Raw genomic sequence first — 144,179 nt, 5'->3', positions numbered from 1 at the left:
ATTTAAGGATGCCTTAAGTTTTTGAATTGTTCCCTTTCAGTCTTTCTATCCTTCTATTTTTTCTCTCACCTTGCACTCTATCTCAATATTTTACCCAATTGGCCCACACTCTCTCACCCCACTTTGTTTTACCGAACACGCCAGCGATTATTCTCATATAGCTCTATCGAATTTCCATGTTGAAACAGTAATGGAAGATTTAATTTGAGCATATCTTCCATCTGCTTTCCCAGTAACTCAGATAGGAAACGGTCAACCCTGAGTCAAGCAGTGGTCCACAAAACCTTCTTTGAGCAAAGACTAAGCTTTTGTGCTGCGATCGCAATCACGCCCAGAAGCGTTATTAGGTAAGCAGTTTTTCGTACCACTTCATGGCATGCGAGTAGCTGAGAGGGGATATTATCGGGAACTTCCTTCTGCGTGCAGACGATGGGTAATGTTAAGCTCAACTTAGCTGATCCTTAAACATCCATGAACCCCCTTGTAGGATTGACAGAGAATTACACTATAAGGACCACCAGGTCACGGCACCCAAATATCCCTATAAACCATCCCTCATTCTGTCCAGAAATTTCCCTTTGACAATGGCTGTCATGTCATGCTCCTGAGGAAGCTCGTTCACAACCACGACCCAAATCAATGGAAATCGAAACCCCTATGGCATACATTTAATTTAATGATTTTTATCAAATTCAGTTCGAATGTCGGGCTAGTGGGGACCTTTCATTAGACACTGGCAGGAGCTTTTTTAAAGTGTTGAAGGCTCCACAAAGTTCCTGCCAGTAAGGCTCTCACACTTGATGTCAAGGTAGGCACCGAACACAAATTCTTTGCCCCCGATCAATAAAGATCAATAAGACATTCCAGTGATCTTAAGAGGAGCGAAGTAATATCGACCGATATCACTCCTCGCGCCAGCAACGAAGACCTTGGACACCGTCCGCCTTCCTCACTTCAATGCGAATCTTAGCTTATCCACTCACCAGCACGGATACCGCAAAATAGCACTACCTTTGCGCTAAACGCCATAAACACCCAGATAAATTACCGACTGTTCTAGGAAACCCCCCATCATCGGACGGTGCTTGTGCCACTTGACCCGTCAAAAGCTTTTGCCAGTCAACCATGGCACGCTGCTCCAAGATATGGAATGTTCACCCCTTCCCCTTGTCTAAGAAGATTGACCGCAAATTATCTGAATGGTCGGCAGAACCTAGGAGAATTAACAAAAGGGGTACCACAGTACCTAGCTCTTCAATAGACGAACTAGTTTCTATAATAAAAAGCTATTTCTTCGGTCTTTGTGGTTTCTTCACCTCGTGCGACGTGGTAATATCACCGACCAGATCCCTGCCCACTCTGTTTACGATGTGGAAGGAACAGATGACGAAAATATTGGACGTTCACGTCGATGGTGCTATGCTACCAACTGTAAATCACCCAAGGATCTCAGGGCTAACGTTTGATAACACTCTCACCTTCAAGGCGCATGCCTCTGGAATTGCATTCAAAATACAAAGTCGCAACAAAATCCTCAAGTCGCTTACCGGCAGCGCTTGTGAAAAATATAAAGATACGTTGCTAACCACTTACAAAGTAGTTGGCCGGCCACTCTAGCTCAACTTTGATCTGGATACGGTAACAGGTACATAATGTATGTCTTGCATATGGTGTGCCCCCACATGACACCAACCATATTTTCAATTGCAATGTACAACCAACGCTTCTAACACCCCTCCCACTATGGACTCTTTGGACTCCCGTTAGAGGAATTTGATGGCAATTTCTGAGTGGTGGCACCTATTGATTGAGGCGAAGCAATGTTAACACAACAACATCAGGAGAGGCTAGGTTTTTGGGAATGACGTGAGAGCATATGCTAGCCAACTTCGAGAATTCCCAAATAATTCTTAATGATCTATGCAAGTTAGCTTGCGCCAAGACGGATGGATGGTATTCATCATAGGTAGGCAATCGCTGGTAATAAAAAAGGTTAGTATTACAAGTTAGAAAGTCTAAGTTCAGGTGGAATCGAACATTACATACCCAGCTGTGCACTTTAGCTCAACCATACCCCCACTGAGGTCAGTCAAATAGGAAAAGTGAGCGTGGTCTTTAACTTATTTTGGTTATCTTCACTCAGTCTATATAATTTGACAAGGATAATGTCTCCGCCAAATTCGATGTAATATCTTAAACGACTTTTGATTTACGACTTGTTAAACTTTCAAATTTTCTTCTTATTCTAAATGTGGGTGGTGCCACTCCCATATTCCAAAATTTTTGGGAATTTATGTCTTGCGTCATAAAACCAATCCACCTACCAAATTTCATTAGCTTAGCGGATTCGTTTTTGAATTATCTTATTTTTGCCATTCATCTAAATCTTCGATATCGAAAAAGTGGGCGTAGTTATCATCCTATCGTGTTATCATGTTAACGGACGGACAGACGGACTGACGGATATGGCTTAATGAATTTTGTATACTCAGCTGAGCAGAGCTCACATAGTATATTAATTTTGTTCGTATAACGGTACCCCGTAACGGCATAAACTAATCGAGATAAATATAAACTTCTACATATCAAAATGATCTTGGCGAAAAAAGAAATTCATTTAGCCATGTCCGTCCGTCCGTCTGTCCGTAAACACGATACTTGAGTAATGAAATTTTGTATGTAAGGCACAATTTAAGATGAACGAAATCGGACTATAACCACGCCCACTTTTTCGATATCGAAAATTTCGAAATAAACGAAAAACCGATAATTCATTACCAAAGACGGATAAAGCGATGAAACTTGGTAGATGGTTTGACCTTATGACGCAGAATAGAAAATTATTAAAATTTTGGACAATGGGCGTGGCACCGCCTGCTTTTAAAAGAAGGTAATTTAAAAGTTTTGCAAGCTGTAATTTGGCAGCTGAGTATGTAATGTTCGGTTGCACCCGAACTTAGCCTTCCTTACTTGTTTTAGATACAGTTGATTTTGATATATCGAAGTCTATGTCTATCTCAATTTCTTTATACTTGTACAACCAACCGTTATCCAATCAAGGTTATAATACCCTGTCTACAAGTACAGCTGGGCAAAAAAATATTACCCAAAGAAGGCCCAGATGAAAACAAAAAATTCTTCACAAAGAAATAAAAATCTACATATTTACTTATCCACGTGCTGTGGTCGTTAATTCCTTACCATCAAGTTCTGCCTAATTGCAAGTGCAACGGAAGGGATGAATGAGTCCATTTATGACTTGCAATTGTTGCAGCAGTGAACATCCTTAATCTCCAGACTGGATCAGTTGCGTTTTGAACAATCATTAAAAGAAAAATAAGCGGCAAAAGACAGTCGTTGTGTGTTTTTGGCTCGTGCGCACCTTGCATCAAAATAAATGCATAAACAAACACACCTCAATATCTACATACAGTCGGTTTACCCATTCAAGGCGCATGCGCACAATGCCAAGCTCAACTGTGGTGGCCGCTAAAATGCAGCTTGCATTGCAAAATGTGAAGCTGCAACAACTGTTGCCCATTGCAGATCTTTCATTGCTGCAACCAATTTAGAGAAGTCACTGATCATCGTTGTACACAAACGCACAGAGGAATGCATTCAAACGGGAAAGGGTAATTTAATAATGCGTTTTGTAGCCTTCGTAGCAGCGCTGCAGGATGTTTATCCTTTTTATGCCATCTACGTTGCTGTCACATCCTTTGCCTCTTAAATACAAGATACTACTTCTTAGTTATTAATACTATTATTGTTATTGTGTTTGTCTTCCCTCCAAGTTGATCTCGCTGCACTCTCGCGCGCGTTCTTAAATGCAAAAGTCGTTGTTCGCGTTTGTTGTGGGGAGTCCAATGCAGTCTGCAGATGTGATCTCTGTCAGACCGCGCACGTGCCGTGTTTATTTACGAGATCATTTCAAGATGTTGTTGCATTGGGAGGGATGATGCACCTGTTGCTACCTGTCTGTCTTCTTAGCGCATATTTTCTTCAGTTGCAGGTTGATCTTCTGCTTTGGTAAGAGAGTTTTATTTCTATCCTTTGCAGGTATTAATGGTCGGTTACTTTTTCAGGATAAAAAAATTGTACGGTGCAATGAAAATGCTAACAGTTTGCATTCATTGTTAATTTAAAAAAAAAACGTATGGAGATAGCAATTAGTTCGATTGGGACGAGCGAAAGGGTCGCTCCTGTGTTGTGTCCTGTTGCTGTAACGTTATTGCTTGATACGAAATTTAACGGTTTCTTTAAGGTGGAAAAAAAACATAAATGCTTTGACTCGATGTAAGTTAAATTAATATGGATTTAGGGCACAGCCCAATAGGACAAGGCAATTTGAAAAATACGTAAACGAAATAGCTTTCTTATGAAAGCCTTTTAAACCAAAAGTTTTATCATACAATTTCGGCAGAATTCAACAAACCGCGCAGTCCATGACATTATCCAAACACAAGCGCTTTTGCTCCAATGCCTTCTCATTGCCACTATATACTCTCAGCAAACTGCCCTATAAACCAACACGACTGTACTTACCAGAATGGAGGTACATTATAAATATCGCTGTTGCCCCATCGGTGCACTGGTCGTTCAATCGGCTGCGTTATGTTTTACCGCTCATGTTTCTGTTTTCAGGTTCATCCCAGTGCTTATGGCAGCATGGTATACGTCAAGTAAATATATCATCACCCTGATATGTTCGTGAGGACTAAAAAAACACGGTGTATTAAGTTTCAGATCTTGCGGAATACCGCTCTGAGACTGTCACCAAATGTCTCCTTATGATGATAAAACGTCATCACCATTGAGAGAAGCATTTGCTCTGACCCAAAGGATGCAAATAAATGCTCAAATAGTTTCAGTTAGGAAATCAACATAGAGTATGAACATAGGAGAAGTTTTTCAAACTAAAACTAGTGAAACATTTATTTTTATCCTTTGGCTCTGAGTAAATGCGCCTCTTTATGAAGATGATGTCCTATCTTCCTAAGGGACATATGCTGACAATTATTAGAGTGGTGTTCTGAAACACCTGCCACTTGGTTTATTGGGCTTTCTTCAGCCTTGGCGTCTATATCAGGGTGCATAACACAAATTCGCACCGCAGATTACCTTGTACGTTGCTTGCAAGCAATTTCATTTAGAGGAATACAAACGATGTGTGGCGGACCGAAAACTGGTGATTCACATCTGGTAAAAACAGAGGTATATGTAGATACAACTCTTCTTGGCCAGCTGCTTTCCAAGGGTTCAGTAGGGTTGGCCATACTTTGGCTATACATAACAGGTTTGGAAGGAACAGGTTACGGACATTAGAAAGCCTACATCTTCGGGTTTTACATTTTTCAACATCATCTTAAATATACACTCGGGATTTGAACGCTTTCCCTGGATTTGCAAATGCCTGTTGGTTCGACGCGTAGCCCTATCCAAAGTGGCATGTGTGTTAAATGAGAAATGTCGCGAATGGCTAAACATTTGTCATAGGCAATACCTCCGCTGCATTGGCTTTCGTAGAGCCGTACTTTATGAAAGAGCCAGTCTAAATGTATCTTTCTTCTTCCAGAGTTAGTCGCTATAACAATGCCGAATACCAGGGAATATGAGTATTATTACAATATCGCATCTGTTTCTACAGTTAACTATTGGATACCGAAAGAGCTTTTTCTAGCCTCAATTGTTTGTTTTTCATACCCACCTATCTCAAGCTTTAAATAAGAACACTGTGGCTCTCATACCTTTATATGGACTGCCAAGTGCATAACTTTATCGAGACTCGTGAAATCGTTGCGCCGAAAATTATTACTGCTAAATTTCAGTATGCATTATACTCAGCTGCAACTTAAATGTGTCTCTCCATTTTATCTCTCACTATGCTCCTCTTCTTTGACAGAAAAATTAGTGTGTCCACGATTCATTGCAACAGATTCAGCTTTAGGTTATACCAATGACCAACAGAGGTTCGTGTTTCCAGTATTAATCACAACCTGTAGAGAGTTATTTAACCACTACCACGAGTCTTCAATAATTGCCGATAGATGGGTCTTCTAAACATTATCATAGTGAGCGTGTTTTTTTTTTTTTTGCTTTTGTTTTTTTTTTTTGCTCGCAAGTGTAGATGTACTACATACATGTTAAAACAAAACACGACTAATGCGTCATATTCCGTCAATATATAAATTACTATAGTGGGCTCCGTGAATACCGATATCATGTGCCTATCTCTATAAACCATATATGTAGGTACTTCCTTCACAAGATTTACAAATTTTTAATCAGCAAACGATCGCCCTAAGCAATTTTTCGCGGTAATCAATAAACTATTTATTTAATGTTAGCTAAAAAATCATATAATGAGCTTATTTCATTTGTATTTGCTTGACTTTATAAATGGCCATGAAAGAAGTTCTTTGATAATTATTTCAGCATTTTAATTTATCTGATTCATCGGCGCCAAGTCTCGTGATGTGGCAAGTGGAAACGGCGTCAATGTTTGAAAAAAAAAATTATTATCAAATGCCTTATGACTTAAGCGAGATAAGAACTTGAAAAGTGCAGCAACAATACGTCCAAGCTGTGGTCTCAACATGGAAGATGTAGCCAAGACACAGAAAGTTTGCTGAAGAGAAGACGACTCTATGAGAGAGAATTTTCAATTTAACGATATTACCAAATCACCAGCAGGTTCAGAAGAACTGCTGCTAAGATGGGAGCGCCACATCGGAAAAAAAGTACGTTGCTTACAACGCCAAGCGTCGTTGGGGCAGTAAAAGGGTGCGTTGTGATTAATAGAGAAGAAAGGTGCATGGTCAGAGGAACGAAACATGAGATCGAAAGGCGTGTGTGTCAGGAGTTGAGGCCGGACTGTACGGAAGACAGCTGATTGGAAAATTTTATGAGAGAATTAGGCGGATGATATTATGTTAGAGCAAATTTCTGCAGAAATAATAATGGCGACTTGTTAACCGGCACATAGAACTTCCTGAGATATACTTTATATTCCAGGTTATAATAGATAGCCTTACGATCTGTTCGAACGATATTTTAAACAATAAAATTTAAAATCGTAAGATTTCTTCGATATTTTTTCATACTTGGTTATTTAGCTATATGTGTGTGTATGTGTGAGTAACAATTTCTGCTCTTAGCAACTATGTGTATGTGAGATAATCTTTTGCTTTAAGCTGCTGGTTATGTGTGTGAAATATTTTTCGTTGCCTTGCACATAAGTGTGGCTGCTTGCTTTAATGTGTACATGTACATAAGTGTGGCTGCTTGCTTTTTTTGTTGTTGTGATTATTTTACTTACTTACTTAATTGGCGCTTAACCGTCTAAACGGTTATGGCCGTCCAACAAGGCGCGCCAGTTGCTCCTTCGCTCCGCCAACCGGCGCCAATTGGTCACACCAAGGGAGTTTAAATCGTTTTCCACCTGGTCCTTCCAACGGAGTGGGGGCCGCCCTCTACCTCTGCTTCCATAGGCGGGTTCCGATAGAAACACTTTCTTGGCCGGAGCATCATCTTTCATTCGCATAACATGGCCTAGCCAGCGCAGCCGCTGCGTTTTAATTCGCTGGACTATGTTGATGTCTGCGTATAGCTCGTACAGCTCATCATTAAATCTTCTTCGGTACTCGCCATCGCCAACGCGTAGAGGTCCATAAATCTTTCGAAGAACTTTTCTCTCGAACACTCCCAAAGCCGCTTCATCTGCTGTTGTCATGGTCCATGCTTCTGCCCCATATAGCAGGACGGGTACGATAAGTGACTTGTAGAGTATGATTTTCGTTCGCCGAGAGAGGACTTTACTTTTCAATTGCCTACCTAGTCCAAAGTAGCATTTATTGGCAAGATTGATTCTTCGCTGGATTTCAGTGCTGATGTTGTTGCTAGTGTTGATGCTGGTTCCCAAATAAACGAAGTCTTTTACTATTTCGAAATTATGGCTGCCAACAGTAGCGTGGTTGCCAAGGCGCATATGCGCTGACTCTTTGCTCGATGACAGCAGGTACTTCGTTTTTCGTTTTGTCCTCATTCACCATCAAACCCATCTTTACCGCTTCTTTTTCCAGCTTGGAGTAAGCAGAACTAACAGCGCGGGTGTTTAGACCGATGATATCAATGTCATCAGCATATGCCAGTAATTGCACGCTTTTATAGTATATTGTTCCAGTGCGGTTAAGTTCTGCAGCTAGTATAATTTTCTCCAGCATCAAATTAAAGAAATCGCACGATAGGGGGTCACCCTGTCTGAAACCTCGTTTAGTTTCGAACGGCTCGGAGAGGTCCTTCCCAATTCTGACTGAGCTGATGGTGTTGCTCAACGTCATTTTGCACAGCCGTATAAGTTTTGCGGGGAAACCAAATTCAGACATAGCGGCATATAGGCAGCTCCTTTTCGTGCTGTCGAAGGCGGCTTTAAAGTCGACGAAGAGGTGATGTGTGTCGATTCTCTTTTCACGAGTTTTTTCCAAGATTTGGCGCATTGTGAAAATCTGGTCGATGGTAGATTTACCAGGTCTGAAGCCGCACTGATAAGGTCCAATCAGCCGGTTCACGGTGGGCTTCAATCTTTCGCACAATACACTTGAAAGGACCTTATATGCGATATTAAGAAGGCTGATTCCACGATAGCTGGTGCATTTTGCAGTATCCCCCTTCTTGTGGACTGGGCAAAGAACACTTAGATTCCAACCGTCGGGCATGCTTTCGTCCGCCCATATTTTGCTAAGAAGCTGCAGCATGCGCCTTACCAACTCCTCGCCGCCGAACTTGAATAGCTCCGCAGGCAATCCATCAGCGCCCACGGCCTTGTGGTTTTTCAATCTGGTTATTGCTATTCTAACTTCGTCATAATCGGGCGGGGGGACATATATTCCATCAACATCGATTGCGGGATCGGGTTCTTCATCTCTGCGCGGTGAATAGCTGCCTCCATTTAGGAGAGCAGAGAAGTGTTCCCTCCATAATCTAAGCACTCTCTGGACATCAGTTACAAGGTCGCCGTTTTCATTCCTACAGGAGTTTGCCCCGGTCTTGAAACCTTCCGTCTGTCGCCGTATTTTTTGGTAGAATTTTCGGGCGTTATTCCTGGTGGCTAGCAGCTCAAGCTCCTCGCACTCACGCCTTTCTGCTTCTGCTTTTTTCTTCCTGAAAAGGCGTCTCGCTTCCCTTTTCAACTCACGATAGCGTTCACACACTCCTCTTGTCGCGCTCGCTTTTAACGTAGCCCTGTAGGCAGCGTCTTTTCTTTCGGTTGCAACGCGGCATTCTTCATCATACCAGTTGTTTTTTCGTGGCCGCCGGTAACCAATTTTTTCCTCGGCGGCAGTATGAAGTGCTTTGGAGATATGCTCCCACTGCTCCTGTATTCCTTCAGGATGAGTTGTGCCCTCAGAGAGCAGGTGTGAGAGTCGAGTTGCGAAATCATTGGCAGTCTGTTGTGATTGAAGCTTTTCGACGTCTAGCTTTCCTTGTGTTTTTTGTTTCTTGTTTTTAGCCGCGTTGAGGTGGGTGCGTATTTTGGCTGCAACGAGATAATGGTCCGAATCGATGTTAGGTCCTCGGATCGTTCGCACATCTAAAACACTGGAGGCATCGATCTGATTGCGAGTATTTCGATCAGGAGACAGCCATGTAGCTTGATGTATCTTTTTATGCATGAACCTCGTGCTTGATATGACCATGTTTCGAGCACCGGCAAAGTCAATCAGCCTCAGTCCGTTAGGAGAAGTTTCATTGTGTAGGCTGAACTTTCCGACTGTAGGGCCAAAAACACCTTCTTTGCCCACCCTGGCGTTAAAGTCACCAAGCACGACTTTTATATCATGACGGGGGCAGCGCTCGTATGTGCGTTCTAATTGTTCATAAAAAGTGTCTTTCACCTCATCGTCTTTCTCCTCTGTCGGCGCATAGGCGCAGATGAATGATATATTAAAAAATTTTGCTTTTATTCGAATAGCGGCGAGACGCTCGTCCACAGGCGTGAACGCCAGCACTTGGCGACAAAGTCTCTCTCCCACCACGAATCCGACGCCGAAACTGCGCTTATTCGCATGGCCACTCCAATATATGTCACAATTTTTTATCTTCTTTCTTCCTTGCTTCGTCCAACGCATTTCTTGGATGGCGGTGATGTCAGATTTTGCTTTGACGAGGACATCAACCAGCCGGGCATCTGCACCAATCCCATTCAGGGAGCGGACGTTCCAGGTACATGCCCTCAATTCATTGTCCTTCAAACGTTTGCCATGGTCGTCATCAATAGAGGGTGTATTTATCCGAGGCTTGTTGTTATATTTCATTGGAGTACGGTTTTACGTGGCGGGTCCCAAGCCCAGCGCACAACCCGCTCAGCGGGGGTGAAAATGTTACTTGGCACGTTTATATAGCGAGCCGCTTGCTCCAAGACAGACGCCCGCTTGCAGCCGCACCTAGAGGTGTACAGACGCTGCCGATGAAATCTCCCCCGGCTAGCCCTTAAACAGATTATGTCAGAGTGGCCTAGCCAGGTTGTCGCCTTCTCACATTAGCTCACCGCTAAACGGGTGTTTAGCGGCTACCCAGAGGATACTTGGCCGCAAGCGACCGGCAGTAGTGAGCTGCTTGAACCGCATGCAAAAGAATCGCTCTGGCCATTCCCAGGTGAATGGCGGTCAGAAGCTTTCCCCACTTTCGTGGACTTCTACACACGGCCCCACCCTCCAATTTGTGATTATTTTAGTGATGCTAATATTTGCCACATTATGTTCCCTTGTTATGCCAACGACGAGTATCATATTACAACGAACAAAAGATTCAAGTTGTACTAATGGACGAGGATGCTTTATTGGAGAAAATATTCCCATCGATATGCGGACTCCTTTGAAGTTTCCAGTCCTCGTCAGTTTATTCAAAAAAAGCTTCAGTACCAAGTAATCGTGATCGACGGGAAAATCAATAAGTTGTCCATAACAAATGGATACGTTTTGGCCACAAATCGAAATCGTTTACTTTTTGGTAACAAATCGATAAATTTTTGTTAACAAATGGATAACTTTTCGAGATCAAATCGATAACATATAACTTTTATATAGCAAATCGATAAATTTTTGATAACATATCGATAAATAATGAATACATTTTTCGATAATAAACCGATAGCTCGTGGATAAAAGGTTTACAACTCATCGATAACCTTTGTTACCGATAACAAATCGATAACTCGTCTAAACCTCGTCGATAACACACCTATAACAAACATTTCCTTCCCTTTCCTGTCTGGCGCACTTTTCTACGCAACGAAACCTTCTAGGTCTGTGGATTTCAATCGCCTCTTACAACAGGCATGCCGCTGGAATATTCTTAGTCCCCCCAACCCACTGGGGCGTGGATCCTTCCTCAACATTTTTTTTCCAGTTTAGCTCACTCTCATAGCAAATGCCCTGATATTTAGCCTCGAATGAATCTTTGAGACTCATTCCATTTGAGGGAAGGCTTATACATAGATAGACGTTGTAAAACACTCCCTCAATGTCTAGAAAGCGCCAAGGATGAACTCCTTGAAGGCAATCCCTTTCTCTGAATTTGTGGTCGTAACGCATTAGGAAACTGTGTTGCATGAAACTGGAGAAGTCATGAATGCCCAGATTATTTCTGACATGTATATCTACGTTCTGATTATAAAAGAGGTAAAACTGATCGGACTAAAGTCACTCGGCTTTGTATGTCGTACTTCGGGTATGAAAAGTATCTTTACAGTACTTAAAAAGTGTTTCATGGGTCAGAATCGCTTTCACAAACATGAGTCCTGGCTCCTCATGCAATGCTATCAATATATTTTAGGTGTCAAGGGGTTTCGCTTTATCTGGAAGACTTTGCTTTTAGACTTTAAGAGAGCGTAAATTAAAACTTTTGATTTTCGTCCTGTTATTTAAAATCGCTTTGGAGAGTTTTACGCTGAGCGCTGAGGCTTTCGCCCACCTACTCAGGTTCCTTAGTGTTCTCAGCCAATGAGCTGAGACAGAAGGCTGGTTTTTTTATTATAAAAATATAAAAAGAAATGGGATTCATTTTCGTTTTGAGGTAGAGTACGACTGGTTGGTATGGCTATTCGGTAGGTTAGGTTGAACTGGCCGGTTAATAAAGACCTCACATAGATTGAACGTAACCATCGTGTTAATAGCATTTGTTTGACGACGAAACGAAAGAGCCCAAATCAGGTACCAGGACTTATGTTATAGAATAACTTCGTCCTCTTGGCAAATACTTGAAGTTTTCTAGGATCTAGCTCAATTTCTGCCTCGATATCTGGCAACTCTGCCGCCTCTAATTGCTAAAATGTTGACCTAGCGAGCGCAGGACACGAACACAGAACGTCCTCAACCGTTTTCTCCTGCAGCTCGCACTTCCTGCATCTGCTCTAACTGCCGAGGTCTAACTTATAAGCATGTGATGCCAGAAGGCAGTTTCCAGTTAGTATGCCCATTAGGGTAAGTCGATTTATTAACCGATAGCGCCATCGACTTTTCGATAGGATTTAGCCTCAGGAAAAAAAGTTCCACCAAATAATTTTCGAGCCTGCGAAATTTCACATGTATACCCTGTCCGACTGTTATCGCCAAAGTTTTTAGCGGACATATTTGGGTCGGACAGGGTATACATGAAAATGTTACAATCAAATGAAAATTTTTTTAGGAGGTCATGAAAAAAACCTTAAAAATCAAAGTCGAAAAAAGTAAAAAAAATGAAAATTGATGGCGCGATATCGTTTAACTTTCGTCAATACAAACCGACCTACCCTAATGCCCGTAGTGAGCCTTAAATCTTCGCTCTTCAGATATATGACTCACTTTGCTGGTCTATTCGGTAACTTTGTGCCTTCATCTATCCCTGTTAACATATACATATGTATATAATTCACATAGATCTGAGTGAGCATTATCTGCAAAAATTTCTTCAAATAAGAATAATCTTTTCAAAAAAAACCCCTCAAATGTAATTGTAACGCCTGAGTTCGTATAAAATTTTCTCACGCCAAAGAGGCGTAGCTCAGGTACCAAGAGCAGCTCCACCCGCATGACACAAAAAGATTTTCCCAAGCTTTTTGGGGTTTAACCGAAAAGCTGATAACGTAAACAATGGCATTACACTTTTTTGTTGACTGAACATACAACAAAACCAATGCGCTTAAGGTAGATAAATATGCAAAAAATTTGAGTAGAATTTATGTCGTACATACATACGTTAGTATGTATTTTGTATTTTGTTTCTTTAGGTACTTTAGGTACTATATGACTTTTCTTTTAATAAATTTGTTCAACGAAGCTTAACTATTTCACTGCCTGCAATTTTAGCTTTAACGGTGTTCTTCTTCTTCTTCACTTATCCGTCTACTTCCTTTGACTTGTCAAATTTTAGAAAAATACGTTACACTTTGCATTGTTGTTGCGCATGCGTTCCATCATAAGCATTACGAGTTGGCGTTGTACCGCTGCGGGCATCGCAAATTGCGCGCTTATAGGGTTTAGAAACCACTCACAACAACAACTCAGCCACATGTGCACCTTAAGGTGTCAAGCGGTGGAGGAAAATTACTAGCGCATTCGCACCCATAAAGAAAATATCGAAAGAAGATAGCAACAGAAGACAAATAAAGAAGATAATTATTTAACACTTGTAAATGCTCTACACATAGGGGCATTCCATGCAAACTCATACCTGAATTCTTTATCAAAGGTTTTGCTGAAATTAGTCTTCTTTATAAAATTGGACAACGGTTTTTATGATCGTTTTTATTTGAGTTTTTTTAACATTCGAATTTTTTTCTTTAATTTGATAGAAAATTCCTATACTAACTTCATTTTTTTCTTGTAAATTTTTTTCTTAAATATAAAAGAGATTGGAAATTTCAAAATTAAAAAAAAAAAATTCGGCAATGAATATTTCTGAGATTTGCTATAAAATATCGAAGAATAAAAGTACTGCATATTTTAACTTAAATTGAAAAAAAAAATGTATGAACTATTTTTTGTAATCATTTTTTGCAGAGTTTTTATAAAATATCGCTGAATGAAATTGATCTTAAAAAATTAATTGATGTTTTGAATCTGACTTTAATTGCACTTTTTAAATACCCTATAAGTTCGGATAGGACTGCTATGAAAGTTTGAATCAATATATCGATTTTGTGTCCGACGGTGGGGTTGCGGTTTCGATTCCAATTGCGATTCCGACTTCGACTATGCACTTCCCTTATCGGTTTAAACTCCAGTTTGGTTCCGATTTTTGTCCCAGATCGGCCTGGCTTCAGTTCCGGTTTCGGCCATGACTTACTCTTGTTTTTATCTGGTTACGGTCCCGGTTCGGGTTCCGATTTTTGTCCCAGATTTGGTTTCGGTTTCAGTTCCGGTTTCGATCAGGATTTACTATTATTTTGGTTTGGTTTGCGGTGCAGGTACCGTTTATGGTTCCGAATTCGGTTTTAGATTGAGTTCAGGATGAGATTTTTTCGGGAACGGTCACGTTTTCGATTTCGGATTGGTTCCACATTAAGTAGGTTTTGGCGTTGCTCCGTTTTCAGACTCAGTTTCGATTACGTATTTTTCAAACCGGGTGCTTCTCCAGTTTGGAGCCTGGATTCGGTTCCGCCTCCGGGAACGGATTCCCCCTGTGGGTTAGGGGTTAGAATATGCCCACGGTAGGTATACCGGTCGTAAAAGGCGACCATAATACCATGGGTACCCAATCCATGAGTAAGGTGTTTTACTCGAAAGGTAGCAGGGTGGACGCGGTGTATCACCCTGTGGGACCCTAGGCAAGGTCTTTATAAAAAGTGCTACCGCGGGAGCAGGAGAAGCCAGTGTGATCTGGTGCACTGCATCAAACGATGCTTTGTACTCAGGTCTCACCTCCTGTCCTGGGATGGCCCCCTTGTGGGAGCATCGCGGTGGCTGTGGTTTCAAACAGAGTTCACTTATGACACACGCTCTGAGTAGACTTGTTTTCCCTTGGGAACCCAAGACCCAAGGGAATTCGGTCTCATGCTTGCCACGGCGGTCCCAATTTCATTGAGAAGCTGACCCTGAGGGGCAGATGATAGGTTGGTCACATCCCTTAAATTGTGACAAATGCTGAAAATAGTTGACGAAAGATGGTGTAAGAGCGCATGTCTATCGTCAGCCAAAAAGCAATCGATAATTGTACGAGTGGGCCGGTGCTCATCTCGTCTTTTGAGATGCTTTGAGGCTGCTTTAGACTGCGCAAGCGAATAGAAGGCGTTCGCTGTGTGGACGGCCACACCCTATATGTGGCAAGATTTGACGTTGTCAAATCACTGTAGTGTGGCGGACTGCAGTGCAAAGATGTTGCTGGGGCAGGTACTCGGTACTTACAGGTCTGTGAGCGGAAAAGGTTGGCCACATCCCTTAATTGTGGTAGGAGTGTATTTGGAGGCAAATCGGTGCATAATTGTTGTGTAATTGAGTGGAAATTGGAGCGAAATTAGTAGCGAAAATGGAAGCCAATAGAAGACAATATGGCACACAATGTTTGTCAACGTAGTGTGGCCTCAAGCGATGTCGAGGGGCATTGTTGAGGCGGGCACTCGGCACTCACAGGTCTGTGTGCGGAAAAGGTTGGTCACATCCCTTGATTTAAATTGTGATGGTGTTTGGTGTTGAGGACGGCGCATAATTGGGTGCCAAGCTCACTTCGTTTGTCAACGTAGTGCGGCCCTTTAAGCAACATCTAAGCAAAACCAAGCGCCGCTAAATATCTCAATCTGGTTAACTTGTTAACCAGATACCGAGATATCAAAATCAATGAAAGAGGGACCTTGAGGCAAGCACGGAACTCGCGGTGGAGTTGCCGTGCAACCGGGTGCCATTACCCGAAAATGGAAGAGGAGGATGGATAGTCCTCCTCGGCCAAACCAAGGCTGGTTGACTTGAACACCCCAGCTCACCGCATTGGTACCAACTTGTTGGGCCGAAGATCAACGGACATTGATCTCTGTTTTACACCGGAGGGAAGTCTTCACGACAGGGACTCCCGTAATTCACGTTCTTTCGTCCGGGAACGGATAACATTTCGCAACCGGTTGCGGTTCCGGTCACCGTTTATTACCTATCCTTTCCTCTCCTACCTATTTTTTTTTACTTTCTTTCCGATCAATTTTCTTTCCTCTTCTCTTCGTTTTGTTCCTTTTCTAGCCTTGCCTTAACTTTTTTTTTCGGAAGAAGGAAATATTGTGTCATGAGTCGCACTGTCAGACTCTCTGAGTGTAGTACTCCCTTCCTCTTTTGACGGGTCCGCATTGACAATTATTTGGGTATGGGTGTGCGCTACGTGAGCTCTATGCCTACACTCACGCTTTTCAGCTGAGCTACCATCATTTCATTTGGCGGGATGTATATATGTACCTCACATATATTGTGACCGTCAGCCACTTCGGAAGGTCATCTTAATGAGGACGCTGGCCCGTGATAGGTCGTCAAGCGTCTCTTCTACCCTTCTTCCCTGCTGGGTGAAGTGTACCCATTCGTATAAGGTGCATTACATGCTACCAACTGTCCCCATTCTGTAGAGATATTGTCGAAAGTAGCCGCGTCTGGTTGAACATTGTTTCATGCAGTAGTTGACCTCTCCGCGTGGCTGCCACAACCACGGGTGCAGTTCGCGCATTCGTTTTCTCGCTCATCTTCCTCCTGGATTGATTCTTCTCTCACCTGCATAGCAACGGCGTCCTTTCTTTATTTATCTTTTCTTTCGTTAGGGACAAGATATATCGGTATGGTTTGTGACCAAGACAGCTTCTGCGTATATCGTGCGGTAAGCTGAAGCAATTCGCTTCCATTGATTACGCCCGAACTTTAGCACCGTAAAGGAGTATAGAATCTGATGCAAGAAATCCCCTGCACATGGTTTTGGGCCTCAAATGTTTGCCATTAATCTACTCAGTTTCACTATAGTATACGCAGCCCTTACGTAAGCTCCACGAATGTGCTACGAGAAAATTTACTTACTCTGGGTATTTAGTAGAGGTGCGTGTTTCTAAGTGCTGGTCTCCAACCAGCATATAGCTGATAGTGGATACTCGCCTCTTCGTGAGGAAAAAGAGTTTCGTTTTTGCTGCTGCCAACTGAAGACCGCGATCAGGTATCAATCCTTTTACATTGCACGGACCCAGTTTGGGTTAATCTGTGTCAACTCCAAGTTGTGTGCTCTTATTATAGCTACCACATCGTCAGCGAAAGCAGCGCGGAATTCCCAATCGAAGCAGGCTATCGCAAGCAAGATTTCAGAAATTGGGGTCTAAAACCGAAACCAGGATTAGTCATTTTGAAAAAACTGAATTAACTTATAAAACTTTTTTGTAGAGCTCTTAAAAATGTTCGAATTTTAGTAAAAGTTGTAATGCAAAATTCTTCAGTGAGATGAGTTAGCATGGAATGCACCATACCTAAGTAAGTTTGTATGCATGTGTACGCCTCATATGGCGTCTTTTACCTATCGAAAATACGTTTTTAATGACATGACATCATGTTGACATTCGTGCTGAGCTGCTGCTGCTTCTGCCACCGCAACTTGGCTAATAGAGCTCATTTCTCAAACGTATCTAGCGCAGTGAGCCATTTTGCCTACCAGCTGCGTATTCTCAATAACGCCAACGTGCAAGAAGACCGAGCAATTTAAGATTCCGATGCAACGAATGTGGTTGAACGGGTAAGAAATTGGAACAGAAGTCGCATTGAAGCAATCAAACGGAAGTCAACATTATATAGTGAAAATACCCTTTTGACCCTAACCGAAAACTAAAATTCAATCACATTAGGCGGTGAATATTGGACATTGCACGAGTGGTTGATTTCTCTTCTTCCAGTGAATATTTCGTTGCGACTATTCCGGTGTGTAATTGTGTGTCTGTTTCCAGGTGCGGATTCATTTTATATTAACTAAGCCCACTCATGCCTAGCTAGCAAAAGCGCGGCCTTCCACATCAGATATGTCTTTTATCTGCCATACCCAGTGCGTACTATTTTGGATCATTTGACAGCTTTACAATTTCTCCAGAATTCGCCTGTAAGCAATTCTTCGTTCGGCTCCTACGCAACAGCCAACTACGATAGATCCACCCCTGTATTTTCGTGAGAAATATCTGCACGTGTGACAGTCGCTTCAATTTTCTTAAAACTATAGACAAACCATAAAAAAATGGCAGAAAAAGGTAATCCACACTTGCGACATACGACACTCGGTGGAGGAGAATACTCACTGAAGTACATTTGGTATGTATGTATGTATATAAAGTACACCTGGTTTACTCATCTTGCGCGTGTTTGCACCCTCTTCAAGTGACCACAGTAAAAGCAACATAAGGCACAAAAAACTGTAACTTACGAACTTTATATCAAATGCAATCAAATTATTTTATTTCAACGCACATACCTACATCTACATATATACTTACCACATACTTTTACAAAAACCTTTGTTATTATAAGTATGGTGATGACACTTATCGTATTTTTTTCTTTTCTTTTTTATCATTTGCATCAAAATTAATTTTCCTTCCCATTTTCTCATTTTTCGCCCTTTTATGAAAATTCGTAATACTTCCGCTTCTTTAATCTAATACTGCAATGAAACTCTTATGGCGGAATTTGTTCGAATGATGCCTTTCGAAGGTAAGTCTCCCTTGACCGATAGTATATATCTTTTGGTGTATTAACTAGGTTAGATTAGGATAAAGTGGCTGCCCCCAGAAATGTTAGGGGCCCACTTAGGCCGGCTGGTCCATTGTGATACCACAGTGTGGGCTGTAGCTCTGCCTCCTTTAGATGTGTAAGAATTTGAACCAATTTGTCATTCTGATGTAGCGTAGAATATTTTCGATTTCCGCAGAGCCAAGTTCTGCTAAGCAGTCGATGAAATACTTATTCAGATATTCCATACGTATACTGGCCAGAGCATGGCATCTACAGAGGATATGCTCGAAGCTTTCTGTCACATCGTCATCCCTGCAGCTCCGACAAGAATCGTTGGCTGGAATTCCCATGCGTTCGCCGTGTAATCCCACCAGGCAGTGGCCGTTAGTATCCCGATCAGTGGACCCAAGGAGAAACGATTGAGGTTAATTAGGAACCTAGTTCGATGCTCATTTATGCGAGTTCTGGTTTGTTTGAACACCTCGCACTCTGGGATTTTGAGTGAGTACTTGTTGTCTATGTTGTCCCTTATGGTTAGCATAGTTGATGCATTACCTAAGACTGAAGAAATTAAGAACGCGTTCCAAAGGCCCCTAGAGGCAATTGCCATTTCATTAACTAAATATTGTGACGAATATTAGTGACACTAAGTGATACTCATATCACTAGTCTGATGCTATGTAAATGAAGCCACAACAACAATAAAGCAGGCAGTCACTTGTATCTACATAAACGAATCAATCATTATGTCTACACATATGTACGTACAGGCAGCGGAGAGATATGAACAAACACATGCATATATCTTATCTGAGATGCTCCCAAAAGTAGGCAATTATCTGTGGAAGTATCACTCACATATACACGCGCATATAAGAAGCTATAGCGTGCATCTGTAGTTATGATTGGTAATTTTATAGCTGCTAGTAAATTCTAGAAATAGAAGCGCCTAGAAGTATGTGAACGAGAAATCACAGAGTATAAAAGGTAAAGCTGAGAATCAGTATTCAGTTTGATTTAAGCAAGCTATCAGTTGCAAAGTAAACGTGTGAGTTGACAGCAGGGGGGGGGGGGGGGGGGGGGGGGCAGAATGAAAGCTAGTACCGTCTCGTAATGCGATTGTTCTGGGATATTTCGGTACTTATGCGATTCGCTGCAGTGAGGGAAAAATCGAAGGAAAAGAAAAGGGAATGAAAATAACTGAGCAATACTTTCCTGCCGCAAAAATGATTTATGGAGACTATCTCACCGATAGCGTGGTTTCCAGAACGTCGGAGTAGCTATTTTCATCCGTGACCTTGATAAGGCCTACCTCTGTATGTTTTGCTCTGTCCCACTGTATATATTTGCTTTTATTTCAATATCTTATTTTTTCTTTCCTTTTTCTTCTTCAGGCTGTTGCAAGCGTTTAGAGGCTTTTTAGATTAAGCTACGGAAGTATCTCTTTGCATTGAAAACTTGCCATGCACCGTATTCTATACTGGCGCTGTGCGCTCGCCTTTTGGACTTTTGCGGCTGCTGTGCTCTGTTCTTGTGGATTTTTTTTACTTCGATCTTTGCTGTTGTGGTTTTATTGGTTCTATGCCGTATATAGATCCGATACGTTCCAGTAACAAGCACCATTGAGGTACTAGCCCGACCATCTCGGGAACTATTAATATGACCACATTAAACCTTCTAAGCCATTCTGCCCACAGCCCTAGTTCCTTCATATTCGTAAAAGGATTCCCCTCGCGTAGATAATGTTGACAGTTGGGTTGCGGAAGCTCTGAAGCTTTAAAGTTTTGTTTTGAGTTTATCAACCCCTTGAATCCGTTCCCATTTTACCCAGTTACAACGATAGCTTCTGATTACGTCTATGGTTTATTCCATCTCTACAAGTCCGGTATTGATATCCAGGCTAGTACTTTTTATTTGGGTCTAGCGTGCCTTATCTTTCTATAAGGTTTTTACATCTTCTCCAAGCTGCTTCCTCCTCTGCCTTCGATTTCCCGGTTGCTATTGAGAGCGGTGTTGTTGATGTGGTCATTTGCGGCGTCAATGCGGTTTGTGATCGCACTATCGGCTGGATCGGCGAGCTTTGAATTTTACTGCTTCTCCTGAATGCGCTCATATCTCTGTCCTCATCTTTGCTCCCATTGTCGTCTACTTCCTCGTTTTCTTTATTCATTATTTTACTTCTGGGTCCCCGCTCCAAGCCGCACGCTCTTCCCGTTGTACAATGCCTTTAAGAAAAGCAAAGGCTATATGTTTACCTTTAAGAAAAGCAAAGGCTATGTATGTCCTCATGGGATCTTGCATACAGAGTCGGGACGAGCGCTAATCAGGAGTATAGCTCAATAAAGCGTGTACGGCTACGCTAATGGCGACGTGGCTATGAACGTACTTGAAGGCCGGCCAGGGTCTTCACGGGACGGGGGGCCATTAACGCATTACTCCACCAGCCATTTGGGGAAAGCTTCAGCCATCCGTACTGAGGTAGTAGTATGCTACTTCCACCATTCGTTGTCGCACTTTTGCTTCCATCTTCTAGGTAGGCTGTGTCTCCTGGAAACCCTATGAGGATTGGTGATGCTTAGTTTTCGTGCGGCATCTGGTCGCCGGAGACAACGGCATATAAGGTCTTTTAAACCAAACCCTGCTCTGCTGCTGCTCATGTTCGGGGCTGATAATTGTGTATTCGCAGCCCGCCTATATAGATAAGCCATCCACTATCTGACAATAGTGATCTTGTAGGCCTGAGCTTAGCCACAGCATGATAAGTTACAATTTATCATAAAATGCAAACACGACCTACCGTATCATGAAATGACATATCACTGCATAAAAAAGCGTAGCAATATAAAATGACATGCCAAGGTACCGGAAACGTAAGTGACTTCTAGTTCGAGGACTGTGCTATGAAAAAATGCCTCCTGCTTCTCACTACCAATATCCTGCTATTACCAAAACATTTCGGATTCATATCTCAGAAAAGGCTGTTCATATAATATTGTGACGAATATTAGCATCACTAAGCTGCTACTAAATAAATGCACAACAACAATAAAGCAGCCACTCTTATGTAGAAGCCGACGAAAAGATATCTCACGCACCAAAAAATATGTAGTCATCAGCCGAAGTAGTTACTCACACATACACACGCATATGCAGAGGCGTGGACTAAAGATACACATGTATATAGCTTGTAACTAGCCAAGCATGAGCTACAACTGTTCGCGAAATTACTAGACCTTAGGAGATATGGGTGAACGAGGAAACCGAGAGTATAAAAGCAGCGCAAGCTGAGTAATAACGAATCAGTTTTGATTTAAACATGCTATTGGTTGTGAAGTATAATTGTGAAGTACTACTCCCAAAGTAATCTAAATAATCAATTGCAAAAATATTTGCACATGATGCTTCACTAGTACTTGGTAATGACATCTTTCCCATTTAACTGTCGTTCTTTACCAGGGAACTTCTCTCTCGGAAAAAGCAAAGCTAATATGCAGTTTCTGCCGTGACAAGCCTTTTGAAGACATGAAGAAACTATAGGTCCCACGGACAGTTATGCTCCTTAGCAAAAGCAGGAAAAAAACTAAAATTAAATTAAATAAATGCAAGGCGCGATAACCTCCGAAAAGGTTTTAGACCGAGCTTCTCTTCCCATTTGCGTCGTGATCTTTCTTAATTTTTCCTACAAACTAGCGGGACCTGACCTACATATCTTACGCCGACTTCGAACGGCATCTGCAAGGCAGATGAGTTTTCACTGAGAAGGCTTTCAAGGCAGAAATACACTCCGAGTGCTTGCAAAATCACTGTCGAGGGGCGACCCGCTTAGAAAAACCTTCTTCTTATTGAAAAAACTTGTCTCTAAAATTTGTATGTTGCTTTGTTCGGAGGGTGAACCTAGGATCTTCAGTATGGTAGGCGAAGCGCGCTACCGTCCCTACCATGGCGGCCGCTGTCAAAGTAATTGCCAAACTCAAAGGAACCCAAAATAGCAATTACAATGCAAGCAACGTAAATGTTAAATAAAAGACGTTACAGTATGTGTTGTTGTTATTGTTGTACTTGCACTTCCGTGCATCACATCAGGTAGTAAATGAAAAGATGAATGTCATGTGATGAACCCACATCGTAAACATTATTAAAACAACAAAAGTAACCCTCTTGTCTATGCAGTCAAAGACTTATTCTGCATTCATTCTTCGCAAGAAATTCGTTGCACTCAAAGTTAGTTTGGTGGTTAATGACAGTTTATTGCTATGGACTCTATGCCTGCAACTCGGTAGGGCACGTGCCCTTTCAAGCGCAAAGAACACAAGATGCAGCGCGCCTTTTTATGAGCCCTAACATTTTTTACTCACGAATACAACTGCAACCTGTGCACTTCCAAAGAGTCCAATATCTTTAAAGATGTTAACATTTGGCTATTACCTACTTCTTGCCCCCTCATGGCCGTCTTCCTTTACCTCATTCGGTTTGTGTGGTTCATTGTAAGTTTTACACTCACAATCAAATGCGCGCATTTGGATTGCTTAGATGCACCATACTAAATAAGGAAGGTATGCGGGTTCCTACACATTTATTTGTTGCACATCAATTCTGTTGTTATCTGCAGTTGCATTACGCTTCTTACAGCAACAAAATTTTCTTTTATAGTATTTTTTGTTGTTTTTTATTAACGTTTTTTCTTAGCAAGTCGTTATTCGCCGTTTCGCTTTTTAGGGAGCAATCGAATGAAGTACTCAAGCACATGTTGTCCGCCAAATGAGACAAAGTATGGATGGATGGAAGATGTGGTGGAAAGGGGCCGGAAAGACGATCGGATGCATAGCATGTAGTGTACACCTGGCTTTTAGTAAACTGGTTTGTTAATAAATGTTATCATTTGCTTAGTTCTTCAAGTAAATATGAGGTTGATGACTGTAAAGCCTCTTGGAGATGCATGCCAACAGGGCGTTCAAAGCTATACTTTCATAGAACTTGTAGATGTCCTGTTAAAGTCTTGTCGGTCTTTCTTGTGGACAAGGAACTATAGTTAGGCAGCGTCACTCATTTAGATAATTTAGCATATACTCGGAGAGCCAGCGCCTCGACGCAATGCTGCCACGCGCTTAGTTTCGAAGTAGCTGAGTTCGCTTGCATTGGTCTCGAATTATTTTAAAATTACAATCATTCAAATTCCGAGACAAAGCACTGCCAATATAATTGGGTTCAATTGTTTACATTATTATTGGTAATTTAGGGTCCTGACGGGACATAGTCCAATAGGAGTCCAAGCGGTTCGTCTCTAGATACCGGAAAACAAACCATTTCTACCTTTTAAGGTAAAAACGGAGAGAAACTTCCGCAGAATGTACCGGTACTCCGGAAGCTCCGCTATAACTAAATTGGAAGGGAGTTTTTTGATGAAAACAATCCTTGCTAACGAGAAGAACTATCAAATAAAATTTGGGATAAGCCTGCAACAGGTACCAGTATAATAGTGGGCTCTCCATGAGTGAGTCCGCGGATGATGACACCTTTGGTATGTGCGATAAATGCGGATACTTTAATGGAGCACCAACCTCTCCGTAGGCGATAATGAACAGCGAGAATGCCACATATCTCTCTAGTGGTTGTAGGTAACTACCCCCTGAGCAACAGATCTACCGCCGAAAGTTAACTTACATAGCCCCTGCAGTATTTTCGATACTCCCACCCCTTGGTCTCCGCCGCTGACACGGGCTCTATCTATCCCACTCAGCTGCAGTTGCCTGCTATTATATCGCCACGCCACACTTCCCATTGCTACTACCACCGTTGGTTCCCTGCTATTCAGGTGTTACTCCCCGCTATAATAGCGCAACCCAGCTGATACCGTCTCGATAGTTCTCGTTGTTATCAGCGTCTATGGCCCCCCTAGGTTGTTAAACTACTCTAAAGATGATTTTCTCGACAATTGCCAACCATTAATTACCGATGCTGTCCGCCCTTAACTTCCCTGTCGCCGCATCCGTTAAGTCAGGCCATTCTTCTTTTTCCTCGCAGGTTTTAAGGAGTGTTGTCGATGTTGATGGCCCTTTGTTAGATATATCCGGTGCGTTGAAGCACCAAAGAGGTACTACCTCGTCCATATTTGGAAAGATTTACTATGACCACACTGAACCTTGTAGGCCATCCCGCCCACACATCACCATGGGAAACTCGGGCGCTAGAGCCTCACCTACTACAAATGTGTATGATACATTCATATTAGTAACATTAATTTGGTTGTGGAAGCTGTGAAGCTATAAAGCTTTGTATTACGCTTAAGTACACTTTGGTTCCCCAATCCAGATCACTTCGCTCTCTTCGCACCCTCACCCAGCTCAATCGCATGTTCCGACTGAATAGTTGATGCAAGTATGTTTAGTGTGGTAAGACACTCCCACTTACCAAAACCCCGCCCAAATTATCTGTACTTCTATCAGCGATCTCCATGCGGGGCGACCAAAAAAGAACTGACAGTACAAAAACAACAACAACTTCTTCCTCGAATATACAAGTCGAGTATTTAACTGCTTGCGTTTGATTGGAAGATCACGATATCTCAACTGCCATTTCGAAAGCGCCCTATCTCCGCTTACCATTTTAGATAATTATCCATGAATATGAAGTCATTAAAATAAAAGCCTTTTTTAAAACGAAAGACTTGCAAAATTTTCAAGAATTTATTCAATAAATAGCTTAAACTATAATTTTTAAATTTTTCCAGCTCACCTTAATCTTTACTCTCTCATTTTGCTCAGTCTAATTTAACTTAAGCTGGTAGACTAAAATTAATACGCTTTCTTCTGCCGTAAGGCCTCTCTGCAAGTGCCATTGCCCCACCATCAGCATTGCGTCCGAACAAACCCCAAAATGGGCGTGGCGTCGCTGTCCTATTAATTATAATGCAATTCACATCCCTATCATCGTTACCCGTACCGGTGCGTGTATAACTGTCCGTTTTGGTGAAGGTATGAGTGCCTTGGTTGTGCGCATGTAAATTATTGAGCTGACCACGTCTTGAATTGGTTAGATTTGGTTTACGATGTGGACCATTCTGCGGTCTTTGACGACGTCTTTTGTTGTTTCCACGCTTGCCAGATTTGTTTTTATTACTCGGTCGCCGATATTTTGATGTTTTCTTATTCTTGTTTTTAGAAGGCCTTTTCCCTGGTCTCTTGGTTGGTCTTTTGCTAGGCTTCTTCTTTGGTGGTTTTCGTTTGGGCTTAGCTGCAGCTACATCTTCACCACTCTCTTCATTATTATCATTATTATTATCATCTTTATAGTCATCATGCAAATTACCAAGATCATCCTCACCCGTCGACCAAATAGCTGTGGTGCTCACTGGGCTAATTTCTTCTAGATACCCCAAATTCAAGTTGTCATAATTGACGTCTTCGTCATAATCATCGCTATCATTATCCTCGTTAGCATTTTCATCATTCTGCACAGGTCGTAGTTCGAATACGGCATGGGTTTGTGGGTTAACTTTTGGTGGTTTATTTGTGTGTATAATAACAATGCCATTATTGCCGGACCCTGCAGCACCCACAGATGATTGTTCAACATTTGGCTGCGTAATATGTGCTATCACTGGCAAACTTAAGAGAGGTTCTACTTCTTTTTTGTCGCTGTCCTTTTCATCCATCGGCTGCCCTTTGTGTTCTGCCATAATTTGCTCGCCATTGGCATCGTTAGTATCATTGTTTAAACCAAGTGCTTCTTCATCTTTTTCAGCTTCCTCATGATCCTCTTCATCAATAGCGGCTGCAGTATCAATACCCGTCGCTGCAGTTCCGGAAGAAATCGGCAGCTCATCATTAGCACTATCATCTGATTGTCCATAATTATAGGCACGTTTGCGTCTGCGTGTCTCTACGCACTGCCGTTGTCCACCATTGAGCTGTCGACCTTCAATGTAGAAGCGTTTAACCTCGATTTCGTTACCATCTTCGTCGACTTCGGTGAACGATTCAGCTGAAAGTAAAAAAAGTTCGTATGAAAACTTTTCATGCGGTCAAAAGATTGCAGATACATATTTTTCAAAGCAGAACTAGCAGATCTTTCGTATTTTTAGTATCATCGTAATCTGCGGCTGTATATTCTCAGTGTCAGCGATTTTTATGCGTGGCTTTTACTTAACCGGAGAGGAATTGCTTTAAATCGAGCTTACCATTAATCTCAGTCACAGACCCAACTACAGCTAATTAGCTGATACTAATATTTAAGCTGCCGATAGATGTCGCAGTAGATTTCCACAAAGGCGCCTTTGCGAATACCGCCCCTCGCAGCTTACTTCGACATCTAGCAGCAGAAGTGATGGATTCATCCATTCATAGCATCACAACTAAGCTGTGAGCGAGATGGCTCAACATCTAGTGACACCTATTTGGAGCACAAATCACAGGCTCATTGAATTATATTATAGGAACTAATACCACAGCGGTTTAGGGGGCTTAGAATATACCCGCGGCAGGTATGCCTGTCGTGAGAGACGACTAAAATACCAAATTGATTCAAAGGGTTGTGTAACGCAGCCCTTTCAAGGGGTTGTCAGCGCAATTTATAGCTTCTCCAACCTAATTGTCAACCTTACCTACCCGTGGCGAATCCTGTTTCTTTAACAGCCGAGGCGCTGGCGACTCCAAGTTTTTCATTGCTCCAGGTGGTGGGAGGGCTGGATGGTCTAGAAGGTTTCATATGGTCATACTAAATCGTTCCCGATATGGTCGGGCTAATTAGTTAATAGTGCTTGTTACCGGAACGTACCTGATCTGCATCCGGCAAGGGACTATTAATATCGATAAAACTTCCCAAGACCTTCGGGTAGTGTCCTTATCGCTACAACAACAACAAAAACTTTGCAACTAATTGTTCCTGCGACAGGAGCTATCATTGGGTCTGTGATTCCCATTATTGGTAGGCCTGATTGTAAACAAAAATCAGATCCCGTCATAGTCAGTCAGTCACGGATTTGCTGTGTCACTGTGACAAATTTAAAAGCTAAGAGAAATAAGTCATTGTAGCTTTAAAAAAGGGACTGAGGATGTATTTTAAGTTCCGCGATGAAGAAGAGGAGGAGTATATCTGAAGTTATCCCATCAATTAAAAGGAATCAAAGCATTCATATTCCTTGGGAATAATTTTTATGTGCCACAGTTTAGAAATACAACAAATTTTCTACGTCGACTAGAGTGATTGACTGCAATGTTATGGTAGTCTAAATTTCCGGCTGAGACTAAATTCCTGGCAGAATACTCCCCCAATTCTTCGCACCACTTCTTCCTTTAAAGAATATGAGCGGTGAAACTGGCAAAAGCAGCGGCGGCAATAAATGTCTGGTGCTGTCAATCAGGTCAGGACCATTCAACAAATGTTTAGAGCTAGCCACGACACCACAACTACATATCCTTGGTGAGAGTCGGCAGAGTGTGCGAATTGCCCAACAACAATAGTACAAAGCAACCAAAGCCTTTCTAACCGTGCCATCTACATTAAGCTCCAATGAAAGCTTCCGTAACAGCTCTCTGTCAATAATCCCAAGGTATTTAAAATAGTACCAACACTAGTTATTTCCCTAAAAGAGAGTGGTATAAATTTGGGAAACTCGCATCTCCGCGTAAATAGCATCAGCTATATCGGGCTGTCCGCATAATTCAAACCACTTGGCTACAGAAACCAAGATACCCCTGTAAAACGTTCTTCAGTGTATCCAATCCATCAATTTACAGCGCTACCCTCAATATCCTGAAGCAGACCATTCGCAACCACGACTCAAAGCAGAGGGGAAAGAATACACATTGTGGTGTACACCTTTTTATCTTTCTCTGAGCCATCGGGCCCCTTCCTCCCTCACTCCGCCGTGATAGTTCTGCCCACGGATTCGACTTGCAGTAAGACTCTTTCAATGGTCCTTCCAAAACATTGCTCTTTCGAGGTGAAGAAAGGCACATCGCACAAATTCTTTGCTCTTGAGTTAACCCTAATTCAGTTTGACAACAGATTAAATGTGCATTTAGACCTGCTATTACAATAAGCGTATTGAGAAGCCAAATCCTGCTTCTTAAGTAAAGATCAAGAAAGCGTTCCAGTGCTTTTAAAAAGAAGGACGATAAGTTGATTGTTTTAAAGTCTTTGAGATTTGGGCAGTACGAGCAATTTCTAGTGCGCTAAACCTAACCGAAGCGCTATAGAAGCCCAGCGCCTATACCATTCTTTGTTCTGAGTAGAGGCTCGGAACTGGTCAAATACATCAAGAGTCAGATGATAGCAAACAAATGTTTACTCTGTCCTTTGCATTAAGTGCCCGGATCAGCTTCATACTTATCTGCATGGTGCTTTCCAAAGAAATTAAGCATGATATTCAAAAGTCTTACACCTTCCAGTGGGAGTACAAGACCATTGTAATCAATAGGCTATACAACCATGGATAATAGATGGTTTTTTTCTTATGTGTTTACTGACAAACCCTTACAAACCCCGTAACGAAGCCGAAGTCAATATTAAAGAACAGCTGAAGCCGAATTTGGCAATTTGAAAAACCGACTTCCGAACTGTGTCGTCATTTTGAACCGGTTGAATTCTTTGATTTGAGGAAACCGTTTTTCGAGCCCGCATATAAGCCAGGTATTGCACTTTTTTCAAACCAAGTTCCAGTATGGGTTTCTTTACTTTACTTTGTAATCTAGTTTTCGGTGCTTTTGAGACGAAATTTCGTGTCTCTTATCCGGGCCTGGTGCACGGCTACAAGGCAGATAAGTTTTGCTATTCCATTTTCATGACAGAATTGAAAATGCATCAGAAAAGCCCGTCAACGATTTTCAAAGTCGAACACAACCGAATTTAAGTAACATTTTTAAAATCGTAGGTAATAGGCAGCCAAAGAATCCACTTTAATTTCGAATCTTGCGATAACTTGTTATCAAAGAAAGCAAGAAACTATAAGAAATTTTCGCCTAAAGTTCGGGTTTTTAACTTAACCCAATACAAATCTTCTAACCGTAGCTCAACTGTCGTTTTGTATCTGGACATGGTCGAGATCTAACAAATGGTCGAACTTCGGTTCAACTATGATACTAAATCTTCTTGTAAGGAATATTTCAAAACTCTGATTTCCTTTCCATATGCACATATATTCGTCCTATACCCTGAGAGACAATATTATGTTTCAGATCGCGTTCTTGTGAATTAAATTTTAGGAATTCATGAGCTTAACACCGGCTTATAATAATTGAATTTCAATTATTATGTTTTTCTAAGAGAAACTGAAAATAAAGAAACATTTACTGGCATATTGCGATGGAACTATTTCGAAAACCGCCAACGTAATCATCATCAGGCAATTTTGTAATGTTATCAAAAGTTTCACCGGGATTCGAACCGCGAATCACATGGTGAAACTGCAGTTGCCTTTAACCACTAGGCTATCCTCCTGGTATTTGTTTTCATGCTTAATTCAATTATTATAAGCCGGTGTTAAGCTCATGAATTCTTAAATATAAGTATAAACTGAACACACCATTAAACAAACATAGATAAAAAATTAAATTTTAATTAAACTTTCACATACATTTCACCAACACTGCTGCCAGGCAGACGCTTAAAACTAAGAAACACCAAATGTTCTGTCTCATATCTGTCGCAAGTCACTGATCGAGCTAAAAACTAAAACTAAGCCAAAGAAGCGAAATAATCCAACTTAAATAAACTGGCATCGATCACCACAAAGCAAAAACAAATTGTAATGCTTAACATAAAATCAGCTCTAATGAGACAATTCAAGCATCTTGGCTTTTATCAACTTTGAGATTTTAGCCATGGTCCAAGGTATTTCTTAAAACTCATTAATTATTCACACTCATAGAATAAAAATATCTTTTACAATGGGTTAAAATGATCTTTAGATACTAAACAACATATTTTTACGTGCTAAATTTCTCTAACTTTCTTTAGATCTTTCATTTAACCAAAGACCATAACCGGTTTGCCAATTTGTGGGTCAATGAAATCACATCGTGATTACAACAAATCATGGGTGATATATGGGGAAAGATGGGTCAGGTATCTAACAACGAAGATGCATATATTACCGTTTAAGTATTTATGTATGTATGTACATAGATCTATTAGATTATGAATATGAGAACATACCTAAATTAATATTACTGTTAACCCAAAAATATTTTAGTAGCACATATGATAAACAACTTAGAGATCGCGCTTTTCACTATCGATCATTATGTAAATTAATATTTTTATACTCAGCTGAGCAGAGCTCACAGAGTATATTAATTTTGTTCGTATAACGGTACCCCGTAACGGCATAAACTAATCGAGATAGACATAGACTTCTATATATCAAAATGATCTGGGCGAAAAAATGAATTCATTTAGCCATGTCCGTCCGTCCGTCCGTTCGTCTGTCCGTGAACACGATTGTTTGAGTAAATTTTGAGGTCTTAATGAAAGTTGGTATTTAAGTTCCTGGGCACTCATATCAGATCGCTATTTAAAATGAACGAAATCGGACCTTCGTTCGAATCGTATTGAAAATTTCGAAAAACCGAAAAAGTGCGATAATTCATTACCAAAGACGGATAAAGCGATAAAACTTGATAGGTGCGTTGATCTTATGACGCAGAATAGAAAATTAGTAAAATGTTGGACAATGGGCGTGGCACCGCCCACTTTTAAAAGAAGGTAATTAAAAAAATACGGCGACAGACGGAAGGTTTTAAGACCAGGGCAAACTCCTGTAGGAACGAAAACGGCGACCTTGTAACTAATGTCCAGAGAGTGCTTAGATTATGAGAGGAAACACTTCTCTGCTCTCCTAAATGTAGGCAGCGATTCACCGCGCAGAGATGACGAATCCGATCCCGCAATCGATGATGATGGAATATATGTCCCCCGCTCGATTATGACGAAGTTAGAATATCAATAACCAGATTGAAAAAAAACAAGGCCGTGGGCGCTGATGGATTGCCTGCGGAGCTATTCAAGTACGGTGGCGAGGAGCTGGTAAGGCGCATGCTGCAGCTTCTGAGGAAAATATGGGCGGACGAGTGCATGCCCGACGATTGGAATCTAACGGTTCTTTGCCCAGTCCACAAGAAGAGGGATACTGCAAAATGCACCAACTATCGTGGAATCTTACTTACTTACTTAATTGGCGCTTAACCGTCTAAACGGTTATGGCCGTCCGACAAGGCGCGCCAGTCGCTCCTTCGCTCCGCCAACCGTCGCCAATTGGTCGCACCAAGGGAGTTTAAATTGTTTTCCACCTGGTCCTTCCAACGGAGTGGGGGCCGCTCTCTACCTCCGCTTCCATAGGCGGGTTCCGATAGAAACACTTTCTTGGCCGGAGCATCATCTTTCATTCGCATAACATGGCCTACCTAGTGCAACCGCTGCGTTTTAATTCGCTGGACTATTTTGATGTCTGCGTATAGCTCGTACAGCTCATCATTAAATCTTCTTCGGTACTCGCCATCGCCAACGCGTAGAGGTCCATACATCTTTCGAAGAACTTTTCTCTCGAACACTCCCAAAGCCGCTTCATCTGCTGTTGTCATTGGTCCATGCTTCTGTCCCATATAGCAGGACGGGTACGATAAGTGACTTGTAGAGTATGATTTTCGTTCGCCGAGAGAGGACTTTAATTTCAATTGCCTACCTAGTCCAAAGTAGCAGTTATTGGCAAGAGTGATTCTTCGCTGGATTTCAGTGCTGATGTTGTTGCTAGTGTTGATGCTGGTTCCCAAATAAACGAAGTTTTTATACACAGATAACTTGAGCAAAAATCTATATATCTTTACTAAGCTTAGTTCACTTACTTACCTGAACTCACTTTATCTTGGTATTAAAAATGGGCGAAATCCGACATGACCACGCCCACTTTTTCGATATCGAAAATTTCGAAAAATTCTATACCAAATACGAAAAAAGGGATGAAATATGGTAATTGGATTGGTTTATTGACGCAAAATATAACTTTAGAAAAAAACTTTGTAAAATGGGTGTGACACCTACCATATTAAGTAGAAGAAAATGAAAAAGTTCTGCAGGGCGAAATCAAAAGCCCTTGGAATCTTGGCAGGAATACTGTTCGTGGTATGACATATATAAATAAATTAGCGGTACCCTACAGATGATGTTCTGGTCCACATTTGGTCGATATCTCGAATACGCCTTCACTTATACAACTAAGGCCCACTACCTTTTAAAACCCTCATTAATACCTTTAATTTGGTGCCCATATAGTACAAACACATTATAGAGTCACCTCTGGTCCACCTTTATGGCGATGTCTCGAAAAGGCGTCCACCTATAGAACTAAGGCCTTTTAAAATACTCATTACTACCTTTCATTTGACAATATATGAAGGAAAAATTTCCAAAAAACGTCACCCTTGATCTCTTTTTTCGGACTCATAATTAAGAGCGCTTCGAAAATATTTCAGGGGTGATTTAAAAAAAAAATTATAAGGAAATGCGTTAACCAAATTTTCATATTTAAAAAAAAATATTCAAATAAAACCAATTAATAGCTGAAGAAAGATAGCAAAACAAGTTGCTCCACTTTTTAGTATTACCATTTGTATATATCCACGAAAAATACAATTTTGTCTCCAAAGCTCTCAGCTGAGTATGTAATGTTCGGTTACAATCGAACTTAGCCTTCCTTACTTGTTTTTGTCTCAAGTTGCTCACAATATTTTGTTGCTACTTTTTGTACGTACTTTGCCTAAGGTTCTAACCTCTTGGCATTTGTCTAGCTTTCGCTGATTTTTTATTTGAAATATTTTAAGTTTTTATCTTCAATTCTGTAGCAGAGTATTGCAAAAACCTTAATCGACCTCTGACAAAGTTGATTAAGTCAAGTTCTAAGAAGTAAGAAAGTCTAAGTTCGGGTGAAACCTAACATTACATACCCAGCTGTGTAGTTGAAACGCTGTTGTTGGTAGAATATCAAATAAATTTACAGAGTTAAATACCATAGAGTTATTGCAAACTTTGTTAAGGTTAGACTTTTAGAAAAATGGGCGTGGTCTTTAACCAATTTTGATTATCTTCACTCAGTCTATATAATTTGACCAGGATAATGTCTCCGCCAAATTCGATGTAATATCTTTAACGGCTTTTGATTTACGGCTTGTCAAACTTTCATATTTTCTTCCTCTAAATATGGTTGGTGCCATGTCGATATTCCAGAATTTTTTGGAATTTATGTTTTGCGTCATAAAACCAATCCACCTACCAAATTTTATTAACTTAGCGGATTCGATTTTGAATTATCTCATTTTTGCCATTTTTATAACATTTCGATATCGAAAAAGTGGGAAAAGTTATTTTCCGATTCCACTCATTTTCAATACCAATCTATTCTGGGTCCAGATAAGCCCGTATACCGAATTTGGTGAGGATATCTCAATATTTGCTCAAGCTATCGCGTTAACGGACGGATGGACGGACATGGCTTAATCAAATTTTTTTTCGATACTGATGATTTTGATAACCGTTATCCACAAAGGACCATGTGTACAAGTACAGCTGGCTATACAAAGCTACTAATTGAGTATAAATCAATAAACACCAAATTTATTTAAAGTTTTCACCCAATATTTATAACCCGCAGCTCCACTTACTTATGTCATAAAAAAGAGGTGACTGCAGGCTCATGACGAGTATTGGACACTGCCTTTTAGCGTCACATGATTTCAAATAAAGCCTAGTTAGTGATATCAGATGTAGGAAGTTCGGGTTGGAGGAGGAAAGGATCGAGTACATTCTGTACTCGTGCCCTACGCTCGCGTGTCTAAGAAACCAGCTATTAGGAGTGATACAGCTATTAAATCTACAATCAGCAAGTGACATAGGTCCTAGAAAACTTCTCGTATTTTCCAAAAGGACGAAGTTATTGGCCGTTTTTTTTTTTTTTACTTGCATATACATCTGCGTTTGCAACTTGGAAAAAATCATTAGCAATTACACATAGTTGTTGTTGTTGTTGTTCTCAGCGGGCTTGCGGGTTACAAATAGTAGTATTGTAAGGTGATTTAGTGGAGATATAAACCTTTTCGGTAATAGTGTACAACGCGTACCAAAATGGGAAGTGGAAAATAGTGGAGACACAAACTTTTTAGTAGCAATCCATATAAAGTTTAAGTGCATATGTATATGCGCATAAAAAACACAGCTATTTTCTAACATAGGTTCTGGTTTTTGATAGGGCTTTTCAGTTTCTCAGATAAACAAACTTTTGGTAACACCACGTACCATTCAGTTTAATGGAGGTCCTTACGCGCCGGCTAGTTCAACCATACCTAACGTACACGCGCTCCGATAGCAATAAAATATAAAAAGGCTTTCGTTGAACTGATAAGCCAAAATAGCTTGAACCTCGATCGATGCGTATGACCAATTTACCCAATATTATTTGTCTAGATGGAATAGACTCAGCGTTAAATCAGTAAATATTTCCCGTATAATTCCTAAAGAAATTTTGAACCAAACGCCGGGACAATTTCTAAATAGCCACGAAATGATCCTTAAGTAAAAGAAAAATGATAACGAAAATAGTACCGATATATCCCGAATTAAGCTCCGAAAGCATCTCTAAATTTTTCTAATACAATCTGTAAATGGTCCCTCAAATATCATAAACACTCTCACAAAGCAATGCTGAAATTGTTCCGAAATGGCTTGATCGAACAGACAGAGGGAACAGCAATGATCCCAAAAATAATTCCGGTATAATCCTAAAAGCAATCCCGAACCGTGCGCAAGTCGAAAAATTATAGCAAATACATATAGTCCCGAAATATCCCGCAGTTAGCTCCGAAAGGATTCCGAGACAATACTGATATTTTCGCTTAAATAAAAGAAAAATAAAATAAATGTAAGGCGCGATAACCTCCGAAGAGATCTAAGGCCGAGCTTCTCTTCCAATTTGTGTCGTGCTCCTATTTTTTTTTTTTCCTACAAATTGGCGGGATGGTACCTACTTGTTTTATGCCGACTTCGAGTTTTTACTGAGCGCTTTTCATGGCAGAAATACGCTCGGAGTGCTTGCCAAACACTGCCGAGGGGCGACTCCGCTTAGAAAAATTGTCTTGTAATTGAAAAAACTTGTTTTGTTTTTGATGTTGCTTTTCCCGTGGCGTGTACTCGGGATATTCTGTGTGGTAGACGGAGCACACTACCATCACAATACGGCGGCCGCTAACATAATCCATGAAAAAAACTTAAAACAATTCGGAATGTTTCCTTAATAGTACAGTTGCCTTAAAACAATCTCAAAATGCTGTTTAAATTATCCAAAACGCCCTTCTAAACTTATCCTGAAGTAATCCCGAAATAACGTTGCAAACAATCCCGAAATAGTTCAAAGACATCTTAAAAATTTGAGAAATGAGTTTTTCGAGAAATATAAAAATACGGAAAGATCCAACTACTTTGAGTTGTATGTTTCTTATAATAAAAAATTCAATGATTTGAAAAAGTTACTTTACTCGAAATATATATCTAACTTTGAAAGCAATATTAAGAATAATCCCAAAAGCTTATGGACGTATATAAAGTCTAAAAAGAATAGCTCCAGCATTCCTAAAACTGTTTTTTATAACGATGCCAAGGCATCTTCAATTAATGAGGCCGCTAATTTATTTGCAAACATTTTCTCTTCAAAATTTGTGTCAGAAGGGGAACTAAGGAACAACTAACGTTCCGCTTTACGTCTTAGTTTAAAAGACTTATCCTCTGTCTCTATTAACTTTGAGTCCTTGGCATTATCAGAAAATGATGTTATCGAAGGATTGAATTCCGTCAAGGATTCCTCTCAGACGGATGTTGACGGGCTTTCCATGAAATTCTTGAAGAATTGCACCTCGCTTGTGAGGCCTCTCACGTATATTTTTAACCTTTCTTTATCTTCTGGAGTGTTCATTGATGATTGGAAAACCACTTCTATCACCCCTATCTTTAAAAGTGGCAATAAGAGTGATATCTCGAATTACATACCTATTTCTAAATTATCATCTGTTGCTAAACTGTTTGAATGCATCGTGAAAAATAAACTTTATTTTCAAGGTAAGCATCTTATTTGGCCAAACCAATACGGATTCGTACCTGCGTGGTCAACTGTTTCCAATCTGTCGGTCTTTGCCGAGGCCTGCCATTCATACTTTCGGAATTGCCTTCAAATTGACATGATTTATACTGATTTTTCCAAGGCATTCGACAAAATTTCTCAGAGTATTCTTATTGAAAAACTCAGTTTAATGGGTCTTCATTATATTTTCCTTAAGTGGCTCAAATACTACCTGCATTGCAGGAGTTGCACGGCTGCTATAGACGGTGTGTTTCAGAGCCATTCAGTGCTAAATCTGGGGTACCACAAGGTAGTATCTTAGGGCCTTTATTATTCATTATTCATAAATGATATCTCTTCTTGTTTCAAAACGTTTAAATATCTTTTATATGCAGATGATCTTAAAATTTACTCCGTGATATGTGGATCACATGATTCGTTAGTGCTCCAAAGGGAGCTTAATAACTTTTTTGATTATTGTGTTGTGAACAGACTCTCTCTTTATATAAGTAAATGCCACAAAATGTCTTATTCGAAGATGATTACACCGTTGGAGACGTGCTATTATTTAGCGGACTCACGCCTAACCGAGGTTAGTGAAATTAAGGATTTAAGAGTGTACTTTGATAGTAGACTTAGTTTCAAAACACATTTAAATTATATTGTTACGAATATTAGCAACACTAAGGGGTACTGCTATATCTAAGCCGATGCTAAGCAGTGACGTGAATGCACATCAATAATTCAATCATTATGTCTACTCATATGTACGTACACGAAGCAGAGAAGCAGCGCACAAACACATGCAGATATCTTATCTGAGATATGCAATTATAATTGTGGAAGTGTCGCTCACAAACACGCACGCATATGAGAGCTATATACGTACATCTGTAGTTATAATTACAGCAGATAACTAGCGGTGGGCACCACTACATTTACACGGTTACCAATTTGAGAATGTGTTAGTAAACACGAACGCGTAGCGAGCACGAAAGCGAAATCAATTATTTATTTAGTTTGATTTCAATGCTGAACACGTGTCACACGCACTCTTTGGTACTCTGTTTTAAACGCGCGTGCGCGGCAGCTGCAAAACGTACGAATTTTTACTGGGAATCTTTTCATGACAGAAATACACTCGGAGTGTTTACCAAACCACTGCCAAGCGGCAACCCCGCCTAAAATAAGGTTTTCTTATTGAAAAACACGGCAGATGCCGACATGATCCATCAACAATTTTGAAATCATCGAGAAATATGCCCGAAGTAGCCACAAAACTACACCTAATATCATCCGTGAATGATCTGAATTATCGAAAAATTTTTGCGAAACAGTTCCAAATGCGTCTCAGTATAGATAGGTGGGTGTTCCTGCTCATTTTTCCAAATTGTTTGGACCTCAGTTTCCACGATCGAACTTCTCCGCATTTACGTGGACTGTGGACCGTTATTTCATTGTTACACCCTATTCATCCTAACTGGGGGCTTGGGATTCCTGCAGACATTCTGCACTCTGCTACATACTTAACTGCCTTTCGATAAGTTGAGGTCAAAATATGCATAAATTCCAGCATACCAACATATTCCGCATGCTCGTACTTGAGGTTTTTAATGTCGAAAATGCTATTTAATGCATTTGTACAAGTTCCATACGCAACTACATGCTTCAGTATGAGTACATAAAACTTAAATTAAGTACTTATGTGGTTACATAAAACAAATGGATAAATACTCATATGCAGCTACCAATCTTGTTACCACAATCCAAGAGCGAGACCGAGCCCTTCTTCATTTGTCCATTGCATTCTAATGAAGAACGATAAATTTTCCCGGTAACGATCATGCAAACGCATCCAATAAGCCACAGAGAATCAAAAATCAAAGACGTTAAAGAAGCAGAAGCCATTGGATGGCTCAATGGTTGCACTGATGGATGTCTGCGTAAGCCACAAAAGACGAAGAGGCAAAGGCAGATAATCGAGAAGGGAGAAGGTGAATAAACCGTTTATCGTGAAAAGTTATCAAAAATCGATTGGCAGTGGAATTCACAAGTGGCAGGTAAAATGGAGGTGGAAAGCGACAGCCTCAAAGGCTGTTTGATAGGAACAGTGAAATGTTAAAGAAATGCTGCTGCATGTTGATAATAGCTGCTGGTGTTGAATAATAATTTACGCAACGGTCATAAAAATTTACAACAACAATAAAGCGTATGACAAACAGTAATAAATTCTCATTCATCTTACCTCGTCGTCTGTGGCGGCTAACGCGGATGAGCTGAACAGCGAACCAATATGTGGCAGCACACAGACGCAGTTGGTTTACAAAGTCATCTTTCAAATACATGAAGAACTCAGTGGAGACGCGTCAAGCCTAACTGCCTTAATGGCAGCACAACAAAAATTATTCGCTTTGAAACAGTACAATAAGTGATGCACAAAACCGTGGAGCCAGATTCGTAAAATCTGTTCCTACGAAAAACTGCAGGCTTGGGGAATTTCCGAAATCGAGTGATGGATCAGTGGACCTATAACTTAGTTATTAAAGGCACGAGTCTAAAAGCCGTCACTGTGGTATAGGGATAAACTGCTTCCCTGCGATTCTAGGTCTTAGATTTAGGTCCCTGGCTAGGCAGCTTCTAAATCCTTCCTAGTATATTTCATACGCAATGATTTTTGTTGTTCAACTCGATGGTCACAATAAATTTCCTGCTTTCCTTCGCTTCAGACCTTACTGTTAATACTTTTAAGTGAACAGAAAAGCAAGCTTAGTCTACCCGAAAGTGCTAGGGGTCAAAATAATCGCCTCTGGGGCAGTCGGGCTAGTTCAGAACATGCTAGAATTGGAGAAAGAAAATTGAAAATGAATTGAAAAAGAAAATAAATTCCGTCAATTTGTAATTAAATTGAAAGTTAGCTAACCCAAATTTAGAGAAAAGCTCGGCCTTCATCTTCGCGAATACATGTCGCACCAAATTATTACTATTGGTAACATTTACTCGCAACCCCGCCCACAACTCAACTCGATCCCTTGATGTATAAACCTCGATATCTGAATATTACTCATTTTATTTATAGCTATTCGAAAGCAATTGTTTCAATAGGGGAACAACAATTCAAAAATAGTCCGCAAGCAAGCCCGAAATAGTTCCGTTATTAGCCTTAAAATAATTCCGAAATAGTAACAAAAAACAAGTTATCTCCGAAATGGTCCCAAAATGATCCCCAAAACAGTCCCGAAATAGTTCCTGAATAGTTCCAAAATTGTCCCAAAATAGTCAGAAGACCATCTTTAAATTAGTCCCGAAATGATCATTAAAAAATCTGAAATTAGTTTCGAAATAATGCCGAACACTGCTCAAAACCCTCCAATAACAGTACTGAAATAGAATTATCCCAAAAACAATAAAAAATCTTCCCTAAATAGTTTTCAAAACAATTCCTGAAATAGTACCGAAATAATCCCAAAATTATCTGCAAGTGATACATAGTCTTAAAATCGTCCTGCAACTGATCCGTACTTGGTCTTGAAATTGTTACGAAATGATCTCTCAACTATTCGAAAACTATCCCGAAAAAGTCTCGAAATCATCCTAAGTCGACCCAAAATGTTTTCGAAAAAAGTCCCGAAATGATCCGAAATAGGCACGAAATTATCGCAAAAATAAGCCTTAAATGATCTATAGATAATACCGAAATGGTCTCGAAATTGCTCATAAAGTATCCCGAAAACTGTTTTGAAACTATTTAGAAAACAATCCTCAAACGGTCCGGAAATAATACCGAAATATTCCGAAAACAGTTCCAAATCCTGAAACAAATTAAAATTATATCAAACAATCCTTAAATCGTAAGAAGAATCTCAGAAATGATCCTTAAATCAATACCAAATTAGTTCCGAAATGATCCCGAACAAACCCTGAAACCATCCAATATAGTGCCGACATAGTCCAAAAGTTATCAGGGAAAAACACCGAAACGTCCCGGAATTTGTCCTGAAATAATCACAAAATAATTAATTAATAGTCCTGAAATGATGTCTAAACAATTCCGAAATTATCCTGAAATAGTTCTAAAAGTGTCCTGAAGTAGAATCAAATTTTCCGTTCCGGATTGATTCGCAATAAGCCCAATATTATCGCAAAAATAAACCCGAAACAATCCATAGATAATACGGAAATGGTCACGAAATTATCCCAAAAACTATTACGAAATGATTCCGAAAATACTCCTTAAACGAACCCGAAATTCTAAAGCAGTCACAAAACAATCCTGAAATATCCAGAAGATCACCCTTTAAACAGTACCGGTATAGCCTCGTATTAGTCAAAAAATTATCCCAAAATATTTCTGAAATTATACCAAAATTGTCTGTGATACTGTAACGAATTTTGGGGAATTCCGCTTATTTCAAATCTGCTAACGTTCGAATCTCTAAACTGTTGAATAAATCACTCCAATATCCTGTATTGCAAAAATGGTCTTTATTCAAATTACTTTGGGAGTAGTACTTCACAATTATACTTCACAACCAATAGCGTCTTTAAATCAAAACTGAGTACTTATTACTCAACTTGCGCCGCTTTTATACTCTCGGTTTCCTCGTTCACCCATATCTCCTAAGGTCTAGTAACTTGGCGAACTTCATGCTTGGTTATCAGCTATATGCATGTATATTTCTAGTTTGTAGCCATATGCGTGTGCATGTGTGAGTATTACTTCGGCTGCAGACTACATATTTGTATGTGTGAGATGAGATATCTCTTCGTCGCCTTCTACATAAGAGTGGCTGCTTTATTGTTGTTGTGCATTTATTTAGTAGCAGTTTAGGGATGCTAATATTCGTCACAATACAAAGATAGTCTCTAAATGATCCTACAAAACAATATCGAAGTTATACAGAGTTAATCTTGAAATAATCTCGAAACTGTTACGTAAGGGTCCCAAAGCAATCCCTAAACGGTTTCAACATTACTCCGGAAGTATCCTGAAGTATACCCGAAGCATTCTAGAAATCATCCAGGAATAATACCGAAATGGTCCCAAAATAGTTGCAAAAACAATCCTAAAATAATATGGAATCAATCCCAAAACTATCCCCAAAAGGTCCCGATAATTGGCGAAAGCACACCATATCAGTTAATATTTTGAACTCATCTAATATCTAGAGTAAACGCTTGCGATACCTCGTGACTGCGTCAAAGTTCATTGATAATTCAAGAGGTAATACTATGATACCCTGGCAGGTACCTTGGCTCCATAGAACCGATTCCTTAAATACTCCTAACCGCACACCACAAACAGCAAATGTTTATGCTCAAGCATTTGACCATTTGAATGTTTTGGTATGGAGGTGATGTCGCCCAATACAAACAATTCAACATTTCCTTCATCAGACTTACTTCAGAAGGCGGCCGTCTTTGCTCTTTGTTTAAAGTTTATGGTTGATGAATTATTCTTGGTCACTTTATCCTGCTCTTTTGGAGAATATTATGAAAATACCAATTGATATGGTGAAAGAATTTCATGCTTTATCTTCCAAGGAAACAGTAAATTTGAGGTACATATATGAGTATGCGAAGTTCATATTTATGCAAAAGATATGATTTCCTGGCCATTTTATAGCTTTGTTGATAATTACGATATATGAGAAGGGTCATTAGAGAGCCAACAGTAAAATATAGGCAATCTAAAATCAAATGAGCTGGTCTTCAGTAGAAGCATCTGCAGATTAGGAAACCTCAGCGACAGCCTGACTCTTACAGTATCTTCCAAGCGGAGATCTATGACATGGAAAGAGGAGCTCATTGCTACAGGATAATACCATTCCAGTGACCAAACAATGATTTTTGTTGACAGCAGTTTTGTCTTTAAGGCATTAGAGTGTATAAGGTTCCATGGAGTATCTATCATGTCTACCTATGTTAGGCATAGCAATAAGAAGGAAGCGAAATTTCCAATGAGGCAGCCGGGAAAGACACCGAAATGTATGAAAACAATGCATGAATACTACTGCGTGATCTGCTGAGGTAAAAAACGAAGACAATACCGTTAGGCCAATTCACTTTTCGATAGGTGAGGATAAGGCTAAGTGAATCCTTCATTCCCACATAAGTTCATATGGCAATATAGATGGTTTAATGGATATTAATAGTAATTAGTCAGAATAGACTAAAATGCCCCTATGCGGAACTCATTGAGAGCATTCGCAATGAACAAAAATAGGTGAGAACTCCCCCAATATAACCTAACTTAAAGTCAGGGAGACTTATCTATTTTTTCTATTAACATTTTAAATGAATGGCAACTAATTTAAATAATAAATTGAATAGATAAATAAAAATAATAAATATTTTATTGTAACCTCCACAGTTGAGCACGCACGCATGCGCAGTTGAAAATCTGCAATCGAAATATCATCATAAATACACGCGATCAATATCCGTTGTTGGTTGATGGGGTCCGATAGTAGATTTGTTTGATGGCCAGCAGCTAAGCCATCAGCAATACCATCACAAGTACGTACACACACACATCCAAACATTGTTTGCATATACATAAGTAATTGTTTAAGCATGCTGTCTGACCCAAAATGCACGATGGTATCGTCGATGTCGTCGTCGCCTACCACCTTAGCCAAGGTGTGAGGCAGAAAACAACTAAGAAAGGGCTGTATACGGATGTACCGAAGACTTTATACCATTCACGAATGTGCCAAGCTTTAAACGCATTGCATGAGCGATGCCGAAAATCCCCTGATCCGAGGGTTCGAGAAGTCAATCACATTGTTCGGAAGGCGCTTGTTTCAAAACGTAAAGGATTCATATCCGGAAAAGCACTGACCACATCGGTAACAGTCTCTTTATTTTCCGGGGAGGTCTTTTGCGCTAATCCCTTGAATAGAGATGCAAAGACATTTCGTAGGATATGGACTCACTCGCTAAACAATATCTCCCCATATTTGGACAATACTTGTTATGTACACGAAGAGGTACAGATGTGTATAATCCTAACCTATTTGGGAAGATTTGTAGAACGGCGTAGAACATAGTTTGAGGTTCGGCCTGCGTCTTCAGCTATATTCTTCGCTCTTCTCTTCACAGAAACTCATCTAGGCCTGAAGGTGGCCCAAGATGTGCTCTCCCTTTCCACGCGATATCATAAAACTCGAGAGTAAAGGACACAATAGTCTTATCCGTCAAGTCGTAGAACTGACAGAGGCTCACTTGGACAGCATTCTTATAAAATAAATTTGTCGTGAGCTTGGATAATCGCTGTGTAGCTACGAGACGACTAATCCTGATCTTGCATAAATGCTCCGAAGATCTCAATGAACCGAGGACTTAATAATTTCCTTTCCTATTCTGGCAAAATCTGGATAATCAAGCATGAAGTGATTCGTCTCAACCTCAACATCGTCCACGCAGCTACAGCAGTAAAAGCCTCCTAGTATGTGGAAACGTCCAGTCCAATTGGACAGTGAAGCAAGGCAAAATGATCCTTATTGAACGCAATGATTTCGGCATACCGTCTTCCTTCCACGACCGGCCAATAATATCTCGATACGCTTCATGCACAGGTGCCAGCCCAGTGTTTGGTTACCAGACTCGATGCTTATATGTAAAAGAACAGGTGGCTAACGGAACTCCGCATTTCCCACAGCACTCGACGTCTAGTTCAATTGCACTCATTCAGCCTAAGAGATGCGTGTGGAAATTACCTGGAAAATTAGCATGCGCGGAACTCAGATGATCATGTTCTTAAAATCGTTTAGGTGCAAACACGTTTAGGTGCTTCCAGACCACCATCGATGGCACCACAATAGATCAAAGAGCCTTATTTGTCGCTTAGCTGTCCGAGCAGATGTTAAAATCTCTAGCCGTAGTAGCACTCCATGATATCCGCTCCACTGTATCCTTAATGGCAGCGAATTCCGCTTGAATGAATCTAAAGTGCTTGGGAAGGTTCAGCTTTCGGCTTACCTCTATCTCGTAACAAAAAACTTAGCTGCCAGCTTTGCCTCCCAACTTCGACCCAACCGTGAACCAGTTTACAGTGAAGGTGATGGAGCTAGGACAAGAGACACTTGTCATCACACTTAAGTCCTGGATGGTATGGCGACAAAGGTGGTAAGAGTGCCGGAATACTTGACTCTAATAACCAATATAATTCTTTTATTGCTTGTTTCGAGTTTAATGATCGCCTTACACCACCTCCTACACGTGATTTGACTGTCGCATACCGGCGGTCCGGACCAGTGTGATAAAAATTGTGGATTTATTGCAAGATATGCTGGCTTGAGTGTTATGGGGTTTATAGGCGGTGTGTTGAGAAAAGGTGTAAAGTCCGCATGCCAGTTGGGAGTGGTCACTTCCTTTGTTCTTTTGGACAGGTGGGGTCTAGGCTCATCTTAAAAAGCGCTGAGCAAACACCACCTCTTGAAATATGTATGTCGAAATACTTTTGGACACTTGTAGATGCATAGGTTCCCTTATTTTCATCTCTCTTAGAGCACTTCCCAATGTGGGCTCGTGGGACCATGGACATCCCTAAAACAAAGGACGTATATATGTGTTCGCGGCTTAAGCGTGTGCCCGGTGTTGAGAAGTGAAGTAATGTCAGCATGCTAGTTCGGACTTTATAATTCCACTCATTTCTATTGTTCTTCTAGATCTTGGATTGTGTTCGGTGTGATAGGTGTTCGAACCTTTGTTGTGTGCCCTGATTTTACTAGTAATAGACGAACTTAAGTCGAAAATCGAACTAATGGTCATAATGGCAGCATACCTTTTCTAGTACACCGAACATATGAAGCCGCCTTTTGATCTAGCCAGCAGGTTGGATAAATCCACCGAAGAAGCGTCGACTGCTGTCAGCTAAAGGGACAGATGAAAGCATATCCATCTTTTGAATTATGAAATTATAAAGGCATTAAGAATTTTACCAGTTACTCTGACGCCGAGATAAAGTTCCCATATAAAAAACGTTCATGTCACTTCTTGATATACATACATATTAATACCAGCAGATGGCGCTACTGTTGTGTTTACCGTGGATCGATACTGTAATACGGTTTTAGGCGCAAATTTTCGGATGTCCGAGGACCGAGCCTTTGTAATAGGTGGTGTTCCGCTCTGGCCAGTTCCCATAAAAGAAGGAGGAAGTGAAATTCGTATCTATGCCCGATTTCAGATTCGAATATCTAGAACTAAGACATTAATTACTGGTTAGTTATGAGTCTATTCTTCGTCAGTCTATTCGGTCCGGAGACAAATGTACTTATCGCCTCATGTCTTTGAAGGGTATGAAAACGATTTACAAAAAAATTTTGCTTCCACTGATGAATATGAACGCTTCAATGATTTCTTGCAATAAATGTGCGCATGCGCAAGTATCCAATGACTATAGTACTAAGCTTTATTGTAAATATTCGGTTCGTCTTATTTTGTTTGAATGTGATTTATGTCTCAAAACAATTATATTAAGCTGCCAGTTGGCGCTCTGCATATAGCACTTGATGCCTTGAGCGCACTCTTGCGCATGCGTAACACGTTCCAGTAGCCAAAGCAATACAGCTGCAATAAAATCAAATCGAATTTCATCATCAAAATACAAAAAAAAGCGAGGAATGCAAAGATGACTATAAACGAAGGCCTCGAAGACGTGTTAAGGTAGGTTTTGGGAAGAGACATGTGAGATGATTGGACCTAAATCGGAGATGATAAAAAGATAGGTTTGTCTAGAGTGGAGACTTTTCACATTCCAAGTTCTTTTTTCTTACTAGAATAAAACAAAGTCCGATATGGATAAATAAAAATTTGCGAAAGGAGGAACTTTATGGTAGGCAGTGTGGCGTCTGCCTGCATAAAGATAAGCTCACTTGGTCACGTTAATAGTCTGTTATGGTAAAATCTTATGGTTCCAAGATGACATTAGCGCAAAGCTTCCGCAGCACAAAAATAAATTTTTGGAAAACATGGACTCCAAGTTTTCCGGATATTTGATGAAACCTAGTGTGAGGGCTTGGCTTGGCAAAAGCTGCGCAGCTACCTTGCTAACTGCCACAAAAAGGTGTCAAAGGAATAGATAAATGAGTTCGCAAGTTGCTCATAATACCTGCCAAGAAGGATTTTTCCACCCCAAAAAAGTAGTTTCAGCTTTGCTGATAAATTCGATAATTCATAATTCGATGCAGCCTAGAGTAGGCTCAATATACAAAGTACGCATCCAGTTTGCGTCTATACATAAAGATGTTCACTAGTCCACTGCTTCGAAGAGCTTGTTCCTATTTCTAGTTGGTATGTACGGTATTTCCTGGTATTTCAGTCATCCCTTTCAGCAGTATATTCAGTTCAGTGAGAGGCAAGATCAAGACTGATGTAGCAGCAAATTCTCTGATGTAGGTATTCCTAGTAGTCTTTATAGCACATATTTTAATAAATTATTTGCTATAATTGCAGCTATCGCTTCATAGGTGTCACCAGCGTCTGTAAAGTTGTAGTAACGAGCCACAGATGACGCTCGTTGCAGTTGATCTGTAGTACAGTATGTACGGTAAGCATGCTCCTTCTTGCATATTACCTTTAAAAATTGCAAAACATATTCACCCTTATCGCGAGTTTTTTTTTCACCCGCAAATATTCACAGTTTTTGTTCACCCTATCGCAGAGGATGGCGAAACAATTTTTAGTGTTCGAAAAAGATTTCATCTTATCGGAAACTCTTTGTTTGGGCGGAATTAATATTTTTTGTTTTGAAATTTGATATTCTTATAATTATCTGTACTTTTATTATTAAGAGTAAATCAATAAATAATGCACAATCGGAAATGCTGATTTACAAGATGATCGGGAAAAAGTTTCGAACTTCTGAAAGCAACTTACTTTATGTTTAAATAGCCTTGATGCACCTGTTAAGAGTGAAGCTGAGTAGAAAAAAGTAAAATTCCTTTTTTGCTAAGTATGTAAATTCTAATTTTTATAACAACGTAACGTTTTCTAGGTATGGAGTTTGGAAAGATGTTTACGAAAGTAGGCGTCTAAAAATACAATTTGCGCGAAAGGGACAGGAGACCCAACATCCTACAACTCCTAGTATTACGAACTTTGTATACAAGTCGTGTGCAGTTTGACGTTGCCATTGTGGCCAAAGCCACGGTTCCAAAATGTTCAGCACCTCTGAAAGTACCTCACTGAAACAAGATTGGCTAAGACCCACCTCATGGTCCTTTCCAACGCCTTTTTGATGTCCTCAATCTGCGAAAAAACGAAGACATGCGCTCAACTTTACAATTGGTGGAACTCTTTTTGCTTCAACGGTGGCAAGGAGTTGGTAAGAATATTTGCCAAATATTTGAATGCCGGCTTGTTTAGCCTGTAATATTGCCGCAAACTAATTGAAAAAAAGTTAACTTTTATTCAAAAGTGCTGAAATAGCAATTTTTAACTTACAGTGGATCACTTAGCTCCAAAGGGTTAGAACAGTCCCTTAATTACCTCCGAATCGCTTTAACGTTTATATCCTCCTCGCGCTCAATCAATACCAACCTAAGTGCAATACTAAACATTTTTATCTCTATTTTTGCTGTATTTTAAGGAAATATGTGCTTGTTTACAAAATTTACACAATTGAAAGTAAATTATTTGTTCACTGCTAATTCAGAATAGAGTTGTTTCGAAGTGAACTTTTGATCGCCCGAAATTGCCGATAGGCGGAAAAAGTTCACCCGAATCAAAAAAGTGAAGGCGAATACTTTTGCGTATCAACAGCATCCATGGTATTTTCAAAACAATTGATAGTTTTATGTACTATAAAGAGTTTTACAGCTGCAGTAGAAATATTGCACTTTACTCTTCCAGATTGTGAATTCACAGCATCATTAACTATTGGTATCTAAAATCTTTTGGCACTAACCCGACTAAAACGTGAAAAACTTCTGTGAATTCGAACAGTCTCAGTCCTTACATTTAGGAAAGCAGGAGATTTATCCGCTTCTTACCGGTTGAATTGCACGCCATTGATGTGGGTGGCTAAAGTTACTTTCACCGAGAAGTGAATAGACGGTTTACATATTGTAACGAATTTCTGCAAATTCCTCTTATTTGCCCTTTTGCTAGGTTCGTATCGCTAAACTGTTGAATAAATAACTCCAATATTGAATAATGGAAAAATGGCCTTTATTAAAATACTTCACAATAACACTCAAACTGTGCAACGAATAGCTTAATAACCAAACTGATAGCTCAAATGAAACTCCACTATTCAAAATAATACTGCTATTGCTCGCTAGATATCGTCTTAGTCGCAACTGTTGATCAACTCAAATCAAAACTGAATACTTCTTACTCGCCTGCACCGCTTTTATAGTTTACGCTGCATACTTCTAGGCTCTTCGATTTCCAGAAGTTACTAGTTGTTTCGGCTACAAAATCGCCAGCCACAACTACGTGCACAAATTATTGCCCTCTCTTGTGACCACTGAGATAAGATATATGCATGTGTTTGTGCATTGCCGCTCCGCTGCTCGTATACGTACATATGTGTAGACGCAATTATTTATTCGTTTATGTAGATACATAAAGATTGAATTATTGATGTGAATGTTTGTAGTAAACAGTCTCTCGCGCGCACATAGCCGTATAAGTAAATGCATCTGTGTGTGACATCTCTCTGGGCTGCCTTATATATGTGTATACTTGATTTGATTATTAACGTAAATACTGCTTGGCAATGGCCTTAGCATCGCCTTAGTGATGGGATAACTTAGGGGTGGTAATATCCGTGACAATATTTTTTCGTCAGGCACCATTATACAGCAGTCATCAGTAGCCGTGTTTTTTACACGTATATACGTCTACGTTTGCGAGTAACAAACGCTTATCTTCACTTATATAATGCTTACGAGAATCTAGCCGCAACTAGCTACAGAACATGTTGTACTGAAAACCGGAGACACAAACCTCTGCTGTATGTCTGTGTATAACCTATAGCTGAATCGTTTGCCGTGAATAGTGGACACAAACCATTTGTAGAGGTAATACATAGAATTAGTGTAAAGCTGAAACATAGACACATATTTCAGTTGCATCTGAGTATAATGCGTATTGAAATTTAGGAGTACTAATTTTATGCGCAGCAATTTCAGAAGAGTAGATAAAGTTTAACGCTTAGCAGTCCATATAAAGTTTAAGCGTAAACCTATATAGATGTAAAAAAAAACACAGCTAGCGTAAAAGTAAGTATCATCCCCATCTGGAGAAGGGCAGTGGTTGCCCAGAACTCAAAAGGCCGCACATGGGATTAAGTGGGATATGGAGGATTGCGTTTTCCGCACTCCGCGCATATGTATTCCAGTTCGCTTTACAACGTTATTAATTTGTTAACGTTGACGTAAGGATTTCGGTACAACTAAGTGGTCAATGAAGATCTAACATAGGCTGAATAGTATTCTAATTTCTGTTGTTGGTTTGAAAACAATCTACTTAGAACGATATCTGCTTAGATGTCTTCCCAGGCGCATCTTGATTTTACGCCCAGTTTCAAATATGATTCTGATAAGAGTCCGAATCTTTGTGGCCGCCGTGGTGGTAACGAGCTCGGCAGTGATTCGGCAAGCACTCCGAGTTTATTTTATCGCGTCTTACATTTATTTGTATTTACCTACACTGAAAGAAATGGTGCTAGTAAAATCAACAAATCGGTTCTGTTGTTCTTGACTTAACGGATATTCGGTGAAATTCATCGAATTATGGTTAATTCGACCGAGTTCTTTGTCAAGCGAACAAATTAGTTTAGTTATTTCAACAGAAGAGAAATTGTCGTTCTTAAGTTAACAAAATTCTGTAAAATTGACCGATTCCTAATCAATCTAACTGATTTTTCTGTTAACACAACTGATTTTCATGGTCATTTCAACAGCGATAAACAGTCAATACATGAGCAAATATCAAGGAGAATTTTACGCTCACTGCGCTCTCTACTTTGTACTTATGATGAAGGTGCCACTTGTTACAAAAAACAGCAAAATAAGAAAACCACCAAATCGAAAAAACACACAAAATGGGAAAACAACAAATAACTAGTTTTACAGTTATCAATACAAAACGAAAAAACCCTTTTTTTGAATTTACTATGCAAAAAATTATGAGATACCCGGACACCTCTTTATCGGGTACAATTTTGGAACTTCTCCTCCAAGCGAAATGCAAAATTGCGCCCACTTGTTGCAAAAGTTTAGTTTGAACGAACAGGATTTTTCCAAAGTCAGTAACATTTTGTTCAAGTTTTTACGAATTTTCACTCACACGAACGAATCTAATAATTTAATAAAAAACATCCTTTTTTAATGTTGATGTTTCCGACAACATAAAAGTTTAAGTTATTTTTGAATCGTCTCAACTTAAAGTGTTACGAAAATTAAACTTGCCGAATTACATGTAAAGTTACTCCAGTGGTGAATTACCTTCCTGTGATTTGATTCTTTACTTTTCTATAACTTACAGGTTCTCTATTTAAAATGTTATGTCAAACATTTATACTACAAGTTTTGTTGGAAACAATCAAGTGTGGCAACTACATGCGAGAGAAGAAATTGAGAATGAGCTGAGCTGCAACTGAAAGATTTGAGAATCAGTTTTGTGACTACTATTTTCATTTCTATATGAAAAGCGAAGTTCAAAACTATAAATTAAATAAATTATAAAATATAAAATTTGGTGAAAGTGCGTTTAATAAAACAAAATAATAAAGAGCATAATGTTTAATGTGTGCCAGCATATTTGATGTACGCACAATTGAAGTTCGGTTAGTAAGTGCGTACATATGTATGCATATGTAGCAAGCATGCGTATTTATGTTTTCACATATTTACGTATGTATATGGCAACATAGGCACTTTCGTACAAAGCTGTCGCAACAACATTTGTTCATTTGACTACTAAAACGGTAAATTACGAATCAACGATTTGTGCGCAGTTGATTCAACATCTTGTTGCGATGCATAAAAATTGACAGAAATTTCGGTTGAATTGACCCGTATTTCGGTTGATTTTACCAGTATTTTTCTTTCAGTGTACAGATTAGGCGACTTCCTTTATATGCTTACCACCTTGCGTATGGTTGCCGATCCGTGATGTTGTTGTTGTTGTTGTAGTGATACGGTTGCTCCCCGAAGGCTTTGGAGAGTGTTATCGATGTGATGGTCCTTTGCCGGATACAGATCCGGTACGCTCCGGTAACACAGCACCATTAAGGTGCTAGCCCGACCATCTCGGGAACGATTTATGTGGCCAAATTAAGCCATCAGGCCATCCCTCCCTCCCCACCCCCAAGTTCAATGAGAAGCTTGGGGTCGCCAGGGCCTCGTCTGTTAGTGAAACAGGATTCGCCGCGGATAGGTGAGGTTGACAATTGGGTTTGGAGAAGCTATATATTGCGCTAGCAACCTGAAGGGTTGCGCTACACAGCCCCTTGAATCTGGTATTTTAGTCGCCTCTTACGACAGGCATACCTACCGCGGGTATATTCTGACCCCCTAAACCGCTGGGAAAGCCGATCCGTGATCGTATGTTACAGTTCCAGCCTGTACTGCGCTGCGAAATTGCGTTAACATTGTACCCGGTGTTGGCAGTGCTGGGGCACCAAGGGGTTTTAAAAACGACACTTTGATGTGAAAACGTCACTGTCTTACATAAAATTAAAAATCAACGTATCGAGTAAATGGTAAACACACCAAAAAATGCAACACCAAGTTTTCCTCTGCCCGAGGCCTCCTTTGTGAAATTTAATAGGTTTCCTTTGGGAACTTCTCTATTGCTACGTGCAATACAATCGCCGTTGGCAGGCATTAACGGACCACACGCCAGGCTTTGGAGTTTTGTCAGAGATTACTTGGCTATAGACCGATTTGTTCTCAATTTACCGCGGCAGTGAGCCATATGTTGTAATACTCAGCATCGAAAAAATATTTCTCCAGCACCTGTAAATTTTTTAATTATCAAGTTGATATTCAACATCATTCTGTTTCAAGGCATGTGGGATGCAGCCGCATGATTTGGCCGCAAGACGTTTGCAAGCAATTATGGACTTTGATAAACCACAGGCTAAGGTATGCCAAGAGGGGAATTTATTTCTCAATTTAAATATGACGATTATAAGTAGCAAGAGTGCTGCCTCGTTGCATTTCTAGGCTGATGTTGTTGTTGTAGCGATAAAAAACACTCCCCGAAGGGTTTGGTGGTGTTATCGGTTTAAAGGTCCTTTGGCGGTCGTTACGTTCCGATAACAAGCTCCATTGAGGCTCAAGCCCGACCATCTCGGGATTGATTTAATATGACCACATTGAAAATTCTAGGCCATACCGCTTCTCCACCCCTTGGGGAATTTGGGTTCACCAGGACGTGGCTGCACAAGCGTAGCTCTTTCAAACTAATTTTTATCTAAAACCAGAACATATGGCGCATTTGTGAACAACATCATCAACAAAGATCCACAGAATAAGTCGACACTTTTTAATTTATCAAAAATTACAATATGTATAATATGAAAAGAAAGAAAGAAAAAAATTTGAGATACTAACTCAAAAACGATACTCATGAATAATTTATGGCTCATTTCTACATGAATAATTCATTTCAGTCATTCAAAAACTTATTATTAAGTATAAATAGTAGTTATCAGAGTAATTATAAAAAGATCTCTAGACTAAATATTTTAAAATTATGAGTATCTTAATTAATAAGTAATTTCAATTACACAATGGTAATCATACATACATACAGACGTACTAGAGCTGCTTCGTATACTATTGTGATTACGCATTAGAAAATGCTTTAAAATATACTAAATTACACATGTGGAGTTCCACGCCAAAACGTAACATTAGTATATAACTTTCATAAAGTATGTATGTTTGTATCTATTAAGAACTATCCGACAAATATAAAATAATTTTTAAAATATTAAACTAAAAATTTTAACGCAAGCCGCTCGCTCAACTCAAAATCATAATGTCGTCTGGTGAACGATATTTATCAAATATTTCCTCCAATTTCTTATGATCCTGTATACCGGCTATTGCCAGGCCATATGCCCAATTTTTCATAACCAAATCGGTGTTGCTATTACTCATATTTATATCCATAACAAAACGTTCGGGGAATATCACTTCAGGCGCATCTAAATTTTCACTGACTGTTTGATTTAATTCCGTTGGCGTTTTAATGTTCAATTTTTTCGTTGGTTTCGGTTTAATGACTTTACAAATTTCAGCCATATGTTTGTAGTAACGAAGATTTAGGCGACAACGATTCGCTGGATCACGCGACACGTATAAGCGATAGTTTTTCAAAGCTTGTTGAAATGCGAAGCGTAATGAAGTTACTGCAAATAAAAGAAAGAGAAATAATTATTTTAAGCTTTTAATTGAGATATCGAAAGAGTGGCGATAAATCTGTGTAAGTTCGCAATAAACTGTGGTAAGAATCACTATTGGGATACCAGCCCGACCATCTCGGGAACTATTTAATTACGTTGAACATTCTGGATCATGCGGTCGCTCCATCCTCAGTTTCATTATCTAAGTCCTGTTATACATATATATTGCTCCTTAATTGTGCTAGTTTTTAGTTTCTGAAATTAACCTTATCTATATTCGGCAAAGGGCTCTCAAGGTTGGTAAGATTCCCGTAAAATTTCGGGGAGTGTCTCCATCGGCAATAAAACAACAACACTTGTCATATACGTCTGGGCCCCCATATTGCGTTAAGATTCGTATCGAAATCAAGTTTTCACTCACTCAAACATTACATCAAAATAGCTCTGAAATTGTGTGTCCGAATTACGGCATATGTGAACTAAAAACTTCGCATACTATTTGGATTTATAATTTATCATAACTTGTATAAATAGTTTCGCAGTATCATATTTATAAATTGAGTGAAGAATGAATTCCGATACGTATTGTAACACACGATACGGGCCCTGGTAACCATGTGTATCACCATGGGAAACCTGCCCTAACAATGCATTGCGTTCCATATTTATTTCTTCCTTTATCACCTCGTATTTTCTTTCAAATCCACAATTCTAAGCCCTTCTCTTATTCTCAACCATTTATATTTTTTCTATCTACTTATTCTATTGTCCTTTCTTCCATATCCCTCTTGTTTTTATTTTCTCTCTTCTCGTTGATATCGTTTTATTTTCTCTTTTTTATTTATGTTCTCCCTCCTCATTTTTATACTCAGCTGAGCAGAGCTCACAGAGTATATTAATTTTGTTCGCATAACGGTACCCTGTAACGGCATAGACTAATGGAGATAGATATAGACTTCTATATCACAAAATGATCTGGGCGAAAAAAGAAATGCAAGTAGCCGTGTCCATCTGTCCGTAAACACGATAACTTGAGTAAATTTTGAGGTACCTTGATGAAATTTGGTATGTAAGTTCCTGGGCACTCATCTCAGATCGCTATTTAAAATGAACGAAATCGGAATATAACCACGCCCACTTTTTCGATATCGAAAATTTCGAAAAACCGAAAAAGTGCGATAATTCATTACCAAAGACGGATAAAGCGATTAAACTTGGTAGGTGGCGCAGAATAGAAAATTTGCAAAATTTTGGACAAAGGGCGTGGCAACGCCCACTTTTCAAAGAAGGTAATTTAAAAGTTTTGCAAGCTGTAATTTGGCACTCGTTGAAGATATCATGATGAAAATTGGCAGCAACGTTACTCCTATTACTATATGTGTTCTAAATAAGAATTAGCAAAATCGGATGACGAACACGCCCACTTTTAAAAAAAAATTTTTTTATGGCCAAATTTTAACAAAAATTTAATATCTTTACAGTATATAAGTAAATTATGTCAAAATTCAACGCCAGTAATGATATGGTGCAACAAAGTACAAAAATAAAAGAATATTTTAAAATGGGCGTGGCTCCGCCCTTTTTCATTTAATTTGTGTAGAATACTTTTAATACCATAAGTCGAACAAAAATTTACCAATCCTTGTGAAATTTGGTAAGGGCATAGCATCTATGACGATAACTGTTTTCTGTAAAAATGGGCGAAATCGGTTGAAGCCACGCCCAGTTTTTATACACAGTCGACCGTCTGTCCTTCCGCTCGGCCGTTAACACGATAACTTGAGCAAAAATCGATATATCTTTACTAAACTCAGTTCACGTACTTATCTGAACTCACTTTGTATTGGTATAAAAAATGGGCGAAATCCGACTATGACCACGCTCACTTTTTCGATATCGAAAATTTCGAAAAATGAAAAAAATGCCATAATTCTATACCAAATACGAAAAAAGGATGAAACACGGTGATTGGATTGTTTTTTTGACGCAAAATAAAACTTTGAAAAAAACTTTGTAAAATGGGTGTGACACCTACCATATTAAGTAGAAGAAATGAAGAAGTTATGCAGGGCGAAATAAAAAGCCCTTGGAATCATGGCAGGAATACTGTTCGTGGTATTACGTATATACATAAATAAATTAGCGATATCCGAAAAATGATGTTCTGCGTCACCCTCGTCCACATTTTGGTCGATATCTCGAAAACGCCTTCACATATACAACTGAGGGTCATTCCCTTTTAAAACCCTCATTAATACCTTTAATTTGATACCCATATCGTACAAACACATTTTAGAGTCACCCCTGGTCCACCTTTATGGCGATATCTCGAAAAGGCGTCCACCTATAGAACTAAGGCCCACTCCCTTTTAAAATACTCATTAACACCTTTCATTTGATACCCATGTCATACAAACACATTCCAGGGTTACCCTAGGTTCATTTTCCTAAATGGTGATTTTCCCTTATTTTGTCTCCAAAACTCTCAGCTGAGTATGTAATGTTCGGTTACACCCGAACTTAGCTTTTCTTACTAGTTTTATTTATGTTCTCTTTTCTTTTTATTTACTATCTTAGTTTTATTTTCTCGTGTATTTCTTTAATTTCTCTCTCTCTTATTTTCGCTCTTCCATTCATTTTTCTCCTCGATCTGTTTTCTCTATATTCTTTACTTTCCAATCTCCCTTTACTTTCTCTCCTCCCTTAATATTCTATTTTCCACTAGTCTCTCTATTCAATAGACACTTTTATATATGTGTTCTCTTTATTATACTCAGCGTGCTTTGCACACAGAGTATATTAACTTTGATTGGATAACGGTTGATTGTACAGGTATAAAGGAATCGAGATAGATATAGACTTCCATATATCAAAATCATCAGTGTCGAAAAAAATTTGATTGAGCCATGTCCATCCCTCCGTCTGTCCGTTAACACGATAACTTCAGTAAATATTGAGATATCTTGGTATTGAATAGATTGGTATTGAAAATGAGCGAAATCGGATGATAACCACGCCCACTTTTTATATATATAACATTTTGGAAAATACAAAAAACCTGATAATTTAGTAAATAATACACCTAGAATGTTGAAATTTGACGTGTGGACTGATATTGAGACTCTGGATAAAAATTTGAAAAATTTTTTTGAAATGGGCGTAGCACCGCCCACTTGTGATTAAAAACCAATTTTACAAATATTATTAATCATAAATCAAAAATCGTTAAACCTATCGTAACAAAATGCTTTGAAGAAAAATTAACGAAATCGGTTGAGGACCACGCCCACTTTTATATAAAAGATTTTTAAAAGGGTGGTGGACGCATAAAATAAGCTATATCTTTGCAAACAAGAGCTTTATATCAATGGTATTTCATTTCCCAAATGGATTTATAACAATAAATAGGAAAAACTTCAAATTTTAAAATATGGGCGTGGCACCGCCCCTTTTATGACTAAGCAATTTTCTATGTTTCGGGAGCTATAACTCGAAGAAAAATTAACGGATCGTATAAAATTGGGTACACAAATTTTCCATATAGCAGGAAATATTTCTGGAAAAAATGGACGAGATCGGTTAAAGACCACGCCCACCTTTATATAAAAGATTTTTAAAAGGGTCGTAGCCGAAAATAATAAGCTATGCGAAAAAGAGCTTTGTATCAATAGAATTGTACTTTCTAAATTGAATTAGTACATTAAATTGGAAAACACTAAAATTTTTGAAAATGGGTGTGGCACCGCCCCTTTTATGACTAAGCAATTTTCTATGTTTTGGGAGCCATAACTCGAAGAAAAATTAACGGATCGTAATAAAATTGGGTAAACAAATTTTGCCTATAGCAGGAAATATTTATAGTAAAAATGGACGGGATCGGCCAAAGACCACGGCAGCTTAGATATAAAACAAGTTTAAAAGGGTCGTAGACTAGAATAATAAGCTATAACCAAGCAAAAAATAGTTTTGAATCAATGATATTTCACTTATCAATTTTTATTGTAAGAGGAAATGGGTAGAATTTTTTTTTAAACGGGCGGTGCCACGTGTTATGTAGAAAAGTAATTTATCTGAAATGAAATGTACAATTGAAGCTCACGCTGAGTATATAATGTTCCGTTACACCCGAACTTAGACACCTTTACTTGTTTTATCTCTTCTTTTTATATTCGCTTAATATTCTCTTCTCTTTATTCTCTCTTTTCTGTTTATGTTCTCTTTTCTTGTTATGTACTCTCGTCTCTTTATTTTCCTTCATTTAACCAATTTTTCCTTCCTCTTTATTTTTCATTATCTCTTTATTTTTTTTCTCTCCTCTCGGCTGCCGTGGTGTGGTGGTAACATGCCCCGCCTACCACATCGACGAATTGGGTTCAAGTCCCGGGCAAAGCAACATGAAAAAATCAGAAACAAGATTTTCCAATTAGAAAGATTTAGATTAGATTTTTCAATTAGAGACCTTCTAGGCCATACTGCCCTCCCACCCCCTAGATCCATCAGGAGGTCGGGGTCGCCAGAGCCTCGGCTGTTAATGAAACAGGATTCGCCACGGATATGTGAGGTTGACAGTTGGGTTTGGAGAAGCTATATATTGCGCTGCCAACCTGAAAAGGTGACGCTACACAACCCCTTGAATCTGGTATTTTAGTCGCCTCTTACGACAGGCATACATACAACGGGTATATTCTAACCCACTAACCCGCTGGGGGTCACCAGAGCCTCGGTTGTTAAAGAAATAGAAATCGCTACGGGTAGGTGAGGTTGAGAATTGGGTTGAAGAAGCTAAATATTGCGCTGGCAATCCCTTGAAAGGGTTGCTCTAAAGAGGTGCATTAATCAAATTGGTATTTTAGTAGCCTCTTACGACAGGCATACCTACCGCGTGTATATTCTAAGCCCCCTAACAAGCTGGGGATTCTTTTGTTGTTCTTAGCGGGGCGTGTTCCCGATAAGGGCAATTCTTGGTCAGATATGAATTTGTACTCAGTATTTCCGTACTAACAATTCTGGTGCCAGCACGACTCCTAAGGAAACTATTGATTTCCTACCTCTAACCTTTGGACCGAACCCCCCGCTCCATCTTCTATTCTCGCGTTTTTTTCTACTCTCTCGGGTTTTTAAGTATTGCAGAGGCTACATAAAAAATACATGGTGATTTTGATCTGTAGCGAAGAGAAATATACTTTTATAAAATACTTAATCAACCATAAATGTTTACTCACCATTTACTTGCAATTCAGCTGACATTTCCGCCCACGCCTTATTCTTCTCTTCTTCAGTACATTTTTGATAAATTTTCGGATAGCGTCGTACGGCCATTACAACACGATATGGATCAACATCGGGTATTTTTAATAATAATGAATCATCCACTTCGCCAGTTGCAGAACTTAATTTGGATTTTTTCGTTTTAACTATAATATCAGCTGTAGCATTTGCAAGTGACTCCCTCTTAACGCAACGTTCACATTCTTCAATCATTTTATTTCGCACAATATAATAGTATGGTTCCATAGAATGATATTCCTCTTCGAGAAGAAAATCTAATTTGGCCAATACGCGCCACCATATTAATGACCATCTATTATCTATACCATTTTCTAAATCAGCCATATATTTTTTAAATGCATTTTTGAATAAATTCCATGTGCTGTACCATTGTTCTGTAAATGTAATTGAGAAATTTCATTACGCGATACAAAAAAATAATTAAAACTTTTCATTAGAAAATTACTTACGTGTTAGGAATTTATCGTTCGATGTGTCTAAAGCTGCACGCCAATCAGCAACAAACATTAATTTTTGTCCAGGTACACGTGGTATTGTTCTTGCTTGCTCTCTGATGTTGTCGAAAAATTTCTCAACAGAATTTTTCATGGCAGGTAAGCCCAGTTGCGCTTTGATAGGTAAATGAAAAAAATATATATAAATATATAATATTTAGACGCGTATTTACTAGCTAAAATGTTTAACGTAACCAGATAATTAAGAGAGAATGGATCTGCAAAGGTAAATTCAGCAGCATACCCCCGTTCGAGAAGGCTTCTTAAATTTCAATAACTCCTTCAAAGTGGGCTATACTTTGCCAGTTTTATTTCCCACGTTATTTTATTTTCCCTTTACCACCAATTCGTTCAGAATTTTCAGTGCAAGAGCTTTGCTTTTCATTTTTATTTATTATTATTTTTTTTTTTTGCTTTGTTTTATTATTTCTTTTTCGCTGTTCTTTTTTTCATTATAAGTCGCCACTTTGCTTTTTTACTTTCACCAACTTTCCCTCTCTGTTCTTCCTTCCCCTCTATTCCTTTTTTTCTCTAGTATCTCTCATCTATTCTCCTTTTGGTTCACTTTCTCTCTTATAATAGGCTTTCCCCCAACACTTACTCAATTTTCTTTCTTCTCTTACATCCTATTTCTGCCCTCCTCTCTTTTTATCCCTACTTTAACTAGTTTCTCTTTTTTATTGATTTTTGTTTTTTTTTCCTATATTTTTCTCTTCTACTGTTGCCTATTCCCTCTCGTTCGTGATACTTTCTTCGCTTTGTAATTTTTCCAATTTTCTTATTTTCTCTCATATCATCATCCTCATTCGCTCTTCTCTTTCCTTTTTTTCTCGACAATTTACCATCATTGTCCAATTCTATATTTTATTTGCCGTTCTTCCCTTTCTTATTTTTTCTTAATCCTTTTTTTCTTTTCAATTTATTCTTTCTAGTTTTTCTCTTTCTTTTTTCTCTCATGTTCATTTTTGTGTCATCTATTTTTTCCCTTCGTATTTCTGCCCATTCCCACGCGTTCGTGACACTTTCTTCGCTTTGTGACTTTCCCTCTTCTCTTCTCTTTTATTTCTCTCCACTTTCCTATCACTGCCTATTCTCTTTTTATTCTGCCGTTGTTCTTCCCTTCCTCATTTTTTTTATACCTTTTTTATTTTTTTCTCTTTTTTTTCAAACTCTCCTTTGTCCATTTTTGTCTTTGTTTCTCCCCTTTCTGTTATCATCAGACTTTCTTTCTTTTATTTCCGCTTTTCGCTCTCCGCTCTCTTCTCTTTTCTGTTGCCCTACAACATATCTTCCTCCATCCTTCTTTGGCCTTTCGCCGCTTGTTTTCTTCCCCTCGCGCCTTTTATTTTCTTTTTTTTTTCTTTTTTTTAATGCACTTTCCTTCCTTCACTTAGTACATTGAAGTTTTTAGCTATTACCCAATGATCATCCCCTTCTTAAAATATCTCCCTCTTTTTTCGCTTCTATTTTTCTTTCTTCTATCTCTCTTCCCCTATTATTCTGCGTTTTTTCTCGCTCTATTAATATTTTTCCTCTTCTTCTTCTTTGTCAATTTTCTATTCCTTTCTTCTCCTCTCGTTTTTGTCTCTTATTTTTTCCACTTCTTTTCTACTCTGATTTATCTCATAATTCTTTACCTAATATTTCTCCCCCGCCTATTACACTTACTTTCGTTTTTATTGTTCTGTGGTCGATTCTTTCTTTGATCTTTACCATCCCTTTCTTCCACTTTAAATATTGCTGCTCACTCTCTTTGTTTTTCTTTTCTTTTTGCTCTCATCACCTACTATCTTCGTTTTGACATGTATCTCTTAACTCCCTGGTTTTTCTTCTTTTACCTTTTCCACCCCTCTTCATCTTCCTTTCACTCTTTGACAGCGCCATTTTTTAACTCAAATTTGGCTAGCTCATAAAATATGCAAAATATTACCTGCTTTTTCGTCGAATGATTGAAAATATGTCTGCGACTCACACCACACATTAATGCCGAGCTTCGCTGGCTTGGTTAGCTCTTCGATTGGTGCGATTTGTGGAAAATGTGCAAAGTTCTCAGATAGGAAATTCCAGCAAGCTTTGCAAATATGCACTGAAAATACGCAGAAACATTAGATATAAATTAACTAGCACTTAAAGGTATTAAAACGATTGAGAGTAGAGGGATTATGTATCTCTCCTCATTCCTCCTCCTATCCTTACCTGGTAAATTAAAACGTTTGGCGACATACTGCCAAAATATATTGACTTGATGCGGTTTGTTAAAGTCTTTTTTATGCAAATATGGAATGGAAAGCACTTCGCGTATTAACAGCGCCGTTGTGATCATTGACAATGAATACTTGCGCTCCAACGGTGGCCCATGTACAACCAATTGATTGCCATTTACCGAACTTATCAACTCAATCATAATTTCATTTGCATTCAATTGTGCTGTTGGTGTTACATGTGGACGTGCCAGGAAATTGGCTGGTATTTTTGATTCAACTGATTTTGTGGGCTGAGTTTTTGCTCCAGAATCTTTAAATTGGTTGCCTGTTGGTACAAGAGGTGGCAGCTGCTGCGACAACGGTGGAAGCACTTGCGGCACTGACAATGTCGTAGTTCTTGCTTGGCTTGGTACCAATGTCGTTTTTGCACTATTAATTACTGGTGATGTACATTGCGTAATATTTGTATTGTCTGGTAGTGTATATGGCAAGTTCAAAACATTATTTTGTGAGGAATTAACCAAAGACAACGAGGTTGCGGATGCATTGATATTTGGCGACGTGTTGTTTTGTGGTAATAAGGGTGTTGTGGGGCGTATATGAACGCTGCCTGATGAATGCGTTAGTGGCGGCGGTGGGGGTGATATTGTGGCGGCGGCAGGGGCAGCACCACCAGTAACGGCAGTTATTTGTAAACCTTTATTGACAAACGGTGCTACGAAAGAAGCACGCGGTGCCAAACTAACAGCTGATACAATCTTTGGCGTTTTTAAGGTATCCATCGATGATGATGCTAATGTTGCTGTTTGCGGATTTGGGAAGCGTAATGGTTCGATTGCTACAGGTGGTAATAATTGTCCCATATTTGTTGGTGTAGTGTATGAGGTGTGTAGCTCTTGTGACGGTAGAGTTTGCACATGTGATATTGATGCATTTGGTATTTGAACAACTGCGTTGGGAGGCATTATTGAAAATGGTGGTGGTATTGTTGGTTGTTGTAGTAATTGCACCAGTTGTTGTTGCTGCTGTTGTATCTGCGATTGGGGTTGTGGTAGTTGTTGTTGCATGTTGTTGTTGTTGTAGCAGGTCTGCATCTGTTGCTGCGGTGCCATATTGTTGTTATATTGTTGTACGGATTTGAGTTGGCCAATCGCTTGCTGCACCTGCGTCAAAGTGGGTGGTGCCTGAGGTTTGATTTGCAATTGTGGATGAGTTTGTACAATATGGTTAACTTCCTCTTGTTGTTGTGGTAAACCAAGAAGCTCCGCTTGTGATTTAACACGTATTTGCGGTGATTTCGACTGCGGATATGGACTCGACGATTCTTTCTGTTTCATATTCGAAATTGTTTTATTTTGCGCTTTTTTGTTGGTTGCTTTTGAAGATGAGGTGCTGTTGTTGTTTTTGTTTATATTTGCAGTTAGTGTTGGTGCCACGGTCGGTTTAGGAACCTGCACTAGCTGTATCATTGAAGAAGTGATTTTATCCTCATCAAAATTGACTGGCGTTGGTACAAAGGTGGTTAATGCTTGCTGATTTTGTTGTTTTTGTTGTGTTGGTTGTGATACTCCGGTATTATTTTTACTATTATTTGTAATTGGGTTCACTGCTTCTGCATTTGGCTGTGCCTTTTGTTGCTGCTGCTTTTCATTACTCGTAATACTTTTGCCTCCTTCAACTAGTTTTATGGTAATATTACATCCAGAACCGTTTGTTGTTGGTTTTGTTATTGCTGTTGTTGATGTTGCAGACGTTAAGAGTGGTGAAGGTGTAGGTGTATTCGATAATATCACAGAATTATCTGTTGGTTTCGTTTTAGACTGCGGCTTATGTACATTGGCTAATGCATACAATTCCGAAATTATTGTTTCAAAATACCATTTATCCTGTAGCTGATAACTATGTTTGCGCATATTAACCAGTTCCCAATAGAATGCACGTAAAATAAGCCATGTTGTTTCGCACTGACCCGGTGTGACGCCACCAGCTAAATGAGAACAGAGGAAGGATGATAAAAATTTTATTTAGTATGTGACACTAGGCAACATTTTTTAAGGCATTTTGTGAAATAACCGGCATAACGGGCTTACAATTTGAGAGAGGGAGAGGAAAAAAGAGAGGAGAGAAAGGAGAAAGAAATAAGAGAGGGAGAGAAAGGGAAAGAGAGAGGGATAGAGACGGAAAGAAAACGAGAGAAGGATAAGGAAGGAGAGGGAGAAGGGAGGAGAGGGAGAAGGGAGGAGAGGGAGAAGGAAGGAGAGGGAGAAGGAAAGAGAGAGGGAGGAAGAGAGAATAATAGAGAAGGAAAAAAGATATAAAATAGGTAAAAATACAGATAATGGAGAGAATTAGATAGGGAGAGAAAGAAAGGGCAAGAGAGGAGGGAGAGGGAAAAAGCGGTAAGAGGAAGCGAAGAAGAATAACAGAGGGGAAAGAGAAATGGGCAGGGAAGGAGGTAAGAGAGGGAGGGAGAAAGGGAGAGTGGGAGGGTTGTGGTATCGAGCTAAAGATGTTCTTTGCTGCTCGTCGTCACAAGCTTTGGTACTCAGAGAATCAGCATAACTTAATCGACTTACTAGGGACACAATTAGCAGAGACATAGAATTTTATTCTCATATAATAAACTGAAGAACGAGAGCAGCTAGATCTCTCAATCCAAGAGAAACACGATGTTAATAGCAAATTGTTACAGTCGATGAGTGCTTACAGGATTCCCTGTCTTGGTAGACCTACCTCCGGTGTAAAACACAGATCAATGTCCGTTGATCTTCGGCCCAACAAGTTGGTACCAATCGGTGAGCTGGGGTGTTCAAGTCAACCAGCCTTGGTTTGGCCGAGGAGGACTATCCATCCTCCCCTTCCATTTTTGGGTAATGGCACCCGGTTGCACGGCAACTCCACCGCGAGTTCCGTGCTTGTCTCAGTGTCCCTCTTTCATTGATTTTGATATCTCTATATCTGATTAACAAGTTAATCAGATTGAGATATTGTGTTTTGTCGCAATTTAGGAATGTGGCCAACCTTTTCTGTCCTGCAGTGTTACAACAATGTATAATACATTGTTGACGACGGAGCTGGTTTTGCTTAGATATTGCTTAAGGGCCGCACTACGTTGACAAACAGAGTGAGCTTGGCACCTATTATGCTCCGTATTAAACACCATCACAATTAAAATCAAGGGATGTGACCAACCTTTTCCGCACACAGACCTGTGAGTGCCGAGTGCCCGCTTCAGCAATGTCTCTCGACATCGCTTAAGACCACACTCGTTGACAAACATTGCGCGCCATATTGTGCTACATTTGGCTTCCATATTTGCTACTATTATTTCACTCCAATTTCCACTCAATTACGCAACAATTATGCTCCATTTTACACTCCAAATTACACTCCTACCACAATTAAAGGGATGTGTACAACCTTTTCCGATCACAGACCTGTAAGTACCGAGTACCTGCCCCAGCAACATCTTCGCATAGCAGTCGGCCACACAGCAGTGATTTGACAGCATCAAATCTTGCCACATTTTTGGATGTGGCCATCCATTCTGCGAACGCCTCCTATTCGCTTACGCAGTCTAAGGCAGCCTCAAACATCTCAAATGACGAGATGAGCACCGGCCCACTCGTACAATTATCGATTGTTTTTCGGCTGGCAATAGACATACGTTCCATCTCTCACCATCTTTCAACCGTGTTTCAGCATATTTTACCGGCATCTCCGGTTGCCACAATTATGGGGTGTGACCAACCTTTCAGGACAGGAGGTGAGACCTGAGTACAAAGCATCGTTCGATGCAGTGCATCAGATCACACTGGCTTCTCCTGCTCCCGCGGTAGCAGTTTTTATAAAGACCTTGCCTAGGGTCCCACAGGGTGATACCCGCGTCCACCCTGCTACCTTTCGAGTAAAACACCTTACTCATGGATTGGGTACCCATGGTATTATGGTCGCCTTTTACGACCGGTATACCTACCGTGGGTATATTCTTTCCCCTAGCCCACAGGGGTAAGCAAATTGTTACAGGTGGAAGTAGTAGCCGTGACCAAAGCAGTAGGAGCTTAGACGGCGGCCGCGTTACTTCTACATTGACAGCCAAGCAGCAAATAAGGCGATCATCTCACATAGCGCAACATCTAAAAGTTGTTTCAGAGTTTAAGCAATTCTTATAGAGAATCGGAATAGGGAAAACTATTGGGGACGCGGGCAAATGTGGATAGAAATGAAAATGCGGATGAGATAGCTCAAAAGGGCACATTCCTCGAGCCGTACCAAACTTATTGGGAGAAATTAAAATAAGGCGAGTGTTGCTGATGATCTACCAACCAGGACAGGGGTGCAACTAAGCACGGGGCAGCAGGTCTTACGACCTTACACTAACAAATTAACTTTTATAACTAAAATAAGGGGATGTAGGCTAAGATTGGTACTTTGACTGGACATTGCTTTCTGGCGTCACATGCTTTTGAAATAGGCTCCGTCGTCCCTGAAGGTTTAGTGGAGTGCTATCGATGTTGATGATCTTTTGCCAGATATAAATCCGGCACGTTCCGGTAACAAGCACCATTGAGGTGCACGTCCGACCATCTCGAGTACGATTTAATATAAATACATTGAAGCTTTTAGGCCCTCCCATCCCACGCCCCCCGTGGTCTTCGGCTGTTAAAGAAACAGAATTCGGCTGGCGTAGGTGAGGTTGGCAATTGGGTTAGAGAAGCTATAAATTGCGCTAGCTTCTCCTTGAAATGGTTGCACTATACAGCCTCTTTGACAGACAGCCATACCTGTCGCAGGTATATTCTAAGCGCCCTAACCCACTGGGATGTTAAAACATTGGTCCTGGTTTCTGATAGCGTTTTTCAGTTTGGTCCTTGAGCAACTTCTCGTAACACTATTAACTTTCTCAGTATATGTGAGGTCCACGCGGACCAGGCAGTTAAACCGTACGTTTCCTCATAGGCACAGTTTACATCGCCATTTAATGTTAAGTGGCAGATAAAATCACAATGTAAGTGTGAGGGAAAGGGGAGTGCGCTAACACGTTTGCACGCTCATATATTCCTACATTACGTCCGTATGCTTACGTCTACGATAATGGCTATGTTCACGAATATGAATGGGACGGTGAATAGATCCCCCATCGCGTTAGGGGGCCAGAATATACCCGCAGTATATATGCCTGTCGTAAGAGGCGCTAAAATACCAGATTCAAGGGGTTGTGTAGCGCAACTATGGGGTTCGATTATTCGACTTTTTTCAAAAACCGGTTTTTCGATTATTCGAAATAACCGGTTTTAAGTTCTCAAACCCGTGGAAAACCGGATAAACCGGTTTTTTAGACTTGCCCAAAATACACTTGGAAAACATGAATTTATGTTGTCATATTTCGATAAACTTTAAAAGGCTTTTATAATAGTCCTTCTGAAAAACCGGTTAACCGAAGAAAAACACGGGTTATTCGATATTCGAAATTTTGGGATAAAAAAACCGAGCAAGGAATTAAGAAAAAACCGGCTTAAAACCTGTTCGAATAAACCGGGTCGATCACCCTAAGCGCAACCCATTCAGGTTGCCAGTGCAATATATAGCTTCTCCAAACCCAACTGTCAACCTCACCTATCCGTGGCGAATCCAGTTCCATTAGCGAAGCTCTGGCGGCCCCTCTAGGGGGTGGGAGGGCGTTATGGTCAAGAAGGTCGCATGTGGTCATAACAAATCGTTCCCGAGATGATCGGGCTTGGTGCCGGAACGAACCGGATCTGCATCCGGCAAAGGACCATCAACATCGATAACACTCCCCAAGGCCTTGGGGGAGTGTCCTTATCGCTACAACAACAACAGCAGCTGTATGATAGATATGTTATTTTAAGCTTTCACGGCATACGATACTACGAAAACACGACAAAGCGTTGTACGCTTTTATGATAGTTTGCTCCTAGTCAAGTACGGCTTACTTTAGAGCTAATTCTCGGTATATCCGCTTTACTCATTACGACTGACATTTTTTTGCCGTTACTCAGTACTCCCATACCCAAATACGTTTTAGCGCTCTCACGCTTTTACGCTAGTACCTATGTGCTTGTACGCTACTACGCTGATATACGTACGCTTTTATGCTTAACTTAATATGAAGCATTAGGATCCATATATGTAGATCATTAATCGCAAATTGCAATCAAAATGCACACACACTAATACATACCCTTAGTAAATGCTACATCGGTCCACGTTTTCGTATATGCTTCATCCAATTTTGTGCAATTTTTCATTGAAAATGATTTGGACACACCTTCAGTGAGCGTAATTACAGCTGGATACTTTTTCATAGCAACCAGTAGACTAAATATATTTTTGAAATGATCGATTGGTTCACACCAATCATTTTTGAGGTAATATGAAGACTTATAAACAGTAAGTGGCCTGTAAAGAAAATAAAAAAATTTAGTATTATGTATAGACGATTATTGCAATGGCATTGGCTTTCAAATTTCAATATTAGACATTTTTTTACTATTAGACAAAATCACAATCTGCATATTGGACGAAACCAATTTTTGTAAGAGATAGCACAAAGTAATTTATACTTTCTTCGAAATTAGCCTCCAAAATTTCGAAATTTAACTCTTTCTAATATTATTTTTTAAATCATAAAAGTAAAAATGTCGAAATGGTCTGCCTTCTTTTCATATTTGAACTGTTTACGCTTTGTAGGGTTTTATAAGGCGCAAGAAGGGAGATAGATATTAAAAAAAAAACTTGGCAGATAAGTTAAACCCGCACATGCATTCAATTTAACGCACTTTGATAGTGAATGCGAACCACCTATCAACTTTCAATAACTGTGATAAAATTCTAAAAAAAAACACAATGTAAACCTTTCAAATAATAAAATTTAATTTTCAAAAGCTCTTACATACATACATATGTGTTAGAGGCTAACTTCGATTAAAGGAGAAACTGCTCTTTTGGTTATAACTCGTATCTCTTATTGTGGTTGTGTTTGCCCTAGTAACACTCCCCGAAGGCTTAGATAATGTATATGGCAGTCTTTTGCGGGAGTGAATACGGTACGCTTTGGTACAAACACCTCTGGTACTGGCCCGCCTGTCTTGGGAACGATTTTACTTCCTTTATATTAGGTCGGTTGAATGTTTGTTCGCTTTTCATACAATCTCTCATTGAGCTACAAACGTGAAACTTTACACATAGGTTAGAACACCGTGACAATGCAACAAAAGTAAAAAAAAATTCGTTATATGGCGCACGGATCGAAATAATTAGATACGAATTAGAAAATGTTCAAACCAGCTTTTAAGTAACTTGTCGATGAGCTAGATACTTGAAATTGCAAACTTTATTCAGAGGTCCGTCATCGATGACACGATACAAAAAGATTCGCTAGGGGGCGCACGGGCTGAGATATTTAGAAAAATCATACGAAACGGAGGGCATTTTGGGTTTGATTTTTATGTAAGTTCTCATTGACCTGCAACTGTAAAACTTCACAGATAGGATAAGGCGCCCAGAAAATTTAAGAAAAGGAGAAAAAATTCCGTTAGGTGGAACACGGATCGAAATATTGAGATAAGAATTTGGAAATTGGGTGTTTTGAGATCGATTTTAAAGTAACTTCTCATTAAGCTACAAACATGAAACCTCAAAGACAGGTTAAGACAACGTGAGAAAGGAACAAAAGGAGAAAAAAATTCCGTTAGGTGGTGCACGGATCGAAAAATTAGATAATTTGGAAATTTTAAACCGGGTTTTAAGTAACTTCTCGATAAGCTAGGGGCTAAAAATATAGAGCTTAATTCAGAGGCCGATGACAACCGATGACGCAATACAAAAAGTTTCGCTAGAGGGCGAACGGACTGAGATATTTAGAAAAATCAAACGGAACGGGGGAAATTTTGGGATTAATTTTTATGTAAGTTCTTATTGAACTACAAGCGTAAAACTTAACGGATAGGTTAAGACGCCGAGAAAATGTAAGAAAGGAGAAAATAAAAATAAAATAAAAAAATTTTAAGCACCTTCTTTATATAAATGGACAAAAATCAGCGAAAAAGGTGTCCTTATATAAAGACATATTCTTGCTAAACTTTGATTTTTAAATTTTGACATGGAGATTGCAAAAATATTTATAAGAAGTAAAAATATAAAGGTGGAGCGCAATTGATTGACTTATAATATCTCCTTTCCTACCAACTTTCCAATACAAGTAATGCGCGTTCCACTTTTATATTTTTACTTCTCATAAATATTTTTGCAATTTCTATGTCAAAATTTAAAAATCAAAGTTTAGCAAGAATATGTGTTTATATAAGGAGACATTTTTCGCTAATTTTTGTCCATTTATATAAAGGAAGTGCTTGAATTTTTTTTTTATTTCTATTTGTTTACCCCTCACACTTGCGGCTTTTACTCCGCTTGCCTGGGTCCAATCTTCCCTTATTGTAATTTAATTAACAATATTTAAAAACTCACATTTTTAATATATGTGGCATAAAGAATGACAAAAGATGTTCTAATTCGCTGTATGGTTTTGTTAACGCCGCTGAACCGCTCATATTACGTTGCATGACTTCCCATTCGTAACGTGTTTGTATTTGTATCCAACATTTCATTAATTTTGTAGCTAAAAAATGTAAAAGGGTATTAAAAATTAAAAAAAAAAAAACAAAAAAATCAACAAAAAACCCAACAACTCAGCGTCCTTCAACGCACCTTTATCACCAACTTCATTAGCTATGGCATTCCAAATAATGCCTTTACGTCGATAATCTTCATAATATCTATGCGTACAATCATATAATTCTTCATATGGTTCTATATTAGCAATCAGTCGGCGCATTTCAGGCGTAATTAAGAATTGTCCCTTCAAATGTCTTGAGAAGAAGAATTTATTGACATCATCATCCAAATCAATCACTTCTATTTCATCATCAACCAAAACGAGATCATCATCTTCCACTGATATTTCAGTTGGAGGTGTTGTTTCCTTTTCGACATACTCTTTGTCGTACGGCAGTGGGCAATGCGTTCTAAGTTTTGGAAAAAAAATGTATACATTAGTATTCTTTAACAATCGAAAACAAAATATTAAAATTCTACTACTCACTTATCCCCTATAAAGCGCCAAAGAAAAATCATTTCAGTCTCAAATGCCATAATGGGTCGACGAAGCTTTGTTTTTTTACGAATTTTATTAGCAAAGAATTTCCGCAACCGACGCACATAAATTTGATAGCAATAACGTAAGTCCACCCAAGCATTTTTGCAGGCATCCGCTGTAAGATTTTTGGAAAATTTGGTTAACAATTAGCGTAAAATGTGTGGAAATCCACATACCATCACTATTTAATTTTTTTGCAACTTTTTCCCAAATTTCAGCTTTAACTTCAGCATTTGTGAAGTTTTTATGTGTTGGATCGTAGAGTGCGCGATGTCGTCGTACTCGACGTATGAGGCGCCTATCAAATGTATCTTTTGTTTTGCGAGATTTTTGTGTTTCTGCTCTATATATCGGGTCTATCATATTGTCCACCTGGATTGGATCTGTTAAAGCACCAGCAGTTTCCCAAGGAGCTGGACTCTCCAATCGCAGCTAGAATTAGATAAGGAAACATTGATTTAAAAATAAGTGTTCGGAATAAATGGAAAACAAGAAAGATAATTTATAAAAACAATTATTTATTAGGCAATTCAGATGAGCTGATTTAGTACAACATTTAACCCTCACCCTCTTTTTCACTATCACTATCACTCTCACTCTCAGTTTAACCCTCATGCTCACCCTCGCGCTTACTTAATAACAAACATGAAAACATGGCCGTCTCCAAAAAAAAAAAAAATACAGCATTAAGAGCTATTTTCCAAGTAAGAATATAAATAAAATAAATGTAAGATGCGATAACCTTCGAAGAGATTTTACGCCGAGCTTCTTTTCCAATTTACGTCGTGCTCTTTTTAATTTTTTCTATAAATTGGCGAGACAGGACCTACTTGTTTTATGCCGACTCCGAACGGCATATGCAAGGCAGATGACTTTTCACTGAGAAATTTCATGGCAGACATTCACTCGGAGTGCTTGCCAAACACTGCCGAGAGGCGACCCCACATTTTCTTCTAACTGAAAAAACTTGTTTCTAAAATGTTGATGTTGCTTTGCCCGGAGCGTGAACCCAGGATCTTTGGTGTGGTAGGCGGCGCACTCTGCCATCACAGTACGGTGGCCAAATAAGAAGATAACTTGCATTTATTCTCCCTTATACATATTTCTTTCTCAATTACTTCCTTTATAATTTTTCTAACTTTCCCTGTCAGCACATTTCTTTTTTCCTTCCCCTCTTTCTCACTTTTTTCATCGCTTTCTGGATGCGTTCCCCGCTCTATCTTTATGTTAGTATTTTCTCAATCTCTTTCAGTTTGTCTCTTCGTCCTTGTTCTCTTGCTCTATACGCTTGACTCCCGATCTCATTATCTACCTTACTTTATCTATCTCACCACCTCAAATCTTGTTGTTGTTGCTGTTGTGGCGATAACGACACTTCCCGAAGGAATTGGGGAGTATGTTGTTGTTGTTGTTGTAGCAGTGCTTCGCCCCACCTAACAGCCGATCACAAATTGTCATCAATATCCTCTAACGGGAGTCCAAGGAAACTTGCTGTTTCAACAGGGGTGGACCATAATGAAAGGGGTGTTAGAGGCGTTGGTTCCACATTACAATTATAGAGATGGTTGTTGTCATGTGGGGACACATTGCAAGAGGGGCATACATTTTGTATGTCGGGGTGGATTCTGGATAGGTAAGAGTTTAACCTGTTACAGTATCCAGAACGAAGTTGAGCAAGAGTGACACGCGTTTCCCTGGGGAGTATGCGTTCCTCTTCCACAAGTTTTGGATACTTTTCTTTGAGTACTGGATTCACCGGGCAATTCCTGACAGAAAGGTCCGACGCCTGTTTGTGGAGTTCACCAAGGACCTGCTTGTGTTTTTTTGCTTCATACGGCTGGGTTCTCAGGTGTCGTATTTCCTCAAAATGCTTACGGAGATGACTCCTTAAGCCCCTAGGCGGTGTTGGCTCATCAATCAGATGTCTGTCTGGATGCCCAGGTTTCTGGGTATTCAACAGGAACTGTTTGGTTAGCATCTCATTTCTCTCCCTGATGGGGAGTATTCTCGCCTCATTATGTAGATGATGTTCTGGGGACATAAGAACGCAGCCCATGGCGATTCTGAGAGCAGTATTTTGGCAGGCCTGTAGCTTCTTCCAGTGGGTAGTTTTTAGGCTTGGCGACCATATGGGTGACGCGTAGCACGTAAACGGCTGGCCAACTGCTTTGTGTATAGTAATGAGCGTTTCTTTATCTTTTCCCCAGGTACTGTCAGCAAGGGATTTGAGGATTTTATTACGGCTCTGGATTTTCGGAACAATTGCGGCTGCGTGCTCACCAAAATGTAGATCCTGTTCTTTTTTTTGATTTAAACCGCAATTTATCTGGGTGCTGATGGCATTTATCGCGGTGGTGGTGCTATGGAGTTTTCTGAAGCCGTGCTGATGGGAGGCTAGCTGCAAATTTGCTTGGAAGTAGGGGAGCAGAATGGCTTCAAGCGTCTTTGCTACTGGCGATAGGAGAGATATCGGACGATACGACTCTCCTATGTTAGCTGGTTTCCCAGGCTTTAGTAGCGGGACCACCTTGGCCATTTTCCATTTTTCGGGTATGACAAAGGTGGAAAGGGACAGGTTGAAGAAATGTGCTAAGTATTTGAAACCCTCTTTCCCTAGGCTTTTAAGCATCGGCATGGCTATGCCGTCTGGGCCCACTGCATTGGATGGTTTAGCGTGACCAATGGCATCTTCAACCTCTCTGGCGGTGATGGTAATTGGTGACGCGCTGAATTTATGTTTATGTGCGTGTCTGTTGGCCCTCCGTCTATCTTTGTCGACCGTAGAATGCATTACATATTGACGGCAGAAAGCGCTCGCGCATTTTTTCAGCACTTTATCGCCGAAGGCGATGGAAACTTTGTCATTGTGCTTAGACGGATTCAATAGGGACTTTACGGTGGACCAAAGTTTACCAACACCGGCAGAGAGGTTACAACCTCTTAGGTGCTCCTCCCATTTCGCCCGCTTGTGTTCATCCACAAGCAATCTGATGCGTTGGTTTATGTCCCTTATTTGGGGGTCGCCTGGGTCGAGCTGTCTTATAAGGTCACGTTCTCGCTAAATTTGCGGCCTCCGCCGGGAAGTGGGACCGAATTTCGGGAATTCTCCCGGCGGGAATTAAACGTGCCGAGGCGGATTCAATGACCCTGCGGAAAGCACGCTCCCCTTGGCGGGCATCAGTCGGGATAGGGAGGGCAGCAAAGAGGTTGTCTGTAAAAGATTTGTATTTCTCCCACTTTCTTTTTTTAAAGTTTATGAAAGTGCGTTTTTCTGCAACGATGAAGTCGGTGGTACGCTCGAACGAAATAAGTATAGGCAGCTGGTCGGATGCCAATGTTACCATCGGCTGCCAGTTGACGCAGTTTACGAGTTCTGCGCTCACGATTGAGATATCCGGCGAACTGTGACAGCTTCCTACCATACGTGTGGGGGCGTCTCCGTTTATTGTGCAGAACGTCGCTTCTTCTATTTGATCCGCCAACATCTCACCCCTACTGTCCGCCTGCAAGTTTGAATGCCATAGATCGTGATGGGCATTAAAGTCGCCTAAGATAATGCGATTGTTGCAAGTGAGTAAGGCGCTAATATTAGGGCGGTATCCACTGGGGCAACAGGTGGCGAGGCCGCCTCCATTTCCGCTCATGCGATCTGTGGACATTACACCCAGAACAGGTTTGCAGTGCAGATCTTGCTGTGAGTTTAGTCTCTTGAATCGCAGCAATGCGGATGTTGTGCCGCTTCATGAAATCGACTATCTCCGTGATCTTCCCAGTTGGGGAGTATTATCGATGTTGATGGTCCTTTGCCGGATGCAGATCCGGTACGTTCCGGTACCATGCCCGACCATCTCGGGAACGATTTGTTATGACCACATGCGACCTTCTTGGTCATCCCGCTCTCCCACCCCCTAGATCCATGAGGAGTTCGGGTCGCCAGGACCTCGGCTATTGATGAAACAGGATTCGGCACGGATAGGTGAGGTTGACAATTGAGTTTGAAGAAGTTATATATTGCGCTGGAAACCTGAAAGGGTTTCGCTACACAACCCCTTGAATCTGGTATTTTAGTCGCCTCTTACGACAGGCATACCTACCGCTGGTATATTCTAACCCCCTAACCCGATGGGGGATAGGTAAGTGTAGACGTCGTGGTAGAAGAAGAGCTGGAAGAATGGAAGAGAGAAGTAAATTAAAAGGAAATTGGATGAAATATAGGGGAAGGGACTTGACAATAGAGTTGGAGAGGTTGAAGAACACTAAAAGAAGGAGAGGTTTAGCTATCGGAAGACAAGTGGAATTTTTTTTTAGTTTTACAAGTACAGACGCTTTGTTTTAACAACAGATGATAAAATCCAATTTAATATTTTTTAACGCCTCCTCGAGCTTTTGATTTTTTCCGAAAACGGTTTTGAAATTGATTTTCATAGCTTCCGTTTTACGTCTCATTCAATTTAATAATTCTGCAATTAACGAATATAAAGCAAAAAAAATTAACTGAAATGTTAAAAATTTTGCTACTATTTTCGAGCTCACAACTGTAAATATTGACATATGAATAAATATAATATTTATCACACTATATTTGCCTCATTCTAACAGCAGGATATGACATATTTTCATGTGAGCAATCAACGTTTTGTCATCCCTCGTACATATGTAAACTGTATACATATGTACATAACTACATTTACTCTCTCTCTTTAATATTCTGTTAAGTTTTGGCTCTCCTCTCTTTTGCATTACTACATTTTCTCTCCCTTTAACATTCTGGTAAAGTATTTCTTTTTTCTTTGTCTCCTAACAAAAGTAGTTTGACTGGGTGTTCTCTTCTTTAGTTTGTGTTTACACTAATCAGATATTACATTCATTGCTAAGGCAACAGATAAAAAAGTACATAGTTAAGAAGAAAATCCATAGATAAATATGAAACCAAATAAAAAATCGAAAAACAAACCGAGCTGATTTCAATTATTGCTTATGTGTTTTCTATTCACTTTTGATTTTGACCATTTTCTTATGAAAGGTAATGAGACACAAATATTGGAAAGAAAGAGAGAGCAGTATAAATTGAATTAACTTCACGGTACTCTACTCCTCTCTTCTCAACGCGATCGTCACCTTCGCATCAGAATTAAATCCTAGACTTCAATAATATAAAAGTCGTCGAATATAGAAACAGGCCAACTCTAATCAGCTTGTGTGTATATTAAGCTGGGTCGATTTATTAACCTATGTATATCGCGCCATCGATTTTTCGATAAGTTTTGGGCTCAGGAAAAAAAAGTTCCACTAAGCATACCCAAAAAAATAATTTTCGAGCCTGCAAAATTTGAGTTTTTTGACTTTTTTTTTCTTTGATTTTTAAGGCTTTTTTCATGACCTACTTAAAAAATTTTCATTTGATTTTAAAATTTTCATGTATACCCTGTCCGACTCAAAATTGTCCGCTAAAAACTTTGGCGATAACAGTTTAAAAAAAAAAAATTTTTTTTTTTGGGTTTTGAGGAGTGTTTTGGTGAAAAAATTTATTTTCGTTGGCATTAACAGTTTTTTAAAAAACAATTTTTTTTTGGTTTTTGGTTTGGTCGAAATCGATTTTTTCATTTTCAAGGCTCCAAATCGTTTTTTATGTATATGTTTCCGTTAGACCCAACAATAAGTATACCAAAATGATCAGAGGACGAGCTAAGTTGATTTAGCCATGACCGTCTGTCCGTCCGTCCGTCCGTCTGTCCGTTTGAACGCAAACAAGTCCCTCAATTTTTGAGATATCTTGATGAAATGTGGTAAGCAGGCATATTTTGATAGGGGATTTGACATTTGTGGGAATCGACCGGACCGGACCACTATAGCATATACCTCCCATACAATAGATTGCTCAATAAGAGGGTTTTCGCCATTTCTGCCCCATTTCTGCCTCATTTTAACAGCTAGTAACATCAAATTTTACCACAAGCATTTTTCATTTTTCACCACCTTGCTGAATATTGGGACGAAAAATTTCACGCGAACACCAAACGTTGAAATGCCAGTGACCTGTCAAAAAATCTAATCAACGCTTTGAGTGTATGTAGCGTAAACAGTTATGTTATTGCAGCGAATGTTGACATCACTATGCTGTTAGTAAATAATCGCAACAACAAAACACAGCAAGCAGCGACACTTATGTACAAGGCAACGAAGAGATATCTAACACACACACTTGTACTCATCAGCCGAAGTAAAGCCTCGAGCCATAAGCAGATTTTCATATAGATTCGTTTTACTCAATCTTATGCATTATGAGTAGATTGTACGTATTTTATGCAGAACGGTAGATTGGGCGACATTGGCGCCCAAAAGTAGCCAACTCCCAAATTTTGTTGCAAGCAAATCACAAGAAGCAGAATTTGACATTTTTGCTTTGGCTAAGCCTGTTGGTATACTTTGCAAGTCAGATTATTTTTCCCATTGGTTGGCAGCTTTTCTAACATTTTTCGCAATTAAAACTGCAATATAACAATCGATTACGACACAAAATATGTTAGTAAGTGTTTTTGTTGTATAGGGAGAATGTTTATAACAGTGCTTCGCGAAACTTTGTGTGTGAACGGGCAAGGCGTAATAAACTTTAATTGCCAAGTCTGAAGTTCCTTCATATTTACAAACGCAACACCTTGATTGATTGCGGCGATGTTCTTGGAATGCATAAGCTTGTGTTAAGCGCATCTAGTTATATGAAAAATGTAATTGTGCCGCGGCATGTAGTTACTCACACATACACACGCATATGGCTAGTAGAAAAGCATAAACTACAAATATACATGTATATAGCTGGAAACCAAGCATGAGATACAATTTTTCCCGAACAGATTTTCGCTAAATGACTAGACCACCTTAGGAGAAATGGGTGAACGGGAAAACCGAGAGGATAAAAGCAGCGCAAGCTGAGGAATCAGTTATCAATTTGATTTAAACACGCTTTTGTGAAGTGCGTGATATTGAAGTGTTATTGTGAAGTACTCCCAAAGTAGTTTAATAAAGACCATTTTGTATTATTGAATATTGGAGTTATTTATTGGACAGTTCAGCGATTCGAATGTTAGTAGAATGTGCAAAGTAATCAGGATTTTCCCAAAATTCGTTACATTATGAAATACAACTTGAATTATAACATGTTTGGTGTATACCGACAATACTTAGTGATACCTTTTGAATGTCATGACTAAACAGTTCGTGAACAATTGCTTGTTCGAAATACGCTATAAATGTAATAACACAAGGCTGACATCTATAAGTACATATGCATATGCAGCATAGATTTGATGCTCTAAGCAGGAGGCCAGTGATTTAACATGTGTTCGGAGCAAGCTAATCGTACGTGAAGAGAAACTGCGCACAATCAACTAACACTGCTCTGTAAAGATTCGTAAATAAGTATGAACGAGTATGTATGTATATTAGTGTTGCCACATAATATCCCATCATGCCTATTAAAAAAGGGGTACTTTTGGAATTGGAATTGGGGACTGCAACACCATTTTAATTTTTTAAATATCCACGCAGGGCCGCCGAGAGAAAATCCGGACCCGTGAGCAAAAAAAATACCGGCCCCCATACTAAAATTAACGAATTCTCAAAATCAAAATTACCATCTTTTACATATTTATATGCATTTGTATATATGTACAAAATATATTTAAGCGTATACATGCATACGTATTAGGCTGGGTCGATTTATTAACCGATATCGCGCCATAGATTTTTCGATAGGATTTGGGCTTAGAAAGAAAAAGTTCCACTACGCATACCCACAAAAATAATTTTCGAGCCTGCGGAAAAAAATAGCGAAAGGGTCAATTTTTCAACCACAACAGTCCCCAAAACACAAAAGATATCTGTTTTTTTTTTTTTCAAAAAACTGGTATCGCCAAGTTTTTTACATACATATGTACATACATGTATATCGCTGTATAAGAATTTGCATCATACCGAATTTTTCTGCTGGAACAGAAAACGAATTCAACTTATGCGGGGTGCAGACACGTTAAGAGATTTTTAAAATATGTTGAAATTTAAAATGGTTGCTATATACGAAAGGTGATTAAAGGTGTGTTTTGTTTATTTTCTGTAAGCAAAAAGCTTGGATAGCATTTTGAGATTCCCGGGCCCCCTCAGCCACCCCTCCCCCCCCCCCCCTCTCGCCAGGCCTGTATCCACGTCACCAAACCTCGATTAAATTGTATATAAAACAAACAAATAAGATTAATTACTCGTGGGAGGGACGCAACAAATTAAATGGGGTTACACTGAAATGACAGTCCTTGGTCGGGAAAAATACCGAGTCGCTCCGGTAAATTAAATGCTAGTCTGTTTTTACTGTAGACAATCGGGATGTTAGGTTTAAAAAAGGTTGTATGTGTGCCTGTGAAAGTCGAGATAGCATATGTTAGTTTTATATCTTTCGATTTTCGCTGTGAAGTATTTGAGATTTTTTTTTTTGAAAAAGATGCATATTTATTAAAAATTCAAATTGGCAAACATTTAGCATAAAAAATTGTCAACGCAATTGTCTAAATCACAAATATGGCATCACTGGAGCTTACGTAAATTCACGTGCTATGCATGCCCACCAAAAACTGTGTCCCTTATATAAGGCATATTTAATTTGCCCACTTTGTAAATTGAGAATTTTCATCTACTCTAATTCCTCTCAAAAACGACCGATTCAAGATGCAATGGAGAAAAAGGGCTGAATAACGTTCTTACACGAAAAAAAGTATATATATATATGTGCACCAGTGATGCTGAAACGTATACAATAACATTTAGCGCATGTGTTAAAAAATGAGAGAGCTTAGCGCTACACCCGAAATATTCGCCTTACTCCACTTGAACTTGTAAAGTATGCAGTATCAAATGATATGTAGGTATGATTATTTATTTTACTTTTTATAAAACTTAATTCGTTTTTCATTATGCCTAAATTACATGTGTACAAATTTATTTAATTTTCATAAACATGATTTTTCATGAGTGTCGAAACAAAATTATTGAATGCAATAATCTAATTACTGCTGTTTGTTACTCATGGTACGCATGCACAAAATTTGAGCATTTACACTTGACATGGTTTCTCTCATAAAGCTCAATCCTTGAAAGCAGCGCATACATACATATGTAAATACCACACGCTTCACTGTCAACAGTCTTCAATCAGGATCGATAAGTTGACTTTCCTTTCTCACAGTGCAGAGATTTTTTCTTGCAGGTACGTGTGCGCTAATCTGTGTGAGAGCATTAAACATTTTCGCAAATGGGCTAGCAAAAGATCACCGCTGATGTACACTCATTAAGCTAATTAGAGAAATAAGCACTTTTCATTCAACAATGCACATGCATCAACTAGCTTCGTTCAATATTTACATTATCTAAACTAAATGAAAGTTGCTGCCATTAGCTGTATTTTTTTGCTAACTATTACAATTAAAACACTAGCTAGCTTGCCGAATTGCATGGAAAGCAACAATAAAAAGTAATCGAGTTGAGTTGGCTAAGCGGTTTCAGCAATTTTTCATATAGATGAGTTTAACACAAGCTTATGCATTATGAGTAGATTGCATGTATTTTTATGGAGAACGGTAGAATGAGCGACACTGGCGCCATCTGATATTGAAAAGTAGCCAACTGCCCAATTTTGTTCCAAGCAAATCTTAAGAAGAAGAATTTGACATTTGCTTTGGCTAAGGGTGTTGGCACACTTTGCAAGTGAAATTATTTTTCCCATTGGTTGGTAAATTTTCTAACATTTTTCGTAATTAAAAATTGCAATATAACAATCGATTACGACACAAAATATGTTAGCAAGTATTTTTGTTGTATAGGGAGAATGTTTACAACAGTGCTTCGCGAAATTTTGTATGTGAATGGTCAAGGCGCAATAAACTTCAATTGCCAAGTCTGAAGTTCCTTCATATTTACAAACGCAACATCTTGGTTGATTGTGGCGATGTTATTGGAATGCATAAGCTTGTGTTAAACGCATCTATATGAAAAATGTCATTGTGCAACCGCCTTAAACCTTTACAATGGTTGCTGCTCTTCTACTCTTGCTGTTTATGGTGCGGTGTCATACTTGTAGAAAGCCAACTATGTATGAGTTAAAGCCGAACACAGTTACACTCAAAGAGCAAATATTTTCCCCCAATGATCGAAATGTTCGTGTCTAATGCTTATCAAATTTAAAATAAACTCTTAAGATAGATTTGAAAACTGTTGAGTATCTAACGAAATAACAGCGAATATCTAATTTTATTTGTACTGCTAATCTAATAGCAGATCAAGCCGCGCAGTAGTCGTATTCCTTATTACTTACAACCGTCTATACCATTTTTTGTTGGGTGTCCCATCATACACATTCTGCTCTCAACAAAACAACTAATGCACTTAACAGAGCCGAAGCAGGCCGTCCAAGAAAAATGTCTTCCCAACAAGCAATATTCAGGTATTTTTTTGTAAACATAAGTGTGTATGCGTGCAGAGAGAGCGTATACCCAGATTAATAAACTCTCGAAAAATTATCAGAATTAGATGAGAAATGAAGCAATAGACAGCAATGAAATTGTCTTTTAAGATATTGCAGTCTCTTTTATGCATCTTTTCCTCAATTCACAATTTTTAACTTAATAAAAAACTGAATACAAGGGAGGAGGGAAAGAGATAAGAAAAAAGTTTTTTTTTTCAATAATTTGATGGTACGAAAAACTAGTATTTCTCCCATTTCTTCTTACTCCCTTGGCTCATATATGGAACTTTTAATTGAAGAGTAGAGAATCATCCGAGAAAAGGAAAGAATATACAAGTTGTGTGGGGAGCTTTCATTCTTTTTAACGCAAGTGCAAGAGTTCACTATACACTGTAAAGTTCCGGAAAACTATGCCATCGGTAAAATAGAAATTGATGCAAATTTTTCGAACCTACTGATCCCCTAAAAGTAATAGTTAATGGATATCAACAGCTGTCGCCTTGTCCGTCCTGATGTCGCGTTGTTTAAATTTTTCCCAAATTATTGAATAAATTATAAAATAAAAATCGCTTCAAATAAATGTTTTCAGACATTTAAAATCAATGAGGGCAATCTCCGCTTAATTAATAAAAAATATTCGTTCAACGTTATCCACACAGAACTAGTTTGATGTTCTAATGGTTGTCGATAAAATTATCGATATCGATAAAAAAGCATTCGCTGATCGAAAAAATGTAAACAATAGAAAATAATTGTTATAAAATATAGACAAAAAAATATTTTATCGATACCTCAAAAAGTAATTGAGATTAACTAGTTCTCACACTATTGCAAAATATTGTTTACCGCTATTGAAGATCATCTCTAGAACTGTTAAGCAAATATTAAATAGTTTATATGCCACATAATTGTTAACGACAATCGATCACATCGATAAAAAAACAATCGTTAATCGATGAAACATAATCGGTTTAATATTGTGACGAGTTTTCGGAAATTCAGCTTATTTAACGAAATTCTACTGACGTTCGAATCGCTGAACTGTCGAATAAATTAATCCAATATTTCGTATTACAAACTGGTCTTTAGTTAGACTAATTTGAAAGTAGTACTTCACAACTAATAGCGTGTTTAAATCAAACTGAATACTGACTACTCTGCTTGCGCTGCTTTTATACTCTCCGTTCATTCATTCGCATATTTCTACTAAAGTCTACGCGTTTCGCCTTCTAGAACTGCTGTACCTCCTGCTTGGTAATTGAGCTACATATATGCGCGTGTATGTGTGAGTAACAACTTCGGCTGATGACTACATCTGTGTGTGAGTTGTCTCTTTTGTTGCCTTTTATATATGGGTTTAAATGATGATTGATGTTTTCATGTATATACGAGTGGCTGCTTAATGTTTTTTAATTGTTGCATGATTATTTATTTAGTATCAGCTTAGTGATGCTAATATTCGTCACAATATGTACTAGACAAATATTGCATCGACATTGTTGTTTCCAATAATAAAATATGCATATATATTGGAATTAATACATATATCGATAGAAAAGAATGATGATTCGTTAAAAAATGTGTGGCTGTTATTTGTGTGGTTCCGCCATGACCTCTCCCAAAACATTCGTTCAACCATTCACACCCCTAGTTATCAGCCTTTTACCTTTTCTTTCATTCGTTGTCTTTTAAAAAAATTTAACTACCTTCCGAAATGTTGTGTAAACACAAAAAAATAGATGGTAATTAAAATATTTATTTGCAAAATTCTTTTTATTTCGCTTACCATACTTTCAGACATTGTAGATCGTTTTTTTCTTTGTTTCTTTGCCGAAGCGGAAATTTTATTGTACACATACAAAACCACTTGACGATTACAACTGACAAAACCTCACTGTAGCAAATAAACGAAAGAGGAAAACTAAAACATACGTATACACACATGCATGCATACGTACATACATACATAAAAGTGAGTAAATTTTTATTTCATTTAACAGGGCTTCTGTTCATAACAGAGTTCTGCAATTGATAAAATGTCGCTTGGCAATGCACATGCTTTCGCACTCACACATTCATAGAGTTGCCATAACAATTTTAAATACTACCCTGTAAATAAACCTTGACTAAACGTCAAATGGATGAACCGAGACTTTGTTGCTCACTTATACATGCTCAATCCGCTTTACAATTCTTGAATTCAATTCAGCAGGCGTTCTCTTTTGTGCTTTCATTTTGCTCTGGCATTTATTGTTATTAAAAGGAAATAAGGCGAATCCACATAGGGCAAGGCGGATCCATACCAGGTGGTGGCAAAGCAAATTCAACCAATTCGCCGTGCACAATGTTAAGCGAAAAGAAAATTTTGTGTTGTATGGGAAATAATCTAGAAGAAGCAATCAGCTGTTGGGATAACAATACCTGTTACTGAATTCGCCTTGACACAGGGTGGTGGCCAAAGCGAACTCAGTAAAAGGTTGTGTTATTCCATCAGCTGAATGCCTGTTTTTCCAATTTTTTGGCAAAATCGGGTACAGCAGAATGTCAGTAAAATGAAGTCAGCGATAGCGTTCTTTGCATTTGAATTCTGAATTCGCTTTGCCATCACCTTGTATGCATTCACCTTGGTGATAGCAAATCGAGTTCTACCGAATTCGCCATACAAAACAATGTGAAATCAAAAGGAAATTAGCGTTGATTTCGTTTTACGTCATACAACAGATTTTTCCTGTATTCAAATTAAAAGCAAATGTTTGCAACAAGAGGGAAATAGAAAGAAAGAAAAAAAAACGTGAAGAATTAAAACTGATTCAAACCAAATTCGCAGTACCATAGAATGTCAAATGTTTCTCTTTACTAACAACCCTTAAAAACCCGTAAGAATAATCAATGTAAAAGCTGTTGGTTTTTTGCATGCTGAATTCGCCTTTGATAGTGAGGACACAGTTGTAATCTTCAAAATAAAATTCAATAATTGTGAAATGTACAAGCAGAATCACTATTTTGTGATGAAAAGACAGATTAGATTTAGCCATACAAAAAATATGGTCCTATTAACATTGCGATGTCCTAGGACGGGACCATATACTCCAGCTCCGCATTATATCAGAATAATCCATGGAGTACCCACAGTCCAATAAACATCGTGTAGTGATTACAATCGTTAAAAACGAGCAATGATCGGCTTACAATATGTTTGTGTAGAAACATGAGTTTGTCCATTGCTGCATTACAGTGGAGTATAATGGTAAGTACTCCAGTGGACCACACGGTCCAACGATTTTTGCAGGGTAAGCGACAAACTTTAAATCAGGGCTATTCATTTCATAGCACAATTGTGCCCTCTCAATTCACACGCATATGATTCGCTCTGTCGTCGTTAATTGAGTTAGTCGTCGCTTGGCACTTGGCGTAGCAACATCGGTTATGGGTATCGGTATAAAAATATGTATGAAAAATTATGCGCGGTATATATGCTTGTTGTTAGCTCGTTGCTTTCTAGCATTGTTTACTATATAGTTTGGCAGCTTAAGTAGAGGTTATGTTGCGAATAGAGTGGAAGGCAGTGGACTAGGCAGCGAATGTCATATAATGAAGGAATGGTGTTCGGAGTCTTTTCAAAGTTAAAAAAAAATGATAAAAGCTTTAATAAAAATAAAACTATTGTTTTAATAACAACAAAAACGCCTTATATATTCTATATACATAAATTCGTAAGGATTGTCTCACTTTAAAATTTGAGTTAAATAATCTAAAGTTTGTTTTTGAAACTGAGTCGAGAACTGTGCGTGTGAATGTGCGAATTTTCACCGATCAGCTGTTAGTTGCGCTACTTGGTAAAATTTACAATGCTTTCTAGTAAGCGACTAAATGAAAAATCAATTCACCCGCACGATCATCGCGACGATTGCGCTCTCACTAATACAGGTGCAATTTCAGTTTTGAATAGCCCTGCTTTAAATACACCTCTGAAATTGCTACGTGAAAAAATTATTACTACTAAATTTCAATACGTATTATACTCAGATGTAACTGAAATATGTGTCTATGTTTCACCCTCTGCACTAATTCTATATATTCTATGCGCGTCCACTTTTATCACAACTGATTAAGCTATATGTGATACACAGAAATACAACAGAGGGTTGTGTCTCCGCTTTTCGGTACACCCTGTTGCTGAAGGCGTTTTTTTTTTTTCACGCGTAAAAGAAACGTATACGGGTGTAATAAAAACGCGGCTAGTAAAAGGGAGAAACATTGTAAACCTGAACAAGTTGCGCAACTAACAGCTGATCGCTTAAAATTACATACATACACTAACATCACTAAGGGCAATATTACGAAAATCTTTTAGAAATTTCAAGTTAAATATTTAAACAGACATAAACTTTGCGAATTTTAGAATATATACCATTTAGATCACTTTGTTTGCAGTAATTAAAGAACATTTATGCTTTTTTAATTATTTAGTTATCTCATCCTTTGTTCTAACCCTTTTCTCCAATCTCAACTCAATATGCGTTTTAAAACTAACATTATTCTCAAATATCAGCCTCAATCGAATAACCACTGATAGCATTCCCGAACTGAAAATACAATTTGAATATCCAATTTGTGCACAGTTCTCAAATTGAGAAATTTCATTTACTCTAACATTTTTCAAACATGGCCGAAACGAAATTTAATCATAAAAGAGAGAAAGTGATATGAGAACGCATTTGTTTCTCACACAAAAAGGTAGTATCGATGGGTGGTATTTCGTTCATCAATAGCGATGGGCGTGAACTAAGTTCTGCTAAGCGACCATATACATATACGATGAGCGAATGTCAGCCTTTTGACAAATGGCTCATAAAAAATTATGTTAAAAGTAACTAACTGTAAGTATATACCTAACTTTCACTATGAATATGCCCCATTTAGCTTGATATCCCCGCTCGTACAGTAAGCAAGTGTTACACATAGTCTCGTTACATAGGACGATCGACCGATACGTAAATATGAATCCAGTTGTGTGTAAGTAATGGTTTTTTTGTTCGTGAATCGTGAAATTGTTCTACGCGATAACGTAAGCATTTACGATCATGTGGAGATGAAATGCCGACTTAAGCTTTGCTTACAAACGTAATTTAACATCTATCCACAAATCAATCTTAATAACATATTGGCGTTTTTTTTTAAGAAAACATCTGAGGTTCCCAGTCAACCATAAACATATTACAATTATATGTAAGTACTGTACGACCAACCACAATACAAAGGAGTGCATGTGACACGTGGTTACCGTAAAACATGGCGGAACCATACAGGGTGGCAGCACGGTAACATGCATACAAACATAAATAAAAATTCCATTACTTTGTTTTTGTAAATCGATGGACTAATGTCAAAATCGTACTAAAAAGTACCAATCAGCTGATTAAAGCTTGAAACACAATGCTCTGACGCCGCGAAATAAACGCGACGAACATCGCCTTGTCAAAAATAGAATCCCCATAATTACATGAAGGTGAACACAATGAACGCCAAGAGCGAAATTGTTCTGTTTTGTTAATTTCTTAACATTTTGGGCGTGTTTTAGCAGTCAAGTGCTAAAGCAGAGAATTAAAAAAGTTTTAATTATTTTCATCTTTATTTCTAAATAATGGCCACTCTGAATAAACAGCGTCAATTTCGCCCGGAATTGTGTTTTAAGTAGACGAAATGTCTGGGCGTAATTTGAAAAAATGTCGTCGCTCGGCATTGTGTTTCAAGCATAAGATGTAAAAGCACTGAAATAAATAAAGTAGCTCTCGCACCAAAAAGTTTTTATACAATGAATGAAAACTCTTTGCTCGTACACGCTATGCGTTCGTATATACTCAGTTCCCTTTTACACCAAACAGCTCTCGAACTGTGTTGGCATTCCCTTTTATGCTCTGTAGTCGCGTTTATTGCAAGCTGAGAGAGTTTATTTGCAAGCTGAGAGGAAGATATAGCAAGAAAAATTTGAAACCATTGCGAATGAAACTAAGTGTGATATCTTATCTGCCAAGTGCCTGACAGGATGGTCAATATGGCTACTTTTTAGCGTTTTGACAGGGTGTTCAATATGGCGGTGCATAGGGCCGCCTATCTTCAGCGGGTGATAGAAAGAGATACAGAATGAGACAGCGATAGTCAATTACAAATCAAGTGATCCAATCACTTTGAAATTTTGACGTCTATGCAGAAGATATCACACTTAGTTTCATTCACAATGTTTGAAACTACTCGACGGTCATTGTATAGGTTTACAAGTAAGATATGTTTGTTTCTCTTTCTAACACACTGCCGCTGGAAACTGATCGAAGTGCAAAAACAGTGTGGATCTTGGTGGAATGGGCGTTTGACACGGAACGGAGAGTCAAAACTACCGAGGTTGCTGCCATCTGGATCGATGCAGGGATGTATTTATTAGCGGAAAAAGGAGCGAAATTTCAGATATCGGTTGCTGTGATGGTAAATTTTTGTGGACACATTGCCTATGTGTCAAGGCCGAACCAAGTTCGGCTCAAACGGAAATATATTCCCACCAAATGTGTGAAATGACAATATCAAGTGTTTCTCAAACCTGTTGGGGAGACTCTTTCAAATGGTATAAGAAAACATCGAAAACCAAATTGAGAATTTGAAATTTCTCCAACCTTTGAGATTGGGTAAGATCACTTTTACAATAGCCCAAACAACACTTTTGTTCAATCTAAATCAGACATCGGGAAATAGTGGAATAATTGTGCACACTCAATTCACACGTATTCTTATTCTCTTTAGTTTAGTAGTCGCTGAGCATTTGGCGCAGCAACATCGATTGTGTGCCTCGCTCGCAATGCTGACGAATGTTGTTAGCAAGCGACAAGCAAAGATCGTTTTTTAGTTTTTTTAATGCGCACAAGCAAAAAATATTTTATTTTGACCAACCCTTTTGCGCAAATACAATGTACATATGTATTTTATTGTATAAACCTTTTGCTTGCCATTGCATTACAAAAAAAATAATAAACGACCTTGCCTTGGTGCTTTCTAATAAAGGAATGAACTACGCAAAACGATGCATCAAGTGATGTGCGCTATCATCGCGCTCTCACTAATACATCTGCATTTCCATTTTGCCGACGCCTGATCTAAATTTTAAATTAATTTGAGAACTTACTCTATTCTCACATCTTAACCGTAACTTCTCCCAGGCATCTCAAATAACCATTTATAATTTTAATAAGACCTTTTCCCAACTTTTCAAACTGAAAAATTTCTCTAGCCCATCTCAAACGCTATAACATGAAATCGGGAAAAGAGAGCTGATTTTGGGAATTTTCGTTTCGTGGTTTTTGGGTTTTCTCGTATGAAACATAAGATGAAATAACTACTGTTGAACTATGTATACCAATTTAATACTCTACTACGTTAACGGGAGAGAGAACGAATACAATGTAGGTATATATATCAAATAAGGGTTGCCAACTTTACTCAAACTACACACGTACACCGTACTTCTTGCCTCCCATCTGCTCACAGCAACAAATATATATTTGTACAGCTTGTACTTCGGCTGAAAGTCGCATTATAAAAATATATATATATATTCAGTCTCTTACAGCCGACTAACACTACAAAATAGCATTCGCGAAATTTTTACATAATCTGAAAACAAGCATTTATCGAACCCTCCACTATATACGTGAACTAACACGCTCGTTTCGTTCTCTTTCAATTTTCTCTGTCCCTCAAAAGAACATGGCTGGGGTTTCTCTATTATCTTTTCTGCTTGTGTACAAATATAGCAATTCATGCATACACATCCACATGTACACATATATGTATGCTAGTACAAAAGCAAAAATAGCAAGCAACTTTGAATGCACGAATTGTTGGAAAATATATCGTGATACTTCACACTAAAATAAAAGATGTACTCACAGTATCCATGTCAACTTCCATAGCCATTTTGCAATTTATTGTGCACCACTTAAAACTTTAAATAAATTGAAAACTTTAAATTTACGTCACACAGAAAATTTACTTGCTTACAATTGAGTGAACATACCAATACTAAAATGTGAATTATAAAAAGCTGTCAATAAAGAGGAGAAAAACTCGTTCCATGTCGCTGTTAGCTCTTGAGCAAGAATGTATGTAACAGTGTATGCATTTGTGTATACATACATACATTTCATTGCATAAACATACGTGTTTCGGCTATCGTGTGTGCTAATTTTATGACGGCAGCCCTCTAGGAAAAGACACATTCTGCAATACATATTGTTTCCTACAGGCACAACTACACGGCCGATCGAGTGTTCTCTGTTGTGAGGATGAAGACAATAAAGTCAAAGATAAGAGAGATAGAGATATAAAGATAAATACAGACATAAAGATATAGGTTAAGATAAAGACAAGGACAAAGACAGAGATAAAGATAAAGATCAAGATATAGACAAATATAAAAACAAACATAAATACGCATATTGTCACTTGCGAAGCGAATATATTTGGCGAGTCGAACGTATTGGCGAATTCACATCAAATTTGCATTGTGAGTGGCGAATGAACTTATTCGACTGCAATGTGTCATTGCCATTCAAACAAATTTAATTAGTTCATCCGAATTTGACGTTTCTGTCATCTGTTTTTATTATTTATTTGTGCACAAACAGAAATGTAAAAAACAAGTTTATTAAATAGTAATAAATAAAGTTAAAAATGTTTTATAACGTTGATCTTTTTTCCGTTATTACCCGGAATATTGCTTCCACGCCCGTTATCACCCGGATTATTGGTTCCAAAGGACTGTCCTGTCGGGTTGGCGGCTTCTTGGAGGTTCAGTAGCTCATCCACGGATCTCTCTAGCGCAGATAAACTTCGCTGGGCGTACGGTCCTCCTCCAGTGGCTACGGTCTCGCTGCGGTTTGTAGGAACCTTTTTTTTTTAAGCTTCAACTTATAATCTAACAAAACCTAGGACAAATATAATGGTAGGAATGAACTGACACGCAGAATACAATTCAGTTACTACTAGAGGCCTGCACGGATACGATGGTTCGGGTATATAACTAAGTAAAGCTTCTGACAATTATCACATTGTCAGTTACTTTGGAAACTTGCATCGTGATATCGTACGGTTACTTTTGAAACTAACTGGTCAAGTATCTTATCGGGTATTATCATAAAAATAGTAGGCGGTGGCTGGGTGCTAGGATCTAACCAAACCTAGGGCCCATCTCTGCACCCTTCACAATGCCAGTAACATACCCGAGTAGAAACATTAGCAGGTAAAGCTGCTTTACTCGAGTCGATTTCCTGGTAAATTTTCTCAAACAAAGTGCCTACTTGTATATGATGGTTGAATTGAGTTGGGAGTCAAAAAAACCATCAGTAATTCGACTCGTGTAAAACAGCCTTAAGTATCAAAAGTAACTCCAGTCAGTAACCGTACGGATGCTACGATGCCACGATTCTGCGATGTATACTTTTGTATTATTCGTGCAGGTATATTCTTCTTACCTTGTTCCACTCGCGCCCGTTACGTATTGGAGGACCTATGGAGTTAAGATCCGTGGCGAAATGGTCCCACAATTCTGCCATGCTCCTCCTGGTCTCTCCAAAATTCCCCATGCCTCTGGCGACGTCTGGATTATTTTCCATCAGCTCGACCAGCTTTTGAAATTGCTGCGGCGTTGTTCTTCTCATTCTGAAAACTTCATTTATTCAAACCAATAAATAACTCAATTTAATTTAATGAATTACTCACTTTTATATATTTATTCAATTTATTTACTTTTTTCAATTGAAAACATTCAAATAAATGCCAATGCGTCCTTTTCTATTTTCAAGCGCGAACAAAATAAGCATTCGACAAATTTTGACAGATTTGGCGAAGCGAATATGATTGTTTCGCTTGTGGCAATTCGACAAATTCATCTTCGTCACTCATTCGACTTTTTTTTGCGAATTCGCTAGCGATTCGCATATCGCAATTCGAGACCGCGAAATTCGACAAAATTTTCATTCGCTTCGCAAGTGACCATATGCGTAAAAGATAAAGGCAGAGATAAAGATGGATATAAAGATGAAGATATGATGAGGAACATAAATATAAAGAAAAGGTTAATACAAAGATAAAGAAAAATATAAGGATAAGGACAAAGTTACATTTAAAGATAAATGTAAGGATAAGGATAGAAAGTAAACTAAAAATAAAAATAAAGGACATTATCAAGATTTAAATTTAAGTAAATTTTTATAATATTAAAAAAGATAAAGAAAAAACTAAAAATAAGGATAAAGGATACTGGTGCCAACTTGTCACACCAAGGAAGTTTTAATCCTTTTCCACCTGGTCATTGCAGTGAAGTGGGGCCACCCTTTTCCACTGCTTCCGTAGATGGGTTCCGGTAAAAATACTTTCTAAGTCGGAGCATCATTTTTCATTCGCATAAACAGACATAAACTTTGCTAATTTTAGAATATATACCATTTAGGTCACTTTGCTTGCAGTAATTAAGAAAACATTTATGCTTAGATTTAGTAGCTAGTGCTACACATGTTTTAAATATGTAAGTGTTAATAATTGTATCCAACAAATTTTCGTCGTTGTACCTAATTCACATTTTATTTCCATGCTTTCATTGTTGTTGTTTGTGTTAAAAATTGCGTAATAAAATATGTAAATTCAGTTTTCGCTCCTGAAGAAGCTAAGGTGCTTAGCGAAACGTTGAGCCGAAATAGTGGAGTTTTCATTTACTTTGCACTAAAGCAAATTTGTGGTCAAAAACAGCCTATTTATTTACATAATATTAAATACAATTTACCAGCTAACATATATATATTTTAATTATTTAGTTATCTTATCCTTTGTTCTAATCCTTTTGTCCAATCTCAACTTAATATGCATTTTAAAACTAACATTATTCTCAAATATCAGCCTCAATCGAATAACCGCGTTCCCGAACTGAAAATAAAATTTGAATGCCCAATTTGCTCCCAGTTCTCAAATTGAGAAATTTCATTTACTCTAACCTTTTTCAAACATGGCCGAAAGGAAATATAATCATAAAAGAGAGAAAATGATATGAGAACGCATTTGTTTCTCACACAAAAAGGTAGTATCGATTGGTGGTATTTCGTTCATCAATAGCGATGGGCGTGAACAAAGTTCTGCTAAGCGACCATATACATATACGACGAGCGAACGTCAGCTTTTTGACAAATGGCTCATAAAAAATTATGTTAAGAAGCTGTAACTAACTGTAAGTATATACCTAACTTTCACTATGAATATACCCCATTTAGCTTGATATCGCTGCCCGCACAGTAAGCAAGTGACACGCGTAGTCTCGTTACAGAGGACGATCGACCGATACGTAAATATGAATCCAGTTTGTGTAATAATGGTTTTTTTGTTTGTGAATCGTGAAATTGTTCTACGCGATAACGTAAGCATTTACGATCATGCCGACTTAAGCTTTGCTTACAAACGTAATTTAACATCTATCCGCAAATCAATGTTAATAAAAAATTGCCTTTTTTTTAAGAAAAAATCTCAGGTTCCCACTCAACCATAAACATATTACAATTATATGTAAGTACACAACGACCAACCACAATACAAAGGAGTGCATGTGACACGTGGTGTCGGATAATCCGTTTCTTTGTTATCAATCCAACTTTTATTTTGGCCTTAAAAAATAAAATTCCGGTTTTAACTTTTTCTATCGGACTCAAAAAATAAAAATTCAGATTTTACTTTTATATGTGGACGTTTATGGAAAAAGTTCGAAAAAGGATGCATGATTCGACATGATATTGCTATAGGGATACCTGATAACTCAAACATTTTCACCTAGGACAATTTTTTGACCCGGCCTTTTTCGACTCCGAAAAAAAAAACAAATAATTCACCCCTATTCTGCATTTCGATTACGTTCCCGTTCTACGCTCCGCTTTAATCCAAGTTGGGTATACTGCATTACGGCGGAATTGTAACGAGAAGAGGAAGAGCAAATGATTTTTCGAAATCAGCTGTTTGTACGGAATGTGTGAACATTGGAACAAAATAAATTAAAGAAAATTTTTAAAAAATACTGAAAAACGTTTATATTTTATTATCCACGCCATTTTGTACAAAAAAAAAGCAATATTAGATATTGCCGCAGTGTTATATTTTTCTGAGTGAAGTGCTTTCATAATTGCAAGTGTGTTTTTGTCGTTCTTTTGGCCCATTCCCTGCCGTGGCCACCAAGTTTTGTTAAAAGGGATTCCTGCACGAATATAGGTAACATTTTCTGAATTTTATGGATGCTAATTTCATTGCACTGGCCTAAAATACTTTATAAAGATTTATTTATTCTTTCCGCAAGGATTGTTTACGTTTTCACTTCGCCTTCCTCTACTCCGGCAGCTTGCTTTGGTATATAACTGGACCCAACGAACAGACACAAATTCTAGCTGTCTATTATAATCGAATCATAGCCGCGGCATTATTTGTGGAGTTGGAAAGCAACGCATACGAAAATGGCCAGGCGAGAATGGAAAGGCAAATATTGCGAGATTTGTGTAATCCATTTGAGATGAGTGACGAATTGTAAGAAATTGAACTTAAAAGTGGTAAAGTTTATTGTCTTATTTTCTTATTTAGGTTCAAAAAAAAAAACTTTCGACTTAATAAGGATGCTTTCAAGTACGTGTTATTCGTCCAAGGACTTCGGCATCGACATCTGCCCTTAATATTGTAGTAGCTGCTTTGAGATTTTTGCAGAAGGCAGTTACCAGCATGAAATAGGGGCGGATTATAATGTAGGAATGGGAGAGTCAACAGTGTCAAAGTCACTGTCTACGTTTCTGGATATAATGCAACCAAAATTATGACCTCAGTGTGTTATCCACTTGCATATGTCTCTTGCATCTGAGTATAATGCAGCGACGGAAAATAATAATCACCCCTATTCTGCATTTCGACTTGGATTGGAATTTTTTCGATTTGGCAACTTTAGTATTCTGGTTTCCAATCTCTTTCGATCCAACTTCGAATCGTTCGATTTTGTGTATTCTACATTTCGATCGTAGTTCCGTTTTTCTAAGTTGCAAATTTGTTGGCGGAAAAATATTTTCTTTTTATTTTTTTTATTAATTTATAACTGAATTTTAACAAAAATGTAAGTAAAATTCGATGAGAAACGTAAAAGGCTTGATGGTGATTGTTTTTTATATGTTTCCAACATAAGTGCAGTATGAGACGTTGGCTAATTTAATGGCAAGAAAGCAGGATATCATGACTCCTGGGAAGCCAGCCTTCGCATAAAATTCTTGCTTCGCTTGAATTTTCTCCTCTTCACTTTGTTATAATGTTATCCATTGAGGGCATAATTTTGGTTGCACTACATCCAGAAACGTAGACAGTGTGACTTTGACACTGTTGACTCTCCCATTCCTTCATTATAATCCGCCCCTATTCCATGCTGGTAACTGCCTTCTGCAAAAAATCTCAAAGCAGCTACTACAATATTAAGCCCAGATGTCGATGCCGAAGTCCTTGGACGAATTTACCACGCAAAAGTATCTAACACGTACTTGAAAGCATCCTTATTAAGTCGAAAGTTTTTTTTTTTTTAACCTAAATAAGAAAATAAGTCATTACACTTTACCACTTTTAAATTCAATTTCTTACAATTCGTCACTCATCTCAAATGGATTACGCAAATCTCGCAATATTTGCCTTTCCATTCTCGCCTGGCCATTTTCGTATGCGTTGCTTTCCAACTTCACAAATAATGCCGCGGCTATTGATTCGATTATAATAGACACCTATAATTTGTGTCTGTTCGTTGGGTCCAGTTATATGCCAAAGCAAGCTGCCGGAGTAGAGGAAGGTGAAGCGAAAACGTAGCCAATCCTTGCGGAAAGAATAAATAAATCTTTATAAAGTATTTTAGGCCAGTGCAATTAAATTGGCATCCATAAAATTCAGAAAATGTCAACTATATTCGTGCAGGAATCCGTTTTAACAAAACTTGGTGGCCGCGACAGGGAATTGGCCAAAGGAACGACAAAAACACACTTACAATTATGAAATCACTTCACTCAAAAAAATATAACACTGCGGAAATATATTCTATTCATTTTTTTTGTACAAAATGGCGTGGATAATAAAATATAAACGTTTTTCAGTGTTTTTTACAAATTTTCTTTAATTTATTTTGTTCCAATGTTCACACATTCCGTACCAACAGCTGATTTCGAAAAATCGTTTGCTCTTCCCCTTCTCGTTACAATTCCGTTGTAATGCAGAATACCTAACTTCGATTAAAGCGGAGGGTAGAACGGGAACGTAATCGAAATCAGAATAGGGGTGAATAAAATTCAAGCGTATTAAAGTTAAGTTTAAAATTTTGTGAAAGCGTGTTCTATTGTGTGTTCAAAATGTTTTAGTTGAACCGCTACTACCCACTACCCATCAATTTATCATTTTTTAGACACAATGACCTCAGTACCAAAACGCAATTTTTACTTAGTATGGCTGGACGAAAAAATACCCAGGAATAAGGTTCTTGCTATCGAAAACTACGCTTTCGGCACAGTTCTTAAAAATAATAACCTAAGTTTTGACAAAGATATCAAATTAAAAATTTTCATACGATAACGCCTGTGTAAAAGTGAGCGTGGTCACTAGACGGTTAAGCCGATTCCATTAAATTTTGGCAGCCACCTTCCCTTTTATGAAAACTTCTATCCTGCCAAGTTTTATTTTGATCGGACAAGAAACTACTGACTTATTAGTTTAACGCCGCTAGGGATATCAAATCGCCCATTGTGTAAATGCGTGAAATGACAATCTCAAATATTTCTCAAACATGTTGGGGAAACTCTTTCAAATGGTATAAAAACATCGAAACCCAAATTGAGAATTTTAAATTAAGATCTTTTTTACAATAGCTCAAACAATTCCCACGTATTCTTATTCTCTTTAGTTTAGTAGTCGCTGAGCATTTGGTGCAGCAACATCGATTGCGTGCGTCGCTCGCAATGTTAGCGAATGTTGTTGGCAAGCAACAAGCTAAGATCGTTTGTTAGTTTTTTTAATGCGCACAAGCGAAAAATATATATTATTTTGACCAACCATTTTGCGCAAATACAATGTATATATGTACATATGTACTTTATTGTATAAACCTTTGGCTTGCCATTGTGCGCATTAAAAAAATAATAATAAACGACCTTGTCTTGTTGCTTTCTAATAAGCGAATGAGCTACGCAAAACGATGCATCAAGTGATGTGCGCTATCATCGCGCTCTCACTAATACATCTGCATTTCCATTTTGCCGACGTCTGATCTAAATTTTAAATTAATTTGAGAACCTACCCTGTTCTCACATCTCAACCGTAACTTCTCCCAGGCATCTCAAATAACCATTTATAATTTTAATAAGACCTTTTCCCAACTTTTCAAACTGAAAAATTTACTTTTCTCTAGCCCATCTCAAACGCTATAACATGAAACCGAGAAAAAGGAGGTGATTTTGGGAATTTCCGTTTCGTGGTTTTTGGGTTTTGTCGTATGAAACATAAGATGAAATAACTACTGTTGAACTATGTATCAGGGATGGGCGTCATCAACAAATTTGGGGCCGTTTGGGGATAATTTCCGGGACACCCTGGGGATCCTCCCGGGTCTATTGGTGTTCATTACAGGGGCTCCCTCGCGATCCTCCTAGGGTTTTGGGGTCATTTCGGGGTGGCGTTTGCGACTCCCTCGGGTTCTTTTGGCATGGTTGAGGGGAGTACCTCGGGGTCATCCTGGGGTCATTCCGTGACCTTTTTGGGACTCCCTCGGGATCATTTGGGGGTCATTCGGGGATGATTTTGGGGACTCTCTCGGGGTCATTCGTGGGTCATTTCGGGATCTTTTTGGGGACTAACTCGGGGTCATTTCGGGACCTTTTTGAAGACTCTCTCGGGGTCCTCCCGGGGTCATTCGTGTGCCATTTCGGAATCTTTTTGGGAACTCCTTCGGGGTCATTTGGGGGTCATTTCGGGATGATTTTGGGAACTCCATCGGGGTCATTTGGGGGTCATTTCGGGATGGCTTTGGGGACTCCCTCGGGGTCATTCGTGGGTCATTTCGGGATGGTTTTGAGGACTCCCTCGGGGTCATTTCGGGATGGTTTTAGGGGCTCCATCGGGGTCATTTCAGGATGGTTTTGGGGACTCCCTCGGGGTCCTCCCGGGGTCATTTGTGGGTCATTCCGGGATCTTTTTGGGGACGCCTCGAGGTCATTTCGGGATGATTTTGGGGAGTCCATCGGGGTCAATTGGGGGTAATTTCGGGATGGTTTTGAGGACTCCATCGGGGTCATTCCGGGATGGTTTTGGGAACTCCATCGGGGTCATTTGAGGGTCATTTCGGGATGGCTTTGGGGACTCCCTCGGGGTCATTCGTGGGTCATTTCGGGATGGTTTTGAGGACTCCCTCGGGGTCATTTCGGGATGGTTTTAGGGGCTCCATCGGGGTCATTTCAGGATGGTTTTGGGGACTCCCTCGGGTTCCTCCCGGGGTCTTTTGCGGAGTCCCCAAAACTATCTCGAAATGACCCAGATGGAGTCCCCAAAAAGATCCCGGAATGACCTCGAAATGGCCCCGAGGGAGTCCCCAAAAAGATCCCGGAATTACCCACGAATGACCCCGGCAGGACCCCGAAGGAGTCTCCAAAAAGGTCCCGAAATGACCCCGAGGGAGTCCCCAAAACCATCCTGAAATGACCCCCAAATGGCCCCGATGGAGTCCCCAAAACCATACCGAAATGACCCCGAGGGAGTCCCCGAAAAGATCCCGGAATGACTCCGGGAGGACCCCGAGGGAGTCCCCAAAACCATCCCGAAATGACCCCGAGGGAGTCCCCAAAAAGATGCCGAAATGACGCCGAAATGACCCCGAGGGAGTCCCCAAGAAGATCCCGAAATGACCCACGAATGACCCCGAGAGTCCCCAAAATCATCCCGGAATGACCCGAGGGAGTCCCCAAAATCATTCCGGAACTACCCCCAAATGACCCCGAGGGAGTCTCAGAAAGGTCACGGAATGACCTCGAGGTACTCCCTTAAACCATGCCAAAATGACCTCCAAAAGACCCCGAGGGAGACGCAAAAGCCATCCCGAAATGACCCCAAAACCCTAGGAGGAACGCGATGGAGCCCCTGTAATGAACCCCAATAGACCCCGGGAGGATCCTCAGGGTGTCCCAGAAATTACCCCCGAAAAACCCCGCAAATACTCCCCAAAATCATCTCAATATTACCCTAAGAAGCTTCAGAACTACACGCGAACTGGTTACGCATATGGGTATATTTTCAGGGCATCTCGATGGTTTATTTTTTTATTTTTGAATAACTGAATAAACACTAAAATTTTATTGTTATTCCATGTTTTCTAAATAATGAATAATAACTCAATTCTTTATTCAAAATTTGCAAAAATAAGAATGGGCGGTTATCATCAATTAAAATATTTTGAATAACGAGAAAATGTTATTCATTATTCAAGAAATGCTTGAATAAAAAATAACTTTTTATTCATCAATAAGAAAATTTAAAATGATGAATATTTTTTTATTTTGACTTGTTTCATTTCAAAATGACTCAACCCTGCTATGTATACCAATTTAATACTCTACCACGTTAACGGGAGAGAGAACGAATACAATGTATGTATGTATGTACATATATCAAATAAGGGTTGCCAACTTTACTCAAGCTACACACGTACACCGTACTTCTTGCCTCCCATCTGCTCAAAGCACCAAACATATATTTGTACAGCTGGTACTTCGGCTGAAAGTCGTATTATAAAAATATATATATCTTCTGTCCCTTACAGCCGACTAACACTACAAAATGGCGTTCGCGAAATTTTTACATAATCTAAACACAAGCATCTATCGAACCCACTACTACGTGAACTCACACGCTCATTTCGTTCTCTTTCAATTTTCTCTCTGTCCCTCAAAAGAACATGGCTGTGGTTTCTCGATTATCTTTTCTAGAGTTGTGCTTTTTCGTTCATTTCAGAGATTCGAATCTTTCGTTCTTTTTCTGATGAACGAACAAGTTGTTCTCTTTGTTCATCTGTTCTTTTTTTTCAAGCAAATTTGATTGCTGCTCGCACCCGCGAAAAAAGCCAACAAGTATAGATGGGGGTGTGTATGCAGCAATGCTTTGTGTTACCTACACAATGAGTAAATGAGTAATGAATAAATAAGTTAATATATATATGTATAATTAACTTCAAAAAAAGTTACAAATTTCGGAAGATCCAGGAAATTGAAAGAGTACAGACACAAATTGTAAATATGAACTTTTAAAGTTTAATAAATGTAATAATTAGTTTCTTATAAAGCATGTTTTTCATAAATAGTCCATACATATATTGTTGTGGCAGTGCCACACACAAAGTTAACCACACATATCTTTAGTGTAAGTGGCATCATCGACATTCGTGCTCACTGTGAATTTCTGCGTATGTATGTATGAATTTACAATGTTCGCGAACGAGAAGAGAGAAAGAATAACATTAGATAAAACGAACTAAAAGAACAAATGAACTTAAAGAACAAAAAGAACCGAAATCGAAGATCTAGTTCACTTGTTCAGTTGAGAGACCCGTTCAATTGAACAAGTTCAGAACGAAATGACCCAGCTCTAATCTTTTCTGCTTGTGTTCAAATATAGCAATTCATGCATACACATCCACATGTACACATATATGTATGCTAGTACAAAAGCAAAAATAGCAAGCAACTTTGAATGCACGATGTGTTGGAAAATATATCATGATACTTCACACTAAAATAAAAGATGTACTCACCGTATCCATGTCAACTTCCATAGACATTTTGCAATTTATTGTGCACCACTTAAAACTTTAAATAAATTGAAAACTTTAAATTTACGTCACACAGAAAATTTACTTGCTTACAATTGAGTGAACATACCAATACTAAAATGTGAATTATAAAAAGCTGTCAATAAAGAGGAGAAAAACTCTGTTCCATGTCGCTGTTAGCTCTTGAGCAAAAATGTATGTAACAGTTTATACATATATTTATGTATACATGCATACATTTCATTACATACATATACTTATTTCGGCTATCGTGCGAGCTAATTTTATGACGGCAGCCCTCTAGGAAAAGACACATTCTACAATGCATATTGTTTCCTACAGGCTCAACTACACGGCCGATCGAGTGTTCTCTGTTGTGAGGATGAAGACAATTAAGTTAAAGATAAGAGAGATAGATGAGAGATATAAAGATAAATACAGACATAAATATATAGGCAAAGATAAAGACAAGGGCAAAGACAGAGATAAAGATCAAGATATAGACAAATATAAAGACAAACATAAAGATATAGGTAAAGGTAAAGGCAGAGATAAAGATGTATATAAAGATGAAGATATACATATATGAAGATAGAGGTAAATATGAGGATAGAGAGAGAAAAAGAAAGATATAGAGATAAAGACAAAAACAAAGATAAATATAAGGATAAAAATAAAAATAAATATGAAGATAGAGATAAAGATAACGACAAAGATAAGGTAGAAAATAAAAATAATTAATATTAAATATTAAAACCAAAAGAAGGATAAAGATAACTAAAAACATATGTAAAAAGACAAGGGTAAAGATAAAGATGGAAATAAAGATAAAGACAAACACAAGCATCAATATAAAGATAACGATACATATAAAAATAAAGATAAACGTAAATATATGTAAAAATGAAGATAAAGCTTAATATAGACATAAGGATAGAGATGAGGAACATAAAGATAAAGAATAATATAAGGACAAAGACAAAGATACATTTAAAGATAAATATAAGGATAAAGATAGAAAGTAAACTAAAAATAAAAATAATGGACATTAAAAAGATTTAAATTTAATTAAAATTTTATCTTACAACTTTAAACAAGGAATTCTTGTTTGTTTGTATAGCCGAACGATCTCGGGAACGGCTCAACCGATTGAAATGAAATTTGGCACAGAGATAACGTATCAGCTTCTAAGACTTTCTACCTAGGCGTTGCCACTCAGAATCTTTCACAAGGTTGCCACCTATTCGAAATAAAAAAAAATTGCATGAGATATGCCGATATGGGTATCAAACGAAAGGTATTTCACTCCGCATTACAATAGGGAAATTTTTGAGTAGGATTGCCATTTAGGGTTGCCACCTATTCGAAATTAAAAAAAATATCATGAGATATGCCGATATGGGTATCAAACGAAAGGTATTTCATTCCGCATTAGAATAGGGACATTTTTGAGTAGGTTTGCCATTTAGGGTTGCCACCTATTCGAAATTTAAAAAAATTGCATGAGATATGCCGATATGGGTATCAAACGAAAGGTATTTCACTCCGCATTAAAATAGGGACATTTTTGAATACGGTTGACATTTAGGGTTGCCACCTATTCGAAATTTAAAAAAATTGCATGAGATATGCCGATATGGGTATCAAACGAAAGGTAATTCACTCCGCATTACAATAGGGTAATTTTTGAGTAGGGTTGCCATTCAGGGTTGCCACCTATTCGAAATTAAAAAAAATTGCATGAGATATGCCGATATCGGTATCAAAAGAAAGATATTTCACTCCGCATTACAATAGGGACATTTTTGAGTAGGGTTGCCATTTAGGGTTGGGGTAGTTAGACAAAATAGTACTCTATTTACTCATATTCTATTAAAGTTTTAAAGGATAACATGAAAGTTAAAAATCTTCGTAAAAAATCTGACACATGATTCGACTTAATTTTCTTAATTTCATACACGCTAATAAAATTGAAATGCAATATCAAGGCACATATATTTAAATGGATATTTTTGGCAAATATGAAATGAATAATTGCAATATCTCACAGATTACTATTAGAAAGATTTCTCACCATAGCAAAAAAAAATATCTCACCATGGCAATTTTCTACCGTTGAACACTAGAGGCATAGGTTCAATTTGAAAACGACATCTAACAATTTAACTACTTATCAACAGATGGCGCTTAGGGAAGTAAGTTGACATTTAATTAAACAAACTGATAGTTGTCATTCGTGAAATTTACAAGTTTTTGGAATGTAATAAAATTTTGAGACTTTCATAGTGTATAACTAAAAAATTTTTGAAATTAATAATTCGGCGCAGGAAGATACTCGACTTAAATAACTTAGTTATCGATTTCACTAATTGTCATGACAATCCCTTATACTATAGGCTGGAATTACCCATTTCAAATTTTTCATTCCAGTTCATTTTGCGGTTAGTGTTTGATATGTTTTTGAAATCTATTTTTAAGGAAATCAAATATTGGTAAGTAAAAATATATAATATATGTACATATAAAAAAAGCAGAGTTTGATTAATGATGACATGTAGAACAAAGCATACTCGAAGATTGCCGAGCAAAGCTCGGTCGCCCAGGTACTAATATTAAAAAAAGGTAAAGAAAAAACTAAAAATAAGGATAAAGGACAAAGAGAAAATATAAATGTAATTAAATATTTGTGATATTAAAAGCAGATGCAAGAAAAATTGTAACCAAATATAAAGATAAAGGACAAAGAAGAAATTTAAATTTAATTAAAGTTGTATAATATTAAGATCAAAATACGGGCTTCCTTACAGACTTTATTGGCGCTTAACCTAAGAACGATTATGGCCGTCCAACAAGGCGCACCAGTCGCTTCTTTGCTTGGTTAACTGGCGCCAACTTGTCACACCAAGGATGCTTTAATCCTTTTCCACCTCATTGCAGTGAAGTGGGACCGCCCTCTTCCTCTGCTTCCATAGGTGGGTTCCGGTAAAAAGTGGGACCGCCCTCTTCCTCTGCTTCCATAGGTGGGTTCCGGTAAAAATACTTTCTAAGCCGGAGCATAATTTTTTATTCGCATTACATGGCCTAGCCAGCGTAGCCGCTGCGCTTATTTCGCTGGACTATGTTGATGTCTACATACATAAAGTTCGTACAGCTCATCATTACATCTTCTTCGCTGCTTTATCTGATGAGCATGACAATGGTCTATGCTTCGGCACTATATAGCAAGACGGGTACGATAAGTCACTTGTAGAGAATGACTTTTTTTTCAAGTAAGGACGCTTTATTAAACTTGTGTATATTTCTTCTCTTGTAGTCGGTGAACATGGCAGCAAAACGGCATTTGGAAAATTTTTAAGTAAGCCACTAACAGGCATATGCGAACCCTCAGCCAAGCTTCGCTCTGGCCTTCGAAATAACATGGCTGTGTCTCTCAATTATATTTTCAACAATCATAGTTTTGCGTACGTACACACACATGTATGCATATATGTATGTATGTTACAGTATGCAAGCACAAAGTAACAAGTAAGGAAGTCTAAGTTCGGCTGAACAGAACATTACATACCCAGCTGTACACTTGAAATGCTGTTGTTGTTTGTTTTGTGTGCTTAATAGTGTTATAAGGCTGCGCAATAATACATATACATATGGTTCTATTCTGAACTAATTTTTATTCGAGTTATGGCTCCCGAAACATAGAAAATTGCTTCATTGCGGATAAGTACAAGTGTGTTGACTTCCTTCTGACAGGCACTCGCTTAAGTTAGCATAACGGGAAAATCTGGGTTGCCATTGTTGTTTCGGTTGAAAACGGCCAATTAGGGTTCTGTGCAGGGACATAAAATATTGAAACAGGGTTTTTGTAATCACACAAGATATGTGAAGGCGTTTTCGAGATATCGACCAAAATGTGGACCAGGGTGACCCAGAACATCTTCTGTCGGGTACCGCTAATTTATTTATATATGTCATACCACGAACAGTATTCCTGCCAAGATTCCAAGGGCTTTTGATTTCGCCCTGCAGACCTTTTTCATTTTCTTCTACTTAATATGGTAGGTGTCACACCCATTTTACAAAATTTTTTCTAAAGTTACATTTTGCGTCAAAAAACCAATCCAATCACCATGTTTCATCTCTTTTTTCATATATGGTACAGAATTATGGCATTTTTTTTAATTTTTCGTAATTTTCGATATCGGAAAAGTGGGCGTGGTCATAGTCGGATTTCGGCCATATTTTGTACCAAGATAAAGTGACTTCAGATAAAGACGTGAACTAAGTTTAGTTAAGATATATCGTTTTTTGCGCAAGTTATCGTGTTAACGGCCGAGCGGAACGACAGACGGTCGACTGTGTATAAAAACTAGGCGTGGCTTCAACCGATTTCGCCCATTTTCACAAAAAACAGTTATCGTCATAGAATCTATGTCCCTACAAAATTTCACAAGGATTGGTAAATTTTTGTTCGACTTATGGGATTAAAAGTATTCTAGACGAATTAAACGAAAAAGGGCGGAGTTACGCCCATTTTGAAATTTTCTTTTATCTTTGTATTTTGTTACACCATATCATTACTGGAGTCGAATGTTGACATAATTTACTTTTATACTGTAAAGATAATACATTTTTTGTTAAAATTTGACTTAAAAAAAACAATTTTTTAAAAGTAGGCGTGTGCGTCATCCGATTTCGCTAATAGGAGTAACGTGCCTACCAAATTTCATCATGATATCTTCAATTACTGCCAAATTACAGCTTGCAAAACTTTTAAATTACCTTCTTTTAAAAATTTTACTAGTTTTCTATTTTGCGGCATAAGGTCAACGCACCTACCAAGTTTCATCGCTTTAGCCGTCTTTGGTAATGAATTATCGCACTTTTTTGGTTTTTCGAAATTTTCGATATAGAAAAAGTGTGCGTGGTTGTAGTCCGATTTCGTTCAATTTAAATAACGATCTGAGATGAGCGCCCAGGAACCTACGTACCAAATTTCATCAAGATACCTCAAAATCCAGATCATTTTGATATATAGAAGCCTATATCTATCTCGATTAGTTTATGCCGTTACGGATTACCGTTATGCGAACAAAGTTAATATACTCTGTGAGCTCTGCTCAGCTGGGTATAAAAACAACAATGTTATTGCAAAAAACGTATCTAATAGTCAAACTTTCATTCATTCATATTTTTGCTTGTTCCTTCGGTGTGCTTCCACTCACAACACCGTTTTATTTGCGCGAGACTTTCACAGCGACAGAAATTAAGGCGGATTTACATAGATGCTTTGGTTGTGTTGCAACGATCTGACGCTTTGGTAGGCCATTAATATAAAAATGAGACTCCTTTGCTTTGAAGCGATGAAAGTGTTGTAAATATTCCTTTGAGAATTTCCAAACTTCTTGAGTCCCTTATCATTCAACAAACTTTGCTTAGCATCATATAAGATCGGCCGTAAATTTAACTCATCTGTCGGGCTAAGCATCGAAAGATTTACATAAACGATTTGGTTGCGTGCCTACGCTTTGACAACTCCAGACGAAAAACCAATGAACGCCTTGCGTTATCTTTGCTTTGAAGCGACCAAAGCGTTTATATAACTTTGCCCTTATGAATTTATGTAAACAGCCATAGAAGTGACATTTTTCCCTACGGAGAAATGTTATACGTGTAGCGCTTATATTTTGTTTAGTCTCTAGACTTTTTTGACTCTGATAGAACCCCATACAACTCTGACCAAAGAACTGTTCTTGGGAGTCGTACGTTTTTGTATTAAAGAAAATAGGTATTTTAAAGTCAACAATAAAATATATGAACAGCGTGTAGGAATGCCAATGGAAACACCGACATCGCCGGTCATAGCAAACATAGTAATGGAGGAATTGTTAACAAAATTTGAAGAGGATGCGTCTCAAAAGCCCCGTTTGCTAACAAAATATGTTGACGATCTGTTTGCCATTGTGAAAACGAATGCAGTGGAAGACATGATAAATATATTAAACAGCTACAATAGAACTATCAAGTTTACATTTGAAATTGAAAAAGATGGATTACTACCATATCTAGATACGCTGGTAGTAAGAAAGCATAATAAGTTATCCTTTGATTGGTGCAAAAGACCCACTGCATCGGGCAGATTGATCAATTTTTATTCAAAGCACGACAAATCAACCATAGTCAACACAGCGAAAAACTTTATCAAGACAGTTTTATCAATCAGTGATACGATATACCATGGCAAAAATATAGAAATCATTACGAAAATTCTGAAAGACAACGATTTTCCTTTAGGTCTATATTCACGAATATTTTACAAAAGCTAACACCAATCAAACCTTTAATCATAAAACTAATAAAATATATAAGACATCCACGCATGTTCCAGGGCTATCAAATAGAATGAAATACTCCAAAATGTATGACCGTGAGAGATTTAAAATAGCATTTACTTATAATAATACTGTCCAGAAAATATTCAGTAATACAAAAAACAAAATAGATAAATATGACAAATCGGACGTTATATACCGGATTCCTTGCAAAAATGATGGGTCCTACGTATGCCCTAAGGTATATGTTGGTACAACTAAGTCCAGACTAAGAACAAGGATTTCCGCGCATAAATCAAATTTAAAAAATCGCGACCACCCTAATGAAAACAAAACAGCTTTAAGTCAGCATTGCAGAGAAACCGGGCACACTCCAGATTTTGAGAACGTAGCAATAATGCAACAGGAGAAGCATTACAACAAAAGATACACACTTGAGATGTTGTTTATTATTAACGAACCGAGAGAGAAACGAATGAACTACAAAGCAGATACGGAAAAATGCGCGTCGGCATACCGCCAACTGATCAACAGGAGCAACAGGAGAGCACTATGAGAGTTTCGCCTATTATTTAGTTAGTTTAATGTATTGCTGTTTGTGTAAACCAGGCATGCTTAACGAACGAAACGATATCATTTCGTTACGCTAATCAACGCTAATAAACGAAACGAAGTCACTTCGTTTCGTTTATTAACGTTAAGAACGTCAAATTAACGTTAATTTGACGATCTTAACGTTAATAAACGAAACAAAGTGACTTCGTTTCGTTTATTAGCGTTGATTATCGTAACGAAATGATATCGTTTCGTTCGTTAAGCATGCCTGGTGTAAACATTTGTTTACCATTACTGTATATTTTTTGGATGTTTACTTTTTCGGTTCTATTGCCTTCTTGTACTTATGTTTAATATTGTAAAATTAGTCGACAAGCTACACCCAAGAGCGTAAGTTTATAAATAGGTTTTTATATTATTTATGATTTTAATGTTTCATGTTTGTTTTTTACAGTCTTGAGAATGACCTCAGATTGAGGTCGAAATATCGACTAAATAAAATTTAATATATATACATATATATAAAATCTATTCGGGTTTTAATCTGAATATATATGTATATGGCCTCGAGCTCGTTAAATATTTAAAACTTAACCTTTAACTTTATTTTTAACTTTAACTTTCCCTTTAACTTTAACAATCACTTTAACTTTAACTTTATTTTGAACTTTAACTTTAACATTCCCTTTAACTTTAATTTTAACATTCACTTTAACTTAAACTTTAACATTCACTTTATCTTTAACTTTATTTTTAACTTTAACTTTCACTTTAACTTTAACATTCACTTTAACTTTATGATAGAGATCCAATTTTATGTATTTGGCCTGTTGCTAACACCGAACCTTTTTCGAACCTTTTCGAACTTTTTGGACAAATATCCGTTAAGGTTTTTTTATTTAGTCGCCAAGCCCGCGATAAAATCTATGCAATAGCTTAAAAACATAATTATAAACAATAAAATTAATTAAGTTTAACTTTAATTTTGTTACAATAGGTTTAACGATTTTTGATTTATGATTAATAATATTTTTAAAATTGATTTTATCACAAGTGGGAGGTTTTTTAAATACCAATCTATTCTGGGCCCAGATAAGCTCGTGTACCAAATTTGTTGAAGATATCTCAATATTTACCCAAGTTATTGTGTTAACGGACAGACGGACATGGGTAAATCAATTTTTTTTCGATACTGATGATTTTGATATATGGAAGACTATATCTATCTCGATTCCTTTATACCTATACATCCAACCGTTATCCAATTAAAGTTATAATACCCTGCGTACAAGTACAGCTTGGTATAATTAAAAGCAATTCACAAGGTCTCCTATTCGCGATATGTTCTATGTTTTAACCAAATTTTATATTGGAAACCATGGCAACTATCAAATCTTAAAATTTTACATGAATACGACACTCTTGTGAATTCCCCAAATATAAGAGATGAATATACATATATGTACATACGTATGTATGAATGTGCATAGGTGGAAACAAATATGACAATGATTTTGTTATTTCCTCATAACTTCATTATCGCCACGTTGTCGTGCGTGCAACCGTATCGTCATTTTCAGCACAACTACATATGCATACATATGTATCTTCATTGTATAGGTAGCGTTCTCTAAATTTACCAAAAAAAAAAATGTGCACGTTATATAAGAGTTATTGAATTTGGCCATAATTCTCTAGCATGAGGCCTAAAATCTGGAAGATGTATCAGTTGTATGGAATATTCCTTATTATTAGGCCTGCCATACACTAGACGTTTTTTAACGCACGAAAACCGAATTTTTTTGCCACAACAGAAGTAAGCATGCGTTGCGGTACTATACAACAAGTGTCTGTGAAATCGACTTAGGTTTTTTCGCAGTAAATTCGATTTATCAGTATAAAATATACATACAATGTTGTGTAACGAAAAAGTTCGCAGTTTATATGATGGTATATCAAACAATATATGATTCGAGCTATACAAATGGGCATTTGCAAAATGTAGCCAGCATGAACACTTCTTCGAATCCTAATACTAATTTCACACAGACGGCTTATTGAATAATAAAGGCAATTTTCTACATTAAGACGCTTATTGAGCTCAATCTTCCCTACAAAATTCGAATCTATTATTATTTCATTAGCAGCTAATCGAATGCCTAATGAAGTCAAAAGCACAATGCAACTCTGTTGGCATCGTTCCGCTTCCGTTTCCGTTTCTTAGTTTTCAAAGCAAATGTCATTGTCTGCATGGCGGAACGATACAAGGTGGCCGCATCGAACAGCTGATTATAACCTTTTTTATTTGATTTGATACATCAACTACCGGCGCAGTACGATTTTGACATTTGTCCATCGAATTTACAAGTACATGGAATTTTTTTTGTTTGTAGGTATGTCAACATGCTCTCACCTTGTATCGTTCCGCCATGATTGTCTGTCTCATCCTTCATACTAATCGAGCAGTTACTTCTGTGTGAAAGCAAAAAATTTACGATGTCATTAGCAGGTGAAATGAGATCATTAAGTTTCTGTGTGAAAACAGTATAAGCCCGAAAATGGAAAATGCAAAAATTAGCACTAAGGTACGATTAACTGCAAATGAGGTGACAAAGTAATGCAGATAAAATCATGAATGTATGGCAAAACTACTTTCATTGTGAATTCATACAAGGGGTGAATGTTTGAAAAAAAAACGTTCACAATAGTACACAGCCTCTATCACCTGTTCAATAGCTGTTCGATTACTTAAATCATTTGTCAATAGTGTTTTTCAAACATTTTTGTAAAGGAATGGTATATTGCATTATTTACATATTTTAAAATATTTGCTTAACTGGCTGCTCATATTTTATCTAATAACAAGATTTTATAAATTAAAATCAATATGTAGTATGATTTTCTCTATACGCAATTAAAAGACAAGCTGATTTGAAATACAAATGGGCGATTCATTGCATTTCAATTTAATAACGGCGAGCAAAAAACAAACTTCTTTTCCATTCTCTGGTCGTTCGCGGCAACCATTCAACCTGTTACCAATTATTTGACAGGTGGGTATGACAACGGAGGAATAGAAAGACTTTTCACTTGTATGAATTCACAATGACTACCACTTTTGAAACATTTTGGCTCACCTCACAAATATGCACTATCTAGCTAGTTTTCAACCAAAATTAACAAGATTTAAACATGACGAATTATGTTTTCCCATCTCTTTATTTCTCTGAAGTATGTATACTCTTATGTATAAGGCTTATTTGTAGCCTAAATAAGACGTAATTATAAGATAATAATAAGACGTAAGATTATCTTATTTACCTTGTTAAAAGATTGACTTTCAGCGGAGCAGGCAGCGATGCCGCCCTATTCTTTATTACTTACAAATGCTTATGCAGCCTAGCACATTTGTTTCTACTTGGCGTTAAAAGCCTTTGCCATTCCAGAATAACGGAGAATGGCAAGGATAAAACCACTACAAAAGACCGGAAACCCAGCCAGTACCTAACGATATTATGCCTTTGGTCAGTAACGAAAACATTTGAAGCCGTTACGATTCCCTCAATTAAATGAAATTCTTCGGTTATCCAGCCATCAGCATGACTTCCGTAAAGTACATATCACTACCACCATTTTGAACTCCATTAACACTAATCATAGGACGGTGCTAGTGCAGCTTGGCCTGTTTTGACGTAGTCAACCACGACTGGTTCGTTCTTCTCCGTTAGATAGATAGATAATTTATTGAAGATTGCACTGCGACCATTGGTCTATTGTGCCCTCACCTCCTTTACAGCACATCATCCAAGCCGAATTCCTTGATGAACCCTAGACGTTCTCTTGGTTTGAGAGATTTAATGTGGGAATGTTCTGGTCATGGTGAGCCCATAAACTTAGCCCTGTGTCTTGAGATTGCATCACAGGATATGGTCCGCCGGCTCCGCTGATCGATCACAAAATTCGGCATGTGTTATTCCGTTACTTTTTAGGTTTTATATATATGTTCGTATTTTTATCAAAATTTATTCCAAAGAATAATGAATTGAAGTGATAAATTTTAAAGTGATATATGTATGAATATTAACTTTGGTCGATTTGTATGGACGAAAGTTAACCAATATCGCACCATCGATAGGTTTTGGGCTCAAGAAAAAAGTTCCACTACGCATACCCAAAAAATAATTTCCGAGCCTGCGAAAAAAATAATGGCGAAATGGTAAATTTTTTGACCAAAACACTCCCCAAAACCCAAAAAATATTTTTTTTTTTTCAAAAAACTGTTGTAAAAATCAATGGCGTGATATCGGTTGATAAATCGACCCAGTCTAATATATGTACATACTTTTTATATATATGAAATATAATGAATAGAATGAATTTGAGCTAATTTATCAATTTTCAAGTAATTTTTCAACCCAACTAGAACTAGTGTATTAACTAGTAGGATGCTGATGCAAATATCGAATAGTATCAAAGAGTATATATTTGTCAAGAGGCGTCACTCGATAACAGACTGAAAGTATGCCAACTGGTATGTTGATATTGAATAATCTAACTAGTATGTCAGTTGGTATGATATTGATGTATGTATATAATAACTAGTATGCCATCTCGTATAATGCTGGCGCAAAGGCTGACTAGTATATTAATTGGTATGACCCTGATGAGTATGCTGACTAGTATGGCATCTGCTACGATGTTGGTGTATATAATGACTAGTTTGTCAATTGGTATGATGCTGATGCAGAGACTGGCAATTGATATTTCGTAGGATCGCCATGTTAAAAATACCAGTTGCTAATATGAAAAAATTACAGAACTCATACTAGTTGGGATTTTTCAAACTAGTATTCATCTAGTATATATCTAGTTGGTTTGACTGCAGGGTACGAGAGCTGTGGTACACAACCAGCAAACACAGTTTCTAAGGTTAGAGAAATATTGTGATTTTATATTAGAGCTCCAATATAGTTCTCTAATGCATCTCTCATCGAAAGCTAGGCTAGAGAACAAAGTTAGAAAGAGAACGATTTGAGAAGCAATAGAAATGCCATGTTGTCACAATTATCGATAATTTGTACAAAATGATCACTCATCCTTAGTGTTGTACAAAAGAAATAAAAATCGTTAAAAATTGTGGAAAATAATGGTATTTGCAAAATCACTTTTAATTAATTTATTAAGTGAAAATTAATAAAGAAAAACAAGTAAGAAAGGCTAAGTTCGGGTGTAACCGAACATTACATACTCAGCTGCCAAATTACAGCTTGCAAAACTTTTAAATTACCTTCTTTTAAAAGTGGGCGGTGCCACGCCCATTGTCCAAAATGTTTACTAATTTTCTATTCTGCGTCAAAAGGTTAACGCACCTACAAAGTTTCATCGCTTTATCCGTCTTTGGTAATGAATTATCGCACCTTTTCGGTTTTTCGATATCGAAAAAGTCGGCATGGTTGGAACTTACGTGCCCAGGAACTTACATAGCAAATTTCATTACGATACCACAAAATTTGCTCAAGTTATAGTGTTTACGGACAGACGGACGGACGTACGGACATGGCTAAATTCATTTCTTTTTTCCCCCATATAATTTTGATATATAGAAGTATATATCTATCTCCGTTAGTTTATGCCGTTACCGGGTACCGTTATGCGAACAAAATTAATATGTGACTCGGTCTATGAAAAGGTGGCTTATGACTCAAAAATGAAATTGCGAGAAACACATGTTTTTTTTTTTTTGCGAGAAATCGCTGTAAACAGCTGTTTTTTGAGTCACAAGCCACCTTTTCATAGACCGGGTCACATATACTCTGTGAGTTCTGCTCACCTGAGTATAATTGAGAGCGAAAGTGAGCAAACTGTTGACATGCTATTTGACTGGCATTATGAATAAAAGGTGCCCTCATCCATACCTCAAATCCACGCAGAGCTAAATACTGAAGAAATAAGTGGGAGTGAAAATTTAAGTTTTGAATTATAAGAAGCCTTTGAATTATATTCATATTAAGTATAAAAGCGAATAGCCCATTAAAAGCATTTGATATAATAAAACGGTAAAAGTCTAGTTGAGGGGTCGACTGCTAATACGCTACCAAAAATATCGATAGAGGCGTCAAAAGACGCGTATTAATCTCGACAACAATAATATGAAGGCGGAAAATAAAAATTTTATCTCTGTCAGGAGATATTTGCAGTTGATGTTGGCGATTTTCAAGTGGTTGTTGTAGTATCCACAAAAAAAATTGTGAATATAAGAGTTTTGCGCGGATATAGTTTTGGTCGCCAAACCGGTGTTGGACCCACCCAGGGTAATTTTTTATAAGCGCGGCCGAAGGCCGCCAACGCAGAAAGGTGTTCTGCACAAAAATACTATGGATACCACCCCCGGTTTCGGAAGCACCCGCGGGTTATTTTTCGGTTTTTCGCTAATATCTATTGAACGAGTTAAACTTTTTATTTTCCGCCTTCGGATTACTAATACTGATGTGAAGATGCGTGGGTTGACACCCCTCTCGATATTTTTGGCAGCGTATTAGCAGTCGACCCCTCAACTAGATATTACCAATAAAACCATGGAAACTGTACTGTTTTAAATAATTGAATTTATTTGCGCTTCAACTTAAAATTCACATTAGAAATTGACGTTAGAATTGGATTAGAATTCTAAGCGAAATAATTCAAAAGCCATTAAATAAGGTCAAAGCTTATACCATTTATAACTGTAGTCCGGGAACGGAACGGAAGCACTACATACCTGAATCTAAAAGAAATTATTAAACAAGTGAGAGACGATGGAAGGTCAGTCAAAGAAATTTCGAAAGTACATAAATTGGCCTTATGACCACTTAAATTATTGCATTGGCATCGGTCCATGATACGTGTGCAAGGTTTCAAAATTATGGCCATTTGAAGTGGTCATAAGGTCAATTGATTTATCCCCCTTGACCTTATGTCACCCCACCATCAAATTATTCCATTGTCATCAGTCCTTGATACATATACAAAGTTTCAATTGACCTTTGTTCATTCTTAATAAGGTCAATTGACCTTGTGTCCGTTGACCTTATGTCACCTCACAAATAAAATATTGCATTCTGATCAGTCCTTGATTCGTGCTCAACGTTTTAATTGACCTTATGGTCATTTGAAGTGGCCACAAAGGAAATTGACTTATGTCCCATGACCTTAAGTCACCCAACCATCAAATTATTGCATTGTCAACGGTCCTTGATACATGTGCAAAGTTTGAATTAAACGTATGGCCATTTACAGTGGTCATAAGGTCAACTGGCTTTATGTCACCCCACCATCAATGCATTGTCGTCGGTCCTTGATACATGCGCAAAGTTTTAATTTACCTTATGGCCATTTAAAGTGGTCATAAAGTAAATTGACCTTATGTCCGTTGACCTTAAGTCACCCCACTATTAAATTATTGCATTCGGCCCTTAATACGTGTGCAAAGTTTCGAATTACTAAAATTTCCGGAAACTGGTGAATATTATGCTCAAAGATTCCGTTACATACATATGTACATGCATACAACCCAAGCAAGACCATTTGCACCTTATCATAAACTGCCTCAATGTGTTGCCGAAATCAAGTTTTCGTGATGGACACGGTAGATTTAAACTAAAAAAAATAGCAAAAGTTACTTGTATGCTCGGGCAGAGTTGAAAGCGATTGTTCAATAACATCAACGACGAGTTCAACCCAGGGTTGGGGTTTTCGATACAATTTGACTCGAGAAAGTACTGAAGTACTACGCTGCCATTTTTGGTACAATTTTGCCTACAGCTAATATTCTAATTTAAGTAATGTATTTTGCTGCTATGGCAGCCTTCTTTCAAACAAACGACAACGTTCCTTTCATCTGTGTACTTGCACTGGTAGTTCGATTAGCACTGTATCTCTTTATCACATACGATTTTTCAAGCAATAATTAGTTTCAAATAATATGTACCTACATACATATGTATGAAACCCACCTGTTTTCACTGAAATCAAAGAGAATATTTGGATAACACTACTATTTCTAAAATAGATGTAAACAAAAAACATATGGATATTGATAGTATATATTGCGGCGCTGAAGTAGATCTATTCATTTGTAAAAATTTATTGGAAAAACAAGATATTCAAAATTTTAAACTAAACGTCAAACTATTTTACATGGAGTTTTGTAAAAACCCACAGACGAAAATTGACTTTGACAATGAAATTTTGAACTGGGTCACAAAGCTTGCTCCTGAAACTGTTTTATCAGGAGACGTAACTAGCATTGTTCCACTGGTTGCTAAATTATTTCCTACATGTGAGATTGATAAAATCAAGGAAATTAATTCGGAATATCGAGCCCTGTCAGAACACGAAGAATTGCGTGCTCTTAAAAACCATTCCATTTCTGAGTTTTGGGCAAAGGTGCGATTATTGAAAAATGAACTGAACTAGCCGTTTTTTGCAAATATATACCGAATTCCACAGGAGGTTTTATCAATTTCACATTCTTCAGGGAATGTTGAAAAAATATTTTCGATACAGAATATAATTAAAACCAGATGTAGAAATCGTTTACTTGTTGATAAAAACAAAGGATTTTATTAAGACCAGGGGGCAATGTTGTAATAACATGCAAATTGATAAGGGAGTTAGTCGTGAACAAAGTTTAATCGTTGACGAGGATGAAAAGTTTTTTGATTAACAAACATACATACATATATGCAAATATTTAAAATATACCTATGTATGTTTTATGTATCAGAAAAGAATATGTATGTTTTTCAAAAACTCTTATTCCTTCTAAATAAAAAGAAAAATTTATTTCAAATGAATACCTACATTAAGCACGTATCTTTATTTTGGTACTAAAAAGTAAAAAAAGTAAATGAGTAATAGTGCAATCAATATATGTAAATCCATACACAAAAAAATTCAGTACAATTTGAACGAAAAAAGTACGATTTTTGAGTGGATTTAATACAATTCATGAAATGTCAATTCCCAACCCTGGTTCAACCATACTCTGCAACAGTGTTGTCACTCTACCATTATAGTGGTAGATCTACCACTATTTAGGTTAAAATTCGGATCTACCACTCCTACCACTTTTTTTAAAAATGTACCACTTTTTTATTTGCCTGCATTTGACTATGTTCTTTAAGTTGCTCACAATGACCTAAAATTACGACTTGGTTACAGGTTGGACTACGCTAAAAAATGAAAAAATGTCTGCGATGATTTTATGTTTGCTGAATTATCGGCATAAATGTGCAATTTGGCAGTGCTTCCCCATAGCACTGCTGGCGCTGAAAGATTGTTCTCACTAATGAATGCAATTAAATCTTGTAATAGAAATCGTCTGAGTGTATTATGTGTGGAAAATCAAATTTTCACCAAAGAAATGTGTGATTTTTATAATACTTACGTACCTTCGAAAGAACTTATACAATTTTATGTAAAATTTATCTTTATGGATGGGAAATTCGTGCCAAGGATAGGATAGGATAGGTTAGGTGGTAGCTGCCCTGATAAGGATAGCTCACTTGGACAACACGAAGGTCCGTTGTGATACCACATACACCAAAAATAACGGTGACCTAGATCCAGCTACTTAGAGAATCGTTGGGTAGCAACGATAAAGCTCCGAATGATACCGATCTCAACTTTGGATATATCCTCGGGAGATCCAAGTGAGTCGCGACCGAAGTACTTTCGCCTAATTCTGGCAAAAGCTGGACAATCAAGCATAAAGTGATTTGGTGATTCCACCTCATCATCCTCCATACAGCTGCAGCAGGATGGAGTTTCCAGTATATTGAGACGTACCGCATGGATACCCATGGGACAGTGCCCTGTCAAAACCCCAATGACCATTGATAGGTGAGCCTTAGTGAACCCAATTATTTCAGCAGACCTCCTGCCATCCACTTTCGGCCAGAAAGATCTTGCTACCCTGCAAGACGTGGTATCCGCCCAACGTTTGCTGAGCTGATTCGAGGCCCAGCTATGGAGGAGCAATCCACAGGTGGCCAGCGGGATCCCGAAGTCCCTACAGCCATCTTCATCCGGTTCAGTTGTACCGATGCGGGCTAAGAGATCCGCTTGACAGTTACCCGGGATATCACTATGGCCCGGGACCCAGATAATCTTAATTGTAAAATAATTCGATGCAATCGCAAGCGAGGTCAGGCACTCCCAGACCACCCTCGATCGCACTGTAGTTGAGCTCAAGGCCTTGATAGCCGATTGGCTATCAGAGTAGATGTTAAATTCCCTAACCGTGGTAGCACTGGATAGCATCCCATCCACCGCATCCTTAATCGCAGCAATTTCCGCTTGGAATACACTGCAGTGATCAGCCAAATTAAACTTGCGGCTTAAATTTAGCTCTTGACAAAAGACCCCCCCACCAACCTTTCCATCCAGCTTTGACCCATCCGTGAACAAGTTAACCGGTCCCATGCCCCAGATAATTCCTCTTCCCCAATCCTCTCTCTCTGGAATAACTGGGGTGAAGGTTGTATAGGGAGCTGTTATCGGCATACAGTAGTCCGTTCTGTCCGGGATGAAGTCGAAACTGGTAAGAAGGCTAGAGTGTCCGCGGTCAGAAAGTCTATATCCCATATCACGAAGCCTGACCAACGACCTTGCCGCGGCCGCCTTTCCCGCAATATCTACTGGGTATATGTTCAGCATGACGTTCAGTGCCAAGGTAGGCGTTGTTCTGAGAGCGCCACTGATACCGATCAGCGCCGTCCGTTGCACTGACACTAACATTTTGGAGGTGCTCGCCGTGTCCAGTGCTTTCCACCAGACCAGCACCCCATATAGCAGAATCGGTTTGACCACCATCTCATAAAGCCAGTGTACTATTCTTGGCGAGAGTCCCCATCTCTTTCCGATAGCTCCTCTGCAGCAGTACAAGGCAATGGCGGACTTCCTGGCCCGATCTTCCACATTGGGTCTCCAGGACAGTTTCTTGTCCAAAACAATCCCCAAATATTTAACCCTATCAGAAAGTACCAACGGTACCCCTCCAATCGAGGGAGTTCTGAAATCGGGCACCTTATATCTTCTTGTGAAAAGGACCAATTCCGTTTTTCCCGGGTTGACCGCCAATCCACATGATTCAGCCCACCTAGCCACAGTATCCAGGTAGCCCTGAAGAACATCGCGCAGGGCGCCCAGAAATTTGCCTCTGACTAGGATAGCGAGGTCATCTGCATAGGCAACCACCCGACAACCATTGGCTTCCAGCTCCACAAGAAGCTCGTTGACTACCACAACCCAGAGGAGAGGAGATAGGACACCCCCCTGTGGCGTGCCCCTGCACACCTTCCTCTAAGGGGGCTAAGATACTTGGCTTGGATATCATAAGTGGTTTCAGGCTCTGGATCAGGGACTGATATCAGTCTTAGACCGGCCATAGTGACGAATGTCACGCGTGATTAGTTATCACGTCCTGCACGAGGTGCCCCTGCTTCTACTGATAATGGCGGATCTAGAGAGGACAACTCGATAAAACCCGCGCCCCTTGAGTCATTGTGCCGAGATCAGGGGAGGGAGAGTCAAGATCGGTACACAACGGTGACGAACTGGACTGTTTTAGGACTTTGATTTCACATCACATTTTGACTTGATGACATTGGGCTGGTAGGTGCGGTATTCTGCCACTTTAGTAGGTCGGGGTGAAACCCTACCAAAATGGCTGGTAGGCTAATGCTGCACCTGCCCACGTCCCGTTAAAACCGTGGCGGGCCTCAAGGTACGTTCCGGCTCCGTCGCCGTTAAGTTGGTGGTGTAGGTGCGGTTGAAGATTTTCCCGCTTCGCGTCCGGTCTGGCTCTGAACGCATTACTCATAAGGTAATGCGTCAACCCTCGCGTGGCCTCCCTGCGTAGCATAGATAACCACGAGATCGTTAAAGGGCGACTACACAATCGGCTCCGGATAGCGGCCTTGAGGGGGGACTTTTTTTTTTTTAGAATGGACAATACTAATACGAATCCGCCAAGGATGGGGTGCGGAAGAAGAGCGCTTTTGATGGAAATCCGTCAAATCAATCTTCAGCACTCTAAGGCGGCTTCCGCAAATTTGTTGCTCTGCCTTGAAAAAGGCGGAGTGGATATAGTCCTTGTCCAGGAGCCGTGGCTGAGTAGTAACGGCAGTAAGATTTCTGGATTAAGGACTGGAAAATTCAACACCTTGGTGCATGGGGAGGCAAGTAGGCCTAGATCCTGTGTGCTTGTTAAAAAAGAGATTAAAGCTTTTATTCTCTCTAATTTCAGCAATGCTGACGTAACCACGGTCTGCCTCGAGCGAGGAAGTAATGAAATGTGGGTGGTCTCAGCGTACATGCCCCACGGGGACGTAGTGGGACCACCACCTGCGATACTGGGTGAAATCACCGCTGAAGCAAGGCGGAGAGGTGTTGGCGTGATCATCGGTGCCGATGCAAATGCCCATCATAGCATTTGGGGAAGCTCGGATACCAACACTAGAGGTGAGTCTTTATTTACTTTTATTGTAGATGAGGGACTTTGTATATGTAATAGGGGGAATGACCCGACTTTTATTACTGCGTTAAGGGAGGAGGTCCTGGACCTCACCCTGGTTAGTAGAGAACTGGAAGGTCGGATATCTGGATGGAGGGTTCTCAACGAGCACTCCTTCTCTGATCACCGATATATTCAGTTCTCAGTGAACGAAGAACGTCCCGGTAAAATATCTTTTAGGAACCCTAAAAGTACTAACTGGGACTTGTATTGTAGGAAGCTGGGAGAGCTACTGCCTGCGGTGCCTATCATTAGTTCGGGCCTGTCCGAATCTGAGATACACGTTCTGGTGGAAAACTTCACCTCGGCAAGCAATAGCGCCTTTCAGCTGTCCTGCCCATTGAAAACTTACAGGGGGAAGGGCAAGCCGCCCTGGTGGTCGGATTCTCTTGACGACCTAAGAGCGTCCAGTCGGCGGCTCTTCAACAGAGCCAGGAGGAGTAAATTACCCTCGGACTGGGAGCTCTATAAGGTGAGTCTGGGGATTTATAAATATGAAATAAGGATAGCCAAGCGAGATGCATGGCGAAGCTTCTGCGAAAACGTAGAAGGCTGCAATGAATCCGCGAGATTTAGAAAAATACTCTCTAGGAACCCCGCTCCTCTGGGGTATCTGAGAGATGATGGTGGGGACTGGTCGATGAGTAGCGAGGAGTCCCTAAGGCTTTTACTGGACAATCATTTTCCCGATGTCCCAGTTGCGCAGGGATCTTCGCCTGCATGGTCGGCGGTCGTTGGCCATGCAGAAGTGCCTGCCATTCCAATACGGGAAAGTCAGATAACCTGGGCTATAGGGTCGTTCAAGCCCTATAAGTCTCCGGGCCCGGATGGAATCATTCCTGCGCAGCTTCAAAGGTCTTTGGGGATTTCCTGCCGCTGGTTGGCCATCATATATACTAACTGCCTCAGGCTTAACTATATCCCGAAGTCTTGGCACACGGTTAGGGTTATTTTCATTCCGAAGGCCGGCAGAAGCTCTCATGTATCACCTAAGGATTTCAGGCCAATCAGTCTCTCGTCGTTTCTTCTTAAGACGTTTGAGCGGTTGATTGACCTGTACCTACGGGAAAGGATACCTCGGGGGTTACTGTCGGCTTCACAACATGCGTACTGCAAGGGCAGATCGACGGAAACGGCTCTCCATTCGATTGTAAAGCAAATAGAGGGGTCCCTAGAACACAAAGAGTATGCTCTGGGTGCCTTTCTAGACATCGAGGGAGCTTTTAACAATGTCTTACCGGGGTCAATCGAAAGAGCTCTGGTGGGTTTAGGAGTCGAGGCGGCTCTGGTTGAATTTATTAGCAAACTTCTATGCGGCAGAATTGTCGCAGCGGAGTGGGGAGGGGCCATAATTAAAAATTCGTGCCAAACTTTGTAATAATCTGATTTTTCAACTCCTGAGTGGAATATCGCGTATCTCTGCCGCCGTTTCGAAAACACCTTATCCCAGACAATTTTGGAATAACGCCCTATTTCAGAACTTGTTTCAAAAACCCTCTATCTCAGCTTAAATTTAATAAATTTGTGACATAAGCTGGGACGTTTATGAAAAATATTTTGGGCGTTCTTCAATCGAGTCCTGAGATAGATCGTTTTCAAAAGAAAAACTGAAATATGGTGTTTTTGAAAAACATTCTCAGATAGGGCGTTCTCGAACTGGCAGCCGAGATACGATATTCCACTCAGCGGTTAATTGCAGTATCCGATAGATGCCTTCGATGTCACGGATGTAAGTTGTAAGATTTAAAAAATAAATTGTTTTAATGCACAAATCTATTTCATTAGATTTGGGCTATTGGTATTCGTTGGATACCATTGAAGTAATTTGTTATTTTAAGGTTTCTTAGTAGTATTATTATATGTTTGAACTATGTGTTATGAAAAATGGAATATTTGGAGACTGTAAATTAACTTTAGTTGTATCCACACATGGTTTGTTTAAGTTCTTGGGCGGTAGTTCGCATTTGATTATCAATTTCAGCTGTTAAGGTTTTTGTAGTAAAAAAAATGTCAAGCTTTTAAGACTAGTTCTTTGATACTTATTCAAATAGTTTATTTAAAAAAAACGCCTAAAAATTACCGACTACTAACTTCAGAATTAAAAACTAGGTGAGAGTCCCACTACTATTTAATTATATTTATACTCAGTTGAGCAGAGCTCACAGAGTATATTAAGTTTGATTGGATAACGGTTGGTTGTACATATATAAAGGAATCGAGATAGATATAGACTTCCATATATCAAAATAATCAGGATCGAAAAAAAATTTGATTGAGCCATGTCCGTCCGTCCGTCCGTTAACACGATAACTTGAGTAAATTTTGAGGTATCTTGATGAAATTTGGTATGTAGGTTCCTGAGCACTCATCTCAGATCGCTATTTAAAATGAACGATATCGGACTATAACCACGCCCACTTTTTCGATATCGAAAATTTCGAAAAACCGAAAAAGTGCGATAACTCATTACAAAAGACAGATAAAGCGACGAAACTTGGTAGATGGGTTGACGTTATGACGCAGAATAGAAAATTAGTAAGATTTTGGACAATGGGCGTGGCCCCGCCCACTTTTACAAGAAGGTAATTTAAAAGTTTTGCAAGCTGTAATTTGGCAGTCGTTGAAGATATCATGATGAAATTTGGCAGGAACGTTACTACTATTACTCTATATGTGCTAAATAAAAATTAGCAAAATTGGATTAAGAACACGCCCACTTTTTAAAAAAAAATTTTTTTAAATTCAAATTTTAACAAAAAATTTAATATCTTTACTGTATATAAGTAAATTAAGTCAAAATTCAACTCCAGTAATGATATGATGCAACAAAATACAAAAATAAAAGAAAATTTCAAAATGGGCGTGGCTCCGCCCATTTTCATTTAGTTTGTCTAGAATACTTTTATTGCCATAAGTCGAACAAAAATTTACCAATCCTTCTCAAATTTGGTAGGAGCATAGATTCTATGACGGTAACTGTTCTCTGTGAAAATGGGCGAAATCTGTGGAAGCCACGCCCAGTTTTTATAAACAGTCCACCGTCTGTCCTTCCGCTCGGCCATTAACACAATAACTTGAGCAAAATCCGATATATCTTTACTAAACTTAGCCCACGTACTTACCTGAGCTCACTTTTTCTTGGTATAAAAAATGGGCGAAATCTGACCATAACCACGCCCACTTTATCGATATCGAAAATTACGAAAAATGAAAAAAATGCCATAATTCTATACCAAATACGAAAAAAGGGATGAAACATGGTAACTGGATTGGTTTGTTGACGCAAAATATAACTTTGGAAAAATCTTTGTAAAATGGGTGTGACACCTACCATATTAAGTAGAAGAAAATGAAAAAGTTCTACAAGGCGAAATCAACAGCCCTTGGAATCTTGGCAGGAATACTGTTAGTGGTATTGCATATATAAATAAATTAGCAGTACCCGACAGATGATTTTCTGGATCACCTGGTCCACATTTTGGTGGATATCACGAGAACGCCTTCACATATGCATCTAAGGGCCACTCGCTTTTAAAACCCTCATTAATACCTTTAATTTGATATCCATATCGTACAAAAACATACCAGAGTCACCCCTGTCCCACCCTAATGGCGATATCTCGAAAAGGCATCCACCTATAGAACTAATGCCCCCTCTCTCTTAAAATGCTCAGTAACACCTTTCGTTTGATACCCATATCGTACAAACATTCTAGAGTAACCCCTGGCCCACCCTAATGGCAATATCTCGAAAAGGCGTCCACCTATAGACCTAATGCCCACTCCCTCTTAAAATGCTCAGTAACAGCTTTCGTTTGATACCCATATCGTACAAACATTCTAGAGTCACACCTGGCCCACCCTAATGGCGATATTTCGAAAAGGCGTCCACCTATAGAACTAAGGATTACTCCCTTTTAAAATACTCATTACCACCTTTCATTTGATACCCATATCGTACAAACACATTCTAGAGTCACCCTGGCCCACCCTAATGGCGATATCTCGAAAAGGCGTCCACCTATAGACCTAATGTCCACTCCCTCTTAAAATGCTCAGTAACACCTTTCGTTTGATACCCATATCGTACAAACATTCTAGAGTCACCCCTGGCCCACCCTAATGGCGATATCTCGAAAAGGCGTCCACCTATAGACCTAATGTACACTCCCTCTTAAAATGCTCAGTAACACCTTTCGTTTGATACCCATATCATACAAACATTCTAGAGTCACCCCTGTCCCACCCTAATGGCGATATCTCGAAAAGGCGTCCACCTATAGACCTAATGCCCACTCCCTCTTAAAATGCTCAGTAACACCTTTCGTTTGATACCCATATCGTACAAACATTCTAGAGTCACACCTGGCCCACCCTAATGGCGATATCTCGAAAAGGCGTCCACCTATAGAACTAAGGATTACTCCCTTTTAAAATACTCATTACCACCTTTCATTTGATACCCATATCGTACAAACACATTCTAGAGTCACCCTGGCCCACCCTAATGGCGATATCTCGAAAAGGCGTCCACCTATAGACCTAATGCCCACTCCCTCTTAAAATGCTCAGTAACACCTTTCGTTTGATACCCATACCGTACAAACATTCTAGAGTCACCCTTGGTCCAGCTTTATGGCGATATCTCGAAAAGGCGTCCACCTATAGAACTAAGGATTACTCCCTTTTAAAATACTCATTACCACCTTTCATTTGATACCCATATCGTACAAACACATTCTAGAGTCACCCTGGCCCACCCTAATGGCGATATCTCGAAAAGGCGTCCACCTATAGACCTAATGCCCACTCCCTCTTAAAATGCTCAGTAACACCTTTCGTTTGATACCCATATCGTACAAACATTCTAGAGTCACCCTTGGTCCACCTTTATGGCGATATCTCGAAAAGGCGTCCACCTATAGAACTAAGGATTACTCCCTTTTAAAATACTCCTTACCACCTTTCATTTGATACCCATATCGTACAAACACATTCTAGAGTCACCCCTGGCCCACCCTAATGGCGATATCTCGAAAAGGCGTCCACCTATAGACCTAATGCCCACTCCCTCTTAAAATGCTCAGTAACACCTTTCGTTTGATACCCATATCGTACAAACATTCTAGAGTCACCCCTGGCCCACCCTAATGGCGATATCTCGAAAGGGCGTCCACCTATAGACCTAATGCCCACTCCCTCTTAAAATGCTCAGTAACACCTTTCGTTTGATGCACATATCGTACAAACACATTCTAGAGTCACCCCTGGCCCACCCTAATGACGATATCTCGAAAAGGCGTCCACCTATAGACCTCATGCCCACTCCCTCTTAAAATGCTCAGTAACACCTTTCGTTTGATACCCATACCGTACAAACATTCTAGAGTCACCCCTGGCCCACCCTAATGGCGATATCTCGAAAAGGCGTCCACCTATAGACCTAATGCCCACTCCCTCTTAAAATGCTCAGTAACACCTTTCATTTGATTCCCATATCGTACAAACACATTCTAGAGACACCCCTGGTCCACCTTTATGGCGATATCTCGAAACGGCGTCCACCTATGGAACTAAGGATCACTCCTTTTCAAAATACTAATTAACAGCTTTCATTTGATACCCATATCGTACAAACACATTATAGAATCACCCCTGGTCCACCTTAATGGGGACATCTCGAAAAGGCGTCCACCGATAGACCTAAGGCCCACTCCCTCTTAAAATGCTCAGTAACACCTTTCATTTGATACCCATATCGTACAAACAAATTCTAGAGTCAGCCCTGGTCTACCTTTATGGCGATATCCCTAAATGGCGTTCATCCATAGAACTATGGCCTATTCTCTCTTAAAATACTCTTTAATACCTTTCATTTGATACACATGTTATACAACCACATTCCAGGGTTACCCCAGATTGATTTTCCTTATTTTGTCTCCATAGCTCTCAACTGAGTATGTTATGTTCGGTTACACCCGAACTTAGCCTTCCTTACTTGTTTTTATTTGATAAGGTATAAAGCCTATACAGTATACACATACTCTTCATACAGATGTTTATATGTATGTTGTTAATGCACTTGAAGTTGTTATGTACGTTTTAATGGTTGAATAATAATAATTTGAAAAAAATTTGTTTAAATGTTTTTGAAAATTCTACCACTATTTTTGGAGATCTACCACCCTTTTTTTGAAAATCTACCACTAAATAGATTTTAAAAGTGACAACACTGCTCTGTAATATCATATCACTCACCAGTTCACGAGATAAGTATCTAGTATCAGGAAATGAAGCACACACACAACGCGACATACGAGTATGTGCATTTTTATACTCAGTTGAGCAGAGCTCACAGAGTATATTAACTTTGATTGCATAACGGTTGGTTGTACAGGTATAAAGGAATCGAGATAGATATAGACTTCCATATATCAAAATCATCAGTATCGAAAAAAAATTCGATTGAGCCATGTCCGTCCGTCCGTCCGTCTGTCCGTTAACACGATAACTTGAGTAAATTTTGAGGTATCTTGATGAAATTTGGTATGTAGGTTCCTGGGCACTCATCTCAGATCGCTATTTAAAATGAACGATATCGGACAATAACCACGCCCACTTTTTCGATATCGAAAATTTCTAAAAATCGAAAAAGTGCGATAATTCATTACCAAATACGCATAAGCGATGAAACTTGGTAGGTGAGTTGAGCATATGACGCAGAATAGAAAACTAGTAAAACTTTGGACAATGGGCGTGGCACCGCCCACTTTTAAATGAAGGTAATTTAGAAGTTTTGCAAGCTGTAATTTGGCAGTCGTTGAAGATATCATGATGAAATTTGGCAGGAACGTTACTCTTATTACTTTATGTCTGCTTAATAAAAATTAGCAAAATCGGAGAACGACCACGCCCACTTTTTAAAAAATTTTTTTTTTAAATTCAAATTTTAAAAAAGTTAATATCTTTACAGCATATAAGTAAATTATGCCAACATTCAACTCCAGTAATGATATGGTGCAACAAAATACAAAAATAAAAGAAAATTTCAAAATGGGCGTGGCTCCGCCCTTTTTAATTTAATTTGTCTAGGATGCTTTTAATGCCATAAGTCGAACAAAAATTAACCAATCCTTGTGAAATTTGGTAGAGGCTTAGCTCCTAGGACGATAACTGTTTTCTGTGAAAAAGGACGAAATCGGTTGAAGCCACGCCTAGTTTTTATACACAGTCGACCGTCTGTCCTTCCGCTCGGCCGTTAACACGATAACTTGAGCAAAAATCGACATATCTTTACTAAACTCAGTTGACGTACTTATCTGAAGTCACTTTGTATTGGTGTAAAAAATGGCCGAAATCAGACTATGACCACGCCCACTTTTCGATATCGAAAATTACGAAAAATTAAAAAAATGCCATAATTATATACCAAATACAAAAAAAGGGATGAAACATGGTAATTGTATTGGTCTATTGACGCAAAATATAACTTTAGAAAAAAACTTGGTAAAATGGGTGTGACACCTACCATATTAAGTAGAAGAAAATGAAAAAGTTTTGCAGGGCGAAATCAAAAGCCCTTGGAATCTTGGAAGGAATACTGTTCGTGGTATTACATATATAAATAAATTAGCGGTACCCGACAGATGATGTTCTGGATCACCCTGGTCCACATTTTGGTCGATATCTCGAAAACGCCACTCCCTTTTAAAACCCTCATTAATACCTTTAATTTGATACCCATATCGTACAAACACATTCTAGAGTCACCCCTGCTCCACGTTTATGGCGATATCTCGAAAACGCATCCACCTATTGAACTAAGGCCCACGCCCTTTTAAAATACTCATTAACACCTTTCATTTGATACCCATATAGTACAAACAAATTCTAGAGTCACCCCTGGTCCATGTTTATGGCGATATCTCGAAAAGGCGTCCACATATAGAACTAAGGCCCACTCCTTTTTAAAATACACATTAACACCTTTCATTTGATACCCATATCGTACAAACAAATTCTAGAGTCACCCCTAGTCCACGTTTATGGCGATATCTCGAAAACGCATCCACCTATTGAACTAAGGCCCACGCCCTTTTAAAATACTCATTAACACCTTTCATTTGATACCCATATAGTACAAACAAATTCTAGAGTCACCCCTGGTCCATGTTTATGGCGATATCTCGAAAAGGCGTCCACATATAGAACTAAGGCCCACTCCTTTTTAAAATACTCACTAACACCTTTCATTTGATACCCATATCGTACAAACAAATTCTAGAGTCACCCCTGGTCCACCTTTATGGCGATATTTCGAAAAGGCGTCCACCTATAGAACTAAGGCCCACTCCGTTTTAAAACACTTTTCGTTTGATACCCATATTGTACAAACGCATTCTAAAGTCAACCCTGGTCAACTTTATAACGATATTCCGAAAAGGCGTCCACCTATAGAACTAAGGCCCACTCCCTTTCAAAATACTCATTAACACCTTTCATTTGATACCCATATAGTACAAACAAGTTCTAGAGTCACCCCTGGTCCACCTTTATGGCGATATCTCAAAAAGGCGTCCACATATAGAACTAAGGCCCACGCCCTCTTAAAATACTCATTAACACCTTTCATTTGATACTCATATCGTACAAACAAATTCTAGAGTCACCCCTGATCCATCTTTATGACGATATCACGAAACGGCGTCCATCTATAGAACTTAGGCCCACGCCCTTTTAAAATACTAATTAATACCTTTCATTTGATACCCATATCGTACAAAATAAATTCTAGAGTCACCCCTGGTCCACCTTTATGGCGATATCTCGAAACGGCGGCCATCTATAGAACTTAGGCCCACGCCCTTTTAAAATACTCATTAATACCTTTCATTTGATACCCATATCGTACAAAATTTATTCTAGAGTCACCCCTGGTCCACCTTTATGGCGATACCTCGAAACGGCGGCCATCTATAGAACTTAGGCCCACTCCCTTTTAAAATTATCATTAACACATTTCATTTGATACCCATATCGTACAAACAAATTCTAGAGTCAGGCCTGGTCCACCTTTATGGCGATATCCCTAAATGGCGTCCATCTATAGAACTATGGTCCACTTCCTCTTAAAATACTCTTTAATACCTTCCATTTGATACACATGTCATACAAACACATTCCAGGTTTACCCTAGGTTCTTTTTACAACATGGTGATTTTCCCTTACTTTGTCTCCACAGCTCTCAACTGAGTATGTAATGTTCGGTTACACCCGAACTTAGCCTTCCTTACTTGTTATATATTAACATATGTATGGGTGTGGGTATGCACAAGTATGTATGGATATGTAAGCATCAGCGTCAAAATATTACGCAGCCTTTACTTTGCTACTGCATAGGACCCCATATTAACAAGAGAAATTTAAGTTTTTTTCGTTTATTAGCAAATATTTGTAGGAAAATTAAGTTTTAAGGTATATTGTTTTTGAAAAATCAATGCAGTTGTCTACATTATTGCTATTTACATAGTAAACAAGTAAGAACGGGACTGTCTTCGGCTGTGCCGAAGACTTCATACCTTTCATGAATGGGGCTGAACAATAATCTTATCCCGCTCGTAATCTCCGAATAATCGGATGTATAACATAAGAAATATATAGTGAACAGATCTACATACCTTAACGATTTTTAAGATAAATATAAAATAAAAAATAGGTAGGTACTTTGTGTGAGGATCCAAAGTTTCAGGTTTTTTGTGGTCTGCGTGTAAAAACTATGACTACGAATCACGTATTTCAACAATATATGACGTAAGCGTAACTATTTGATGAAATTTGATGAATTTTGAAGCTTCTAGCCGTAAAAAGGGGGCAAAAATTAGAGTTTATATGGGGTATATAATATATCTACCACCGATCTCTATGATTTTTTCAGACAACAATATATGCTATATACGTAAGCATATGGTGAAATTTGAAGCGTCTAGCTGTTAAAATGGGGTAGAAATTGTGAAAAGTTTCTTATCTGAACAATCGGTTGTATGAGATATATACTATATATACAACCGATCTCTATGATTTTTTCAGACAACAATCGTAAGCAATCGGTGAAATTTGAAGCTTATAGCTGTTAAAATGGGGCTAAAATTTGCGAAAATATATATATATATATATATATACACTATATATATATACTATATATACCACCATATATATACTATATATACCACCGATCTTTATGATTTTTTCAGACAACAATATATGCTATATACGTAAGCATTCGTTGAAATTTGAAGCCTCTAGCTCTTAAAATAGGGCAGTAATTACGAAAAGTTCCTTATCTGAACAATCGGTTGTGGGGGATATATACTATATATACGACCGATCTCATCAATTTTTTCAGGCAACAATACGTGCAATATACGAAAGTATATGGTGAAGTTTGAAGCTTCAATCTGTTAAATTGGGTAAGATATTACAAAAATACCCTTTTTCTGAAAAATCGGTTGTATGGAGGATATATGCTATAGTGGTCCGATCCGGTCGGTTCCGACAAATGTCTAATTGGACACCCAAATACACCCGCTCACCAAATTTTATCAAGATATCTCAAAAATTGAGGGACTAGTTTGCATACAAACAGACAGACGGACAGACGGACATGGCTAAATCAACTCAGCTCTTCAACCTGATTATTTCGGTATACTTAATGGTGGGTCTATCTATTTTCCTTTAAGGACTTACAATTTTCAGTTTCGTGACGAAATTAATATACCATTTCATTTTCATGAAAGGTATAAAAATTGTGATTTCCTTTTAAGCTTGGTACTCGGAATTTCAATAGTAGTTTTCCCTGTGAACCCAGAGCTCAAAACGAAAATATCTGCCCATTCAAACTTGTGATAAAGGGCGACGTTTATATAAAGGCATTTTGCTAAAATATCTACGGATTTTCTGAAATAACTGGTATAAGCTAATTTTAAACAAAAAACAAGTAAGGACGGGACTGTCTTCGGCTGTGCCGCAGACTTCATACCTTGCATGAGCAATAATCTTATCCCATTCGTAATATCGGAATAATCAGCTGTAATATATAGCGAACAGATGTAGATCCTTAACCTCCTGCGTACAAAACCTAAAGTTTTTGGAATTTCTTTACAAAATTTTACTTCTGCACTTCTTGAAGATTACTTATTATGGAAATAATAATAAAAAAAATTAATATAACGGTAAAAGTGGGGTTTCGCTATGTCCTATATAAAGGACATGGGAATTGAATCAATACACCAATTTTTAATTCATTAACTTTAGTTTTATTGTAGTTTTTTAAATAAACAAAAAAATAATGTAATTTTGTAATAAGCTGGTCTGATCTATTTATGTGGGGTGCGAATAAGACAAAGCTTTTTCCACCTTACAGCTCAACGTTTCGCTAAGATTTTCTTAGCATCTTCAGGAGCGTAACTGTAAGTTTATTTAGAAATCCATAAAAAAACACAAAAACAACATTAGTAGGTGTTACATATAGGTGCACAAAGTTTAAAACACACATTAAACATTTATATCTAACTTACACTGAAAATGGTAGATTTTTGTTGCACTAAATATTTACGTTAAAAAAACTAAACAATGATATTGTTGCATTAAATTTAACAAAAACATAAACATACAATGTTGATACCATCATTCGTGGTACTCTTGTCATACTAAACTAAACTATAAACATAACAAATAAGTCGCGGCTATTTCATCGGTGTCTTCTTTCTTGTTAATCGTATATTCCCTTTTCTGCATTATACGTAGGCTCTCTAAAGTATATCTCGTCTTTTCTCTTCGTTCCTTATCTAGTATTCTTGTGTTGGCAAAATCAGCTGAGTGGTTGTTTGTTATTGCATGCTGTGATAGTGCTGTGCTGTGTTTTTGTTTTCTTATATCAGCTTCGTGCTCTGCTAGTCTGGTGCTTAAATTTCGCTTCGTAGTCCCGATATAAATCTTGTTGCAATTCTCGTTGTTGTTGCCTTTGCAAGTTACTTCGTACACTACATTTCTTTGTTGTTGCTGGTCTATTGGGCTTTTTGTTTTTGTGAAGCATGTCGCTAGTGTGCAATTCGATTTGTAGGCTAAGCATAAGTTTGGTTTTTGTATAATGTTTGTGAAATTTTCTGAGAGCCTGGGAACGAATGTGACGCTAAAGTATCTTTTGGGTTAATTTGTCATATCTGTAGTTGGTGATGGATTTATTATATTTTGCATTTCTATTATTTTTTGTTGAATTAAGTTATTGGTTAAGTGATCTGGGTAATTATTTTTCTTTAGCGTTCTTTTAATTAATTTAATGTTGGCGTCATGAAATTTGGGATGACTTATTGTCAGTATTTTGTGTATGAAGTTTCTCGCAGTATTTACTTTGTATTTTTTAGGCTGTGAGGATAGGAAGTTTATTAGGCGTCCAGATGATGTAGGTTTGGTGTACCAGTCTAATATTATATTGTTGTTGTTCTTGTGTATTCGGACATCGAGAAATGGAATATTGCCGTTTTCCTCCATTTCCATGGTGAACTTTAGTCTTTCATGATATTTATTAAGAGTTTTTAAGATGAGTTCCGCGTCATTTCTTTTGATTATAGCGAATATGTCGTCCACATATTTCACTAAAAACAAAACTTAATACACGAAAAGGGAGTTACAGTAAATTCGTTACAATTGGTGTCAGAAGAGGAATTGTTGAATAAATTCCAGAGGACAACAAGGGCATGGCAAAGTTCAGTGAATTGAAGATGCAGCAACTGAAGAAGGAGTTGGAGAGCCGTGGATTGAATACAACCGGCATTAAACTCGAACTTCAGGCACGACTACGAGAGGCAATCGAATTAGAAGGAATTGACGTGGAAGAGTATGACTTTCATCTTGAAGGCGAGGAAACAACAAAAATGGAAGACACAGTTACGCAGACAGTTACGAGCACAGACTTGAACATGATTTTGGCTGCAATATCTGCTCAAACATCGACAGTGGCTTCTCAACTGGAATCGCAAAAGACAGATATAACATCTCAACTAGAAGAACAGAAAACGTATACGTCATCACAGATTGAATCCCAAGAGACACGAATAACATCAAAGATGGAAACACAACTGAAAGAACAAGAGGCACGCATAACAGTACAACTCGAAGCGCAGGAGGCGCATATATCATCAAAACTCGAAGCACGTATGGACGAGAAAATAACGCAGTTTGAGGAAAAAATCGAATCCGAGGTGGATGCTTTGAGAGGTCGTATACAGGAGTTGCAATTACATCGCCCAGCTGTTTCAGCAAGCAATCCAAAGGTAAAAACACCATCCTTTGACGGTTCTGTTCCTTTCCAGGTTTTTAAGCTTCAGTTTGAGAAGACCGCAGCAGTGAACAACTGGAATGCCGAAGATAAAGTTGCAGCATTATTCGTGGCTTTAAAAGGACCAGCTGCTGAGATCCTACAGACCATCCCAGAGTACGAACGTAACAGTTACGAAGCATTGATGGCTGCTGTAGAACGAAGATACGGAAGCGAACACAGGAAACAGATCTGCCAAATGGAATTGCAAAACCGCTACCAAAAAGCTAACGAGACTTTGCAGGTGTTTGCTTCGGACATTGAAAGATTGGCTCATCTTGCAAATGCGGATGCACCCGTGGAATACACGGAAAGAGTGAAGATTCAGAGCTTTATAAATGGCATACGGGACGTCGAAACGAAGCGAGCCACATACGCGAACCCAAAGCAAACATTTTCTGAAACGGTATCCCATGCATTGACTCAGGAAACGGCGTCACTATTGAGTAAACCAGCATACAAAGCTCATCGTGTGGAAGTAGAAAGGCCATAGTGGGTAGATACAATTTTGGAAGCTCTGAAGGGATCACAACAGAAAAATGCCAGAGTTATGAAATGTTTCAAGTGCGGTAACCCAGGTCACATTGCACGTCATTTCAGTAGCAATTCCAATAGTTCCAACAATGTGAGTGGCCGTAAACGCAGAGCTGAAGGAGATGAGCAAATCTCCAAGTCCACTCAATCGTTAAACTAAAGCGAGTCAGCCGCAAGGGGCGAAAGCTGGCTCCCCCAATTGAATGCCCCATAATCTCTATCTCGCAAATCGGAAGAAGGTCAAACAATCTTACTGTAGGAGGACATGTGGATGGAAAGGAACGTTTACTGACTGTAGATACGGGTGCATCTCATTCCATTATTCGAGCGGATTTAGAAGATAAGACCATTGCATGGAGCAAGATTGCGTACAGCCACTGGAAAAGACACCACGGTCCTAGGAGAAGTAGTATGTGAAGTCGCAATTGGGAAAGTCACGATAGTATACAATTTTATAGTGGCGGAGATTGTTGATGAGATCATAATCGGAGTGGACTTCTTAATCGACCAAGGCATCAAGATCGATATGCAAAGCAAGATGATGCGATATAAGAACATGGATGTGCCACTTAATTTCGGCTACGAGAGAGGCTACAGCAGTAAACGAGTGATGGTGGAAGAGAATCAGCAAATACCACCAAAATCAGAAGCAGTCATCTGGGCAAAGGTTGATGGAGATTGTGGGAAAAACAAATTGTGGTTTGTCGAAGCAGCAAACAAATCAACACCGAATGTTCTTGTATGGAAAACCCTGGCTATGATAAAACAAGATGGACGTATTCCGATAAGAGTACTCAATGAGTACAATTCACCAATCAAACCTACCAAAGGAGCTATATTGGGAAGATGTCAAGAGGCTGATGTAATTATTAACTGTGAGCAGCTCCAGGAGCACGTTCCAACCAGCAACAATGATCTTTCAAATGACATCATGGCATGGACGGAGGGGCTAGAGGAAGATTATCAGAGTAAAGCAAAACAACTGCTCCTAAACTACGCGAATATATTTGACCAGGATGGCTCCAAACCAGGCCGCACCAAAGTTGTGAAACACCAAATTGACACTGGAGATGCGAGGCCGATCCGTCAAGCTCCTCGTTCCACTGCGAAGCGGGAAGTTTTAAGTCAAATCGTGCAAACAGTGAGCGACAGCGGCGTCATCGAACCATCAGCTAGTCCATGGAGCTCACCCGTGGTACTTGTGAAGAAGGATGGAAAAATGAGGTTTTGCGTGGGCTACCGCAAGTTGAACGACGGTACGAAAAAGGATAGCTACCCATTACCAAGAATTGACGATACTCTGGACTCCCTATCTGGTACGAAATGGTTTTCCACACTGGACTTGAAAAGCGGCTACTGGCAAGTGGAGGTGAAGGAGGAAGACAAAGAGAAAACAGCCTTCAGTGTTGGTGATGGTCTTTGGCAATTTACAGTGATGCCTTTTGGACTTTGTAATGCACCAGCTACTTTCGAGAGACTCATGGATCAGGTATTGAAAGGACTACATTGGAAAACATGCTTGGTGTATCTGGACGACATTATCGTATTGGGCAAGAACTTTGATGAACATCTTAAAAACTTGGAGGAAGTTTTCCAGAGAATAGCTGGCGCTGGTCTGAAACTAAGTCCCAAAAAGTGTTCGTTGTTTAAAAAGGAAGTAAATTTTTTGGGTCACAAGGTAACGACAGAGGGCATCTGTACTGCGAATGAAAAAATAGAAGCTGTAAAATATTGGCCAAGACCACAGAACTTGCATGAATTAAGAAGTTTCCTTGGGCTGTGCACATATTACCGCCGATTTGTACCAAACTTTTCCAGCGTAGCCCATAGCCTTCACGAGCTTACAAGAAATAAAATAATTAAAAAAAAAATTTTAAGTTAAACGGTTTTATTGAAAACAATACTTACATGAAGTAATAATAATACTAAAAGAAAAAAAATAATTAGGTAGGTCCTAGGTACTAGTCATCACACTCCGCATCAATCTAGGGCTAGACAATTAAATAAATGGGTTGAACGCGTGAAATTTCTAAAAATGTGAGGCGTAGCATAACCTGATTAAGGTTCAGTTGGTCTTATATATGACTATCAATAGAAATATGACGCGTCCAACGCTTTTATTTAATTGTCTGATCAACGCCCTAGATTGATAAGGAGTGTGATGACTAGTACCTAGGACCTACCTAATTATTTACTAGCTGTTCGTATTATTATTATTTCATGTAAGTATTGTTTTCAATAAAACCGTCTAACTAAAAAATTTTTTTTTTAATTATTTTATTTTCAAGTTTTTAGTCTTTATTTAATTGCCTATTATTTCTCATTGTATTTAGTTCATTTAGTGACTCATTATTACAAGGACTCTTTCCTGACAATTTGTTACAACCTAAGTCCTCAATACATAATACTTCCAAAGACTTTACTCGACTCTGCGCCACGTATGCTTGTCCCTCCTCCAAAACCAAAATATTTTGATATCACTTCTACTGGACTGTATGTAATATTTGTTCCAAATATGAGCCAAATCGGGCATCATAGGTCGCTTTCTATTCATGTACGTATTGTGTGTTCCAAATATGGACCAAATCAAATCGGACCACAAATACGATTTTTGTGAATATCTCGATCCTTGCGCCACCTAGCGGCGATTTTTTGGGATAGGTCGCTTTCTATTCTTGTATGTATTATGTGTTCCAAGCATGAGCCAAATCGGACCACAAATACGATTTTTGGGAATATCTCGATCCTTGCGCCACCTAGCGTCGATTTTTTTTTCATGAGTCGCTTTTTATTCTTGCATGTATTATGTGTTCCAAATATGAGCCCAAACGGACCACAAATACGATTTTTGTGAATATCTCGATCCATGCGCCACCTAGCGGCGATATTTTTTTACATGTCGATTTCTATTCTTGCATGTATTATGTGTTCCAAATTTGAGCCAAATCGGACCACAAATACGATTTTTGTGAACATCTCGATCCATGCGCCACCTAGCAGCGATTTTTTTTCACAGGTCGATTTCTATTCTTGCATGTATTATGTGTTCCAAATATGAGCCAAATCGGACCACAAATGCGAATTTTTGCGAATATCTCGATCCATGCGCCACCTAGCGTCGATTTTTTTTCACAGGCCGATTTCTATTCTTGCATGTATTATGTGTTCCAAATATGAGCCAAATCGGACCACAAATGCGAATTTTGCGAATATCTCGATCCTTGCGGCACCTAGCGGCGATTTTTTTCTTATTATTGCATTGTCATCGGGCTCTGAACTATATTCCAAGTTTCAAGCTTGTAGCTTATCGGGAAGTTACTTAAATTTCAATTACAAGATTCGTTCACAACGGCCGTGCATGCGGCCGTGCAGCCTGTCAACTCAAGCTAAATAAAACCGTTTAAAAATAAAGCTTTTCAGTGGAAAAAGGAGCAAGAAGTGGCTTTCCAAACATTGAAAGAGCGGTTGTGCACTGCCCCAATGTTGGCATATCCGATTCCAGGAGCAACGTAGGAGGCGTTTTATCACAACTGGTCGATGGACAGGAGAAGGTAGTTGCATATTACAGCCGATCAATTGGAAAACCAGAGAGGAACTATTGCGTTACACGGAGAGAGCTATTAGCATTGGTAGAGTGCATTAAACATTTTCATAAATACCATACTGGGAATTCGAAAAACACGGACAACTGCATTGCATCCTCAGTCCGATGGTATGGTGGAAAGATTCAATAGAACCTTGGAGGAGCACTTAAGGAAAGTAGTCGACAAGTACCATAAAGAGTAGGATATGCACATACAATTATTTTTGATGGCTTACCGATCGGCAGTGCATGAGACAACGGACCAAACCCCCGCAAAAGTAATTTTTGGCAATGACCTTCGACTGCCAGCCGATTTGGAGTTTGGGATTAATGCCGATGCGGAGAGAAATACCAAGAAATCCACTGGTGTCTTGGAAGAAGAGATGAGAGAAATACACGATCATGTAAGACAACGAACAAAGATTATGAGTGACAAGATGAAAGCCAGATACAATAAAGCAATTAATTCGGAAGGTTTTCAGGAAGGCGATTTGGTGCTGTTATATAACCCACAACGGAAGAAAGGTTTGTCCCCGAAATTGCAGTGTAATTGGGAAGGCCCATACAAAAGTGGTTCATTTGGAGAGGCTAGCAGCGTTTAGATCAGGAGATTTGTCTGATCGGGACGATCCGACTTAGGTGGAGGGCAGTGTCACGAATATTAGAACCACTAAGTGATACTCACATCACATCGCTAGGGTGATTCTAAGCAGTATGTGCGTAAATAAATAAATCATTATGTACACATTACGACAAGCAACATTTACATACACGCAGCGGGGAAATACACATAAAAACATTAACCGTCGTTTACCCACATGCATACAAGGCAACGAAGAGATAACTCACACACAGATGTACATAGTTAGTCAACAGTCAGAGTATTACTCACATATCTACACGCATATGCCTATGTGAGAGTATATAAACTACAAATAGGTATACATATATGTAGCTCAATTACTAGGGTAAACAAGTAGAACATTCTACAGAGAGAAACATCTGGAATATCCCAACGATGCATGCAGAAAAGAGTATAAAAGCGGCAAAAGCAGAGTAGTCTGACTTGAGTTTGATTTAAACACGATAACAGTTGTGAAGTATAAGTGTTATTCAAAGTAGTCTAATAAAGACCGTTTTGCATTATTAAACATTTGATTTATTTATTCGACAATTTAGCGATACGAACGTAAGAAGCAAGTTGAAAATAAGCGGAGTTACAGTAAATTCGTTACAATATCTTTTGAACGACTCAAATTTTTGTTTTACGTGTTTTGCGCAAAAATACTATGGATCCCACCCCCGGTTTCGGAGGGACAAGGGCTCATTTTTCGGTTTTTCATTAATATCTTTTGATCGAGTTAAAATTTTTATTTCCCGTCTTCGCATTATTAATAGCCGCGCCCATAGTGTATAACATATAGCTGAATCGGTTGCGATGAATTGCGGACACACACTATTTAAGAGGTGATACCAAAGGCTCTCTAAATATAAGATGGTACATTGCAGAGTTCTAAAGCTTTGTGGAAATTGTGGGACGGCTGTACGAGGAATTCACCATACCTTTTGCTATGCTGTCCGCCTTTTTAAGGCTGTATTACTCTGTAATTTATTTTGCCTTTGGAAAAATTACCTATTTGAAAATAAGCTGGCTGAAAAATATTGGCATAACAGCTTAAGTTAAATCAACAAATGAAAATCTCAGCCAAGCGATTTGTAAAAAAAGCTAAGTTGTTTATTTGTTACTTTCTCGATATAGGGTGTGTTCGAGCTGCAGCAGTGTTACTTTTTATGACAGCTGTTAACGTTCTTCAACAACATTTGAGCAGATGTGGCAATTTCGCGCGTTCGTTGAACGAAATGTTGACAATCTATTGATCACCTCTAGGAAATTAGCGACACTCCATCAACTAAGCAGCACAATACTACTGTTATTATTTGGCTGCTCAAACACACCCATATTAATTGTGCATTAAATCTCAAATATAAAACTCAAAAACAACTCTGCTTGTTATGTCCGCAACATTTATTTAGTTCAAAGTCACAGCCAATAATAGCCAAAGCCATAATAATTTACACGGGTCATCAATTCTTTCTCTGATTCAAAAGCTGAACTACCAGCGCTACCGTCATCAGCTCAGTGTCATCATTTCCAGTAGCGCCAATAACACCAAACTCGTGCCTGACACACAAAAGCCGTTTCACTCAATAGCGCAAGTGAAATGTACTACGCACTCACTACTAAGTAGCGTCAAAAATTCGCTTGGAGTAATTGCGTCAATGAGTTACCATTGAGCTGGCACCGCATTGGCGCTGGCGCCACGCAATTTACATCACTAAAATTGCGCGAATACCCAGGCTCATGACTTTTTTAATCTCGATGGTGAAAACGAAACAGGGGCAAAACGTATGGTGTATTCCTGGTGTAGCCGTTCCACTTTGTGGAGAATGAACGACTCTACAAGGCTCCCTCTTATTAATCTACGCTCTTTGGTAGTACTAATTTTATGCGCAGCAATTTCATAGGAGTATTTAAATTTTAACGCTTAGCAGTCCATATAAAGTTTAAACGTAAACGTCTACAGATGTAAAAAAAAAAAACACACAGCTAATACTGATGTCAAGACACGTCGTTTCATACCTCTCCCTTGGACGCGCATTAGCAGGCGACCCCTGTTCTACGAAGTTTTTGAAAGAATTGAAATGTGTTTTTTTCAAACATCAAACGTACAACTTCTGGACCATGATGAAATGAATATTCAGGTGTTATCATCCCGTTGACGTTTTCCCTTATTCTGACAAGTTCTGCGTGCATAATTTGGAGGGTTGTCTATCATACATAACTGCATTTGAATTCTACTACTATCGGAGTAGATTTTACTATACGTTTAGAAATATAATAACTATGTAAGCCGCTACCAGAATTTTTTAGACATGAACATAAAAAAAGATTATAGACACAATTTTGCAGAAAACTAAATTTTTTGATCAAATTTCTACGAAAAATTTAGCAATAAAAATTTAGTACTTTTGTAGTACAAGTAAATACTGGCAAATAGAGCTGCTGAAAAAGTGAGGTTATGTTGTTAACATCACCTTTATTATTCCATCATGTTCTGCACATATATTTTGATATGGCAGCACTAGGGTTTTTTGTAAAAAGATTGAAACCATTGATTGAGACAAAATATTTCCTGTCCTCATTGTATACGCGAAAAACAGCACAAATTCCAATATTTTTATTGTAAAAAAATTACTTACTGTATCCATGTCAACTTCCATTGAAATTTTGCAACCGTTTTTATAGTACTGAACACTTTAAATGTCTTTTAATGCAAAATTATGTGGGACGGCACTTTTTGTCTACTCACAACAAAGATGACAGTCACAATTTAGTTAAACTCAAGTCAACTAAAATGTAAAAGATAAAGAGGGTCGTCGTTTATAATTAGAAAGAGAAAAAATCTGTTAAATACAGGCACTGTTAAGTAAAGAGTAAAATATATATGCATGGCTTCTCAAACTTGTGTGGCATATGTGGGTACATATGTTAATGAATTGTTGGACATACGTTTAACGTTTACCAAACAGATTGTAGAAAAATAACAAATTAATATATGTATATATTTAATAAATAAATATTTATTATTTTATCGCCATTTGCTCACGCCAACTCTGTTCTCTATTTGGAATGGGTAGAAAAGAGACCGGAAAAGAGGGAATAGAATTGTACAGTAAAGTCTTTTCTAGCTTTATCACTGTCTCTTTCTGATTCTTGTTTCACTTGAACTTCTGTAATTATTTACGCATATAAGAGGGAATAGAGAATACAAACATAAATTTTACCCAATAAAGATCTAAATGTATTCTCAGGTTGTATGGGGTGTGAGAGCTAATTTTACTCTATAACAGGCATCGGCAAAATCAAAATGCAGATGTGTTAGTGAGAGTGCGATAATCGCGCACATCACTTGAAGCGGCAGTTACCCACCGACGTGTGACGTACGTACGAACGTTTGTCGTACGAAACACGTTTGACCGAACCCTCAAGCCCTTAGGAATCAATGTGTGCGTTAGACTGGGTCGAAAAAAAAGTTGCTAATGTCCGCCCCTAAATTTGAAGATTATGTTGAGAGGGTTTCGGAAAATTTTTTTTTTTTTTTGATCCTTCGAAATACAGCCAAAAAGGGTTTTTGTTGTAGCTTGGTTATTTGACATCCGATTTTTAAAATTGATATGTCATTATTTTGGCCTTGAGAAGCTTCACATTTCCGTTTAATGTCCTTTTAAGCTATGAAGTCGTTTTCACATGATTAGGTCAACTAACAAAATTTTACCCCCTAATATATATGTTTTTTCCTTACCAAACGAAAGTACTTGAAAATCCAAGAAAATGTTGCTTTGAAACCATATTACTAAAATAATAAACAAAGAAGTTATAGCAATTTCAATATTTATTGCAACTGTTATTTTACCTGATTCTTATTATACTTAGACCTGAAACTCGTGATATTTTTGGAGGAAAAATTGCAGGGTTTGCATTGAAAAGTTAATAAAGATATGCCAAATATCAGGAATAGGGGAAGTCAAAGTAAATAAGTGAGTCAAACCTGTAGTTTCGTATTTATAATAATAACGCTATGCGACAAAATCAACTTTTTTTCTGGGTATTGGACAAACCCACTTTTTCGTAGAGATTGAGGCTTAAGTAAACAAAGTACTATCTCCGTTTTTCGAAGTTAGCCTCCAAAAAATAGATATCGGCTTACGAAGTTTGAAGTTCGAAATTCTAGATTTCGAAATGTTATTTTATTTTTTTGTTAACAACAACTGTAGGAAATTCTTAAATTTTGGAGAAAATGTTCATTTTCGATTTTATTTTCTTAAATGTTAGTTTCCAATTTGTGTGCTAATTGAGAAATATTACCGCATTAGTTTATGTATTACAGGTGCAACCGCTCGCTGGGTATTTTAATAAATATGTCTATATGTATGGCTACATAGCGTAATGCAACGATCATCATTTAGTGAAATAATTATCGGCGCCACTTCACACGTATTATTCATCCTTATCACGAGTTTTATTTTCACCCGAAAATATTCACAGTTTTTGTTCACCCTATCGCAGAGGGTGGCGAAACAATTTTTCATGTTCGAAAAAGATTTCACCTTATCGGCAACTCTTTGTTCGGGTGAAATGAACAGCAGGGAAACCAAAATTTGTTCACTTGTATTTTACAGGCGAACGAGAGGAAAACAAAATGTAATTAATTTTTTGTTTCGAAATTTGATACTCTTATAATTATATGTACTTCTATTATTAGAAATAAATCAATAAATAATGCACAATCGTAAGCTGAGCGGAAAAAAATGAAATTCTTGTATTGCTAAGTATGTAAATTCTATTTTTTCACAACGTATCAGTCGGCCAAGTTATCCATTGTAGACAAAGCAACGGTTCCAAAATGTTGATCACCTCACTGAAACAAGATTACCTAAGGCCCACTTCATGGTCCTTTCCAACGCTTTTTCCCTATGCCGAATAAAATTAAGACATTTACTCAACTTTACATTTGATGGAACTCCAAATTCTTGCTTCAATGGTGTCAAGGAGTTGGTAAGAATATCTAGCAAATATTAGAATGCCGGCTTGTTTAGCCTGTATTATTGGCGAAAGCTAATTGAAAAAAATTAACTTGTTATTCAAAAGTGCTGAAAATAGTAATTTTTAGCTTACAGTGAATCATTTAGCTCCAAAGGGTTAGAACCGTCCCTTAATTGCATCCGAATCGCTTTCACATATATATTTGCCTCGCGCTCAATCAATACCAACCGAAGTGCAATACTAAACATTGTTTTATTAATTTTTTATTTATATTTTTGTTGTATTTTAAGGAAATATATGCTTGGTTACAAAATTTATACAATTGTAAGTAAATTATTTGTTCACTGCCAATTCGCAATAGAGCATCAGCTGTTTCGAAGTGAACTTCTGTTCGCCCGAAATTGCCGATAGGCGGAAACAGTTACCCGAACAAAAGATGTGAAGGCGAACACTTTTCCGCGTGAACTTCGCGATAAGGGTGATTATTCCCTTTCGTCTTCATTCCGCTTTAGTTGTCGCTAAACAAGCAGAGTAGCAACATCGGATAAAACTATTTGCGCATTTGTGAAAAGATATTTTGCAAACAAACGCTCATTGGCAGAATGTTTTCATGGTTTAATGTTAGCAATTTATTTTGTTTAAATTTTTCATTAGACGTGAGCAATAAAGTATAATTTGTATGGCATATTTACGAATTACTTTTTGTGTGTTAACAAACATGCATGCATACATCTTACCTCATTGATTTTTCATCAACAACTAAACCACTACCAATAAGATGGTTTTAGTTTTACTCACACAGCCACAGTTTTGATTGTGGTTACCCCTGGCGTAATAATCGGCAAAACATGCAGTGTTGCCACAAAGGAGATTTTTTTTCACTAATATTTTCATATTTCGCCTAAAAATATTCATTTTTAAAAGTTCGAA

General features: G+C 38.5%; 2 protein-coding genes across 5 annotated transcripts; both read right to left on the bottom strand.

Annotated features, from left to right (window-relative positions):
• Positions 1–25,342: 25,342 nt before the first annotated feature.
• Positions 25,343–30,464, bottom strand: LOC137249241 (myb-like protein V). The gene is made up of 2 exons (XM_067780554.1): positions 30,268–30,464; positions 25,343–26,675 (listed from the first exon to the last, which is right to left on the bottom strand). Exons 1-2 carry the CDS (start codon positions 30,329–30,331, stop codon positions 25,468–25,470), a joined length of 1,272 nt encoding a protein of 423 aa, XP_067636655.1. The 5' UTR covers positions 30,332–30,464; the 3' UTR covers positions 25,343–25,467.
• A 22,775-nt stretch (positions 30,465–53,239) lies between these two features.
• On the bottom strand, positions 53,240–141,033 carry Hmr (Hybrid male rescue). 4 transcript variants are annotated; one of them, XM_067785181.1, is made up of 11 exons: positions 140,906–141,033; positions 71,499–71,754; positions 71,269–71,437; positions 70,875–71,191; positions 70,635–70,785; positions 68,350–68,567; positions 62,140–64,134; positions 61,874–62,029; positions 59,899–60,057; positions 59,383–59,823; positions 53,240–54,166 (listed from the first exon to the last, which is right to left on the bottom strand). In XM_067785181.1, exons 1-11 carry the CDS (start codon positions 140,924–140,926, stop codon positions 53,778–53,780), a joined length of 4,272 nt encoding a protein of 1,423 aa, XP_067641282.1. In that variant the 5' UTR covers positions 140,927–141,033; the 3' UTR covers positions 53,240–53,777. The 4 variants fall into 4 exon arrangements, with proteins under 4 accessions (XP_067641282.1, XP_067641281.1, XP_067641280.1 ...); XM_067785180.1 differs by lacking the exon at positions 140,906–141,033 and adding an exon at positions 100,698–100,782; XM_067785179.1 differs by lacking the exon at positions 140,906–141,033 and adding an exon at positions 89,762–89,903 and having other exon boundaries at positions 53,241–54,166.
• Between the last annotated feature and the right edge of the window lie 3,146 nt (positions 141,034–144,179).

This window comes from Eurosta solidaginis, chromosome 4 (assembly GCF_040869045.1).
Source record: "Eurosta solidaginis isolate ZX-2024a chromosome 4, ASM4086904v1, whole genome shotgun sequence".
In the NCBI taxonomy this organism is placed as follows: Eukaryota; Metazoa; Arthropoda; class Insecta; order Diptera; family Tephritidae; genus Eurosta; species Eurosta solidaginis.
The sequence above is the reverse complement of the archived record's forward strand: the minus strand, read 5'-3'. Positions and strand labels throughout refer to the sequence as shown.

Excerpts from the sequence above, each read along its gene's own strand:
- Hmr (XM_067785180.1), bottom strand. The coding sequence starts at position 100,724 with ATGTCTATGGAAGTTGACATGGATACG. Across the intron at positions 71,438-71,498 it reads AAAAAAATTAAATAGTGATG|CGGATGCCTGCAAAAATGCT; the intron begins GTATGTGGATTT and ends AAAATCTTACAG. Across the intron at positions 62,030-62,139 it reads CAAACGTTTTAATTTACCAG|TGCATATTTGCAAAGCTTGC; the intron begins GTAAGGATAGGA and ends GCGTATTTTCAG.
- LOC137249241 (XM_067780554.1), bottom strand. The coding sequence starts at position 30,331 with ATGAGACAGAACATTTGGTGTTTCTTAGTTTTAAGCGTCTGCCTGGCA. Across the intron at positions 26,676-30,267 it reads GGCAGCAGTGTTGGTGAAAT|CTGAATCGTTCACCGAAGTC; the intron begins GTATGTGAAAGT and ends TTTTACTTTCAG.